We start from the raw sequence: 114,036 nt of genomic DNA on the forward strand, positions 1-114,036 counted from the left end.
ACTCTCTGCCTTTCTATTCATATTTCGCGGGAAGTTTGCCAAAAAGGCCTCAACTTGATGCACTCGAACCAGTTTTCGTAATTCGCGTTCAAACATAATGAACATGGCCTACCAAATTCGTATGCAATACCTCCAAAAAGATGCGATGCAACTGGAAACTAGGGCGCAACGAAAAGTGTAAGCCTAGAATTTCGAAAAAATTAAACATGCAATTTGACAGTAAACGTACTCATTTGTACGCTTTATCCCGAACCCGAGTGGCCTTCTTATCGTGGCCATGGTTCCCTCTTTGCTAAGCTCCCCTGCACCCTCCTTTACAGTACAAAATAAAAACCTGTATTGTTATTAGTTTTAAATATCGAAGGTTTTCAACCAAATACATTCAAGACTTAAATTCAGTTTGGGTCAAAAGAGGAAAGAAAACCAATGAGTTCTTCCTTGTCCCTCAGCTAGTTGTGAATAAATTCCCCTCCCCATCCCCTCCCTGGTGGACTCTCCTCCCCAACACATGCCCAGCCCATACCTCATGTGGTACAACATTGAAGAAACCGAAATTAATCATGTCAAAGAGGAAATGTTTCAGTTCAAACCGACCATTGATAACAGGTAATAATTCATTGATAAAGAAGTTCGAAGGTAATTACTAAAATCCATACCATGTTAGAAACTTACCCGGCTCTAAGTTTCTCTGCTGGTTTTAAGTTTTTTTCGTTGGTGTTGTTTCGAAACACTTGAAAAACTTGCTATAAAGCACTATACTCTCCGACATTGGTATTCTGGTCAAACGTTCAGAGGACGATGTTTATTGTAGATTGAATCTGACTTTTTCGTTGATTCCAGTAGGGCTGAGGAGTACAGTTTAACTGTTTTAGGATATCCGGGGGCAACCATCAGGTTCAGTGGCGATCAAGAAGTACTAAAATTAGGTAGACTAAGCCAGAAATAAATTGACGCTCCAGATCTCCGTGGGATACTTGCAAATACTCCTTTAGATTACAACAAAATTAAAGGCATTAAAGGGGATGAATTGCTTCTGATAACGTCCGTGATTTCAAGCGAGAAATTTCAACTTGAAGGAGACAGAAAGCAAGAGGTATGTATCAATATTTGATAAGAAAAAGGGACGCTAAAAAAAGGATTGTAACCTTTTCATTATATATTATTTTACTTCGAAAATGAAGTCAATCTATGTTCGAGCAAACCATGCATGGTATTGCAACAAATATTTTTCCGTATGATGCACGATCCTTCGCAGTAGATAGCGCTATTTATGCAATAGCGAAAGTCAGACCTGAAAAAAATCAGGCCTGTACGGGATTCGAACCACTGACCTCTGCGATACTAGTGCAGCGCTCTATCAATTGAGCTAACAAGCTCAATTTTCTTTTTTTTTTTTTTTTTTTTTTTTTTTTTTTTTTTTCAGGTCTGATTTTCGCTATTGCATAAATAGCGCTATCTACTGCGAAGGATCGTGCATCATACGTATTTAATACCGCAGTTCAAAATATATGAACGTCATATATTCATTGTATCAAATATTTTTCCCTTGACTCAATCTCAGACGGAAATTTGTCGCAGTGGAAATTCCCGCCCCAGCACCTCCGTCCCCGTTTGTAAATTTTCTAGATTGGACAAGGCAGGAAGCAGGCTAAAAGAAAAATACAAATGAATAAAGGCTGATAGTTTCGAAAGAAACTGTTTGGGGCTGCGTCGGTGGAAGTAACGAAATAATTTGGTTATATCAACAAAGTTGAAGTGGTAAATTGGCCACCGTAACGATTACAAAAGCTGACGTTTCGATCGTTAGCCCTTCGTCGGAGCGAAAGGGCGAAGGGCTAACGCTCGAAACGTCAGCTTTTGTAATCGTTACGGTGGCCAATTTACCACTTCAACTTTTTGATATATCTAATAGAAAAGTATTTCGTTACAAAGCAAAATTTCTCTACTCCCAAATAAATACCGGAGCCTCAATATTTATTGGACCGAGTACAGACAGTAGTCGGTTCATCATGGTGACTGAGAGGTTTATGAGAGTTTTTATTCGATAGAGTTACTATTTAATTTTTAAGAATTGATCTCCTTTACCCTACATGCCAAATTACTGATTTAAGGACGGAGTGATAACCTAACTCATCGAAAGAGACATTTTATTGCAGGTCGAGCTTATAGTCAATAGTGAAGAGCCGCCAAAAGTGAGTCCCTCCTTCAAACATTTTTTTGAACCTGAAAAGTGCATTCTCGGTACTGCAGCTCATTTTGTCCTCCAGGGGTGGCATCCAGATACTCCACTGCGCCGATTCTCTTCAAGTGTTGCCGTGTTATTTACCTGAAGGAAGAAAACAGACTGGAAATCTGGAAAGGAGAATTTGTTGGTAAAACAGTTACCATTGACGTGTTTGGCGGCAATCCTGGGGAAGAGGACCCAGATTATGACAGCATCTATGTAGAAATATGCCCAGACGAGACTGACCATCCAGGTAGGTGTGTTTGATACGCAGACTTCTATAATTCTTACAAGCAGATCAGGGACGTTCTGACGTACGAGTTCGACAACAAGAACGAGATTTGAGTTTAAGTCGTAAGGTAAGTATATATTCTCCGTGAAGTATCTTTGTACTCTGAGAGCTACAGACTTTGCTCAACTGCCATCGGACAAAATTCGGGTCTTACCAAAGTGAAATGTTGAACTGCTAACGTCTCTGTATCTTTTTCTTTGCCAAAGGTTTCGCTCTATGTCTTAAAGAATGTTTCATTTACCTGTAAAATATTAGGCAAGTTTGCGTGCCTCTCCGCCCCTGTTTCACTGTTTTACGGGAAGATTTCGAGCTATAAGTCGTACTCGTCTGAGAAACTTAAGGTCTTCGCTGTCATCCTTTTTTTTCTTATCGAGCGAAAAAACCTAACATAGCATGGTAGAGTGTTATCAAATTTCAGGGACGCTATTTTTCCTCAAACAGATCCTCTTAGTGCAGAAGATTACGAGAAGCTTGACCCTATACTTTTCAAAGTGCTTCTACCAACAAAGGATAGAGAACAACGTAAGGTTCTACTTCGGAAGTATCTGTGCTGGGTAAGTTAACTTTAGCACTAGATGTCATTACACCGAATAGCTTTGCGAATAGCCGTTAAATTAAAGAAGGATCCTTTGAAATGGATCGTCTGTCCTGTGTCTTACTGCCTTTCTGTCTGTAATCTGTCTACATTTTGCTTGTGATTCTATTTTTCTGCATTTGTGATGCCTTGAATTCTCTGTCTGCCAACCAGCCTGGCTCGCTACTTGCGTCTATCTATCAATCTTTGGTAACTGCTCTTTGATTCCTGATCGATGCTTGCATTTCCATATCGACCACATATGTTGTAGCCACATAATTGTTCGTTATCGAATAAGGTTGAATTCATGGTTTACTGGCAATCGCTCTGGAAAGTCGATTCGCTCTATATGGTTCGTGTATATATCAAGTCGATCAAGAGTTTCGAGTTACTATGTTATTTACACTTTTAGGTTGACTGTTAGTCTGATTTTTGTTAACATTGAGACTTTTTAGTCATTAGTTTGAAAAAGCGTTAACAAAAGGCCAAAGCAGATTTGTGGTTCCAGAGACAATAACTCCAGGTGACAGGGAGCTTTTCAGAATTGCCAATATTTCCTGTAAGGAGGAACCGAACAGCCTTTTGGATCTGAGGGCTCTGACCACAGACGACATTCATGGATATGCTGTTGTCTTCAGGAACCTTCTGAGTAAGAAAACAATTTTAATTGAACCACAAGCATGAATGCAATCTCACCATGCCCGTTATTATGAGACTCCAAACATTTCTCCCATATTTACGGGACACCTCTACGCAGCAGACGCAGGCACCCGTATTAACTGCGCTCGTTCCTTGAAACGTTACTATCAATGTACAACATAGTGTACCAACTACATAATCACAAATGCAGGTTTCTTAAAAGTAATCAAGTATGCTTTTTTTTCCCACAGGTTTATCTGATGAAAAGTGGGAATGAATTGAGAAGGATGGCGCAAACCTTAGCCCATGACTAACTTGAAATTGAGCAATGTTGGTTTTGCATTAAATTGGAAGGTCCTTTAATGAGTTACTTCGCAAAATATTATTCAGTTAAGGATAAGCTTTAAACAGATTAAGAAAGTAGCTTGGTAGTATAAACACGCCAGGTAATTATGAATAAACCGGAAAAGAACGAACATGGTTAAAGGTGGCGATGATTTAAGAGCCGGCCAGTTTCTTCAATGATTGGAAAACTATGATATAAACCTAACACTGAGTTTCAACAAACAAACAAACAAACAAACAAACACTTTATTTACCGAGGGCAAAATACATTATTACTGGTTACCCGGTAGTTTACATCATGGCCCCCAAAAACTCGTACTAAATATAAAAATACCTAATAAAAAATTCATAATACTAAAAATTGTACTTAAAACGTCCTACTGATCTTAAAATGCTCTATCGAGGTATTTTCTTTAATAAAATTTTTCAATAACGTTATCTTAAAATTTGAGTGGGAAGTTATGTTTCTAAAAGAGTTACTTAGTTTATTCCATAGCCTATATGCACTTGAGTGGAAAGTTCTAAGCCCTGATTTTCTTTTACAAGATGGTGTTAGAACGTCATTGCAGATAGCAGATTTAGTACAATAACCATGTGTAGATCTGACATATTTGAAATATGAACTAAAATATTCAGGACAATGACCTTGGCTAACTTTATGTAGCATACAAAGTTTTCTAACGCTTACAATGTCATCAATAGGTAACCAGCTTAATTTATTAAAACGTTCAACGGAACTATCGTTGATGTTGGCGTCCAAAATTAATCTCTCGCATCGTTTTTGTACTTGTAACAACCTTTAAAGGTTTTCAACCGAACAATTGCCCCAAACAGTACCCAAGAATTGGCTTAATGAGAAAATTATATAACATTTTTCTATATTCAATAGCTAAATACACTTTTGCCCTCTTGAGGAGAAATATCCTAGAGTTCGACTTTTTATAAGATAATCAATGTGTCAGGAAAGATAGGGATCAATCACAACACCAAGAGTTTTTTCTCCAGCTGATTCCTCAAGTCTTACGTTGTCTAAGAAAAGCTCCAACGTAGTTATTTCACTGTGATAAAGTTTTTTCGCCGTACCAATAAGTAAGTACTTAGTTTTAGGTTGCATTTCATTAAGTTTAAGCCAGCTATTCGCTTTACTTAGACTCACATTTAGAGTTCAACTGAATGTTTTTTTCTCTTTACTTAATGATTACTCCAAATGTATTACCAAATGCCATCGGTTCAATCACTATTATCAGCTCTGAGTCCTGATTAGCTCCTTAGGATTTTTTCTCCTTTTCTGATTGGCTGCTGTGATAACTTTGGTTCGGGCTTTAGGACACTCCATTGAAATGAGCTCTATTAGAAATAAAAACCTTTCCACTACGCAGTTCCGTAAGTAAATAAGTTCTCCCCCTTCCAGGTGGATTCCTCTCCAAGATACTCATCCTATATATAAGCAGTTGAAGTTAAAACACCCACCCCTCCCACCTTTCCCCTCCGTTCCAGAGGATTTGCATGTGACTTCAGTTCGTCGAGTTTTTCTTTCCAGACACCTCATGCTCGAAAACTAAGCGAAAGGCTGGTAACTTCAAATTCAGTTTTTCGACGAAAAGGCTGATAAATTTACTAAAAGCGAACTAATCCTTATTCTGGAAAGATCTCTTGTGCGGATGGTTGTGTGAAGAACTTTTCAACCTCACAATGACTGAAATCTGGAGAAAAATACCGACCTAGATTGATCGTTTGATTTGAAAGAAAAGACAAAGATCATTGTTCCAGCGAATATAATTCATATCAATACCTGCGACTAGTTTTCGCAGGTGTCACAAGTTTATTGAACCTAGAACACTTCAGCGGCTTCTATGCAAAACACTACGCACCGGACTCCCACACCCTTGCAAGTGTTGTCTTGCTCGAGAAGTCGCAGTCGCTAAGCTTGAAAGTATTTTGAGTCCGTGTACGAATGAAGTTACCCGCTCGCACCGAAAAAGCGGAGTTGCCTCAATTGGTTGGGAGAAAATCGATTCTCTATCAAAAACCTCTCAAAAGAGATCCTTGAGCAGACGGAAAAGTTGATGAATTCCCCAACTTCAAATATGTTAGATCTTGAATAAAAAAAAAACAAAACAAAACAAAACAAAACAAAGCCAAACAATGTCAGCATAACCAGAAAGAAAATAAGAAAAATGCCCTTCAAATACTACGATCGGGAGGCCTGTGATAGCAAACGTCATCGAAGAAACCGAAATTAATCATACTGCAAGATCAAAACAGCTTATCGAAAATACAAACGCGAATCGGGAGCCCATTTAAGAATGAATCAACGCTTCATAACCTGAGTTGGTGTAATTGTTATCAAAACTACATTCAACACTGTTATTTTGTTCCAAACGGTAGGTCGTTTTTCCTCCTTTTTCCATTTTTTATTAAACATTGATTTTGCCATGCCACTAATTTTCTTATGTGAAATTCTTATAATTTCCATTTATTATATCATGCGCAAAATTTTCCACAACGAAGCTGATGTGTCAAAGTTCTTGGTTGATCTAGTAAAGTCATAGGTATAGTGCTTGCAAAAAGTAGGGAAGTAGCGAGGAATTTAACGGCGCTAAATTTCTGGTAAGCGCGCTGTAATTGTGACCACAAGGACTCCATTTACGCTGACTCTTGGCAAAACTTTCCTTTCGTTCCTGAAATACCAAAGTAGTCTTTTTCCCTTCAGTGAAGCTGTTAATCTTTTATTGTATTTGTGTTTGTCTTCATTTTTTTGGAAGGGGTTCGATTAATTCAAACCCGTGCCCCCTAGACACCAGTGGTGCGCCACTGCCAACTGAGCAACGAAGCTATAGGATGAAAATGATAAAGTTGTGTTTTGATTTCCATTTAATTCAACGTACCGTTCTTGGTATGTGCTTAAAGAAACTGGAGATTAAGATGTATTTGCATTTATCCAGATGGTAGATCATCAAAATGAGGAATGAGCAATACGGATGTTTTTTTCTTCGCCGGGATTATATTATCAGAGAACTTAAGCAAACCACGACGGCAACGACGACGTGGCAAAGGAAAAGAACTAATAAACAATAGCCAGCACGTACGTTTCAAAAATTTGTACATTTCCTTTATGTCCTCTGGAAAACAACAATGCAACGACTACTTGTCATAAATTTCCATTTGGAACTCAACACTGCTTATATACGTCATGCTGAAGTTGCCGGGTGTGGCGCCGTAAGGGACGGTAAACACATGCAGCCATTTTTGAAATTTTAATCAAAGGTAGAAATGAATTTTTTTCATCGATGTCTTCCTTGGCGTTGCCGCCCTGACTGCCGTATGGTCCCTGTTACGGAAGTATGAATATCAGCACCGGCGTTAAATTGCTGTGCATCTGGGATATTTCTGGAATGCCTCCGCTACACGTAAACATGTCTAAACTACATAAAACGATAAAAAGAGGCAACACATTTTGGTTTCGACGGATGTAATAAGACTCTGACTACATAAACATCATTTACTTCTAAAGCGCATGCGCTGCATTATTGACCACCAACATTAATTGGTACCTCATTGGTAATTATCTAAATTTGCTTTCGTAGAGTTAATATATCACATAAAACACACTATTCGCAAAAACGGAACAATAATGCTATGAAAACTATTACTAGCACTCTCAGTTTCAGATAGTCACGCAGTTATTGTGATGGTTTCTCCACTTTTATGTCATTTTAGAAAATTTGGCCTGTGACAGGTTTATGGACGTCGGCAAATCTGGCAGCCGATTCGTCACCTGGAAGTGGAATAGGAGATGACGATCTTTTGTTTTCTATACCTTCAAGTTGCAAACCTATTAATAATGTAATGACTCTGGCTTTTTAGAGATTCGGCTCCCTCAACAAGAAACAAAATTAACAAATTTCGCTCTTTTCTTTTTGAAGGATAACTCTGCACAGAAAACTTAACTAATATTGAGGTATATAGGACTTTGTCATTCACAAGACTAGTCTGTTTGTTCTTTATGCAGTAATATAATTATAATACTAGACAAGTAAGAAGAGAGTCGGTTCGTAGAAAGAGAAGTCGCAAGTGAGACATGATTTCATTTGATTTGTTTCCAGATGTTAGAAGAAGGACTTCGAAAGTTTGCCCAGGAGAACTTCAGCCATAGATACTATCCCATTCTTCATGGAGAATCTGAGAAAATACAACCTCTGGCGCTTGCTGTAAAAAGACCTCGGTCAATATGGAAACGACCACGAGGAACACATGAAATCATAGTTCTTGCAGAACTGGCGAAATACGTTCAAGGTGACAAAGAAGCTACGATTTTCCGTGATTTCTTGAAATCTCAGGTCAAAGAGGAAATGTTTCAGTCCAAACCGACCATTGATATGGGTAACAGGTATTTACTTGATAAAGAAGTTTGAAGGTCATTACTCAAAAGTCAATTTTAATCCATACCATTTTGAGTGTCTCAATGGAGTTACCCGTTTGCCGTAAAGCAGCCCAAAAATTTATCGGCAATTAGACGCAAAAACGCGAAGATTTAAACCGTTAGCCGTAAAATTCATTTCTCCATTGAGACATTTTGTGAGCCTAACACTTGTTTTTCTCTTCGCTCCTCCGCTATAGCTACTTAGTCATCTGTTGGTGTTTTGTTCGAAATACTTGAAAAGCACACAAATAAAGCTAGACGTTCCCCAACATTCGCACGCTATAACCTCCAAAGGCAGATGTTGATTATTGATTGAATATTGAGGTATCTACTAGTTCACGATCTTGCTTTTTGTTTATCCCCTCAGTGCTAAGGAGTACAGCATGGGTTTCTCAGGATATCTGGAGGGAACCATTAAGATCAGCGGTGATCAAGGAGTTCTAAAACTTGGTAAACTCAGCCAGAAATACATTGACGATCCAGATCTCCGTGGAATACTTGCAAATACTCCTTTAGATTACAACAAAATGAAAGGCTTTAAGGGGGATGAGCTGTTTGTGATAACGTCCGTGATTTCAAGCGATCAGTTTCAACTTGAAGGAGAGAGAAAGCAAGAGGTATAGAGTCGAGAGTTATCAGTTTTGGAGAAATGTCCCCTTTCTTCACACCCCAAGCTACTGAATTTCCGACGGAGTGTTTAGAAAATTTGCCAACTCATGGAAAGATACATTTGTATTGATCTTATTTCAGACCGAGGCCGAATTCAGTGGCGAAGTGCCGCCAAAAGTGAGTCCCTTCTTCAAACATTTTTTTCAACCTGGAAAAGTGCATGCTCGCTACTGCAGTTCGTGGTCTCTTCCAGAGGTGGCATCCAGAAACTCCACTGCGCCGATCCTCTTCAAGTGTTGCCATGTTAATTACCTAAAGGATGACAACAGACTGGAAATCCGGAGGGGAGAATATGTTGGTAAAACAGTTAACAGGGACGTGTTTGGCGGCAATCCTGCCGAAGAGGACCCGTATTATGATAGCACCTACGTAGAAACATATTCAGATGAGACTGACCTGCCTGGTAAGTATGGTTGACACAAGGACCTCTGCCCTTTTCACAAGTAGTTCAGGGACCTTATGAGTATAAGGCGAGTTCGAAATCGAGAGCGACATTTGAGTTTAAGTATTTAGCGAAATGCCATGGATAAGTGTATTAGAAAAGCATTTTTGTACTCGGACGAAAGTGAGCCCTCATTCAGCTGAACTGCTTTTTTTTTTTTTTTCGCCAAAAGGCCTTTTTTTGCAAAAACGGCTTGATCTATGATGCTAAAGAATAATGCATTTTTCCGAAAAAAATAACTTAAGTTTGCGTGCCTTCACTGCTTCATTGGAAGATTCGGAACTATAATTCCTACTCAAATGAATAAAGGGGGTTATGACCAATTGTCATCATCAACTGATCTGATGATGTAAATTAACCACCGTTAAGAGTTTCAAAGCTGACGTTTCCAGGTATTCTTGAAATCGGACACTTAGTCGTCTTCCTGTTTCGCCAATATATATCTTTTTTGCAATAAGTGCAAGTTATGCAATAGATGACATTGGCGGAGGTGCACGTGAATGGATCAGTAATCTCATCGGATCGCTTCGGTTCCGATATTTTCTCAACGTTGTGAATGAAAGGACAAGTTTTGCATCGTGTGCGAACGCATTTGGAAGTTCCGGGTTGGTCATTAGTTTGAAGTGAACTTCTTACCAAAATGTTGCCTATTTTTTGGTCACGTTTCAATGAATAAGTGGAAATTTCCAAAAACTAGCGCCAGCCCTTGGATCGTTTTGAAGTAATTTTAAGTGTTTCGGAATAATAGATTTAACTACGGGGTTGTCAGGGTAAGATGTGAGAGTGAATGGAATGCGGTCGGAAATTTCCTCCGCCTCCTTCGCGACGTAGAAAGGAATGACAAGGACGCATCAAGACCAATCGCTAGATACTTTAATCTACCTAATCATTCTTTCAAATCGGCACTCTTGATCCTAAAGGCATCAACGAACGCTTTTCATTCTACTAACTTATTCTTGCTTTTCTCGTAACCATGTTCCCACCAATATCGTTCTGGCGAAGGGCTAACGCTCGAAACGTCAGCTTTGAAACCCTTTATGGTAGCCAGTTTACACTATCAGCTTAGTTACTAAAACCAAATTACCCATAAATCGTACTTGTCTGAGAAACTACAGGTCTCCGCTTTTTTCTGCCATATTTTTATTATTGAGCGAGATAATCCTAACAGAGCACAGAGTGTAACCGAATTTCAAGAATTGTTTTTTCTTCAACCAGATGCTGCCCTTATTCCAGACGATCTCAAGAAACTTGACCCTATTCTCACCAAAGTACTTCTACCAACAAAGAATAGAGGAGAGTGTAAGGCGCTTGTTCAGAAGTATCTGTCCTGGGTAAGTTGACATTAGACATTCAGTTCAATGTTCTGATCATGAATTGCCTTACGAATACCCATTACATTGAATGTCACTTCGATGAAATGGTTTGTCCTTATGTCGGTCTGTCTGTTTGCAATATGCTTATGATTCTTTTTTCGCGTTTCTGATGCCCAGAATTCTCTGTCTGCAAACCAGTCTAGCTGGCTGCTTTCGTCTGTCTGTTGATCTTTGGTAACTGCTCTTTGGTACCCGATCGATGCTGGCATCACCACATAGACTACGCTATGTTGTAGCTACATAGCAGTTTACCGAGTAGGTTTCATGGTTTTCTGGTGGTGGGTTGTAAAGACGATGCTCTAAATGAGCTTTTATACATTAAGTCGATGAAAAGTTTCGATTTATTATTTCAGTCACTCTCCTAAGCTAATTATTGATCTGGGCCCAGTTGTTCAAAGAGCGGATAACACTATCCAACGGATAAGCGTAATCAATCGGATAGATATTTACTTTGGGGATAGCGTTATACCTGTTCCCTTCTAACAAACGGAGCCTGATCTTTGCTAACATTTTGACTTTTTGGTCAATAGTTCGAAAAAGCTTTGACATCTAACAAAACGAGAATTCTGGTTGAGAGTCCAATAACACCAGCTGACTGTGAGTTTCTCAGAATTACTGCCTACCTTTCCTGCTCTGTGGGATCGAGTACGTTGGATCTCGAGGCCCTCACTAAAGATGACATTCATGGATATGCTGTCGTCTTCAGGAATCTTTCCGGTACGATAACAGTTGTATATGAATCATCAGCAATAATGCAAACTCATCGTGCCCTGTATTATACAGATGCTCAATCATGTCTCGAGCAATTTTTAAATTTTTAAATATTTTATTTTTTTAATTAATTTTTTAATTATTTTTAATAGTTTTTTAATTATAGACTAGTGTGCAGCACTTCTGCGAACAGTAGTTGTAAAACTTCTTGTATTTTCCTACGCGTTTCGTCTAACTGTCGTAGACTTCTTCAAGGAGTGTGAGTAAACGCCTGTATTTATAAGCCAAAGTTACAAGGGCCGATGACCGTAAAGGCTTGGCCGGACTTACGAACAGGAATAGGCGAAGTTGTGAAAAATTTGTGAAAAATTTAACATGCGTAAGGCAAGGTGAGAAAAAATTGCTCAATGGATAAGCGTAATCAATCGGATAGATATTTACTTTGGGGATAGTGTTATACCTGTACCCTTCTAACAAACGGGGCCTGATCTTTGCTAACATTTTGAGTTTTTGGTCAATAGTTCGAAAAAGCGTTGACAACTAACCAAACGAGATTTCTTGTTGAGAGTCCAGTTTTAAAACCGTGGCCCCCAAAATAGTTTTCTCACCTTGCCTTACACGTGTGTAACTTTTCACAAATTTTTCACAACTTCGCCTGTTCCTGCTCGTAAGTCCGGCCAAGCCTTTACGGTCATCGGCCCTTGTAACTTTGGCTTATAAATACAGGCGTTTACTCTCACTTGTAAAACTCCCTGAACAAGTCTACGACAGTTAGACGAAACGCGTAGGAAAATACAAGAAGTTTTACAACTACTTTTCGCGGAAGTGCTGCTCACTAGTCTATGATTAAAAAATTAAAAAAATTAAAAAAAAGTTTTTCAAAAATGATCATGTACACAAACTTTTTCCACAGATTTATCTGACGAAGAGTGGGAAGCAATTGAGAAAGATGGCGCGAACCATCATGATTAAATTAAAATTGAGAAATGTTGCGTTCACACGGAATCACAAGCTTGTAAAAGGAGATATTTAACAATGTTTTAACTCATTAAGTCTAGAGGAGATCAACTTTAAATAGAATAAGAGAGTAGTTTGCTTATATAAACAGGCACCAGATATTTAAGAATAAACTAGAAAACAACGAGTATGGTTAAGAGCGGCGAGGATTTAAGACCAGAAACTTCAGGCTTGCCAATCGAACCATTGTGATAATTTTCGGTTTTGAGTTAAATGCTGAATAAGGTTAAATGAATTACTAATCATCAAGAGCTTTAGACGTTTTCACCTGCATATATTCAGTTTTATATCCACATTAAGTGAAATAAATAGCTTTGTGGATGGGTGAGTCGATGCAAATTATGGCTTCGATCTTCTAAGCTCGCTGTTTTCCTCGTGTTTCGCACCCTGAACAATTAATGTTCGAACACATTTTGCACCAAATGAAAGGTATTTTCTATTCATTTTCGTGCCAAAAAGAGTGTATTGTTGACATATGTTCAAGCCAAATGGAGGTAACTTTGCATATAATCTCCTAGCAGCTATTCTGAAGTGCGCGGAACATCACGATTGTAAACAGTTCACCGTTGACAACTTTTCAGAGGGACTTTGTGAACAAAGCAGTTTGTATTTTCCTTTGTATTACTGGCAAACGCACTCTAAACTCAAATCAACTTTTAAAGGAAGACATCGATAGGTTTGAACACCACTAAGGAGGAAATGTGGTAAGATATAATAAACGGATATTCTCCAAAGTTAACTAAGATAATTGCTCACGAGTAAAACGTATCTCATTTAGTCTGTAGAGTTAGGTCTAAAAGAATTGTTTTTCACTCACAGGCTCTACAGGAAAATTTTGCAATGAAATTTGCAGGACATTATCTGGAAATCACTACATGACTAACAATAGTTGAGGAAAAACTTGTTTAGATTCAAATCTGAAAATCGTTCCCTTTAATCCCCTAAATTGTTAAAACACCCTAACTTTGCAACCCAGACACTCAGAATCATCTTACTATAAAAAGAAATTCAACCTTCGCATCTTGTAGAGGGGCAGGTGCTGTTCTTAGTCTAGTCTGCCCCTTGAATAATCGATCTAAAAAGGGAGAAGCCAGGTAGCACACCACATCGACAACAAGATTTGTGTTCATTCCATAGGCATTGAAGCCTAAAGAACTTGAGAAGGCTCTAGATGCAGTTTAAAGTAGCATTTCTGAATAGCTGGTTCGGTTAAATAACCAATCGAAATAGTGATATGAAATAACCATAGTGAAAGTAGCTCACACAATTTGCCATGAGTACGAGAGAAACCATGAAGAAAATATCCCTCATAGGTTTTAGTACTGGTAGACTATTTGGCTATTCCTTTTCGAATTGATTTAAATCTCACTGTGATGGAGAGACATGCGTGAAGTATTGACATTTTCGGAGTCCAATCTTTTCCTATGACAGATTCGGATGAGTGGCAAGGATCAAAGCTGGAGGGGAATGCAATTATCATGATTTCAGTGGGTGGTAGCGCCAAATGCTTCACAGATTGGCTTTTGTAATTTCATTACCTAGCCAGTGCAATCAGGAAAACAAAGTAGGGGTAACGGGGGATGTTGAGATCTTGTGCTAGTGGAGGACGAAGAAGAAATTTAAGCAGCAACTGAGCAAGACTTGGAAGTATGGCTGTGTGTGGGGTGGGGTAAGTGCTTGAGTGTGCTTAACCTTTCAACTGTTATGAACACGTTGCAAGTTTGCGCAAGCCGGAGGCGGGGAGGTGGAGAGGAAGGGGAAGGAGGCTAACAGTTATGAACCAGCATCTTATTTTCGTGCTCTCAGTCAGTGATAGTGGCTCCAACATGAAGAGTGTTTCTGGAGGAAAAACTCGCCTTCGCATGATGAGAATTTTAATGAAATATTTGTTTGACGTCGAAGCGTGCACCTTTGAAGAAGCATTGAATGCAAAACTAATTATCAGGTGTAGATTTTTAACTGGAAAATGCAGCAACCTCTCTCGGAAAAAAAATATACTTTGTCAACATCTGTTTTCCTTCTACAGCGACGAGAATTTCAAAACAAAAGGTTTTCCCTTATAATAATCCTCCAATATACACTATGAAAGTTATCTTAATTTCGAACGGAAGAATCTTAATAATGACAGAAATAGCCCTAAAGTCATAAAAGAAAAAATCTTAAAAGAAATAATCTGCTCGCGCATTTTCCAGATGCCTGAGAAAAATTTATTTAGGTAATAAAAACATCTGAGTAAAATACCGAAACATAGGATTTGGTTTCGAACCTTGGTGCACTCACGTCGGACGGGCGGGAATGTCATGGGATATTAATAAAGATAAGCGCATGTCATATCCAGCATGAAAATGACGTCTTAGTGAACAAAAATACTATTTCGTTATTCCACCGTGAATAGCGTGATTCTAACTATGTAATCGGCCCAAACTAGCAACAGATGAAATTCATAGAAACTGAAAGAGAGTTATTCGCCCTAGTTTTTTTTATTCTGTTTGCATTTATATACGGTTGGCTGTTTCGCAAGGTAAAGTCTGCATTGGACTGAGCTGATCTAACTTAACTTTAGTTCTCTGCAAGGAAATTTCACAATTCCTGTGACCTTCGATTCTAAGGTATGATAAGCTGTGTTTTTACACTTTATTGTTGTTAACCCATCCATCTTCAACTACGTCTACAGTTGAAACTAAGGGAACATAAGCAGTGACCTGACAATATGAACTTATAAATTTGAGAAACAAGCGGAGACTCAGTAAAATAGTCTCCAAATTCTCAAAGATAACCCCGTTTCTTAAAATACACACATATTAGCACTCTTGATTTGCGATTTAATAGGAATTTGAGATGAAGTCTCACCGATTATCAGCGCCTCACTGTATTCTAAAGAAAGGTCCCTTGTTGTGATTACTCCGTGCGGCGATTTATCATAGCTCTTAGGATGTGTTGCTAAGAATCGACAGATGACCAAGGGTATGGCTCAACTCTGAGCTTAACTTTTTAAGCTACGGTTAAAAAAGATTCAAATTGACAACATAGTTCTTTAACTTAAGAAATGGCTTCGATCAACCTTGGGCTGTACCGATGATCGTTCCTATGTTTTTACTCCTATTTATTGTTCAATATCAGGATTCTGCAGTTAGTTTTGCGGTGTTAAAAGTCATGACGCACGAATATCTAAAATAGAAGCAGACTGTTGCAAACGTTTCACAACAAACTCATGCTCTTACCAAGATTCTAGATGTTTGCACACCTGCATTCGATAGAAAGTTAAGTTGGTTGGCAATTAGAATCTTGACATGATAATTAATTGTACACCGACGCTGAGATGATGAAACTCTGAGAATATTTCTAGACGAATCACCGGGTGATTATTACATGCGGAGAAAAACAACTGAAAAGGGAAGGGATGTTTCAGTTTTCAAAGGAAGTCTTTACGTCGATGAAAAGCCATTGTGCATTATCCTAAGAAACAAAATTGAAAGAAGAAAAATGCTTTCCTATGCAAATACTTTTCGCATATTTATTACTAAAAGTACGGATAATCAAGTCTCACATTATCCAAAAAGCATTAGCACACTAGTTTGGAGCACGTTTTAGATATGCTCGAGCTCTTTTTCGAAGATTAAGGTGGCTCGTACCGGTGTTCGTCTTTTTGATGGTTTGTAACTTTGAAAGAATACAACAGAAAGACTGACCAAGGCCAGTTAAACACTTTTACGGGGTTGAATTATATAATCATTGGTTATCCAAAAATAGATGTCATTTCGTCACTAGCAGTTTCCATGGCAACGCTTTCATAGGCTTATTCAGACGCATTTTTTAGCTTGTAGCTTAAATAATTCGAAAACTAACCCGGTGACCCCATGATTTTTTCAGTGATTGGTTTTGGCACTTGAAAAGGAAAATGCACAAAGATTTTTAAAAAATTCTACGGAGCGGAATTTCAGAGAATCTAGAAAAAAGGCAATTTTCAAACATCGCAAATTTCCTTCCGTAGAATTTTCTATTTTCTTTTTTCTGATGATTCCTGTCGACGTTATTATCATATTGGAACAATAAAAGAAGGGGTCACCGGACTTGTTTTCATGCAATAGCTTTCGTGAGTTTAGCAATTTCCGCGCGCGTTCTCGCGCATTTAAAAATCTGGATTCTATAAGATCGACATTTGCTCATGATCTGTTATAGCTACCGCTGACAATTGCGTGTGCTCGCGCGCGCGCCTACGATCTGATGTTTACAGACGTTTACTGCTAATTAAGAAAATCATTAAACAGCTGTCAAAGATAGCCTCCCGGGCTTATCTTAAAAATCCTACACACGACCTCTGGCTATATCATATTATTTTCCTTTAAGTTTCAAAGTCCTCTTCCACTTCAGATAGATTATCCTTCACTTGAGTTCTTTTTTCGTCGTCGCAAGATTCATATCGGTTGAATATTTCTTTTAAACGTGAAGTGAAGCAACCTTTACTCCTCCAAAAATCGTCTTCTTTATCTTAGTTTCTATCTCCTGCATTCACAGTAGCCGCTCAACACATCAAATACAAGCTCTTAGGTAAACTTCTCACAAAAGTAAAAAAAATTCCACGCGCCGCCATCTTTGTTTTGAATTTTCATCATTTGATCTCGCGCTTCTTTCGCACGTTTCTCTCGCGCGCGTCACGCAAGAGTGACCTGTTCCCCGCGCGAGGAAACTGGTACGAGCCACCTTAAGGCTAGAAGTGAGTTATTGCAAATGTCTTGTGATTGTTTCGGTTACAGTGAAGGCGCAAATTGCAGTTATTTTTGTGAGTCTTGAACCCTATATCTTGTGATAGTTTATTCACGTTTTTTAAAGTCTGCTTGAACACCGATTCTTCTAACAAAACATAGCTTTATTTATTTCATTTCCATCCTCTCAATCGAAACATTCAGATGTTGGAAAGTGCTTTGTCGAGCGTGGAAGCGCCCGTCAACACGTTTATTCTTGAAGGTATTTTTTGCCTTCGATCGCTCTCGAAAAATGGAAATAAAAGTTAGCTGGTTGCTTCTGCTTGGAAATAGCAGAGTTCTTGAGGCGTAAGAGTCTTAAATCCCATTTTTTTCAGAAAGAGTTTTCCTCACTGATTGAAAAAACGCTGCTCTGTTGTGTTGTATTTATTTTGTCACACCGTTAAAGTTGTTCAGAGCTGTTTGCTGTAGTTTAGTCTGCTACCTAATGTAAACGACTTTGCCGATAGGGATTGCTTCCAGACCCATAGAAAATGCTTTCAGTCCATAATCATCTGTATAATGAAATGCTGCTTTGTGTAAAGAAGGCTAACACTTTGTGAAATTGTTGCCAATTTTTTTTTCCAGATGATAGCAGACGCTCTACGTAAGTTTTCTAAGCAAACTTTTAGCGAAAAAACGTTTCCAGTGCTTCACGGCGAAACGGCGAAAATACAGCCTGGGACACTAGCTGTAAAAAAACATCGATCAGTATGGAAGCGACCCTATGCAAAACTTGAGATGGTAATCCTTGCAGAACTAGGAAAATATGTCAAACGTGTAGAAGAAATGAACGCCTTTGGCGAATCTTTCGAATCTAAGATAAAAGAAGAGGTATTTGTATTGAAACAAGAAATCGACAAGGACAAGGTTGTCATGGCGGCCAGGTATGAATCTCGGTTCAAATTAAAGTTCACCTAACTCTTAATTCTCTTCTTAGCCGTATGGAAAGTTCTTCTGTTTCTGATCACACTGATGAAAAATCGGCGTCGTAACTTCCAAATCGCCAACTTCAACTTAAACGTAATACTCTGGGAAAGAACAGACACCAGAGTCCTCAGACTCGATCGATTAATTGGAATCCATGTGGTCTCCTGCCATTTTTTGGATGATTTGAAATGAAATCGGTGTCTGAGGTTCAAGATAAGCAGCTTTAGGTTCAGAAATGTCAGATGAAACGTAGCTGATCGCACGATCGTCTCGAATGCTGAGAAATTGGATTCCCCCGCCGACGTCATATGCACACTAGGTCCCAGATGCACAGTAACTGTAAACCTTCATAGATCCGCGAGGATGTAATGGATAAGTCTATTCGCTTTTTCAATCTTCACTAAATTAAGTATTCTTTTGGAAAATAAATTTAGAAAATGAGGGGTTAGGGGCACTTTAATGAACTGAATGGCCATTTCTATCATCAATTCCTTTAACAGTGTAATATGAAAGAAAAACATTATTTGGGCTGCATGTATTAATGCCTGATTAAAGTCGACTTAAAGTGAAAAAAAAAAAAAAAAAAGAACTACAATGTATCTAATGAAAATAACAAAAAACTCTCAAAACCGTCTCCGTTTCCTTCAGCAGTTGGTGCTCCTGTCTTCAAAATGAGTCTAAATCCTGTTTTTGCATTCTTTTTGTTTTCTCTTTATCCAGAGCTGAAGAGTTCCATGAAGGTGTCGAGGGATGCTTGGAGGGAACCATTGAGTTAGGCGATGGACAGGGAGATTTGAAACTTGGAAAACTTCGCCAGCGCTATATTGAAGATGTAGACCTCCGCAAAATACTGGGAGAGACTAACCTTGACCCTAGCAAGATGATGAATTTTGACAAGCATGTATTGCTTCTCATAACCTCCGTGATTTACAGCGAGAAATTTGAACTGAAAGGGAGAAGATTGGTGAAGGTATTAACTTAAACGCATGTCGTAATTGAAATTTCATCCTATCAAGACTTATGACGGGTTCTGTAGAAGCATATGCCAAATAAACACAATTTCAATTGATTAAAGTGCAAAATTAGACCCTAAAAAGGCTCATTCATTGCTGAAGTAAACAAATCACAGGGATGATCCAGTGGAGACAGCGATCGCCTTCCACCATTGTGAACAATAATTTCAGGACCAGGCTTTGCATGCAGGTGTAGATCTAGTTTTTTTACAGAATGTGTTCGTTACGAGGGTCTCCACGTTCCGAATTGTAGTCGTTCGTCTCTTTTAAGTTTTGTTTTCTTTAAAGTACCGACAAATAAATTGCTGCACCTTAAACATACGTGTAAAGGCATCTATTGATTGTCATAAAGCAGCATTCATTGTTAATCACCACCTTTCAGTATAGTTAGGCATCATTTGCCATAATTGAGTATCTTTCTCAGATCTTTAGAATCGATTTCAATTTGTCTTGAATCAACTTGTATGGAACTGATTTCGTTTTGTAGTGAGACGATCTAACTTTTTTACTACTTTCAGTCAATTAGAAGTCGATTAAGTTCTGCCAATAGAATCAATATTTGTCTTGTAATAAGTTAACAAAACGTCGTCGAATCAACCTGGGACGCCAGTGAAATGTTGAGCGAAATCTCTCAAACTCATAGTCAACCTGGATTACGTGGATATATTTATCAAATCATTAATTTATTTCTCTTGTTTCATCCACTCATTTACTCTTTAACTTCATTTCATCACGTATTTGTTCATATATTCTCAGGCTGTAAGTTGACTAGTATGGTGCCTCTTTGTTGGTTACAGATTTTTTAATCAACATCGATAACTTATGGTAATTGTGATTCTACCCGCTTTATTTTAGACTGAACGTCAAGTTGAACTGGCTGAAATTGAACATCTGTGTCCACTTATAAAGTTTTTTTTGCCTCAAAATCAACTAACGCAATTAGACGAGACCTATCGTCCTCCAGAGCTGGCGACCAGGACCTCAGAAGCACCGTTTCTCTTCAAGTGCTGTCACGTCGAATTTGACAAAGTTACTAATCGACTGGAGATCCGCGAAGGAGAGTTTATCAAAAAAATTGTAGTCAAGGACGAGTTAAAAGAAGATTACAATCAGGTGGACTCTGATGAAGAGGAAGATAAGGGTGACCATTCATTCGTGGATCTCTATGGGCAAACGGACGAGGCTGATTTGATTGGTTAGAACCACAGTTTCTTCAAGACTTTTAAAACAAGTTGAAAAAAGGGACCTTATTCAGAATTCTAACCTCATGCTTCTCGTTCTTTAAGTCAATATCTTCAGTAATGCAGCTCTTGTGTCTGAATTAAAAAGTAACCAGCTTCAGTTCCATAAAACTCTTTTCCTTTCCTTCTTTTTTTCCCTTTGATAAAAATATTTTCCTCCAGAATTCTATGCGGTAAAAGCGACGCTCTTCCTATTATCATTTTTTTTTTAAATTTTATTCCCCCTACGCAGATTATTTCACAAAAGAAGACTTCCAGAATTTGGACAAAATACTCCAGGATGTCCTTTTACCCTGCAAGAGTAGAAAACAGCGTAAGGCACTCGTCGAAAAGTATCTCTCCTGGGTAAGATATGCATGTCGAAATAAAACATACATGTTAGTTGGTTAGTCTTGTCCATCCTGTTCATTGAAATAATTTTCTATATGTTTGCTGAATCCTAGTGTGGTTTCATCTGTTTCTCTCTATTTCCCCCTTGCTTGCATTAATTTAATAATACTTCTAATTTAATAATGCTTCTAATTTAATAATGCTTCGGTGCTTCTGAGGTCCTGGTCGAATTCCATTCCTTTTTCTCAGTTTCTAAGACTTCGTCGTTTATGTAGTGATGACTCTTATTTCCACCACAAATCAGAGTCAATGTGCCATTTTTTCGATAAACGTAGTTACCCAGTTTCTGTCGTTCAAACGGGTTACCACCGCGCCCAACTTATTGATCGACATTCAGCACTACAAACGTCGCATAAGGAAGATTCCGACCGCATTCCATTCACTCTCACGTTTCACCCTCACCACCACTCAGTTAAATCCATCATTCTTAAAAACTTTCAATTACTTCAAAACGATCCAGAGACAAGCACTATCTTTTCGCAGCCTCCGCTCATTTCATTCAAACGCGACAAAAACATAGGCAATTTTTTGGTCAGAAGTTCTTTTCAGACTAATGACCAACCAGGCACTTTTAAGTGCGCTCGTGCACGATGCAAAACAGGTCCTTTCATTCAGAACACCGATAAAATATCGGGACCTAAACGATCCATTAGGATCACCGATCACTTCACGTGCACCTCCGCCAATGTAATCTATTGCATAACTTGCACTTATTGCAAAAAGATATACATCGGCAAAACAGGCAGAAGAATAGGTGACCGATTCCGAGAACACCTTCGAGGCGTGGAAAGGAATGACAAGGACACATCGAAACCAGTCGCTAGACATTTTAATTTACCTAATCATTCTAAGCAACATATGGCAATCTGCGGTCTTTCCTTACTCTTAGGTAGCACGGAAAGCCGTAAAACTCTTAACAAAAGCTCATCTTTCAAACCGGCAGTCTAAATCCCACAGGGATCAACGAACGCTTTTCCGTTTCACTAATTTATTCGTGTTTTTCTCGTTGCCATGTTCCCACCAATAACATAGCTCCATTTTCTGCTTTAAAAGCACACACAACCTACAATTCCTCTATTCGCTCCGACGAAGAGCTAACGCGCGAAACGTCAGCTTTTGCAATCGTTACGGTGGCCAATTTACCATTTCAACTTTGTTGATATATCCAAATTATTCATTTAATAAAGTTGAAGATCTTGATATGTCAAGTTTATTAACACCATATACACCCCACACATGGTTCATTTTCGCTGTAACTGAGTTGTGCTATGTTGAACAGACTTAAAAGGAAATCAGCAAATAGCAATAGATACGCATCTAAAGTGTATTTCCTCTTAATTACAAATCAGTCTTTTCTAACGTCTACATTTTGTCTCTTTTGACAGTTTGAAACAGCATTGACAACAGAGGAGAAAATAATCCAGATCAAGGAGCCAATCACCTCAGATGACTCTGTTTTCCTCTCAGGTGTTGTCTCTCTACCATATAGTGAGGGATCAACCATACTGGACCTGACAGTTCTCGAAAAGAAGCAAGTCCATGGATATGGGATTATCTTTAAAGTTCTGCACGGTAAAAACGCATCCCTACTTTTCTAGGCTTGTACCTGCTAATAAACTTCATATATATTATTGTCTAAGTTTTTAACGGCTCTCTCTTCAACCGTTTTTATGTATTTCAAAATTTCGCCCCCATGAATGGCTCATCAGTCATTTCTCCTCATAATGTAACCAGAATACCTAACAGAAAGATAAGAAAATGAAATATTATATTAAAAATTTTGACCACACATTTGTTGAACTAAATGATATTAAAGAAAAAAGCAGCAGATTATAGCCAAGAGAGTTAATAATGTGATTTCCAGTCCTAAATAAAGTCACTGGTTGCTTGAGAATAGGTCATATTGGACCAAATATGATCGAGCCGCCGGAGACGGAAATTTCCCAAAAAGTCACACTGCAAATAAACTTTCCTTACCTTGCTTAATGACTCATGAATCTTAGAGATGCAACATTATATGCTTTATGCGGCCATAGGAAAAGGAGGCCAGTTCAAAATATCCTCTGCCATCACATGGTTCGCCCAGCCTGAGAAAGTAGTTAATTCTTCTTTTAACGACTGGAAAAGTTTCCTTGAACAGATTGCCTCTAAACGGTTTTTTTTTTCATTGCAGTCGATAGTAATCATTTTGTTCCCAGAAAATGCGAAATCCCATTGTTCCTTTGCCTGAAAAAGTAATTAATCCTCTTTAAGCAACCGCAAATTTTTTCTTTCAAAAATTTAATTATTTGTTTGTTTTTGTCTTTCCGATTCCAGTTGAAAATATACATTACTTTGCTAAATAAAATACCATGGAAATAATCTGACTCTGGTAAACAATGACTAATAATTTCACTAAACTTTTTCAACAGATCTACCTGACGAACAGTGGAAAGAAATTGAAGAACAGCACAAGTCGAATACGAAGAAATAAACTGTTTTTTGACATGACAGGGTAAAAAAACAAAAGGAAAAAGAAAAGAACTCCAAGTAAACTCTTGCAATCATCCTCTTTAACATAACCGTCGTTATTCGGTCTAATTTTAGGGAAATACTCGCTACACTACTTGCTATCGTTGATAAACTCAAAATATTTACCAGAGGAAATAAATTTTGTTCCAAACAAAGTCTGTAGTACGACGTTATAGATCTCGATCAACCAAAGAGTGAGATGAGGCTTAATATGACTTGGAGCTAAAAACAATAATGCGATTTGCAAAAATTGTTCTCTGAGTCGCCAAAATCAAGATAGCTACCTGATGTTCTCTTGTCGAATTGTTATAACCTGGTTATGAAAAATGAGATTAAATTCCCTAGTGCAAGAGAATTGACATTTTTTTACAGTCCAACCTCTATTAAGCGGCCACCCCCGGGACTTTGAAAAGTGGACGCTTGATAGGGGTTGGCCGCTTTATAGAGGTACAATTTAAATTGGATAGGAATGGTATAAAACATGATTTTATTGACTCTATATAGCAAAATGCTTTTAAAAAGTGAACATATATGAAGATAAATCCAAAATTCTTTGTAACAAAACATCAAGTGCATTTCCAGCCCAGGCATAGTTCTAGCTCTAAAACAGAGGGCACGTAGGGCTTACGGCCCTATAGCTTACAAACTTTCTCAAGAGGCCAACAAAGAAAGAAAGAGCTGTTGCGAAAGGCAAACACGTAAACAGAGGGGCCGGCTATGGTTTAGAAATTCCATGCGAGTACTGCTTCACAGGGGACGAGTTTTCAATTCAATGGTTAAAATCAAAACTTGAGGAGCATGGATTTTTGTAGATTTCCAGTACAGTTGTGATAAAGTTTTCCTGTACAGATTTTGGTTGTAACAAAACAGTGGTTCAGCTCTATCTATTGTTAGCTATTGTTATGTTTGTATGGCGCCGGATGTGAAAAGTTTGCACGTGCATGTGGCTTGTGACTTGTTATGGTGGAGGTTAACTTGCAGTTCTTGTTTTCTTGTTGTTATCAGTTATCGCCTTATATCATCTGTCCCCATTTCGCTTGGAAAGATAAATTGCTGGCCGCTTAATGGAGGTAAAAAACCATGTAAATAGTACACTTGCAACAGCAAAAAGGTGGCCACGGCCGCTTAATAGAGGTGGCCATTGAAAAGAGGTATCAAAGACAGCAGTTAACTGACAAATGAGGCGGGACTTTAGACAAGTGGCCGCACAATGGAGGGTGGCAGCTTACTAGGTGGCCGCTTAATAGAGGTCGGACTGTAGTTGCAAACCGCGGTAGTCTCCGGTGCAAATATGTTTACTCGACTCATCTGTGTATGTTAAAACTAATAAAGAAGTACTCTATTGTTTCATCTCATCTTTTTGAACAAGCAGTTCACCATGACATGTACTGAAAACGAGACCATAGACAGTAGACGATATACCATAGATTATTGACGCGAGACACGAGACCATAGACGATAGACGATAGACGTCAAAACTGTCACACAATCGCGTAACGTCACATAAATCTTTCATTCACGCGGCGTTATGTCACCAAATTCAAACTGTGATGCAATCTGGTAAATGCATGTCACACATATCTTTCTTTTTTTAGCTATCATGTCGGGAGAAACACTGAAATGACTTTGTCAATGAGAGCTCAAAATGTTTCACATGTTCATCGTTGTACCCTGGTAAAGATAGAGTATATATTTTTGGGAAAAATTCTCACAATTTCGTTGAAATTATAGAATCTACGCTTAACATAGACGTCAACAGCTACGTCAACGACACGAACGCTAGATTGTTTGAGCGGTTGTTAAAGTTTCAGCGAGCAACTGAGAAAGTAGAAGAAGCTAAAAACTGAACTGAAACTCTTTATTCGCACTACTTCAAGAGTTTACTACAGATTATAAAAGTCAGAATATATAAGAAACATTAAATTACATCAATAATCAAAACGAAATACACGACGCCTTTCTATCGAGGCCAAGGGCTAAACGCTTGCTTCGACCTACACATGGAGATCAGGAGGAAAAAAGCGCGTGCTTGCCGTCAACAAACCGGACGAAGGCTTCGAGAACAATGCAATTTAGGTCGGCCAACGTCTCCTACACTATTTGTACTTCTTCATTTGCCAGTCCGCTGCTAGCTGTAGCGAACCCGATTAGTTATGTTCGTGGCTTCTTATCACCGGTACAGGAAATCGGCCCGAATTATCGAGTGTTTCCGCACGTTGGTACAACACAACAACAATAACAATAATATGACCACTTTCATCGGTAACATGGTCGAACACGAGCGGGAGTGCTTGATATATTGACGATTTTCTGGATCCTGTAGGCAGCTTAACAAAAACATCTACGTACAGACCTGATTTTTATCAGGTCTGATTTTCGCTATTGCATAAATAGCGCCATCTACTGCGAAGGATGGTGCATCATACGTATTTAATACCGCAGTTCAAAATATATAAACTTGATAAAAACATCTTCTTTCTTGACTAAAACTTTTCTAATTGCAAGCTTCTGGTGAGCATTAAGCTCGAAAATTTTGAACTTTGAAGACGCTTTGCAAGCTCCTTCAAGCACCGCCATTTGTCTTGTGTTTTCCACATGAGGATCGCGATAGAAAACGATATCTGATTGGACGAGTCTCAAAAGGTGAGTCTGGCGCGAAAAGGTTCCTGAAAATGGAACCCGAGCTGTGATTGGCCAATTCGGAGAAAGGAATGTAGTTCGGTTGTCAGCAGCCGTTCTTTTGGGGGAGCGTTGCGTGACATCCAAAAAAAAAACGGCTGCGAGGGAGACTAAGGTGTCCAAGGTTCACGAAAATAAACCACAAATCACCATAGGGTCACATAGCAGCGTGACAGGGTTGTCGAAAACGTGGATGTCACCTAGGTCATTGTTCGACTATTTCCGACGTTAATAAGATGAGCTAGCTAAGATGACAGCTTGATTTTCTTTGCATATTTCAGCATCTGGAATTCCCCAATCTCGGTTTCTTTAAAGCGACATTTCCCGATTCCCGCTTGTTAAAATCGCCAAATCCCGTGTTCCGGTTATAAAAACAATCCCGAATCTCGTCCCCTTTCCCTTCAAAATCTCCATCCCGGCCTTCAAATAAGCCAAATCCCGGATCCCAAAAACCTCTTGGGGACCCTCTACCATGATCGAATCATAATTCAGGAAGCTAGTTAACATGGCTTGACAGAACCGTGGTCGACCATTTCGCGCCTTAATTAGAAGACAATTTACGAACGGTTGGATTACCTTTGAAACCCATCCGGTTATCTAACGAATTCCTATTTGTTTTAAAACAACTCGAAGCGATTGAGTAGGAGGGCTTTGAGTCTCAATGCTTTCTATGTGGTAATTACCAACCAATCAGCACCTTTTCTGGCCAAAGAAGATCACGTCTAAATATAACTCGTGTCGTCAAACTGACTTATTCAAAACACTTTCAGCATCTTTTAGTCTCCGCAGCAGATATGTGGAGGATCGGATCAAGTTCGGACTAATTTTGCTGTTTTTTTTCGGTCATTTTTTCATCATTGACGCCCTTGTGCTTCCGAATTTTTATCCCTTTGGTCAGGGTGAGAGCGACCAGCTGGTTCCTACAAATGACAATGGGAGCTCTGGAACGATACCGATATCGATTCCATTTCCTTTCTTCGACAGGAATCACAATTCTTTATTTGTAAGTATAACATTTTTGTCACTGATCACGCCAACTGATGGATAAGTTCAAGGAAAAACTCATGTTGAGCCTGTGCGGCAATCCGAAGGCGAACTGGAATGACTTCCCTTTTGTGGCTTCTACCATCTACATGAATACGTTTCAATCAGTTGAAAGCCTCAAGTTAACTTTGTAGTTTCATCTCGATCAATTGGAAAAACAAGGAAAACCTTAAATCAGAAAAAGAAAAACAGGAATAGACAAGAACAAGCAAACAGATGATCGTTTCAAGGAAAAAGAAATTTTAATTCAGTTTCCGGGTCTAACCGTTCATAGTTCGGTGCTATCTATTTATTCATAATAAATCTTTTATGCCAGACATGGTTAACGAAAAAAATGAATCAATAGAGGCAAGAGAGGTCAAGCCTTTCTATCATATTGTCCACAGCAGCCTTGTATGCGGAGATTTAATTTTCACTTTCGATTGACGAATTGTCACTTTCTAAATTAACTCGCAGGAAGGGGAGGGGTTACGGCTTCTGGTGAATATTTAATTATATAGGAGGTAAACCAACCCTGAACTGCTTGATCTTATTTTGCATATGTTTAGATATTCATAAGCAAGAGTACGATACATAGATAACTGTAAGGTTTTCCATATCTTAGCACAGACAATCCCTTGTGTCAGTGGGGTGACGTCAAAGGATGGAAAATAGTAATGAAGTGAATCCCTGTACACCGGAAAAAAAACCCATTAAGGATGAGATCTATTTTGAGCCTACTCTAATCTTATCTTAATTATTTTTAATACTTTGTACTCGAATGCTCTTAATCAACTTGTATCCAAAGGGGAACATTTGGGTTGCTATTTGCTATTATCACGGGCGTTTAGGTTAATAAATGTTTGTAGGGGATGGGGGTGAGGCATCTGGGGTTCTGAATACCGCAACACTCGACTAGAAGTAACAGAGTGCGGAAACGACGAAACGCCATAACGAAACGACGAATCGAACATTTTGTCCAGGATCTACCTTCATACGACTGCACACCAGCAACTCGATAAAGTTTAATCACGTTTCCTGAAATATCCATCAAATTTGTCTTTCAGTGTAAGGTCTGTATCCAACAACCGGGGAAAGAGTTCAGCAGAATTATGAACAAACTGGAGAAATTTGACAACCATCCAAAATCATTTAAAAAATGGACTGAATTTCAGAGGATGAACCGTTGAAAACAATTTGCACGTTTTGAATAGTGCATTCGTCGAAGAGTGATTTCATTGCCACTTGTTTGGTCTGTAACGACGTGGATTGCTGACAAGTTTCTGATGGCTGGTTGTGATTGATAGCAGAAGGAGAAAAGGCTCTCGATAAGACTTGCTGCAGTGATGGAGCTGTGAGGTCGAAGGCCGCGAATTCGGTAGCTTACAAGAGACTGCTCAATGCGTTGTCCAGAAATGGCCATTATGTGGCGGTTTGAAATCCCTGCGTTGGAGCAGAGAGAGATGGCAGTGGCTCTTACACAATGGTTTGTGTAGATTTTGGATAATCGTGCTTCTTCGCTGATCGTCTTCATCATTTTTGCGAGGCTGTTTATTCCAAGCGGTCGTGCTTCGTACCAAACGGCATCTAGAGCCATGTTATTTTTCTTCGGATACTGGAAAAGCGCAGTACACTTTAGATGTACTCTCTAGAGATACAATTTGAGGGCCTTGTAGCCGTCGCCTTGGTCTTCGGTCTCATACATTCTGGCTTCTTTTTCTGTGCTTTCAACTTCCTTTAGTCCTCCAGGATGATTCTTTGATAATTCATCGTGACTCATGGTTGCGTAATTTCTTCCAGCCGCGTCGGTTTCAAACTTGAAGCTGTTCGTTGTCAAGCTTCTTTGCCCTTCAAGTCCCCGTCTACAGAAAAACAGGACGACATGAAACCGATTTCTCAGGAAAGAAAGCGTTGACGGCAAGGACAACACTTCGCTTGATTTCAGCTTCTGGAGGTCTTCTTCCTCGATAGCAGGTTTGTGCGAGACATTTTCTTTACCGCATCGTTTCAGATTTTTTATTTGCGCATCTAGCATGAGGTTTGATCTTGCAAATCTTGGGTCAGTTGAAATTTGTAGGCCTCTGCTAAATGGCGGGCCTTTGAGGTATCTTTCTATCGAATGACGAAATCCCAGCAAGGTCAATCTACTGTAATCTTCGCCCTTTTTAGTTCTCGCTTCTGCATAAAATCTACGTAGGTTTTGATCAAGCTGACCTATTTTCATCGCATCAAGCGGGGTTTGAATTTTTTTTCTGCACACCAAGCTGAAAATAACAAAAAGAAACGGACTATCAAAATTTGGTTTGAAATGGAACTTAACTTTTATTTTCATCTCTTATCAGAGTATAAGCGCTTTTTAAAATCGCGAAACAGCAAATTGAAAATGTAATTTCGTCGACTTTGTCTACGCGTTAGCATTTAATTGGGTTTACACAGGAATAACTTCTAAATATTTAATAGGTCTTGAGATATATATTCATTTCGTTTCCTCTTTCTCGTAAAGCCAATTAATGAATTTCAACTAAGCTTTGATAACTTTTTGTTTACTTCTAAATGTTGACACAGACCAGTTTGTGACTTCTTTCGTCTTTTTTGAGTGTCACTCACAAGCTCTTCAAGTGCGCTTTCGCTTAAACTTTCGAATCTCTTTGCAGGTGGCTCTGGAAGGATGCTCCCAAATAGGTCAAAGGATGGACTCTCTGTTTTATCTTCAGATCACTGTGAAGACAGTTTCGCATTGCTGGCAGAAGGGACGTTCCATTACTTTGGAAACAATGTCTGTCGAAATATTTGTTTTGGAAACATTAGCACACACGTCAGCAGCATACACCCATAGGCAATAAGTAGATGCTGAATTAACCAATCAGAGCGCGCGCTTTAGTTATGTTATAATATCTTGTGGAACTCATCAATATCTTATTGGCTACTTGCTCTCACCAATAGTAGTGTTTTTCCTCTATTTTTGGAGGTAAGCAGCGTACAAAAACAAGTATAAAACAAGTTGGAAAAGTTAATATGGGCATCAAAGATTGTTGTTTAAAATCAAAACATCTAAAAAGGCAAGCTACTCTTACTTTCAAAGTTCGGTCAGTAAATTATTCCCTTTTATAGCGTTCAGCATGTTGAACCGCATAGTGGTAACACAGACCTTGAAAATATGGATTTGGCCCCGAGCGTTTGTTCCTACTGTTACTGTCATTTGTTTTATGTTTTTAAAGCTTTTAAAGAATCTGAGTATGGTTGTCAAATGAAAAAATCAGAGTTTTTCTGTAGTAGAACTGAACATCGCAGCTAATATGATAGACTTTTCAGAAAGGGCTTTTGAAGAAGTAAGAATGATGGAGTGCGAAAAACTCTGCTAGAAAGAATTTTTTCGGTCCGGATCTTCCAGCCGAAGTTTTAAAAATTTAATAATTTATCAATTTTTATAGCGCTTATTTACATGTGCTGATCTAAAGCGCTTTACATGTTGTTGAGATCGGACGTCAGCATTTTATCAGGCGCCTTTAGCAGCCGCTTCAGTCCATGTAATAATCTCACCTTCCCACCCATCCCACCCCAGGAGAGGACATCTATCACACAGTAATCTCGTGCGTGGTAAATTAACGTCTCCCACCCCTAACGCTGCAGGAGACGGGACCTACGGCTTTACGTCTTATCCGAGAAGACGAAGCAATGTGAGTGAAGCGACTTGTTTAAGGACACAACTCAGTACCCCAGCCAGAACTTGAACCCGAGCCATCCGACCCAGAGTCCAGCACACTGACCGCTGGACCACTCACGTTGTAGAACAGTACACCATGTCACTCTCAGTGATTTGACTTTCTTCACCAATAAGTATGAGTAGGTGCTGGAGAACTTTTAGGAAACCCGAAGGCAGAATGATGGACTAATATCCTGTGAAAGGATTTTAATTACATTCCCACATGCCTTGCGCTTTAGAAATTAAGAAACGGAACAATTTGAAGGCTGCATAAGCTGATTTTATCTGTTTGGATTTCTACCTCAGAACCATCCTCGGAGACCCAGGGGCTGTGAGTCGATTTCAAGTTAAGGGCAGAAGAGCCCCTGGGGACATTGTCTTACAAGACCAGTTCCAAACGGTCGCAGTCGTTCTGGCATCTGATTGGTGCCAGAAAATCTTTGTGTTTTTCTGCCCAATCAGAGTGAAGTGTCCTTTCGCGTGTTTTAACACGCACATATACAGCAAGCTCTGTTGCTCGCTAAGTTTGTTTGGGCCGTGCGACGAAGCTTTGCTCGAAGTGAAAAGTTTCAGTCTCAGCACACAATGTAAGAGACATCGATCAGATTGTCCGCGAAATCTTACCGGAAATTATTATGAATACTTTCGCAGATATCACAAGAGAACGCGTTTAAAAGTTTGCGAGGTTCGTATAAAACATAATGGTTGCAAGCATTGATATGTCGCTTTAAACGTTAGATGAGATGTAAGCCTAAATCTCTCAAGATTTTTGTGTAATTTGCTGTAAGTGAAACTTTTCCAATCCCGTGAAGCTATTTCGTCGCACGGGCCACGCAGGAATGTCGAGCAGCTGGCGCTTACGCAACTTTTTGTGCACGCCCGGCCAAACTCTACTGTAATCTTCGCTTGAAAAAAAAAATTGATAAACGTGGAAACTTTTGTTTATTAGATGTGGGTAACAGATAACCCTGTACTAAGCTGACATTTACAATAAAGGAAGCTCGCCCTTTCCATCCAATATTTCTTGGTCTTTGGTTTTTTTTCCCCCAATGAAAGCAGCATCGATTCCCAATGATCAAAGGTATTTAACTTGGTCTTCAACAATCGACAAAAGAGGTGAAATGACAATGACCAAGGGACTAGAAGAGAATCCGTGGCCTTTCGAGCTCAAGAATTTGAACACTCTACACAGCAGTTGAAAGATTAAACTTTTTCCAAACCCCTTCGGTAACTGTCCGAAAACATATCTCCTTTCCACGATGTTCTCGATGATTAGTTTTTGTTCAGATTTTAATTAGCTAACCGAAAACACAGCTAAGCTTTCTTTAAGCGCTTGCTGGAGGTCGTCCACGTACTTAACGTTCTCTGCAACTTGGCCATATTGCGAAAGACTTTACTACAAAGCAACGATTAGAATTTGGCGCGCACAGAAAGCTACGTAAGCGTAAAATCCAGTTGCTTGACATACCTGCGTGCTTTCGTCGCCCGTGCGACGAAATAACTTCACGGGATTGGAAAAGTTTCAGTCACAACAAATTGTACAAACAATCTTGAAATATTTAGGCGTACATCTCATCTAACGTTTAAAGCGACATATCAATGCCTGCAGCCATTATGTTTTACGCGAACCTCGCAAACTTTTAAACACGTTCTCTTGTGATACCTGCGAAAGTATTCAGTATAATTTCCGGTAAGATTTCGCAGACAATCTGATCGATTTCTCTTACATTGTGTGCTGAGACTGAAACTTTTCACCTCGGGCAAAGCTTCGTCGCACGGCCCAAACAAACTTAGCGAGCAACAGAGCTTGTTGTTTATGTGCGTGTTAAAACACACGAAAGGACTCCAAAGGACACTTCACTCTGATTGGGCAGAAAAACACAAAGATTTTCTGGCACCAATCAGATGCCAGAACGACTGCGACCGTTTGGAACTAGTCTTGTAAGACAATGTCCCCAGGGGATCTTCTGCCCTTAACATGAAATCGACTCACAGCCCCTGGGTCTCCGAGGATGCCTCAGAACAGGTCGTCATTTAATTCTTCAACTGACATTTATGTTGTGATTTCTTTAACCCTCTAAGAAGGGAACTACGTACTCCTTAAAAGATGTGACAATATCTTTATTCAATTTTATTCCAGCTTGGGAAAAGAATAGCTTTCCCTTATCCTCCTGAAGTGATCAGTTTTGATAGATCAGTGTAATTATCAGATTGAAATAGCTGCACTACGCTTGGAGGTACTACTTCCTGGCTTAGTTATTTTCCTTTCAACATAATCAAGTTATTCTCATAAAAAAGGTTCATGATTCTGTCTCTAAGGTCAGACATCTATATTTCGTTTCATTGCTATGGTGATCTTGACGTTGCTACTCTTTCGGAAGTAGTTCTAATATTTCCGGCGGTTGTAATCCTTTCGGAAGTTGTAAAAAGTTTTGGAAGGTTTTGCCGCGAACCGTCGTAAACATATGTCTAAGAATATATATTTCACACACCCCCGCGCATTGAGAATAACACCCACCATCATTGGATAATGATTTTTTTCTGTTTCAGTTCTATTCTTGGTTCAATTGTATTAGCGTTTGTTTTTGCCGGCGTTATAATATCAGATACTTAGCTTGAAACAGTTAAAACAAAGCATAACAAAACCGGGCCATTGGTGAAATGAAAGCGCGGTTACGAGCTAAAATGCTGATATGCGAATAATAAAAGTCGATCTGCAATAACGCAATCGCCACGAAAATGATATCAAAGGAGTGATGAAAACTTTATTTTGGTATTTCAAAATCGTCTTCATTATATTATCAGAATCTTAAATCAGTAGTCGACGTGATTCGAAGGAAACCGAAATAAAGATCGTCAGATGATCATGTGTATATATCCCGTTTATAGCTCGTCTTGTTTTTTTTTGCATGTTCTGAGCTGATATCATCATTGAGTAATGAGTTTACCCACGATAACCAGAGCTGGAGCGATCCAGAAAAAAAAAGATTGAACTTTCCTACTTTTAAAAGGTAGGTGTTGAATTTGAACATAATCATCATTGATTGTCGTAATATGTAACAAAGTTTTTGAAGGAGAGTTAAACCGTTTCCCTGCCTCATTTCCACCTTCAGCTATGACTGTAACGAGGCGGTACAAAACATTCCATGGCATAGAAAAATTTTCTCTTTTGTGACAGTTTTTCGGCATTCTCATATATCAGCACACTATAATAAAAGCAGCGATTTACCGGACTCGTCTATTCATACACAAAATTCCGCCAATAATCAGTTATGTTCATACTACTGATAATTTTTGTATATTTTCTTAATTTACCATTTTTGTTTGGAACGTTTACAGGAAAAGTGGCGAAACAATTTCCTATACAATATCAACTAGACCAGTTTGGCATTCCAATTCCGACTGATGAAATTAACCTTAGGTTTGGCTACATTTCTAAAAGCCAGTGAGAAGTCACTTTCGTTTGATGTTTCTCTGATTTTGGTCGCTTATAGAGGGTCAGACCACGAAGAATTTTGGGGTTATAAAAAGACACGTGTCACGAGATAGGGACGAAGTAAAATGCGAGTGCTCCACGAGGATCAGAGCTCTAGTCAATGCCGGTTTCCGGGTCGAAAAGTCTACCAAATGAGCAACAGAGAACTAATTGTTGAGATAGCTCATATCACACAGTGTAGGTTCTTATGTGATTACTGTTCCATATTCCGTTCTAATCAGTAAGAGGAAGTCGTTGTACGTTACGAAACACTAAGAATTTGTTTTTTGAGAAGTATCTTAATTTGAATTAAAGGGGAACCCTTTTTTTCGGTGTGAGGGTTCGAACTTCATCTGATTCCAGATCAATCGCTCTCTGTTGGCCCTATCTTCTGTTTTTATTTTTATTTTTTGTTTTGTTTTCAATATTTTGTTTCCTTTATCAAAGAAAATGAAAAAGGTGACGTTCTATTTCGTTCTCTTCCAATTAGATATTCTCGTTGTGCATTAAATTTAAATGGTCGCCCTTCAGGAAGAGTGTGAAATTTTAACAGCTTTTTATTTTAGAATGTCTAGCCTGTGTTAGCCCGCCGTGTTGTGAACTACGTACTGTTACTCAAACTGCAGCTGTATCGTGTGATATTTATCTCGTGGGACTGTGGGGATCCATTTTGAGATAATGATATCTGAAGCACTGCATCAATAGCTGTGAGCATACGGTTTCCCCCGTTGTGAAGCGAAACATACCTTCTCTCCTTTGTTTTTTTTCTCCTTTATTTTAAAATTTTTGATGAGCATTTTGAAAAATCTGGCGATGATGACACTTAAAGAAACATCGAAAAAAGCATCATAATTATCGCAAAATGTCACGATCTGTGAAGCACTATATACAAAATTATCCCCTAGTATCGTAAGGGATTCTTAGCCAATGTAAGAGATTAGAAATGAAAATAAACAATTTAAAAAATCGAGTTTCCGGATGGGATTTGAACCCACGACCCTCCGTGATCTAGTCGGATGCTCTAACCACTGAGCTACAGGAGACTCTATGGTGAGCAAGGGTCAATTAGTGGGTATTGACTGGAACCGCATCACGCGGCTACACAGCCAAATATCAGCTAGCGCATAGAAGCTCACTAACAGCATCACGCTGTCACATTAAAGCATCACATGCATTAAAGCATCACATGCAGCCAACCATCCTCCAAAGTGAGCGTGTAGAAATGAAAATAAACAATTTAAAAAATCGAGTTTCCGGATGGGATTTGAACCCACGACCCTCCGTGATCTAGTCGGATGCTCTAACCACTGAGCTACAGGAGACTCTATGGTGAGCAAGGGTCAATTAGTGGGTATTGACTGGAACCGCATCACGCGGCTACACAGCCAAATATCAGCTAGCGCATAGAAGCTCACTAACAGCATCACGCTGTCACATTAAAGCATCACATGCATTAAAGCATCACATGCAGCCAACCATCCTCCAAAGTGAGCGTGTAGAAATGAAAATAAACAATTTAAAAAATCGAGTTTCCGGATGGGATTTGAACCCACGACCCTCCGTGATCTAGTCGGATGCTCTAACCACTGAGCTACAGGAGACTCTATGGTGAGCAAGGGTCAATTAGTGGGTATTTCTACACGCTCACTTTGGAGGATGGTTGGCTGCATGTGATGCTTTAATGCATGTGATGCTTTAATGTGACAGCGTGATGCTGTTAGTGAGCTTCTATGCGCTAGCTGATATTTGGCTGTGTAGCCGCGTGATGCGGTTCCAGTCAATACCCACTAATTGACCCTTGCTCACCATAGAGTCTCCTGTAGCTCAGTGGTTAGAGCATCCGACTAGATCACGGAGGGTCGTGGGTTCAAATCCCATCCGGAAACTCGATTTTTTAAATTGTTTATTTTCATTTCTACACGCTCACTTTGGAGGATGGTTGGCTGCATGTGATGCTTTAATGCATGTGATGCTTTAATGTGACAGCGTGATGCTGTTAGTGAGCTTCTATGCGCTAGCTGATATTTGGCTGTGTAGCCGCGTGATGCGGTTCCAGTCAATACCCACTAATTGACCCTTGCTCACCATAGAGTCTCCTGTAGCTCAGTGGTTAGAGCATCCGACTAGATCACGGAGGGTCGTGGGTTCAAATCCCATCCGGAAACTCGATTTTTTAAAATGTAAGAGATGACATAATTAAACGAACGTCAAATTACCTTGTCGGCTAATCTAAAACTGATATGAAAAAAAAAACAATGGCAACTTATTGGTACTATAGTTTTCTTTGTTTGGAAAAGCTTAATTTCTGTAGAAGAATTGAAACCATGGTTGGGTAGTCAGTCAGAGGGTCTGCTAGAACTAACTGGCCACTGTCAAACGTTCCAAAGTCTAAATGAACAATGTTGAAAGAATTTTATTGACCACCGACATTTGCAGATTTACTTCCCTACTATCCCCTCGATCCAATCAAGCCCTGGAATCCGATTCATAAGCTGTAGATCCAAACATTTGCCAAGTCATTATGTTCCTGCCTTCTGTAGGACATCCCCCCTCAATACTCGTAACAGCTACCCCTCAATACTCACAAAGTGTGAATGGTACAAACAAAGTTACAAGTAAATCCGACAGAATGGTGAAGAAGTAACCTTGCATGGATTCACATCTCATTCAGGAAGAGTAAAAGTACTTCTTACTACTTAGGTTCTTCATGCAGAAACCTCGGAACAGTGGCATTCATGCACGGACTACTTGGCTTCTGAAGCTTTTTCTCTCCCCTCCCCAACCCCCTCTCGGCAACTAGGCCCTCTATCGACATACATCCCATCATTTCTTTTATCCCGAGATCATGAGCATCGAGGAAGGGCTGCGGTCTAACAAATAACATTTACGGGGCCTGGACTCGTCTCAGGTGCATATCACGTACTACGGTTCCTTTCAGCGTTTTATTTGGCAATATCAGTGGCAATATTTTATTGTAAATTAGGTATGTTTAAGGCTGTGCGAAAGTAAAAATTAAGAAATTAGAGTCACTTTGGTTCATTGAACTATCTCTGACGGTTGTTGTTTCGAAATAACGTCCTTTGGTTGTCAGGTGGAGCTCGGGATAACACCCAATAGGCCATTTTCGATATATTCAAATTCACACTTGGCTCCGAGGCTTGGGGGAATACAACAAAAGAAATCCCATCCAGGTCGAGGGATGAATAATAAATTTCTGTTGTTTTATTCCCATAAGCTAGAAGCCATGTTAGAATATTGATACATCGAAAATGGCCAACTAGTCTCCCTTAAAGATTTTACTGAACGAGTTCCACAGATCCCGATGATTTTGATATGAAAGTATCCACTGTGGGTCTGATCGAGATAATGGTTAATACAGAGTGAGCTGACTATGGATTCACTTCCGATTTGTTTTCAGATCATGGAAGGGTCACTAAGAAAGTTTGCCGAAGAAAATTTCAGCCAGGGATACTTCCCAGCCCTTCACGGTGAAATCAAACAAGTACAGCCCCTGACACTGGTGGTTAAAAAGAATCGGCCACTATGGAAGCGACCTTTCGCAAAATTGGAAGTCATAGTCCTTGCAGAACTGGCGAAATACGTTAAAAAAAACGAAGAGTATGAGGAGTTTCGCAAATGCTTGGCATCTAAGATCAAAGAGGAAATGCTTATTTCAAATCAGCACGAAACCATTACATTGGAAGCCAGGTATGATAACGCTTTGACCAAATTTTTGCTGCCTGGTATATCATTGTGTTGCATCTTTAACGACGTTTGTTTAATGATAAAACAAACTAATGTAATGGCGAGGTTATCGTGAAAGTAAACAGCCAAATTTGCAATTTAGCCTGGCATAGTTACTGCCTTCAAATATTTTTTCACTGGAAGAAGAGTTGAAGTAAGTAATGGAAAGCCTCAGCTAGTGTTCTGCCATTCAACATTCTAAAGGGGTTCCTGAAGGTGCATTCTTTAAACGCCTTTCAGTCACTCTTTCAATAATGATAACGATAATACAGTCGGCTCCCTATAACTCGAACATTCAACAGAAACTGAAAAAGGTTGGGGTTATCTAGAGCTAGAGTTATCGGAAGACAGGAACAAAGGAAAAAAAGGTGTTTACTGTTTTTTCTATTCATACAGTATATATTTTAATCAAATTTGATCATAGACAGGTCGAGTGAAAATGGAACACCAAATTATTTTCGATATCAGAAAGTAAGGAGAATTAAATTTTTCATGTACTACCCGAAACCAACGAAACCTGAACTGGATTGGCACGTTGAAATAAAAGACAAAGACTACAAAAAATTTAAAATAATTGAAATTTTTTGAACAGTAGTGCACTTTTTGTTTGGATTTGTCGCGTACTGTCAGACGTGGTTCAACGTGGCTTGAGTTGTCGAGGGCAAAAATATATATTGAGAATGAACTGAAGGGAAACGAAGTAAGCTGTAGGCTCGAGTTACTGCGGGTAAAATTGTAGCAAATTGTCATCATCATTTTCATTGTCAGTGTTGTCGTCACTGTCATTATCACTGTCGTTTTCATTGTTGTTATCGTCGTCATTATCCTTGTCAATGCGTCGTCATTGTCATGGCCATTGTCTTGGTCAATGCCATTATGTTTGTCATTACCATCCTCATTGCCGCTACTATTTTCGTCGTCATTATCATTGTCAAGGTCTTTGTCATCGTCATCGACATCATCATCCTTATTGTCGTTCTCATTAATTTCGTTGTCGTTGTCATTGCCATTGATTTGGTCAATGTCATTGCATTTTTCAGCATCGTTGTCATTATCATCCTCATTGTCGTTGTTATTGTTATTTTCGTTGTCGTTGTCATTGCCATTGATTTGGTCGATGTCCTTATATTTGTCATCATCATTGTCATTATCATCCTCATTGTCGTTCTCATCGTTATTGTCGTTGTCGTTGTCATTACCAATGATTTGGTCAATGTCAATGTATTTGTCACCATCATGGTCACTGTCGTCATCATTGTCATCGGCACTGTTATTGTCGTTGTCGTTGTCATTACCCATGATTAGGTCAATGCCATTGTATTTATCACCATCATTGTCACTGTCGTCATCAATGTCGTTGTTATTGTTATTGTCGTTGTCGTTGTCATTTTCATTGATTTGGTGCCATTCCCAAAACCATTTTACAATTCCCGAAACTTGCGATTATCATTTTCGTGACTTTGTTGAAACGTTTTGGTGACTCATCCGTTGCTTAATTAAACTTTAGAGGATTTTCGTCTTTTTAAAAAACTGGTACCCAGTGGTAACTAGGTATTTAAGCCGCCCACTAGACTGTTTCCTCGTGAAATTAAGACGGGCAATCCTTAGCGAGTGGAATGGGCTTATGGAGCCTCCACTCAAACATGCTGTTTCTGTATTGCCCGTCGACATAGCTAGCCATATAGCTAAAGTTTTGTGAAAAAAAGTTAATATAACATATCATTTTGAGTTACATAAAATGTGTTTTTTTTTTTCATTTTTAGTGAACGAAACCTTGGTGTGGGTGTTGGAGGAATTTTGGAGGGAACCATCCGATTAAGTGATGATCAAGGCGTTCTAAAACTGGGAAAACTAAGCCAGAAATACATTGATGATCCAGATCTCCGTGGCCTTTTAGCAGCGATTGAAATGGATCATAAAATGATGAGGACTTTCGCTGAAGGAGATAAACTGCTTCTCATCACTTCTGTGGTTTACAGTGAGAAGTTTGAATTAATTGGGGAGAGAAAAAAAGAGGTAATGTCTATATTGCTAAATATGCATGCTACTTTTCTTTAGCTCAAAAAAAAAAAAAGAAAAAAGAAAACGAAAATTAATAACGGAGTTCATTTGTAATTTAGTTTACCCTCACCTTCCTTTCCACTCGATATACATTGCTTTCTACTAAGTTCGAGCTTATTTGAGTGGGTTCCTTACCAAGATCTAGAAAACTTTTAGAAGCTGGTCTAAAAGACACATTTAACATTAGCGAACAAAGCTTTTTCAAAATTCTTCTTTACTTCAATTGTACCTTTGGATTAGTAACGAAACGTTCATTGAATGGATAAATTGACTTTATTGACTATTCAGAACTGATTAGACAATCAAGCGAATGTAACAATATTTGAAATGCGAGATATGACCTACCTAGAAGAACTTTTTTGCGTTTCTGTGATTCAGTAATTGTTGTATTCTTTGACTTTAGAAATTAGTACATAATGCTAACCTACGAATTACTCTACTTCAAAATTATAGTGTTACAAAGATTAATTTTTAGTTTATTAACTCCACTCGGCAATAGAGAAACGAGGGTCCAGTTATGACACTGTTACAACATTGAAGACCAATTTGAATTACGAACAAAAAACTGAAGTCACACAGGGCTTCTCCCATTTTTGCAAATGCTTTGTTGATTTTCTCTGCCTCACTTCTATCTAATTTTAGAACATAACCAAGGTAAAGCGCGTGCTCTGATTGGTCAATTCAGTATCCACCATTTTCCCACGAGTGTACGCTGCTGAAGTAAGCAAATGCAAAGACTAGCTTCCGCGCTTGTTTTTCTGGTCACGTAAGCTTTCAGTGTTAAATAAAAGGAAACTCTTTCATTACAACGTATCAGTGATATCACTTTGGAGGTTTACTAAGCACTCAAGAAGCCAGATTCGCACTCAGCTACTGGCTCGCGCGACTCTTATGCTTCTTTCGCGCTTAGCAACTTCGCGCGTGCATCCCTAACTCAATAGAGTACGCTGTGGTGTTTACCATTTGTTAATCTGTAAGTAAGTAAGTAACATAGGTTCGCCACTTTATTGTAAAACTCACTTTTATTTACTTTGCTCCAGACCGCGGCTGAAGTCACGGTAGATGGGCCGTCTGTGATGAGTCCGTTTTCCCAATATTTTAAGTCAACGATGGCCAAAGTTCGCTTCAACAAGACAACCCATCCTGCAGAGCTGGCATCAAGGACTGCAAGTGCACCACTCCTCTTCAAGTGTTGCAATGTTGATTACATTAAGGAGGAAAGTCGACTGGAAATCAAAAAAGGTGAATATGTTGGTAAGGGAGATGACGAAGATTCTGAAAATACTTTGGTGGAAATTTTCTCAGACGAGACCGATGCACCAGGTGAGACCAACGGATACTTTTGAAACTCATCCGCACTATGCTACATAATTTGAAAACAGCGTTTACACTCTGAAAACGCAAAAATCATTTTCGATGTACAATGGGAAACGAATCAAATGTTTTCTGCCCCCGATCTACTACCTAGATAAATTGAAAAACGCAGTAATCACAGGCAGCAGGAACACTCAGCATTCTTGGGCATGCGCAGTGTATCTAATGATCACAACAAAAACAACAAAGAGCAATGGAAACGAAGTTTCCTAAAATTTCCGAATCTCTGCATTGAGCTAATTATAAGCCCTTTCAAATTTAGATATGGGCATTTTTTAACATTTAAAAGGGAAATATTGTTGATAGGCTTTGGTTGGATTTAACCGCCAGCTAAGATTGCCTCTTTTTTTTTTGTTAGCCCCTCTCACTCCAGAAGATGTTACGAAACTGGACTCGATGCTTAAAAATGTTCTTCTACCCGTAAAGAGCCTAAACAAACGCAGGGAAAATGTTGGAAAGTATCTTCGTTGGGTAAGTTAATCCAAGACATAACTCACCTTTGTGCTTGCAAGTAAAACTGAATCTTCCATCCTTCTTTCCTGATGCGCTCTGTCTCACAGTCTGTCTGTCTGACTTCCGGTCAGTAGGTCGGTCGATCTTTGAGTCTATCGATGGATCAGTCTATCTGTCTTTCTCTCATGTAGTCCGTTCAGTTTGTTTCCGCGCCTGTTTCCCTTTGGTCCCAAATTTGTTCGTTTTTTTCAGTTTCTGCTATCATATCTAACAAACCAAAGCTCAAGTTAGTTAATATATTGTGAATGCACGGCTACTCTGAACTTCCATTGCGAGAGAAATTAGACTCTCCGACAAGGTCAACCTTTTTAACAGGTCAATAGTAAAGTTTAGTAGAGTTTTTCTGTCGTGCTCTTACATCCTAATATTTTTTCAATAGTTTGAAGCAGCAATGGCATCAGACCAGGAAAAGTTCCTAATTCACGACTCAGTAACACAGGATGACTGTGAACTTCTCAGATTTGCCTTTCTTTCCGCCTCAGAGGGTTCATCTCTGCTGGACATGTCATCTCTTACAATACACGATATTCAGGGATTCGCTGTTGTCTTCAAACATCTTTTAGGTAAATGACAATTCATTACACGTACGCCAATAACAGAAAATATGCTTTTTTCATAGAATTCACACAGCTCGCGGTGATCATACTTTTTACATTGTTCACAGGTAAAGTTTATAATGCCATTATGATGACTGCGAGATCCGATATTTCGTTATTGCTTTTATGAAGGGCTTTGTTACTTACCAAAACTAAACCTGTTTGAAAGGAAAAACAATAGTGTAAAAATAACTTGCTTTATCTATAAATCAGAAGTTGAAATAACATAAACAAGAGCTGAGTATTATAACCCCTCGGTCACACTTGCGCTAGGATCAAGTTTGCTTGGTCAATTTTTGTTTCTCTAGCAAATTCCTAGCTTGTCATAAATATGACCGACCAAACTTGGCAATGCTTACTTGCTTAAGAAAGAAGGCGGAGCTGCTTAAACTTCAAAAGAACCGCAGCTTAACCCAAGAGCACTACGGAGTGCTCTTGAGCTGAGCTAGATAAACAATTGACCAATCAGGTGAAGCATTGTTTGACATCTCGATCTTTCGCAGATTTTTTGGCGCATAAGCAAGTTCTGTGTTGTGCGTCGTTAAATATGTCAAGAATTGGGCCAAGAATATGCCAAATTGTGGTCGAGGGAGAGCTCAAGGTCGCTCTTGATAGCGTTCAAGAAGAACGTTGAAAATGGTCATCATTAGCAAAAAATTGTTTGAAAAAATACCATGTGCCAACCTGGTGTTTTGGAAGAACAAGTCTTGGCGTCTTCTTCGTCTTAAAGCCTTTCTTCTTCTCTCGCGTTTGCGGAAAGTGCGAAGAAAGGTAAACAAAAACAAGTTCATTGAGAATTGGTCCATATCGAACCGCGACAAAAATAAGCAGGCTGTTGGTCTTTCAATGTGACCAGATCCCCCTTGCTCCAATCTCTAGCATGTGCTTGGGTTTGCTTGTCTGACGTCGACAGCAAGCATGCTTCATAGTGATTTCAAGCGCGAGTGTGACCGAGGGGTAAGTTTTGGTGAATACCGCATTCGGCGTGCTCTAATTGAGTTTTAAAATTTTTTTCACGATATAGATTATGACTTATCGATCTTTCAAGTGACTGGAAATAAGATGAATTTAAGGTGGCTCGTACCAGTTTCCTCGCGCGGGGAACAGGTCACTCTTGCGTGACGCGCGCGAGAGAAACGTGCGAAAGAAGCGCGAGATCAAAAGATGAAAATTCAAAACAAAGATGGCGGCGGGTGGAATTTTTTCTACTTTTGTGAGACGTTTACCTAAGAGCTTGTATTTGATGTGTTGAGCGGCTACAGTGAATGCAGGAGATAGAAATTAAGATGACGAGGACGATTTTCGGAGAAGTAAAGGTTGCTTCACTTCACATTTAAAAGAAATATTCAACCGGTATGAAATCTTGCGACGGCGAAAAAAGAAGAACTCAAGTGAAGGATAATCTACCTGAAGTGGAAGAACACTTTGAAACTTCAAGGAAAATAATATGATATAGCCAGAAGTCATGTGTAGGATCTTTAAGATGAGCTCGGGAGGCTATCTTTGACGGCTGTTTAATGATTTTCTTAGCAGTAAACGTCTGTGAACATCAGATCGTAGGTGTTCGCACGAGCACACGCAATTGTCAGCGGTAGCTAAAACAGATCATGAGCAAATGTCGATCTTATAGAATCCAGATTTTTAAATGCGCGAGAACGCGCGTGGAAATTGCTAAACTCACGAAAGCTATTGCATGAAAACAAGTCCGGTGACCCCTTCTTTTTATTGTTCCAATATGATAATAACGTCGAAAGGAATCATCAGGAAGAAAACTAGAAAATTCTACGGAAGGAAATTTGCAATGTGTGAAAACTGCCCTTTTTGTAGATTTTCTGAAATTCCGCTCCGTAGAATTTTTTAAAAATCTTTGTGCATTTTCCTTTTCAAGTGCCAAAAGCAATCACTGAAAAAAATCAGGGGGTCACCGGATTAGTTTTCGAATTATTTAAGCCACAAGCTAAAAAATGCGTCTGAATGAGCCTCTGAAAGCGTTGCCATGGAAACTGCTAGTGACGAAATGACATCTATTTTTGGATAACCAATGATTATGTAATTCAACCCCGTAAAAGTGTTCAACTGTCATTTGTCAGTCTTTCTGTTGTATTCTTTCAAAGTTACAAACCATCAAAAAGATGAAAACTGGTACGAGCCACCTTAAATTGATACTCTTGATTTGCATGCGCATTTTTACATTACATTTTATTTAAAAGTGCAGATCATAGGCGATCTGCCGATTTTAAAATCCGCAAAATTTTTACGCCACACGCTCTTATAGGCAAGGAGTCTTGCGGCCACTCTGAATCTTCTCAACAATAAAATGTCAATGCCTATTTTTTCTGAAAGTAATCGTGTTCCTTTTTCCAACAGATTTGACCGATGAAAAGTGGAGAAAATTGGAGCTGAGAAATGCAGAAGATGATTAACCACGGCTGTGTTAACAATGGCCGATACACTTTTGAAACTGGGATAGAACTTTTCTAATGTAAAACGATTAAGGTTTGAGCTAAGCACGTTTGGTAGAAGTAGTTAATCGCCTTTTATCTCTTACCACTTATTTTTTGAAGAGATTTCCTTTTGTGAAAAGCTGTCCACTGAAGATCGCTTTGCGATTGAGTGTTGCAAAACCAAAACCAAACCCCTCAAAAAATAGACCAATCAGAATAATAGACAATTCCGCAGCGAGTCAATGAGAACTTCAGTAAGACGACGAATCTTCTTTAACGGCAGTAATTGGAATGGATTGGATGAAAGTTTGGCTTTCAAATCACTGAGCAAGGATTCCGCAAGTAATGGCTAGTCGCAGGGCGCACGTTCCACACCCAATCTAAAAGTCTTGCCAGTAAGCATAATATTAATGATCTCTCTAATACTCCTTGCTCCCCCCTCCTCTCCCCCCCCCCCCCCGTTACAATGAGTAATTAATGAGTATGCAAGATATCTGTCAAAAAATTCGAAAATGATTATCGATATTATGGGAGCTTACGAAATAACGAAGGCTGTGCTGAAAACTACGTCTACCTTTGTTTTTCTTGAGAACTCTGAAAAAACCAAGATCCATACTTCTTTGCATGACGGCAGAACTACATTTCCAGTTTCTGCGCAAAGAATATTTTTATTTCCAACTGGGGAAATGTGGAATTTCCTGTCATCCGCAGCCTTTTTCAGAGGACGACGATATCGGTCGTTTGATCACTTTGCTATTTTCAGTGGATGGCAACGAACTGGAAAAAATCTAAATTCCCTTGTACGTTTGATGTTCTGCTCAGTGTTGTGCCACTCTATCTCAAGAATTTCTCCAATTCGTCGCCGTCCAACTTTTCGTAAGGTCTCCATCGAAGGCTCAAAGACTCGATGATCTCCTTTTACCTCCCTCAGAGACTAGATCCCTTATGAGTCATTATACAAAGTGCAATTTTGTTTTAAAGAATGATGTAAGCCATCTTTCAGAATGGGAGCTTCTTGTTTCTAATGCCACAGTTTGAAATATCCATCAGTCAAAGCTTAGGAGAGATAAACGAGATAAGCATAAGATTCTGGCTAAATTTCCACGATGTATGACCAGTATCTTCAGAGAGATCAGCCACCTGGTTTTCTTTCCAACTGATTCAAAACCAAGACTCGCCATCTTCCGTCTCCTCGGAAGCGACCAGAGCAATGAAGTCATCCCTTCTGAAAGTATCGCGAAAACTTTGCCGTTTACTCGGGAGGACGTGTTCCTTCAACATTTACAAAAGAAATGACCATACTACATTTTCGTGTGAATAGCAATGCATGTGTGTAAACTACGCATTTCTGTCCGTAAATCGTGCCAGCAACACGCCTCTCCCACCCACATGGTTCCATGTTGCAGAATCGTGTCCATCTAACATGTACCCCCGTGAGAGATCCCTTTTCATCTTACCATCTAGTTATTGTCTAACGAAGAATTATTCCAGGGTTTCAACTGCAGATGAAAGACGTCTGATGCTTAAATTTAATTTCATGATATGACACCTACAAGAGTGATTATGGAACGTCTAATCTTTCATGAGATAATGTTTTGAAAGTTGAAAGTATACGCCTCACTTACTGTTCGTATCTAATTTAAATACGACAGTTATACACAACGAAACGTTATTCTAACCTGCCTATTTACCGTCTGCAAAGCCTTCTGACGAGATCTTAAACGCATAAGCGATTTACTGACCATGACTGGTCTCGTTGCAAAATGATCTTTATGTGGACAGCTCTTCTTTTCCCTTGAATTTTTCCAAGTAATTGTAATCCTGACTATGAACCAAAGTTAAACGGTAGAGTTTGTTTTCCATAAGCTATAAGTTCAAAAAAATTAAGTAAATTGTATCTGTATTGGCCTCTCCTTAACTTAAGTGTGTCATTTTGTATTTTTGCCCTAAAAGAGGCTTTAGAAACTAAGATTGTTAATAAGTAGTGGACGAAAAATAAGTTAAGAAATATGAGTACAATGCGTAATTCTAAACTTCATCTTGACTATGTTTTCATATCGACTATTTTTTCATTTACCTCGCCGTTGTACTTAAAAAAAGTTACTTTAGGCAAAAAGCGACAGCGACAGCTACGAGAACGGGGCAAAGAACATAAACAGCGAAAAAGTAGAGCGTCTTAAATTCTGAATAGCTTAAGTTAGACCCTCTGTGATCATGAAGTGAAACCCAGGTGGAAATTTTTCATGCTCCAGTTTGGCATCCGAGTTACATTTTTTATTCACAGATTAAGCTGAAGAGAGATCTGCCGCCGATAAAGAATGAGAAATAATTAAGCCATCAGCAAAATCTTCGAGATAAATGAGTTGATTCTTTAAGCAATCGTTTTCTTTGGTGTCGCAGTCAATGAATCTTTTATTTCTTAATGCAAATCAATAGATGGAGCAACTTAAGATTTGGGAGCTAATAGGCATATTTTAGGTGTTAACAGTATTTCAAATAAATAAAATAAAAGGAAATGTTTAAAAGCTTCCTTTGCTTCCCAACTGGAAAAATTAACAGCTTCATTCACTGAGTAAACAATCATTTTGCTCATGCCTCATCCCTCACCAAAATTTCTTTCTTGTTATGAGCATTATTGAAACCCTCCAGCGCATTTCTTTTTTCATACAGAGTTGGGTCGATTAAAAAATTCTCATCGGGCAAATTGAAATGTCAACTTCTTGCTCGTACTTTTAATTCTAGGGCCTCTTTTCAAGAGAGCTTTCTTAGACTTAATTGCGGGACAACCGCCGCCGCTTAGAACTAATAAATTCGCATTATTTGAATTTTCTAACTGGGGAACGCTTGGCGCTCGTTGTGCTTACTCATTGTGCTCACTGTGCGCAATAAAACAGTTAACTGCGACATGTGTCTTAGAACACAAAAACTGTGTCTAGTGCCTAAAATGGAGTTTTTTTTTAATTCCGAGAAACGTTTCGTTAGAGAAAAAATCTCGCCTCTTCGAACTACTGTACAGAGTGTCGCCCTAAAACTCTAACATTTCCAATCAAAACGTATTAAAAGACAAGAAAAGCTTAACTTGAATTGATTCAAACTCCATATGAAACTCTCTGCCTTTCTATTCATATTTCGCGGGAAGTTTGCCAAAAAGGTCTCAACTTGATGCACTCGAACCAGTTTTCGTAATTCGCGTTCAAACATAATGAACATGGCCTACCAAATTCGTATGCAATACCTCCAAAAAGATGCGATGCAACTGGAAACTAGGGCGCAACGAAAAGTGTAAGCCTAGAATTTCGAAAAAATTAAACATGCAATTTGACAGTAAACGTACTCATTTGCACGCTTTATCCCGAACCCGAGTGGCCTTCTTATCGTGGCCATGGTTCCCTCTTTGCTAACCTCCCCTGCACCCTCCTTTACAGTACAAAATAAAAACCTGTATTGTTATTAGTTTTAAATATCGAAGGTTTTCAACCAAATACATTCAAGACTTAAATGCAGTTTGGGTCAAAAGAGGAAAGAAAACCAATGAGTTCTTCCTTGTCCCTCAGCTAGTTGTGAATAAATTCCCCTCCCCATCCCCTCCCTGGTGGACTCTCCTCCCCAACACATGCCCAGCCCATACCTCATGTGGTACAACATTGAAGAAACCGAAATTAATCATGTCAAAGAGGAAATGTTTCAGTTCAAACCGACCATTGATAACAGTTAATAATTGATTGATAAAGAAGTTCGAAGGTAATTACTAAAATCCATACCATGTTAGAAACTTACCCGGCTCTAAGTTTCTCTGCTGGTTTTAAGTTTTTTTCGTTGGTGTTGTTTCGAAATACTTGAAAAACTTGCTATAAAGCACTATACTCTCCGACATTGGTATTCTGGTCAAACGTTCAGAGGACGATGTTTATTGTAGATTGAATCTGACTTTTTCGTTGATTCCAGTAGGGCTGAGGAGTACAGTTTAACTGTTTTAGGATATCCGGGGGCAACCATCAGGTTCAGTGGCGATCAAGAAGTACTAAAATTAGGTAGACTAAGCCAGAAATAAATTGACGCTCCAGATCTCCGTGGGATACTTGCAAATACTCCTTTAGATTACAACAAAATTAAAGGCATTAAAGGGGATGAATTGCTTCTGATAACGTCCGTGATTTCAAGCGAGAAATTTCAACTTGAAGGAGACAGAAAGCAAGAGGTATGTATCAATATTTGATAAGAAAAAGGGACGCTAAAAAAAGGATTGTAACCTTTTCATTATATATTATTTTACTTCGAAAATGAAGTCAATCTATGTTCGAGCAAACCATGCATGGTATTGCAACAAATATTTTTCCGTATGATGCACGATCCTTCGCAGTAGATAGCGCTATTTATGCAATAGCGAAAGTCAGACCTGAAAAAAATCAGGCCTGTACGGGATTCGAACCACTGACCTCTGCGATACTAGTGCAGCGCTCTATCAATTGAGCTAACAAGCTCAATTTTCTTTTTTTTTTTTTTTTTTTTTTTTTTTTTTTTTTTTCAGGTCTGATTTTCGCTATTGCATAAATTCCGCTATCTACTGCGAAGGATCGTGCATCATACGTATTTAATACCGCAGTTCAAAATATATGAACTTCATATATTCATTGTATCAAATATTTTTCCCTTGACTCAATCTCAGACGGAAATTTGTCGCATTGGAAATTCCCGCCCCAGCACCTCCGTCCCCGTTTGTAAATTTTCTAGATTGGACAAGGCAGGAAGCAGGCTAAAAGAAAAATACAAATGAATAAAGGCTGATAGTTTCGAAAGAAACTGTTTGGGGCTGCGTCGGTGGAAGTAACGAAATAATTTGGTTATATCAACAAAGTTGAAGTGGTAAATTGGCCACCGTAACGATTACAAAAGCTGACGTTTCGATCGTTAGCCCTTCGTCGGAGCGAAAGGGCGAAGGGCTAACGCTCGAAACGTCAGCTTTTGTAATCGTTACGGTGGCCAATTTACCACTTCAACTTTTTGATATATCTAATAGAAAAGTATTTCGTTACAAAGCAAAATTTCTCTACTCCCAAATAAATACCGGAACCTCAGGATTTATTGGACCGAGTACAGACAGTAGTCGGTTCATCATGGTTACTGAGAGGTTTAATAGAGTTTTTATTCGATAGAGTTACTATTTAATTTTTTAAGAATTGATCTCCTTTACCCTACATGCCAAATTACTGATTTACGGACGGAGTGATAACCTAACTCATCGAAAGAGACATTTTATTGCAGGTCGAGCTTATAGTCAATAGTGAAGAGCCGCCAAAAGTGAGTCCCTTCTTCAAACATTTTTTTCAACCTGGAAAAGTGCATTCTGGGTACTGCAGCTCATTTTGTCCTCCAGGGGTGGCATCCAGATACTCCACTGCGCCGATTCTCTTCAAGTGTTGCCGTGTTATTTACCTGAAGGAAGAAAACAGACTGGAAATCTGGACAGGAGAATTTGTTGGTAAAACAGTTACCATTGACGTGTTTGGCGGCAATCCTGGGGAAGAGGACCCAGATTATGACAGCACCTATGTAGAAATATGCCCAGACGAGACTGACCATCCAGGTAGGTGTGTTTGATACGCAGACTTCTATAATTCTTACAAGCAGATCAGGGACGTTCTGACGTACGAGTTCGACAACAAGAACGAGATTTGAGTTTAAGTCGTAAGGTAAGTATATATTCTCCGTGAAGTATCTTTGTACTCTGAGAGCTACAGACTTTGCTCAACTGTCATCGGACAAAATTCGGGTCTTACCAAAGTGAAATGTTGAACTGCTAACGTCTCTGTATCCTTTTCTTTGCCAAAGGTTTCGCTCTATGTCTTAAAGAATGTTTCATTTACCTGTAAAATATTAGGCAAGTTTGCGTGCCTCTCCGCCCCTGTTTCACTGTTTTACGGGAAGATTTCGAGCTATAAGTCGTACTCGTCTGAGAAACTTAAGGTCTTCGCTGTCATCCTTTTTTTTCTTATCGAGCGAAAAAACCTAACATAGCATGGTAGAGTATTATCAAATTTCAGGGACGCTATTTTTCCTCAAACAGATCCTCTTAGTGCAGAAGATTACGAGAAGCTTGACCCTATACTTTTCAAAGTGCTTCTACCAACAAAGGATAGAGAACAACGTAAGCTTCTAGCTCGGAAGTATCTGTGCTGGGTAAGTTAACTTTAGCACTAGATGTCATTACACCGAATAGCTTTGCGAATAGCCGTTAAATTAAAGAAGGATCCTTTGAAATGGATCGTCTGTCCTGTGTCTTACTGCCTTTCTGTCTGTAATCTGTCTACATTTTGCTTGTGATTCTATTTTTCTGCATTTCTGATGCCTTGAATTCTCTGTCTGGCAACCAGCCTGGCTCGCTGCTTGCGTCTATCTATCAATCTTTGGTAACTGCTCTTTGATTCCTGATCGATGCTTGCATTTCCATATCGACCACATATGTTGTAGCCACATAATTGTTCGTTATCGAATAAGGTTGAATTCATGGTTTACTGGCAATCGCTCTGGAAAGTCGATTCGCTGTATATGGTTCGTGTATATATCAAGTCGATCAAGAGTTTCGAGTTACTATGTTATTTACACTTTTAGGTTGACTGTTAGTCTGATTTTTGTTAACATTGAGACTTTTTAGTCATTAGTTTGAAAAAGCGTTAACAAAAGGCCAAAGCAGATTTGTGGTTCCAGAGACAATAACTCCAGGTGACAGGGAGCTTTTCAGAATTGCCAATATTTCCTGTAAGGAGGAACCGAAAAGCCTTTTGGATCTGAGGGCTCTGACCACAGACGACATTCATGGATATGCTGTTGTCTTCAGGAACCTTCTGAGTAAGAAAACAATTTTAATTGAACCACAAGCATGAATGCAATCTCACCATGCCCGTTATTATGAGACTCCAAACATTTCTCCCATATTTACGGGACACCTCTACGCAGCAGACGCAGGCACCCGTATTAACTGCGCTCGTTCCTTGAAACGTTACTATCAATGTACAACATAGTGTACCAACTACATAATCACAAATGCAGGTTTCTTAAAAGTAATCAAGTATGCTTTTTTTTCCCACAGGTTTATCTGATGAAAAGTGGGAATGAATTGAGAAGGATGGCGCAAACCTTAGCCCATGACTAACTTGAAATTGAGCAATGTTGGTTTTGCATTAAATTGGAAGGTCCTTTAATGAGTTACTTCGCAAAATATTATTCAGTTAAGGATAAGCTTTAAACAGATTAAGAAAGTAGCTTGGTAGTATAAACATGCCAGGTAATTATGAATAAACCGGAAAAGAACGAACATGGTTAAAGGTGGCGATGATTTAAGAGCCGGCCAGTTTCTTCAATGATTGGCAAACTATGATATAAACCTAACACTGAGTTTCAACAAACAAACAAACAAACAAACACTTTATTTACCGAGGGTAAAATACATTATTACTGGTTACCCGGTAGTTTACATCATGGCCCCCAAAAACTCGTACTAAATATAAAAATACCTAATAAAAAATTCATAATACTAAAAATTGTACTTAAAACGTCCTACTGATCTTAAAATGCTCTATCGAGGTATTTTCTTTAATAAAATTTTTCAATAACGTTATCTTAAAATTTGAGTGGGAAGTTATGTTTCTAAAAGAGTTACTTAGTTTATTCCATAGCCTATATGCACTTGAGTGGAAAGTTCTAAGCCCTGATTTTCTTTTACAAGATGGTGTTAGAACGTCATTGCAGATAGCAGATTTAGTACAATAACCATGTGTAGATCTGACATATTTGAAATATGAACTAAAATATTCAGGACAATGACCTTGGCTAACTTTATGTAGCATACAAAGTTTTCTAACGCTTACAATGTCATCAATAGGTAACCAGCTTAATTTATTAAAAAGTTCAACGGAACTATCGTTGATGGTGGCGTCCAAAATTAATCTCCCGCATCGTTTTTGTACTTGTGACAACCTTTAAAGGTTTTCAACCGAACAATTACCCCAAACAGTACCCAAGAATTGGCTTAATGAGAACATTATATAACATTTTTCTATATTCAATAGCTAAATACACTTTTGCCCTCTTGAGGAGAAATATCCTAGAGTTCAACTTTTTATAAGATAATCAATGTGTCAGGAAAGATAGGGATCAATCACAACACCAAGAGTTTTTTCTCCAGCTGATTCCTCAAGTCTTACGTTGTCTAAGAAAAGCTCCAACGTAGTTATTTCACTGTGATAAAGTTTTTTCGCAGTACCAATAAGTAAGTACTTAGTTTTAGGTTGCATTTCATTAAGTTTAAGCCAGCTATTCGCTTTACTTAGACTCACATTTAGAGTTCAACTGAATGTTTTTTTCTCTTTACTTAATGATTACTCCAAATGTATTACCAAATGCCATCGGTTCAATCACTATTATCAGCTCTGAGTCCTGATTAGCTCCTTAGGATTTTTTCTCCTTCTCTGATTGGCTGCTGTGATAACTTTGGTTCGGGCTTTAGGACACTCCATTGAAATGAGCTCTATTAGAAATAAAAACCTTTCCACTACGCAGTTCCGTAAGTAAATAAGTTCTCCCCCTTCCAGGTGGATTCCTCTCCAAGATACTCATCCTATATATAAGCAGTTGAAGTTAAAACACCCACCCCTCCCACCTTTCCCCTTCGTTCCAGAGGATTTGCATGTGACTTCAGTTCGTCGAGTTTTTCTTTCCAGACACCTCATGCTCGAAAACTAAGCGAAAGGCTGGTAACTTCAAATTCAGTTTTTCGACGAAAAGGCTGATAAATTTACTAAAAGCGAACTAATCCTTATTCTGGAAAGATCTCTTGTGCGGATGGTTGTGTGAAGAACTTTTCAACCTCACAATGACTGAAATCTGGAGAAAAATACCGACCTAGATTGATCGTTTGATTTGAAAGAAAAGACAAAGATCATTGTTCCAGCGAATATAATTCATATCAATACCTGCGACTAGTTTTCGCAGGTGTCACGAGTTTATTGAACCTAGAACACTTCAGCGGCTTCTATGCAAAACACTACGCACCGGACTCCCACACCCTTGCAAGTGTTGTCTTGCTCGAGAAGTCGCAGTCGCTAAGCTTGAAAGTATTTTGAGTCCGTGTACGAATGAAGTTACCCGATCGCACCGAAAAAGCGGAGTTGCCTCAATTGGTTGGGAGAAAATCGATTCTCTATCAAAAACCTCTCAAAAGAGATCCTTGAGCAGACGGAAAAGTTGATGAATTCCCCAACTTCAAATATGTTAGATCTTGAATAAAAACAAAACAAAACAAAACAAAACAAAACAAAACAAAGCCAAACAATGTCAGCATAACCAGAAAGAAAATAAGAAAAATGCCCTTCAAATACTACGATCGGGAGGCCTGTGATAGCAAACGTCATCGAAGAAACCGAAATTAATCATACTGCAAGATCAAAACAGCTTATCGAAAATACATACGCGAATCGGGAGCCCATTTAAGAATGAATCAACGCTTCATAACCTGAGTTGGTGTAATTGTTATCAAAACTACATTCAACACTGTTATTTTGTTCCAAACGGTAGGTCGTTTTTCCTCCTTTTTCCATTTTTTATTAAACATTGATTTTGCCATGCAACTAATTTTCTTATGTGAAATTCTTATAATTTCCATTTATTATATCATGCGCAAAATTTTCAACAACGAAGCTGATGTGTTAAAGTTCTTGGTTGATCTAGTAAAGTCATAGGTATAGTGCTTACAAAAAGTAGGGAAGTAGCGAGGAATTTAACGGCGCTAAATTTCTGGTAAGCGCGCTGTAATTGTCACCACAAGGACTCCATTTACGCTGACTCTTGGCAAAACTTTCCTTTCGTTCCTGAAATACCAAAGTAGTCTTTTTCCCTTCAGTGAAGCTGTTAATCTTTTATTGTATTTGTGTTTGTTTTCATTTTTTTGGAAGGGGTTCGATTAATTCAAACCCGTGCCCCCTAGACACCAGTGGTGCGCCACTGCCAACTGAGCTACGAAGCTATAGGATGAAAATGATAAAGTTGTGTTTTGATTTCCATTTAATTCAACGTGCCGTTCTTGGTATGTGCTTAAAGTAACTGGAGATTAAGATGTATTTGCATTTATCCAGATGGTAGATCATCAAAATGAGGAATGAGCAATACGGATGTTTTTTTCTTTGCCGGGATTATATTATCAGAGAACTTAAGCAAACCACGACGGCAACGACGACGTGGCAAAGGAAAAGAACTAATAAACAATAGCCAGCACGTACGTTTCAAAAATTTGTACATTTCCTTTATGTCCTCTGGAAAACAACAATGCAACGACTACTTGTCATAAATTTCCATTTGGAACTCAACACTGCTGATATACGTCATGCTGAAGTTGCCGGGTGTGGCGCCGTAAGGGACGGTAAACACATGCAGCCATTTTTGAAATTTTAATCAAAGGTAGAAATGAATTTTTTTCATCGATGTCTTCCTTGGCGTTGCCGCCCTGACTGCCCTATGGTCCCTGTTACGGAAGTATGAATATCAGCACCGGCGTTAAATTGCTGTGCATCTGGGATATTTCTGGAATGCCTCCGCTACACGTAAACATGTCTAAACTACATAAAACGATAAAAAGAGGCAACACATTTTGGTTTCGACGGATGTAATAAGACTCTGACTACATAAACATCATTTACTTCTAAAGCGCATGCGCTGCATTATTGACCACCAACATTAATTGGTACCTCATTGGTAATTATCTAAATTTGCTTTCGTAGAGTTAATATATCACATAAAACACACTATTCGCAAAAACGGAACAATAATGCTATGAAAACTATTACTAGCACTCTCAGTTTCAGATAGTCACGCAGTTATTGTGATGGTTTCTCCACTTTTATGTCATTTTAGAAAATTTGGCCTGTGACAGGTTTATGGACGTCGGCAAATCTGGCAGCCGATTCGTCACCTGGAAGTGGAATAGGAGATGACGATCTTTTGTTTTCTATACCTTCAAGTTGCAAACCTATTAATAATGTAATGACTCTGGCTTTTTAGAGATTCGACTCCCTCAACAAGAAACAAAATTAATAAATTTCGCTCTTTTCTTTTTGAAGGATAACTCTGCACAGAAAACTTAACTAATATTGAGGTATATAGGACTTTGTCATTCACAAGACTTGTCTGTTTGTTCTTTATGCAGTAATATAATTATAATACTAGACAAGTAAGAAGAGAGTCGGTTCGTAGAAAGAGAAGTCGCAAGTGAGACATGATTTCATTTGATTTGTTTCCAGATGTTAGAAGAAGGACTTCGAAAGTTTGCTCAGGAGAACTTCAGCCATAGATACTATCCCATTCTTCATGGAGAATCTGAGAAAATACAACCTCTGGCGCTTGCTGTAAAAAGACCTCGGTCAATATGGAAACGACCACGAGGAACACATGAAATCATAGTCCTTGCAGAACTGGCGAAATATGTTCAAGGTGACAAAGAAGCTACGATTTTCCGTGATTTCTTGAAATCTCAGGTCAAAGAGGAAATGTTTCAGTCCAAACCGACCATTGATATGGGTAACAGGTATTTACTTGATAAAGAAGTTTGAAGGTCATTACTCAAAAGTCAATTTTAATCCATACCATTTTGAGTGTCTCAATGGAGTTACCCGTTTGCCGTAAAGCAGCCCAAAAATTTATCGGCCGTTAGACGCAAAAACGCGAAGATTTAAACCGTTAGCCGTAAAATTCATTTCTCCATTGAGACATTTTGTGAGCCTAACACTTGTTTTTTTTCTTCGCTCCTCCGCTATAGCTACTTAGTCACCTGTTGGTGTTTTGTTCGAAATACTTGAAAAGCACACAAATAAAGCTAGACGTTCCCCAACATTCGCACGCTATAACCTCCAAAGGCAGATGTTGATTATTGATTGAATACTGAGGTATCTACTAGTTCACGATCTTGCTTTTTGTTTATCCCCTCAGTGCTAAGGAGTACAGCATGGGTTTCTCAGGATATCTGGAGGGAACCATTAAGATCAGCGGTGATCAAGGAGTTCTAAAACTTGGTAAACTCAGCCAGAAATACATTGACGATCCAGATCTCCGTGGAATACTTGCAAATACTCCTTTAGATTACAACAAAATGAAAGGCTTTAAGGGGGATGAGCTGTTTCTGATAACGTCCGTGATTTCAAGCGATCAGTTTCAACTTGAAGGAGAGAGAAAGCAAGAGGTATAGAGTCGAGAGTTATCAGTTTTGGAGAAATGTCCCCTTTCTTCACACCCCAAGCTACTGAATTTCCGACGGAGTGTTTAGAAAATTTGCCAACTCATGGAAAGATACATTTGTATTGATCTTATTTCAGACCGAGGCCGAATTCAGTGGCGAAGTGCCGCCAAAAGTGAGTCCCTTCTTCAAACATTTTTTTCAACCTGGAAAAGTGCATGCTCGCTACTGCAGTTCGTGGTCTCTTCCAGAGGTGGCATCCAGAAACTCCACTGCGCCGATCCTCTTCAAGTGTTGCCATGTTAATTACCTAAAGGATGACAACAGACTGGAAATCCGGAGGGGAGAATATGTTGGTAAAACAGTTAACAGGGACGTGTTTGGCGGCAATCCTGCCGAAGAGGACCCGTATTATGATAGCACCTACGTAGAAACATATTCAGATGAGACTGACCTGCCTGGTAAGTGTGGTTGACACAAGGACCTCTGCCCTTTTCACAAGTAGTTCAGGGACCTTATGAGTATAAGGCGAGTTCGAAATCGAGAGCGACATTTGAGTTTAAGTATTTAGCGAAATGCCATGGATAAGTGTATTAGAAAAGCATTTTTGTACTCGGACGAAAGTGAGCCCTCATTCAGCTCAACTGCTTTTTTTTTTTTTTTCGCCAAAAGGCCTTTTTTTGCAAAAACGGCTTGATCTATGATGCTAAAGAATAATGCATTTTTTCGAAAAAAATAACTTAAGTTTGCGTGCCTTCACTGCTTCATTGGAAGATTCGGAACTATAATTCCTACTCAAATGAATAAAGGGGGTTATGACCAATTGTCATCATTAACTGATCTGATGATGTAAATTAACCACCGTTAAGAGTTTCAAAGCTGACGTTTCCAGGTATTCTTGAAATCGGACACTTAGTCGTCTTCCTGTTTCGCCAATATATATCTTTTTTGCAATAAGTGCAAGTTATGCAATAGATGACATTGGCGGAGGTGCACGTGAATGGATCAGTAATCTCATCGGATCGCTTCGGTTCCGATATTTTCTCAACGTTGTGAATGAAAGGACAAGTTTTGCATCGTGTGCGAACGCATTTGGAAGTTCCGGGTTGGTCATTAGTTTGAAGTGAACTTCTTACCAAAATGTTGCCTATTTTTTGGTCACGTTTCAATGAATAAGTGGAAATTTCCAAAAACTAGCGCCAGCCCTTGGATCGTTTTGAAGTAATTTTAAGTGTTTAGGAATAATAGATTTAACTACGGGGTTGTCAGGATGAGATGTGAGAGTGAATGGAATGCGGTCGGAAATTTCCTCCGCCTCCTTCGCGACGTAGAAAGGAATGACAAGGACGCATCAAGACCAATCGCTAGATACTTTAATCTACCTAATCATTCTTTCAAATCGGCACTCTTGATCCTAAAGGCATCAACGAACGCTTTTCATTCTACTAACTTATTCTTGCTTTTCTCGTAACCATGTTCCCACCAATATCGTTCTGGCGAAGGGCTAACGCTCGAAACGTCAGCTTTGAAACCCTTTATGGTAGCCAGTTTACACTATCAGCTTAGTTACTAAAACCAAATTACCCATAAATCGTACTTGTCTGAGAAACTACAGGTCTCCGCTTTTTTCTGCCATATTTTTATTATTGAGCGAGATAATCCTAACAGAGCACAGAGTGTAACCGAATTTCAAGAATTGTTTTTTCTTCAACCAGATGCTGCCCTTATTCCAGACGATCTCAAGAAACTTGACCCTATTCTCACCAAAGTACTTCTACCAACAAAGAATAGAGGAGAGTGTAAGGCGCTTGTTCAGAAGTATCTGTCCTGGGTAAGTTGACATTAGACATTCAGTTCAATGTTCTGATCATGAATTGCCTTACGAATACCCATTACATTGAATGTCACTTCGATGAAATGGTTTTTCCTTATGTCGGTCTGTCTGTTTGTAATATGCTTATGATTCTTTTTTCCGCGTTTCTGATGCCCAGAATTCTCTGTCTGCAAACCAGCCTAGCTGGCTACTTTCGTCTGTCTGTTGATCTTTGGTAACTGCTCTTTGGTACCCGATCGATGCTGGCATCACCACATAGACTACGCTATGTTGTAGCTACATAGCAGTTTACCGAGTAGGTTTCATGGTTTTCTGGTGGTGGGTTGTAAAGACGATGCTCTAAATGAGCTTTTATACATTAAGTCGATGAAAAGTTTCGATTTATTATTTCAGTCACTCTCCTAAGCTAATTATTGATCTGGGCCCAGTTGTTCAAAGAGCGGATAACACTATCCAACGGATAAATTGCTATCCAACGGATAAGCGTAATCAATCGGATAGATATTTACTTTGGGGATAGCGTTATACCTGTTCCCTTCTAACAAACGGAGCCTGATCTTTGCTAACATTTTGACTTTTTGGTCAATAGTTCGAAAAAGCTTTGACATCTAACAAAACGAGAATTCTGGTTGAGAGTCCAATAACACCAGCTGACTGTGAGTTTCTCAGAATTACTGCCTACCTTTCCTGCTCTGTGGGATCGAGTACGTTGGATCTCGAGGCCCTCACTAAAGATGACATTCATGGATATGCTGTCGTCTTCAGGAATCTTTCCGGTACGATAACAGTTGTATATGAATCATCAGCAATAATGCAAACTCATCGTGCCCTGTATTATACAGATGCTCAATCATGTCTCGAGCAATTTTTAAATTTTTAAATATTTTATTTTTTAAATTAATTTTTTAATTATTTTTAATAGTTTTTTAATTATAGACTAGTGTGCAGCACTTCTGCGAACAGTAGTTGTAAAACTTCTTGTATTTTCCTACGCGTTTCGTCTAACTGTCGTAGACTTCTTCAAGGAGTTTTACAAGTGTGAGTAAACGCCTGTATTTATAAGCCAAAGTTACAAGGGCCGATGACCGTAAAGGCTTGGCCGGACTTACGAACAGGAATAGGCGAAGTTGTGAAAAATTTGTGAAAAAATTTAACATGCGTAAGGCAAGGTGAGAAAAAATTGCTCAATGGATAAGCGTAATCAATCGGATAGATATTTACTTTGGGGATAGTGTTATACCTGTACCCTTCTAACAAACGGGGCCTGATCTTTGCTAACATTTTGACTTTTTGGTCAATAGTTCGAAAAAGCGTTGACAACTAACCAAACGAGATTTCTGGTTGAGAGTCCAGTTTTAAAACCGTGGCCCCCAAAATAGTTTTCTCACCTTGCCTTACACGTGTGTAACTTTTCACAAATTTTTCACAACTTCGCCTGTTCCTGCTCGTAAGTCCGGCCAAGCCTTTACGGTCATCGGCCCTTGTAACTTTGGCTTATAAATACAGGCGTTTACTCTCACTTGTAAAACTCCCTGAAGAAGTCTACGACAGTTAGACGAAACGCGTAGGAAAATACAAGAAGTTTTACAACTACTTTTCGCGGAAGTGCTGCTCACTAGTCTATGATTAAAAAATTAAAGAATTAAAAAAAAGTTTTTCAAAAATGATCATGTACACAAACTTTTTCCACAGATTTATCTGACGAAGAGTGGGAAGCAATTGAGAAAGATGGCGCGAACCATCATGATTAAATTAAAATTGAGAAATGTTGCGTTCACACGGAATCACAAGCTTGTAAAAGGAGATATTTAACAATGTTTTAACTCATTAAGTCTAGAGGAGATCAACTTTAAATAGAATAAGAGAGTAGTTTGCTTATATAAACAGGCACCAGATATTTAAGAATAAACTAGAAAACAACGAGTATGGTTAAGAGCGGCGAGGATTTAAGACCAGAAACTTCAGGCTTGCCAATCGAACCATTGTGATAATTTTCGGTTTTGAGTTAAATGCTGAATAAGGTTAAATGAATTACTAATCATCAAGAGCTTTAGACGTTTTCACCTGCATATATTCAGTTTTATATCCACATTAAGTGAAATAAATAGCTTTGTGGATGGGTGAGTCGATGCAAATTATGGCTTCGATCTTCTAAGCTCGCTGTTTTCCTCGTGTTTCGCACCCTGAACAATTAATGTTCGAACACATTTTTGCACCAAATGAAAGGTATTTTCTATTCATTTTCGTGCCAAAAAGAGTGTATTGTTGACATATGTTCAAGCCAAATGGAGGTAACTTTGCATATAATCTCCTAGCAGCTATTCTGAAGTGCGCGGAACATCACGATTGTAAACAGTTCACCGTTGACAACTTTTCAGAGGGACTTTGTGAACAAAACAGTTTGTATTTTCCTTTGTATTACTGGCAAACGCACTCTAAACTCAAATCAACTTTTAAAGGAAGACATCGATAGGTTTGAACACCACTAAGGAGGAAATGTGGTAAGATATAATAAACGGATATTCTCCAAAGTTAACTAAGATAATTGCTCACGAGTAAAACGTATCTCATTTAGTCTGTAGAGTTAGGTCTAAAAGAATTGTTTTTCACTCACAGGCTCTACAGGAAAATTTTGCAATGAAATTTGCAGGACATTATCTGGAAATCACTACATGACTAACAATAGTTGAGGAAAAACTTGTTTAGATTCAAATCTGAAAATCGTTCCCTTTAATCCCCTAAATTGTTAAAACACCCTAACTTTGCAACCCAGACACTCAGAATCATCTTACGATAAAAAGAAATTCAACCTTCGCATCTTGTAGAGGGGCAGGTGCTGTTCTTAGTCTAGTCTGCCCCTTGAATAATCGATCTAAAAAGGGAGAAGCCAGCTAGCACACCACATCGAGAACAAGATTTGTGTTCATTCCATAGGCATTGAAGCCTAAAGAACTTGAGAAGGCTCTAGATGCAGTTTAAAGTAGCATTTCTGAATAGCTGATTCGGTTAAATAACCAATCGAAATAGTGATATGAAATAACCATAGTGAAAGTAGCTCACACAATTTGCCATGAGTACGAGAGAAACCATGAAGAAAATATCCCTCATAGGTTTTAGTACTGGTAGACTATTTGGCTATTCCTTTTCGAATTGATTTAAATCTCACTGTGATGGAGAGACATGCGTGAAGTATTGACATTTTCGGAGTCCAATCTTTTCCTATGACAGATTCGGATGAGTGGCAAGGATCAAAGCTGGAGGGGAATGCACTTATCATGATTTCAGTGGGTGGTAGCGCCAAATGCTTCACAGATTGGCTTTTGTAATTTCATTACCTAGCCAGTGCAATCAGGAAAACAAAGTAGGGGTAACGGGGGATGTTGAGATCTTGTGCTAGTGGAGGACGAAGAAGAAATTTAAGCAGCAACTGAGCAAGACTTGGAAGTATGGCTGTGTGTGGGGTGGGGTAAGTGCTTGAGTGTGCTTAACCTTTCAACTGTTACGAACACGTTGCAAGTTTGCGCAAGCCGGAGGCGGGGGGGGGGGGGGGAGGAGGCTGACAGTTATGAACCAGCATCTTATTCTCGTGCTCTCAGTGATAGTGGCTACAACATGAAGAGTGTTTCTGGAGGAAAAACTCGCCTTCGCATGATGAGAATTTTAATGAAATATTTGTTTGACGTCGAAGCGTGCACCTTTGAAGAAGCATTGAATGCAAAACTAATTATCAGGTGTAGATTTTTAACTGGAAAATGCAGCAACCTCTCTCGGAAAAAAATATACTTTGTCAACATTTGTTTTCCTTCTAAAGCGACGAGAATTTCAAAACAAAAGGTTTTCCCTTATAATAATTCTCCAATATACACTATGAAAGTTATCTTAATTTCGAACGGAAGAATCTTAATAATGACAGAAATAACCCTAAAGTCATAAAAGAAAAAATCTTAAAAGAAATAATCTGCTCGCGCATTTTCCAGATGCTTGAGAAAAATTTATTTAGGTAATAAAAACATCTGAGTAAAATACCGAAACATAGGATTTTGTTTCGAACCTTGGTGCACTCACTTCAGACGGGCGGGAATGTCATGGGATATTAATAAAGATAAGCGCACATGTCATATCCAGCGTGAAAATGACGTCTTAGTCAACAAAAATACTATTTCGTTATTCCACCGTGAATAGCGTGATTCTAACTATGTAATCGGCCCAAACTAGAAACAGATGTAATTCATAGAAACTGAAAGAGAGTTATTTGCCCTAGTTTTTTTTAATTCTGTTTGCATTTATCTACGGTTGGCTGTTTCGCAAGGTAAAATCTGCATTGGACTGAGCTGATCTAACTTAACTTTAGTTCTCTGCCAGGGAAATTTCATAATTCCTGTGACCTTCGATTCTAAGGTATGATAAGCTGTGTTTTACACTTTATTGTTGTTAACCCATCCATCTCCAACTACGTCTACAGTTGAAACTAAGGGAACACAAGCAGTGACCTGACAATATGAACTTATAAATTTGAGAAACAAGCGGAGACTCAGTAAAATAGTCTCCAAATTCTCAAAGATAACCCCGGTTCTTAAAATACACACATATTAGCACTTTTGATTTGCGATTTAATAGGAATTTGAGATGAAGTCTCACCGATTATCAGCCCTTCACTGTATCCTAAAGAAAAGTCCCTTGTTGTGATTACTCCGTGCGGCGATTTATCATAGCTCTTAGGATGTGTTGCTAAGAATCGACAGATGACCAAGGGTATGGCTCAACTCTGAGCTTAACTTTTTAAGCTACGGTTAAAAAAGATTCAAATTGACAACATAGTTCTGTAACGTATATGAGAACGATCCTTCGCAGTAAAGCACTATTTGAGCAATAGTGAAAATCAGACCTGAAAAAAATTTCAGGCCTGTACGGGATTCGAACCACTGACCTCTGCGATACTAGTGCAGCGCTCTACCAATTGAGCTAACAAGCCAACTGGGAGCAGGCCATCAAATTAATTCGATATAAACCCGTAGATGATAAATCAAACAACAACAAACATATGAAACATATGTGTGAACTGCGGTTATGAGACGTATATGAGGTCAGTGGTTCGAATCCCGTACAGGCCTGAAATTTTTTTCAGGTCTGATTTTCACTATTGCTCAAATAGTGCTTTACTGCGAAGGATCGTTCTCATATACGTCTCATAACCGCAGTTCACACATATGTTTCATATGTTTGTTGTTGTTTGATAGTTCTGTAACTTAAGAAATGGCTTCGATCACCCTTGCGCTGTACCGGTGATCGTTCCTATGTTTTTACTCCTATTTATTGTTCAATATCAGGATTCTGCAGTTAGTTTTGCGGTGGTAAAAGTCATGACGCACGAATATCTAAAATAGAAGCAGACTGTTGCAAACGTTTCACAACAAACTCATGCTCTTACCAAGATTCTAGATGTTTGCGCACCTGCATTCGATGGAAAGTTAAGTTGGTTGGCCATTAGATTCTTGACATGATAATTAATTGTACACCGACGCTGAGATGATGAAGCTCTGAGAATATTTCTAGACGAATCACCGGGTGATTATTACATGCGGAGAAAAACAACTGAAAAGGGAAGGGATGTTTCAGTTTTCAAAGGAAGTCTTTACGTCGATGAAAAGCCATTGTGCATTATCCTAAGAAACAAAATTGAAAGAAGAAAAATGCTTTCCTATGCAAATACTTTTCGCATATTTATTACTAAAAGTACGGATAATCAAGTCTCACATTATCCAGAAAGCATTAGCACACTAGTTTGGAGCACGTTTTAGATATGCTCGAGCTCTTTTTTCGAAGATTAAGGTAGCTCGTACCGGTTTTCGTCTTTTTGATGGTTTGTAACTTTCAAAGAATTCAACAGAAAGACTGACCAAGGCCAGTTAAACACTTTCACGGGGTTGAATTATATAATCATTGGTTATCCAAAAATAGATGTCATTTCGTCACCAGCAGTTTCCATGGCAACGCTTTCATAGGCTTATTCAGACGCATTTTTTAGCTTGTAGCTTAAATAATTCGAAAACTAACCCGGTGACCCCATGATTTTTTTTCAGTGATTGGTTTTGGCACTTGAAAAGGAAAATGCACAAAGATTTTTAAAAAATTCTACGGAGTGGAATTTCAGAAAATCTAGAAAAAAGGCAATTTTTAAACATCGCAAATTTCCTTCCGTAAAATGTTCTATTTTTTTTTCTGATGATTCCTTTCGACGTTGTTATCATATTGGAACAATAAAAGAAGGGGTCACCGGACTTGTTTTCATGCGATAGCTTTCATAAGTTTAGCAATTTCCGCGCGCGTTCTCGCGCATTTAAAAATCTGGATTCTATAAGATCGACATTTGCTCATGATCTGTTATAGCTACCGCTGACAATTGCGTGTGCTTGCGCGCGCGTCTACGATCTGGTGTTTACAGACGTTTGCTGCTAATTAAGAAAATCATTAAACAGCTGTCAAAGATAGCCTCCCGGGCCCATCTTAAAAATCCTACACACGACCTCTGGCTATATCATATTATTTTCCTTTAAGTTTCAAAGTCTTCTTCCACTTCAGGTAGATTATCCTTCACTTGAGTTCTTTTTTCGTCGTCGCAAGATTTCATATCGGTTAAATATTTCTTTTAAACGTGAAGTGAAGCAACCTTTACTCCTCCAAAAATCGTCTTCTTTATCTTAGTTTCTATCTCCTGCATTCATAGTAGCCGCTCAACACATCAAATACAAGCTCTTATGTAAACTTCTCACAAAAGTAAAAAAAATTCCACGCGCCGCCATCTTTGTTTTGAATTTTCATCTTTTGATCTCGCGCTTCTTTCGCACGTTTCTCTCGCGCGCGTCACGCAAGAGTGACCTGTTCCCCGCGCGAGGAAACTGGTACGAGCCACTTTAAGGCTAGAAGTGAGTTATTGCAAATGTCTTGTGTTTGTTTCGGTTACAGTGAAGGCGCAAATTGCAGTTATTGAACCCAATATCTAGTGATAGTTTATTCACGTTTTTTAAAGTCTGCTTGAACACCGATTCTTCTAACAAAACATAGCTTTATTTATTTCATTTCCATCCTCTCAATCGAAACATTCAGATGTTAGAAAGTGCTCTGTCGAGCGTGGAAGCGCCCGTCAACACGTTTATTCTTGAAGGTATTTTTTGCTTTCGATCGCTCTCGAGAAATGGAAATAAAAGTTAGCTGGTTGCTTCTGCTTGGAAATAGCAGAGTTCTTGAGGCGAAAGAGTCTTAAATCCCATTTTTTTCAGAGAGAGTTTTCCTCACTGATTGAAAAAACGCTGCTTTGTTGTGTTGTATTTATTTTGTCACACCGTTAAAGTTGTTCAGAGCTGTTTGCTGTAGTTTAGTCTGCTACCTAATGCAAACGACTTCGCCGATAGGGATTGCTTCCAGACCTATAGAAAATGCTTTCAGTCCATAATCATCTGTATAATGAAATGCTGCTTTGTGTAAAGAAGGCTAACACTTTGTGAAATTAACAACAAACATATGAAACATATGTGTGAACTGCGGTTATGAGACGTATATGAGAACGATCCTTCGCAGTAAAGCACTATTTGAGCAATAGTGAAAATCAGACCTGAAAAAAATTTCAGGCCTGTACGGGACTCGAACCACTGACCTCTTACTAGAGCGCTGCACTAGTATCGCAGAGGTCAGTGGTTCGAGTCCCGTACAGGCCTGAAATTTTTTTCAGGTCTGATTTTCACTATTGCTCAAATAGTGCTTTACTGCGAAGGATCGTTCTCATATACGACTTTGTGAAATTGTTGCCAATTTTTTTTCCAGATGATAGCAGACGCTCTACGTAAGTTTTCTAAGCAAACTTTTAGCGAAAAAACGTTTCCAGTGCTTCACGGCGAAACGGCGAAAATACAGCCTGGGACACTAGCTGTAAAAAAGCATCGGTCAGTATGGAAGCGACCCTATGCAAAACTTGAAATGGTAATCCTTGCAGAACTAGGAAAATATGTCAAACGTGCAGAAGAAATGAACGCCTTTGGCGAATCTTTCGAATCTAAGATAAAAGAAGAGGTATTTGTATTGAAACAAGAAATCGACAAGGACAAGGTTGTCATGGCGGCTAGGTATGAATCTCGGTTCAAATTAAAGTGCACCTAACTCTTAATTCTCTTCTTAGCCGTATGGAAAGTTCTTCTGTTTCTGATCACACTGATGAAAAATCGGCGTCGTAACTTCCAAATCGCCAACTTCAACTTAAACGTAATACTCTGGGAAAGAACAGACACCAGAGTCCTCAGACTCGATCGATTAATTGGAATCCATGTGGTCTCCTGCCATTTTTTGGATGATTTGAAATGAAATCGGTGTCTGAGGTTCAAGATAAGCAGCTTTAGGTTCAGAAATGTCAGATGAAACGTAGCTGATCGCACGATCGTCTCGAATGCTGAGAAATTGGATTCCCCCGCCGACGTCATATGCACACTAGGTCCCAGATGCACCGTAACTGTAAACCTTCATAGATCCGCGAGGATGTAATGGATAAGTCTATTCGCTTTTTCAATCTTCACTAAATTAAGAATTCTTTTGGAAAATAAATTTAGAAAATGAGGGGTTAGGGGCACTTTAATAAACTGAATGGTCATTTCTATCATCAATTCCTTTAACAGTGTAATATGAAAGAAAAACATTATTTGGGCGGCATGTATTAATGCCTGATTAAAGTCGACTTAAAGTGAAAAAAAAAAAAAAAAGAACTACAATGTATCTAATGAAAATAAGAAAAAACTCTCAAAACCGTCTCCGTTTCCTTCAGCAGTTGGTGCTCCTGTCTTCAAAATGAGTCTAAATCCTGTTTTTGCATTCTTTTTGTTTTCTCTTTATCCAGAGCTGAAGAGTTCCATGAAGGTGTCGAGGGATGCTTGGAGGGAACCATTGAGTTAGGCGATGGACAGGGAGATTTGAAACTTGGAAAACTTCGCCAGCGCTATATTGAAGATGTAGACCTCCGCAAAATACTGGGAGAGACTAACCTTGACCCTAGCAAGATGAAGAATTTTGACAAGCATGTATTGCTTCTCATAACCTCCGTGATTTACAGCGAGAAATTTGAACTGAAAGGGAGAAGATTGGTGAAGGTATTAACTTAAACGCATGTCGTAATTGAAATTTCATCCTATCAAGACTTATGACGGGTTCTGTAGAAGCATATGCCAAATAAACACAATTTCAATTGATTAAAGTGCAAGATTAGACCCTAAAAAGGCTCATTCATTGCTGAAGTAAACAAATCACAGGGATGATCCAGTGGAGACAGCGATCGCCTCCGTACCATTGTGAACAATAATTTCAGGACCAGGCTTTGCATGCAGGTGTAGATCTAGTTTTTTTACAGAATGTGTTCGTTACGAGGGTCTCCACGTTCCGAATTGTAGTCGTTCGTCTCTTTTAAGTTTTGTTTTCTTTAAAGTACCGACAAATAAATTGCTGCACCTTAAACATACGTGTAAAGGCATCTATTGATTGTCATAAAGCAGCATTCATTGTTAATAACCACCTTTCAGTATAGTTAGGCATCATTTGCCATAATTGAGTATCTTTCTCAGATCTTTAGAATCGATTTCAATTTGTCTTGAATCAACTTGTATGGAACTGATTTCGTTTTGTAGTGAGACGATCTAACTTTTTTACTACTTTCAGTCGATTAGAAGTCGATTAAGTTCTGCCAATAGAATCAATATTTGTCTTGTAACAAGTTAGCAAAACGTCGTCGAATCAACCTGGGACGCCAGTGAACTGTTGAGCGAAATCTCTCAAACTCATAGTCAACCTGGATTACGTGGATATATTTATCAAATCATTAATTTATTTCTCTTGTTTCATCCACTCATTTACTCTTTAACTTCATTTCATCACGTATTTGTTCATATATTCTCAGGCTGTAAGTTGACTAGTATGGTGCCTCTTTGTTGGTTACAGATTTTTTAATCAACATCGATAACTTATGGTAATTGTGATTCTACCCGCTTTATTTTAGACTGAACGTCAAGTTGAACTGGCTGAAATTGAACATCTGTGTCCACTTATAAAGTTTTTTTTGCCTCAAAATCAACTAACGCAATTAGACGAGACCTATCGTCCTCCAGAGCTGGCGACCAGGACCTCAGAAGCACCGTTTCTCTTCAAGTGCTGTCACGTCGAATTTGACAAAGTTACTAATCGACTGGAGATCCGCGAAGGAGAGTTTATCAAAAAAATTGTAGTCAAGGACGAGTTAAAAGAAGATTACAATCAGGTGGACTCTGATGAAGAGGAAGATAAGGGTGACCATTCATTCGTGGATCTCTATGGGCAAACGGACGAGGCTGATTTGATTGGTTAGAACCACAGTTTCTTCAAGACTTTTAAAACAAGTTGAAAAAAGGGACCTTATTCAGAATTCTAACCTCATGCTTCTCTTTCTTTAAGTCAATATCTTCAGTAATGCAGCTCTTGTGTCTGAATTAAAAAGTAACCAGCTTCAGTTCCATAAAACTCTTTTCCTTTCCTTCTTTTTTTCCCTTTGATAAAAATATTTTCCTCCAGAATTCTATGCGGTAAAAGCGACGCTCTTCCTATTATCATTTTTTTTTTAAATTTTATTCCTCCTACGCAGATTATTTCACAAAAGAAGACTTCCAGAATTTGGACAAAATACTCCAGGATGTCCTTTTACCCTGCAAGAGTAGAAAACAGCGTAAGGCACTCGTCGAAAAGTATCTCTCCTGGGTAAGATATGCATGTCGAAATAAAACATACATGTTAGTTGGTTAGTCTTGTCCATCCTGTTCATTGAAATAATTTTCTATATGTTTGCTGAATCCTAGTGTGGTTTCATCTGTTTCTCTTTATTTCCCCTTGCTTGCATTAATTTAATAATACTTCTAATTTAATAATGCTTCTAATTTAATAATGCTTCGGTGCTTCTGAGGTCCTGGTCGAATTCCATTCCTTTTTCTCAGTTTCTAAGACTTCGTCGTTTATGTAGTGATGACTCTTATTTCCACCACAAATCAGAGTCAATGTGCCATTTTTCGATAAACGTAGTTACCCAGTTTCTGTCGTTCAAACGGGTTACCACCGCGCCCAACTTATTGATCGACATTCAGCACTACAAACGTCGCATAAGGAAGATTCCGACCGCATTCCATTCACTCTCACGTTTCACCCTCACCACCACTCAGTTAAATCCATCATTCTTAAAAACTTTCAATTACTTCAAAACGATCCAGAGACAAGCACTATCTTTTCGCAGCCTCCGCTCATTTCATTCAAACGCGACAAAAACATAGGCAATTTTTTGGTCAGAAGTTCTTTTCAGACTAATGACCAACCAGGCACTTTTAAGTGCGCTCGTGCACGATGCAAAACAGGTCCTTTCATTCAGAACACCGATAAAATATCGGGACCTAAACGATCCATTAGGATCACCGATCACTTCACGTGCACCTCCGCCAATGTAATCTATTGCATAACTTGCACTTATTGCAAAAAGATATACATCGGCAAAACAGGCAGAAGAATAGGTGACCGATTCCGAGAACACCTTCGAGACGTGGAAAGGAATGACAAGGACACATCGAAACCAGTCGCTAGACATTTTAATTTACCTAATCATTCTAAGCAACATATGGCAATCTGCGGTCTTTCCTTACTCTTAGGTAGCACGGAAAGCCGTAAAACTCTTAACAAAAGCTCATCTTTCAAACCGGCAGTCTAAATCCCACAGGGATCAACGAACGCTTTTCCGTTTCACTAATTTATTCGTGTTTTTCTCGTTGCCATGTTCCCACCAATAACATAGCTCCATTTTCTGCTTTAAAAGCACACACAACCTACAATTCCTCTATTCGCTCCGACGAAGAGCTAACGCGCGAAACGTCAGCTTTTGCAATCGTTACGGTGGCCAATTTACCATTTCAACTTTGTTGATTTATCCAAATTATTCATTTAATAAAGTTGAAGATCTTGATATGTCAAGTTTATTAACACCATATACACCCCACACATGGTTCATTTTCGCTGTAACTGAGTTGTGCTATGTTGAACAGACTTAAAAGGAAATCAGCAAATAGCAATAGATACGCATCTAAAGTGTATTTCCTCTTAATTATAAATCAGTCTTTTCTAACGTCTACATTTTGTCTCTTTTGACAGTTTGAAACAGCATTGACAACAGAGGAGAAAATAATCCAGATCAAGGAGCCAATCACCTCAGATGACTCTGTTTTCCTCTCAGGTGTTGTCTCTCTACCATATAGTGAGGGATCAACCATACTGGACCTGACAGTTCTCGAAAAGAAGCAAGTCCATGGATATGGGATTATCTTTAAAGTTCTGCACGGTAAAAACGCATCCCTACTTTTCTAGGCTTGTACCTGCTAATAAACTTCATATATATTATTGTCTAAGTTTTTAACGGCTCTCTCTTCAACCGTTTTTATGTATTTCAAAATTTCGCCCCCATGAATGGCTCATCAGTCATTTCTCCTCATAATGTAACCAGAATACCTAACAGAAAGATAAGAAAATGAAATATTATATTAAAAATTTTGACCACACATTTGTTGAACTAAATGATATTAAAGAAAAAAGCAGCAGATTATAGCCAAGAGAGTTAATAATGTGATTTCCAGTCCTAAATAAAGTCACTGGTTGCTTGAGAATAGGTCATATTGGACCAAATATGATCGAGCCGCCGGAGACGGAAATTTCCCAAAAAGTCACACTGCAAATAAACTTTCCTTACCTTGTTTAATGACTCATGAATCTTAGAGATGCAACATTATATGCTTTATGCGGCCATAGGAAAAGGAGGCCAGTTCAAAATATCCTCTGCCATCACATGGTTCGCCCAGCCTGAGAAAGTAGTTAATTCTTCTTTTAACGACTGGAAAAGTTTCCTTGAACAGATTGCCTCTAAACGGTTTTTTTTTTTCATTGCAGTCGATAGTAATCATTTTGTTCCCAGAAAATGCGAAATCCCATTGTTCCTTTGCCTGAAAAAGTAATTAATCCTCTTTAAGCAACCGCAAATTTTTTCTTTCAAAAATTTAATTATTTGTTTGTTTTTGTCTTTCCGATTCCAGTTGAAAATATACATTACTTTGCTAAATAAAATACCACGGAAATAATCTGACTCTGGTAAACAATGACTAATAATTTCACTAAACTTTTTCAACAGATCTACCTGACGAACAGTGGAAAGAAATTGAAGAACAGCACAAGTCGAATACGAAGAAATAAACTGTTTTTTGACATGACAGGGTAAAAAAAAAAAAGGAAAAAAAAAAGAACTCCAAGTAAACTCTTGCAATCATCCTCTTTAACATAACCGTCGTTATTCGGTCTAATTTTAGGGAAATACTCGCTACACTACTTGCTATCGTTGATAAACTCAAAATATTTACCAGAGGAAATAAATTTTGTTCCAAACAAAGTCTGTAGTACGACGTTATAGATCTCGATCAACCGAAGAGTGAGATGGGGCTTAATATGACTTGGAGCTAAAAACAGTAATGCGATTTGCAAAAATTGTTCTCCGAGTCGCCAAAATCAAGATAGCTACCTGATGTTCTCTTGTCGAATTGTTATAACCTGGTTCTGAAAAATGAGATTAAATTCCCTAGTGCAAGAGAATTGACATTTTTTTACAGTCCAACCTCTATTAAGCGGCCACCCCCGGGACTTTGAAAAGTGGACGCTTAATAGGGGTTGGCCGCTTTATAGAGGTACAATTTAAATTGGATAGGAATGGCATAAAACATGATTTTATTGACTCTTTATAGCAAAATGCTTTTAAAAAGTGAACATATATGAAGATAAATCCAAAATTCTTTGTAACAAAACATCAAGTGCATTTCCAGCCCAGGCATAGTTCTAGCTCTAAAACAGAGGGCACGTAGGGCTTATGGCCCTATAGCTTACAAACTTTCTCAAGAGGCCAACAAAGAAAGAAAGAGCTGTTGCGAAAGGCAAACACGTAAACAGAGGGGCCGGCTATGGTTTAGAAATTCCATGCGAGTACTGCTTCACAGGGGACGAGTTTTCAATTCAATAGTTAAAATCAAAACTTGAGGAGCATGGATTTTTGTAGATTTCCAGTACAGTTGTGATAAAGTTTTCCTGTACAGATTTTGGTTGTAACAAAACAGTGGTTCAGCTCTATCTATTGTTAGCTATTGTTATGTTTGTATGGCGCCGGATGTGAAAAGTTTGCACGTGCATGTGGCTTGTGACTTGTTATGGTGGAGGTTAACTTGCAGTTCTTGTTTTCTTGTTGTTATCAGTTATCGCCTTATATCATCTGTCCCCATTTCGCTTGGAAAGATAATTTGCTGGCCGCTTAATGGAGGTAAAAAACCATGTAAATAGTACACTTGCAACAGCAAAAAGGTGGCCACGGCCGCTTAATAGAGGTGGCCATTGAAAAGAGGTATCAAAGACAGCAGTTAACTGACAAATGAGGCGGGACTTTAGAAAAGTGGCCGCACAATGGAGGGTGGCAGCTTAATAGGTGGCCGCTTAATAGAGGTCGGACTGTAGTTGCAAACCGCGGTAGTCTCCGGTGCAAATATGTTTACTCGACTCATCTGTGTATGTTAAAACTAATAAAGAAGTACTCTATTGTTTCATCTCATCTTTTTGAACAAGCAGTTCACCATGACATGTACTGAAAACGAGACCATAGACAGTAGACGATATACCATAGATTATTGACGCGAGACACGAGACCATAGACGATAGACGATAGACGTCAAAACTGTCACACAATCGCGTAACGTCACATCAATCTTTCATTCACGCGGCGTTATGTCACCAAATTCAAACTGTGATGCAATCTGGTAAATGCATGTCACACATATCTTTCTTTTTTTAGAACAGTCGCCATTCCCTGTGGGTGACCGCTTAAGGTTACTCTCAACAAAATAGAGTGCCTTGTGGAAAATCCTACGCACGCTTCCTGGTTCCTGAGAAATTCTATTTTAAAGTTGGACAATATAAAATATTTCGGTTGTTGTCACGCTTAGGGACGTCATGAGATAAATACTTCGAATTTCGAAAAAGCCTCACACTCTTTAGTGCGTTAAAATCTGACGAACATTCACGCCAATTTTCATCAAAATCAAAAAATTTTACATACCCTATTAACCGTTGAAGTAGAGGTAACTCGCGTAAAAACAAACCTGGAGCCTTCAGTCTCCAATGAAATTCGTAGTTTTCGCAACTCAAGCGCGTGTCTATGTAAGGAACCTCTTGGCAAGTCTCGTGACAGAGAACTCCTTTGCAATTCGCGAGAAAGTTATTTCGCGAAACGGGAAAATCTAATTTACGATGGATTAAACAAAATCCAAAGAAAAAGTGAGCAGTTGGCAAAAAAAGCAAGGGAAAAAGGAAAACTTAACTTCACATTCTTCGGCTCGGGCTCTCACGGGACAATTGTGAATTTAGTAACCTATAAACGTGAAAGAAAGACTTATGTTACATGAACGCGACTGCGTGACAATTTTAAGTTCCGTCAAAGAATCCATCGCCGATCCACACTTAGAGCTTATGAAGACTTGACATTATGATCAGAAATTGCAAAGAGTTCATTATTTAACCTATAGTTCGCACTGCTTTTCCTGTTTTAGTATGCATGAAGCTTTGCTGCATGAAGCTTTGATGAACGTAGAACAAGGTTACGTATACGATTTTGCACTTTAATAAGATATTTTCCGCTCTTTTTGAGAACACGCTTTATTTGGGTTGTTAGAATTCTTGACACCGCTCTACTCCTTCTTCGCCTTACGTTATATTGAAATCTCGAAAAGATTGTTACGTGGTTTGTTTTAATAAAGCACATTGTAAAGAAAATTGTAAAGCAGATTGTAGAACAGGTTCGTATCGATCTGTACGAGCGAGCCTCGAGTCTTGATCGAAACAGGAGCCAAAAAATGTGACGATCTTGGCCACTTAATGTGTGCGCTGTGTGTTGAAGGGCTCCAAAGAAAAAGCACAACAATAAACCGATGATTCACGTACTTACCAACACGAACTGAAGAAATCTCAGCCACCTTCTAATATGGCTTCCTTGATCTGTCTGGTGAACGTGGTGGCGTGTGCAAAAAATCCGATCAAGGTCCTCCTAGTTGCGAAATCTTTGGCTTCTCAATCCATTTCACAATTTTAAGAAGTTGCGGAATTATGGCTTGATGTTATTTCATTTATTGCACCATACAAACATTATTTCATTCTTTGCACTTGCTAATAGCAACACAGAAGTTTATCTGCACGGCGAAGCGGGGAGGGGTGTTTAGGACAGTACAAATCACTTCCGGTTCGGTTCACTTCCGTCTACGGAATACAACTTCCGTCTGCGGTCTACAACTTCCGTCAACATCTGCTTCACCACACTACGCTGTGGTCTAGAGTAAATGAGCTAAAAATGGTCAATTTTTTTTTCAAAAGATAATCTAAATAATAATAATATATAAGGGCCTGTTCGCACTACGCGAAATTTTGTTTGTTTTGCAACAAAATCTGTCAACGCGAAACTATTTTCAGTGCGAACGATGCCGTCAACTTGGTTTTTTTGAGGCCTACAATTTTTTGTCGGACGAGAAAATCTATTGTCCCTTGACAGATACCCTTCAACTGGTCATCAAATTTCGTAATTGAACGGTGCGTTAGTAAGTTGTCGAATGACTCTCTCCCCATTCTCAAATGTCAATGGAAGAAGGCTTCAGGGAAGTTACGATTTCAAACCATGATTCTACAGGTCGACGGCGGCGTCGACGCTTGTTGAGCAACAACAACAACAACAACAACAACAACAACAATAACAACAACAACAACAACAACAATAAACTTTATTTAAGGAGGGACGCTCATTAACCCAAGGAGTTATCTAACATGAGGCCCTCACACTACTGAAATGATTGACATAAAATATGAAAAAATACATAAGGACAAAGTATAAATAATAAATGAACATGTATATACATATGAGTGAAAATAGAAAAAAAACTTACAGAGTATCATGGAGCATTGTTGATTAAGATTAACTATTGGAAAAAACTAAAAACAAAAGACTATGATGTACAACTGCAACGAAGTTTGTAGCGACAATTGGGACAAAGCAACGTTTCTAGGTGAGAAGCACTAGAGGTAAAGGTTAGAAAAAGAGAGAGAACTTTACCTTTGAAGGCAGACAGATTAGTCGAAAAAGAGGTACAGGAGTTGGGAAGCGTAGAAGTTCTTTAAGGTCGGAGTCAAGACAACTGAAGAGCGAGGCTACACTGAAAGCGAAAGTGCGTTTACCGCAGTTTGCGCGGGTATAAGGAAGTTGAAGGTCAAGGTTACAAGCTCTAGTAATAGCACCAGTTATTCGTCTAGAAGACAAGAAATGGAGAGATTGTTTGAGACAGCTTGGGGCTTCAGGATTATTAAGAATGTTAAAGAGGAGGACAAACTTTCTAAGGTTAACTAAGAAAAAAATGGGGAGCCATTTGAGTTTGGCAAAGAGACTGACTGAGGACTGATGCAAGTCGGCGTCAAGGATAAGGCAAGCTAATTGTTTTTGAAGACGAAGTAGACGGAGAAGAAGAGTTTTAGAGCAAGTAGCCCAAACAGCGGAACAGTACAACAAAGAAGAGTGGAGACAAGAGTTATAGTAATTCAAAGAGCAGTTATGAGTAAGAAATAGTTTGATACGTTTCAGAAGCGAAAGTCTGCTCCTAATGAGAGAGCACATATTGCTGATGTGGCTTTCCCAGGAAAGAAAGGAATCAATTGTTATGCCAAGCAATTTAGCATGCGAGACTTGCTCAATAAGGTTACCATTAACAACAATATCAAAAAGAGGTTCAGATAAATGGGCATATTTCTGAGATGTAGTCAAGAGAAGAGCTTTAGTTTTGATAAAATTAAGTGCCATCCTATTAAAGACAGCCCAAGCAAAAATTTGAGTAGTAACGGAGGTAAGACAGTTATTTAAGCAAAGGAAAAAAGGACATTTCCCTAGAGCAGAGGTATCATCAGCGAACATGGTAAGTTCAACATCCGAAGACACATAGAGAGGTAGATCACTTATGAAGAGCAAAAAGAACAAAGGACCCAAGATGCTACCTTGCGGGACACCAAGAGACATAGGACAAGACTCAGATAGGACTCCCTTGAAGGTTGTACGTTGTGAGCGATTTGACAGGTACGAGGTGAACCACTCAACAGAGGATGGAGAACAACCATAGGAGTTGAGTTTAAAAAGAAGCACAGAATGATCAACTAGGTCGAAGGCCTTTTTTAGGTCAACAAGTAAGAGGCCACTCAAAAGACGGTGGTCCATATTAGTGAGGATGCGATCAATTAAGTTGGTAAGAGCCAATTCACAAGAGCGTGACTTCCTGAAACCAAACTGAGAATCAGAGGGCAGATCATGCGAAGAGAGAAATTCGTAAAGAGAAGTGTGAACATGGCGCTCAAGAATTTTAGAAAGAATGGGAAGAATTGAGATCGGACGATAGTTTGAACAATCAACGAGTGAACCGTTTTTAAAAAGAGGAGAAACTTTGGCCATTTTCCAGATATCTGGAAATGTGTTCAGCGAAATGCTGAGATTGAAAATGGCAGTGAGAGAAGGAGCAATGGACGGAGCCGTCATCTTTAAACTGCCATTGACAGTGGTATAACTTACAACAAGAGCATTGATATTGCCAACTTGTTCAATTCTCACTTTGCCAATATTGCCTCAACTGTTCAGTTGCACCCTCTCGATTCTCCTCCTGATTGGAATTTTCTCATGAATTTATCCGGTCAAGCAACTGAGTTAAGGTCTCCATGATCCGTAAAAGCCGAATCCTTCCTAACAAAACCAAAAGTAATTGTTGACTAGCCACAATTAGGTTTTGCGTGGCAAGCAAACAGCAAAGAAGGACGATTGAAACATTTCGCGGGGGCATTTTGCTTTGCGATCAGTCCTTGACCAGAAACGACGTAAAAGAAATCGTACTGTCACGAAATCTCGGTATCTTTTTCGATTGATTGACATTTGTGGTTACCCAAATAATTCGCACGTCTCAAGTGCGAACGCTATCACAAAAACAGAAAATTCGTTGTTACAAAATTTTCAAATTTTTTGCAAATACTAAACCAAATTTTTCGATGAAGTGCGAACAGGGCCTAATAAAACAGTGGAAAGCGTTGAAGGCGCTCTCTCATTGGCTACTCAAACTCTGAAAATACTGTTATAGAAAGTTTACACCCATTATTAGGATTTTGCTTGTTTTGTTCTATTTCGCATGATAAGCGGCGTATTAACTGGGCATAGGATAACACCTGGACTGGACTCGACTCTGGACTGGACTGGACTCTGGACTCTGGACTCTGGACTCTGGACTCTGGACTCTGTACTCTGTACTCTGGACTCTGGACTCTGGACTCTGGACACTGTACTCTGTACTCTGGACTCTGGACTCTGGACCCTGGACTCTGGACTCTAATTTTACTTTTACTGTAATAAGTATCGACAAAATTACGAACAAATATGCGCATCACTATGCGATTAATTGAGTCAATTAAAATACAAAATAAACTACAAAATAAACAACTTAATACATTAGAGGAACTTATTTTATACTAGACCTTGTCAGTACATGTCACGTTAATAGTTTGGGTGTGAACAACAAAACACCCGAAAGTATTTTCGCACAGGATCTGATAAAATTCTGTGCTAGAAAGTGGTTTTTGAAGGTGTTTTTGGGGCTCACGGTTTTAACCTTCAATTCAAAACCTTGTAGAAAACTACTTTTTGCGAAAGCGAAACTAGCTGATAAACAACTAAGCCCTATCCGACCGCACCGGACCTACGTATCTGGGTGTGGATATCTGTAGCCAATAAAAGTGGCACTTGTAATCCTAAGTTAGTTAGATAGTAGAGCTGAAGAATAAAAGCCAACTAAGGGGCCGAACTTTTAACTTTTTCCGTTCTAAATGCTCTTTTTTTCTGTTACATTTGGGCTGCATGCAATTTTTTTCTTCCAACAAGCGCTTGCAGGAAATTTTTTTTCAAAATCACCCACCCCGCCCCTAAAGATTTAAATCAGGTCGGTCCCTAAAAAGACAGTCCTCGTTTGTTGAACCAGCGTGTGCGGAGAGCACTTCCGCGAAAAATACTTCACTATTCACCTCCGAACAAAGTGTGTGGAATTTGCGCCCGAAAAATTGTAATGAGTTAAAATCATCAGTTTGTGGTAATCAAAGAGATACATTCATTTCTTCTTTGATCTGCTGGGATCCTGAGCAGATCGTATTTAATGAGAAGGGTCGTCTAATGCTCCAGTAGGATATCGAGGGGATTCCCCCGTATACAACAAAGCACGAAACGCAAACAACAAACATATGAAATACATATATATGAACTGCGGTTATGAAACGTATATGTGCACGATCCTTTGCAGTAAAGCACTATTTAAGCAATAGTGAAAATCAGACCTGAAAAAAATTTTTTTTCAGGTCTGATTTTCACTATTGCTTAAATAGTGCTTTACTGCGAAGGATCGTGCACATATACGTTTCATAACCGCAGTTCATAAATATGTATTTCATATGTTTGTTGTTTGATTTATCATCTACGGGTTTATGTCGAATTAATTTGATCGCCTGCTCCCAGTTGGCTTGTTAGCTCAATTGGTAGAGCGCTGCACTAGTATCGCAGAGGTCAGTGGTTCGAATCCCGTACAGGCCTGAATTTTTTTCAGGTCTGATTTTCACTATTGCTTAAATAGTGCTTTACTGCGAAGGATCGTGCATATATACATAAAGCACGAAATGCCAATAAATTTTCTAAAAAACATTACCATGAGGTTCCCCAATAGGGTTCTTCAATCCCGCCACCCCGACCGGAATTTTCCCTCAATCCCGAAATCTCGACGGTTTCTACCGGCTAATCCCGATCCCGGTCATATTTTCTTAATTCCTTACTTCAGCAAAAATGATCCTTGAAGTTCCGTTTCAGATTCTCTCACAGCAGACTCAAGCACTGACTATTACGTTGAATTAGCTGTATCCCTCTGCACTAAAACGATGATCTAGTTCACTTGTTTTTCATGACTGGTTTTAAATGAGTTTCGTGAGTCAATGAGTTATTTTCATGGTTTTTATAGCTGGTTTTTTTTGGTTTTTTGTTTTTCTTTTTTTCTGTTTTGCCTCTTTTTTTCGATAACACCTGCCTTCCGGATCACCTCGATCCCTGAAAAAAATGTCTCTCGGAGATGATAGCGATCAGTGAGGAGCATTAAAGAGGAACTGCAGCCTAACGTTGAACGATTTTTAAATTGCAGCTTAAAGTGGTATTTTGGCCTCGTAGTGCGGCGGCTCAGAAAATCGATTTCAACGGTCAATTTAGCTCGCTCTTACGTCACTGGTGGGGAAGAAAGATAATAAACCCGCACTCTTCCTACAGAAATTTGGTTTGGTTATGGAGTTATCGAAGTTGCGTGACTTGTAATGAGGATTAACTACGAAAATGAAATAGTAACAGTTGTTTTTCTTAAGTTGGTTCCCCACCACTGTCGTCATAAACGACCGCTGCTGACCTATTTTGAGCCGACGGTCTTACACCCCCAAAAGCGGGAAAAAAGCAACTTCAAATCGAATTTTCTCGTAAAAAACAAGAAGTGAACGAAAATGAATATCGACACTTTATCTTACTCCTCTAAAGCTAACTAGAAATTAATGCAAACAATATACCAATTTTAGGCTTCCGTTCCCCTTTAAGGGTACATATCACGACTTACCAAGGCATCTTCACTGTTCACTACACATATGATAAGTCACCGTCAATCGCAACTCAGAAGACAGTTTGCTCATTCACAATTTTCAGCCATGGCAACGATCATCTAGAAATTCCATAAAATCGAGTACAATTGTGCTCAACAAATACTGAAACATATTCTTTTCGACCCCAGTTTAACAGTGCTACATGTTCCGGCCCAAAATGCCGTAATCACCGGTAACCAAAGCGTACTATAAGAGGTTGAAATAAGAGCCTGTATGGATTTCAATTTCGAACGAAAACTATTTCTGTTTTCCTTTGAAAAGCTACGATAAAGTTCGAACCTCTCTCAGTGGTGTCCTCTTTATGTCGCCGAAATGCTTCTGTTAGCCATTTGATCGATTTTGACGCGAATTAAAGAGTACGCGTCACTGTATTGTAGCTTTCAAAGGAAAAAAACAGAGATGGTTTGAATTTTAAATCCATACAAACTCTTATATTACGCTTTGGTCACCTACGGCTAAATTTAATGCGAAATGTTTATTTTATGATTGCTATCAACTAGGAGCTCCTTTAGCAATTCGCTGCAATTAAACTATAATTCTGCTATTGAAGCGAACAGTTCTTCCGAAACGTGAAACCGTTCCACGCAAAAAAGTTGCCTCGCGATCCAACGACGGAATTCCACCAACATCATCGTCAGCCTCGTCGTTATTAGTTATGACTCGCCATGTCATTTTTCACTGTCGAACTTCTCGCAATTCATTGTCTTCATTCGCAATGTAATAGTTCCAAAAGTCTAAATTAGTAGAGGCAACAAAACAAGAAACGAGTTTTCGCTCTTCCCCTTCTCATAAAAGCTACGCAGCTAATATCATCGACAACATCAATGTCGATGTTAACCGACATCGCTAGGGCGCGTTAAACGACGCAAACGATAACTTAGCTTGTCTCCCCCGCGTCGAATATCCCACGCGCACCGATCAGGATATGTATAAGCTTGATACTAGAAATATCACGGTCAACAAATAACAAAGGTCACAAAGACATTGTCAAATTGGATTCTTATTACGGCCAAGGTGTCCATAGTCTCCCTCACATCCGTTTTTTTGGATGTCACGCAACGCTCCCCCAAAAGAACGGCTGCTGACATCCGAACTACATTCCTTTCTCATTGTCCTTGTGGTTTGTTTGCGGTCTATTGAACAGACCAATCACATACCAGAAAATCTGAATGACGTAAGGTTTCACGCGAAAATGTGGATGTGGCAGATGATCTAGCTATCATGTCGGGAGAAACACTGAAATGACTTTGTCAGTGAGAGCTCAAAATGTTTCACATGTTCATCGACGTACCCTGGTAAAGATAGAGTATATATCTTTGGGAAAAATTCTCACAATTTCGTTGAAATTATAGAATCTACGCTTAACATAGACGTCAACAGCTACGCCAACGACACGAACGCTAGATTGTTTGAGCGGTTGTTAAAGTTTCAGCGAGCAACTGAGAAAGTAGAAGAAGCTAAAAACTGAACTGAAACTCTTTATTCGCACTACTTCAAGAGTTTACTACAGATTATAAAAGTCAGAATATATAAGAAACATTAAATTACATCAATAATCAAAACGAAATACACGACGCCTTTCTATCGAGGCCAAGGGCTAAACGCTTGCTTCGACCTACACATGGAGATCAGGAGGAAAAAAGCGCGTGCTTGCCGTCAACAAACCGGGCGAAGGCTTCGAGAACAATGCAATTTAGGTCGGCCAACGTCTCCTACACTATTTGTACTTCTTCATTTGCCAGTCCGCTGCTAGCTGTAGCGAACCCGATTAGTTATGTTCGTGGCTTCTTATCACCGGTACAGGAAATCGGCCCGAATTATCGAGTGTTTCCGCACGTTGGTACAACACAACAACAATAACAATAATATGACCACTTTCATCGGTAACATGGTCGAACACGAGCGGGAGTGCTTGATATATTAACGATTTTCCGGATCCTGTAGGCAGCTTAACAAAAACATCTACGTAGAGACCTGATTTTTATCAGGTCTGATTTTCGCTATTGCATAAATAGCGCTATCTACTGCGAAGGATCGTGCATCATACGTATTTAATACCGCAGTTCAAAATATATGAACTTGTTAAAAACATCTTCTTTCTTGACTAAAACTTTTCTAATTGCAAGCTTCTGGTGAGCATTAAGCTCGAAAATTTTGAACTTTGAAGACGCTTTGCAAGCTCCTTCAAGCACCGCCATTTGTCTTGTGTTTTCCACATGAGGATCGCGATAGAAAACGATATCTGATTGGACGAGTCTCAAAAGGTGAGTCTGGCGCGAAAAGGTTCCTGAAAATGGAACCCGAGCTGTGATTGGCCAATTCGGAGAAAGGAATGTAGTTCGGTTGTCAGCAGCCGTTCTTTTGGGGGAGCGTTGCGTGACATCCAAAAAAAAAAACGGCTGCGAGGGAGACTAAGGTGTCCAAGGTTCACGAAAATAAACCACAAATCACCATAGGGTCACATAGCAGCGTGACAGGGTTGTGGAAAACGTGGATGTCACCTAGGTCATTGTTCGACTATTTCCGACGTTAATAAGATGAGCTAGCTAAGATGACAGCTTGATTTTCTTTGCATATTTCAGCATCTGGAATTCCCCAATCTCGGTTTCTTTAAAGCGACATTTCCCGATTCCCGCTTGTTAAAATCGCCAAATCCCGTGTTCCGGTTATAAAAACAATCCCGAATCTCGTCCCCTTTCCCTTCAAAATCTCCATCCCGGCCTTCAAATAAGCCAAATCCCGGATCCCAAAAACCTATTGGGGACCCTCTACCATGATCGAATCATAATTCAGGAAGCTAGTTAACATGGCTTGACAGAACCGTGGTCGACCATTTCGCGCCTTAATTAGAAGACAATTTACGAACGGTTGGATTACCTTTGAAACCCATCCGGTTATCTAACGAATTCCTATTTGTTTTAAAACAACTCAAAGCGATTGAGTAGGAGGGCTTTGAGTCTCAATGCTTTCTATGTGGTAATTACCAACCAATCAGCACCATTTCTGGCCAAAGAAGATCACGTCTAAATATAACTCGTGTCGTCAAACTGACTTATTCATAACACTTTCAGCATCTTTTAGTCTCCGCAGCAGATATGTGGAGGATCGGATCAAGTTCGGACTAATTTTGCTGTTTTTTTTTTTCGGTCATTTTTTCATCATTGACGCCCTTGTGCTTCCGAATTTTTATCCCTTCGGTCAGGGTGAGAGCGACCAGCTGGTTCCTACAAATGACAATGGGAGCTCTGGAACGATACCGATATCGATTCCATTTCCTTTCTTCGACAGGAATCACAATTCTTTATTTGTAAGTATAACATTTATGTCACTGATCACGCCAACTGATGGATAAGTTCAAGGAAAAACTCATGTTGAGCCTGTGCGGCAATCCGAAGGCGAACTGGAATGACTTCCCTTTTGTGGCTTCTACCATCTACATGAATACGTTTCAATCAGTTACAAGCCTCAAGTTAACTTTGTAGTTTCATCTCGATCAATTGGAAACCTTAAATCAGAAAAAGAAAAACAGGAATACACAAAAACAAGCAAACAGATGATCGTTTCAAGGAAAAAGAAATTTGAATTCAGTTTCCGGGTCTAACCGTTCATAGTTCGGTGCCATCTATTTATTCATAATAAATCTTTTATGCCAGACATGGTGAACGAAAAAACGAATCAACAGAGGCAAGAGAGGTCAAGCCTTTCTATCATATTGTCCACAGCAGCCCTGTATGCGGGAATTTAATTTTCACTTTCGATTGACGAATTGTCACTTTCTAAATTCACTCGCAGGAAGTGGAGGGATTACGGCTTCTGGTGAATATTTAATTATATAGGAAGTAAACCAACCCTGAACTGCTTGATCTTATTTTGCATATGTTTAGATATTCATAAGCAAGAGTACGATACATAGATAACTGTAAGGTTTTCCATATCATAGCACAGACAATCCCTTGTGTCAGTGGGGTGTCGTCAAAGGATGGAAAATAGTAATGAAGTGAATCCCTGTACACCGGAAAAAAAACCCATTAAGGATGAGATCTATTTTGAGCCTACTCTAATCTTATCTTAATTATTTTTAATACTTTGTACTCGAATGCTCTTAATCAACTTGTATCCAAAGGGGAACATTTGGGTTGCTATTTGCTATTATCACGGGCGTTTAGGTTAATAAATGTTTGTAGGGGATGGGGGTGGGGCATCTGGGGTTCTGAATACCGCAACATTCGACTAGAAGTAACAGAGTGCGGAAACGACGAAACGCCATAACGAAACGACGAATCGAACATTTTGTCCAGGATCTACCTTCATACGACTGCACACCAGCAACTCGATAAAGTTTAATCACGTTTCCTGAAATATCCATCAAATTCGTCTTTCAGTGTAAGGTCTGTATCCAACAACCGGGGAAAGAGTTCAGCAGAATTATGAACAAACTGGAGAAATTTGACAACCATCCAAAATCATTTAAAAAATGGACTGAATTTCAGAGGATGAACCGTTGAAAACAATTTGCACGTTTTGAATAATGCATTCGTCGAAGAGTGATTTCATTGCCACTTGTTTGGTCTGTAACGACGTGGATTGCTGACAAGTTTCTGATGGCTGGTTGCGATTGATAGCAGAAGGAGAAAAGGCTCTCGATAAGACTTGCTGCAGTGATGGAGCTGTGAGGTCGAAGGCCGCGAATTCGGTAGCTTACAAGAGACTGCTCAATGCGTTGTCCAGAAATGGCCATTATGTGGCGGTTTGAAATCCCTGCGTTGGAGCAGAGAGAGATGGCAGTGGCTCTTACACAATGGTTTGTGTAGATTTTGGATAATCGTGCTTCTTCGCTGATCGTCTTCATCATTTTTGCGAGGCTGTTTATTCCAAGCGGTCGTGCTTCGTACCAAACGGCATCTAGAGCCATGTTATTTTTCTTCGGATACTGGAAAAGCGCAGTACACTTTAGATGTACTTTCTAGAGATACAATTTGAGGGCCTTGTAGCCGTCGCCTTGGTCTTCGGTCTCATACATTCTGGCTTCTTTTTCTGTGCTTTCAACTTCCTTTAGTCCTCCAGGATGATTCTTTGATAATTCATCGTGACTCATGGTTGCGTAATTTCTTCCAGCCGCGTCGGTTTCAAACTTGAAGCTGTTCGTTGTCAAGCTTCTTTGCCCTTCAAGTCCCCGTCTACAGAAAAACAGGACGACATGAAACCGATTTCTCAGGAAAGAAAGCGTTGACGGCAAGGACAACACTTCGCTTGATTTCAGCTTCTGGAGGTCTTCTTCCTCGATAGCAGGTTTGTGCGAGACATTTTCTTTACCGCATCGTTTCAGATTTTTTATTTGCGCATCTAGCATGAGGTTTGATCTTGCAAATCTTGGGTCAGTTGAAATTTGTAGGCCTCTGCTAAATGGCGGGCCTTTGAGGTATCTTTCTATCGAATGACGAAATCCCAGCAAGGTCAATCTACTGTAATCTTCGCCCTTTTTAGTTCTCGCTTCTGCATAAAATCTACGTAGGTTTTGATCAAGCTGACCTATTTTCATCGCATCAAGCGGGGTTTGAATTTTTTTTCTGCACACCAAGCTGAAAATAACGAAAAGAAACGGACTATCAAAATTTGGTTTGAAATGGAACTTAACTTTTATTTTCATCTGTTATCAGAGTATAAGCGCTTTTTAAAATCGCGAAACAGCAAATTGAAAATGTAATTTCGTCGACTTTGTCTACGCGTTAGCATTTAATTGGGTTTACACAGGAATAACTTCTAAATATTTAATAGGTCTTGAGATATATATTCATTTCGTTTCCTCTTTCTCGTAAAGCCAATTAATGAATTTCAACTAAGCTTTGATAACTTTTTGTTTACTTCTAAATGTTGACACAGACGAGTTTGTGACTTCTTTCGTCTTTTTTGAGTGTCACTCACTTACAAGCTCTTCAAGTGCGCTTTCGCTTAAACTTTCGAATCTCTTTGCAGGTGGCTCTGGAAGGATGCTCCCAAATAGGTCAAAGGATGGACTCTCTGTTTTATCTTCAGATCACTGTGAAGACAGTTTCGCATTGCTGGCAGAAGGGACGTTCCATTACTTTGGAAACAATGTCTGTCGAAATATTTGTTTTGGAAACATTAGCACACACGTCAGCAGCATACACCCATAGGCAATAAGTAGATGCTGAATTAACCAATCAGAGCGCGCGCTTTAGTTATGTTATAATATCTTGTGGAACTCATCAATATCTTATTGGCTACTTGCTCTCACCAATAGTAGTGTTTTTCCTCTATTTTTGGAGGTAAGCAGCTTACAAAAACAAGAATAAAACAAGTTGGAAAAGTTAATATGGGCATCAAAGATTGTTGTTTAAAATCAAAACATCTAAAAAGGCAAGCTACTCTTACTTTCAAAGTTCGGTCAGTAAATTATTCCCTTTTATAGCGTTCAGCATGTTGAACCGCATAGTGGTAACACAGACCTTGAAAATATGGATTTGGCCCCGAGCGTTTGTTCCTACTGTTACTGTCATTTGTTTTATGTTTTTAAAGCTTTTAAAGAATCTGAGTATGGTTGTCAAACGAAAAAAATCAGAGTTTTTCTGTAGTAGAACTGAACATCGCAGCTAATATGATAGACTTTTTAGAAAGGGCTTTTGAAGAAGTAAGAATGATGGAGTGCGAAAAACTCTGCTAGAAAGAATTTTTTCGGTCCGGATCTTCCAGCCGAAGTTTTAAAAATTTAATAATTTACCAATTTTTATAGCGCTTATTTACATGTGCTGATCTAAAGCGCTTTACATGTTGTTGAGATCGGACGTCAGCATTTTATCAGGCGCCTTTGGCAGCCGCTTCAGTCCATGTAATAATCTCACCTTCCCACCCATCCCTCCCCAGGAGAGGACATCTATCACACAGTAATCTCGTGCGTGGTAAATTAACGTCTCCCACCCCTAACGCTGCAGGAGACGGGACCTACGGCTTTACGTCTTATCCGAGAAGACTAAGCAATGTGAGTGAAGCGACTTGTTTAAGGACACAACTCAGTACCCCAGCCAGAACTTGAACCCGAGCCATCCGACCCAGAGTCCAGCACACTGACCGCTGGACCACTCACGTTGTAGAACAGTACACCATGTCACTCTCAGTGATTTGACTTTCTTTACTAATAAGTATGAATAGGTGCTGGAGAACTTTTAGGAAACCCGAAGGCAGAATGATGGACTAATATCCTGTGAAAGGATTTTAATTACATTCCCACATGCCTTGCGCTTTAGAAATTAAGAAACGGAACAATTTGAAGGCTGCATAAGCTGATTTTATCTGTTTGGATTTCTACCTCAGAACCATCCTCGGAGACCCAGGGGCTGTGAGTCGATTTCAAGTTAAGGGCAGAAGAGCCCCTGGGGACATTGTCTTACAAGACCAGTTCCAAACGGTCGCAGTCGTTCTGGCATCTGATTGGTGCCAGAAAATCTTTGTGTTTTTCTGCCCAATCAGAGTGAAGTGTCCTTTCGCGTGTTTTGACACGCACATATACAGCAAGCTCTGTTGCTCGCTAAGTTTGTTTGGGCCGTGCGACGAAGCTTTGCCCGAAGTGAAAAGTTTCAGTCTCAGCACACAATGTAAGAGACATCGATCAGATTGTCCGCGAAATCTTACCAGAAATTATTATGAATACTTTCGCAGATATCACAAGAGAACGCGTTTAAAAGTTTGCGAGGTTCGTATAAAACATAATGGTTGCAAGCATTGATATGTCGCTTTCAACGTTAGATGAGATGTAAGCCTAAATCTCTCAAGATTTTTGTGTAATTTGCTGTAAGTGAAACTTTTTCAATCCCGTGAAGCTATTTCGTCGCACGGGCCACGCAGGAATGTCGAGCAGCCGGCGCTTACGCAACTTTTTGTGCACGCCCGGCCAAAATCTACTGTAATCTTCGCTTGAAAAAAAAAAAATTGATAAACGTGGAAACTTTTGTTTATTAGATGTGGGTAACAGATAACCCTGTAGTAAGCTGACATTTACAATAAAGGAAGCTCGCCCTTTCCATCCAATATTTCTTGGTCTTTGGTTTTTTTTCCCCAATGAAAGCAGCATCGATTCCCAATGATCAAAGGTATTTAACTTGGTCTTCAACAATCGACAAAAGAGGTGAAATGACAATGACCAAGGGACTAGAAGAGAATCCGTGGCCTTTCGAGCTCAAGAATTTGAACACTCTACACAGCAGTTGAAAGATTAAACTTTTTCCAAACCCCTTCGGTAACTGTCCGAAAACATATCTCCTTTCCACGATGTTCTCGATGATTAGTTTTTGTTCAGATTTTAATTAGCTAACCGAAAACACAGCTAAGCTTTCTTTAAGCGCTTGCTGGAGGTCGTCCAGGTACTTAACGTTCTCTGCAACTTGGCCATATTGCGAAAGACTTTACTACAAAGCAACGATTAGAATTTGGCGCGCACAGAAAGCTACGTAAGCGTAAAAGCCAGTTGCTTGACATACCTGCGTGCTTTCGTCGCCCGTGCGACGAAATAACTTCACGGGATTGGAAAAGTTTCAGTCACAACAAATTGTACAAACAATCTTGAAATATTTAGGCGTACATGTCATCTAACGTTTAAAGCGACATATCAATGCCTGCAGCCATTATGTTTTACGCGAACCTCGCAAACTTTTAAACACGTTCTCTTGTGATACCTGCGAAAGTATTCAGTATAATTTCCGGTAAGATTTCGCCGACAATCTGATCGATTTCTCTTACATTGTGTGCTGAGACTGAAACTTTTCACCTCGGGCAAAGCTTCGTCGCACGGCCCAAACAAACTTAGCGAGCAACAGAGCTTGTTGTTTATGTGCGTGTTAAAACACACGAAAGGACTCCAAAGGACACTTCACTCTGATTGGGCAGAAAAACACAAAGATTTTCTGGCACCAATCAGATGCCAGAACGACTGCGACCGTTTGGAACTAGTCTTGTAAGACAATGTCCCCAGGGGATCTTCTGCCCTTAACATGAAATCGACTCACTGCCCCTGGGTCTCCGAGGATGCCTCAGAACAGGTCGTCATTTAATTCTTCAACTGACATTTATGTTGTGATTTCTTTAACCCTCTAAGAAGGGAACTACGTACTCCTTAAAAGATGTGACAATATCTTTATTCAATTTTATTCCAGCTTGGGAAAAGAATAGCTTTCCCTTATCCTCCTGAAGTGATCAGTTTTGATAGATCAGTTTAATTATCAGATTGAAATAGCTGCACTACGCTTGGAGGTACTACTTCCTGGCTTAGTTATTTTCCTTTCAACATAATCAAGTTATTCTCATAAAAAAGGTTCATGATTCTGTCTCTAAGGTCAGACATCTATATTTCGTTTCATTGCTATGGTGATCTTGACGTTGCTACTCTTTCGGAAGTAGTTCTAATATTTCCGGCGGTTGTAATCCTTTCGGAAGTTGTAAAAAGTTTTGGAAGGTTTTGCCGCGAACCGTCGTAAACATATGTCTAAGAATATATATTTCACACACCCCCGCGCATTGAGAATAACACCCACCATCATTGGATAATGATTTTTTTCTGTTTCAGTTCTATTCTTGGTTCAATTGTATTAGCGTTTGTTTTTGCCGGCGTTATAATATCAGATACTTAGCTTGAAACAGTTAAAACAAAGCATAACAAAACCGGGCCATTGGTGAAATGAAAGCGCGGTTACGAGCTAAAATGCTGATATGCGAATAATAAAAGTCGATCTGCAATAACGCAATCGCCACGAAAATGATATCAAAGGAGTGATGAAAACTTTATTTTGGTATTTCAAAATCGTCTTCATTATATTATCAGAATCTTAAATCAGTAGTCGACGTGATTCGAAGGAAACCGAAATAAAGATCGTCAGATGATCATGTGTATATATCCCGTTTATAGCTCGTCTTGTTTTTTCTTGCATGTTCTGAGCTGATATCATCATTGAGTAATGAGTTTACCCACGATAACCAGAGCTGGAGCGATCCAGAAAAAAAAAGATTGAACTTTCCTACTTTAAAAGGTAGGTGTTGAATTTGAACATAATCATCATTGATTGTCGTAATATGTAACAAAGTTTTTGAAGGAGAGTTAAACCGTTTCCCTGCCTCATTTCCACCTTCAGCTATGACTGTAACGAGGCAGTACAAAACATTCCATGGCATAGAAAAATTTTCTCTTTTGTGACAGTTTTTCGGCATTCTCATATATCAGCACACTATAATAAAAGCAGCGATTTACCGGACTCGTCTATTCATACACAAAATTCCGCCAATAATCAGTTATGTTCATACTACTGATAATTTTTGTATATTTTCTTAATTTACCATTTTTGTTTGGAAAGTTTACAGGAAAAGTGGCGAAACAATTTCCTATACAATATCAACTAGACCAGTTTGGCATTCCAATTCCGACTGATGAAATTAACCTTAGGTTTGGCTACATTTCTAAAAGCCAGTGAGAAGTCACTTTCGTTTGATGTTTCTCTGATTTTGGTCGCTTATAGAGGGTCAGACCACGAAGAATTTTGGGGTTATAAAAAGACACGTGTCACGAGATAGGGACGAAGTAAAATGCGAGTGCTCCACGAGGATCAGAGCTCTAGTCAATGCCGGTTTCCGGGTCGAAAAGTCTACCAAATGAACAACAGAGAACTAATTGTTGAGATACCTCATATCACACAGTGTAGGTTCTTATGTGATTACTGTTCCATATTCCGTTCTAATCAGTAAGAGGAAGTCGTTGTACGTTACGAAAGACTAAGAATTTGTTTTTTAAGAAGTATCTTAATTTGAATTAAAGGGGAACCCTTTTTTTCGGTGTGAGGGTTCCAACTTCATCTGATTCCAGATCAATCGCTCTCTGTTGGCCCTATCTTCTGTTTTTATTTTTATGTTTTGTTTTGTTTTCAATATTTTGTTTCCTTTATCAAAGAAAATGAAAAAGGTGACGTTCTATTTCGTTCTTTTCCAATTAGATATTCTCGTTGTGCATTAAATTTAAATGGTCGCCCTTCAGGAGGAGTGTGAAATTTTAACAGCTTTTTATTTTAGAATGTCTAGCCTGTGTTAGCCCGCCGTGTTGTGAACTACGTACTGTTACTCAAACTGCAGCTGTATCGTGTGATATTTATCTCGTGGGACTGTGGGGATCCATTTTGAGATAATGATATCTGAAGCACTGCATCAATAGCTGTGAGCATACGGTTTCCCCCGTTGTGAAGCGAAACATACCTTCTCTCCTTTGTTTTTTTTCTCCTTTATTTTAAAATTTTTGATGAGCATTTTGAAAAATCTGGCGATGATGACACTTAAAGAAACATCGAAAAAAGCATCATAATTATCGCAAAATGTCACGATCTGTGAAGCACTATATACAAAATTATCCCCTAGTATCGTAAGGGATTCTTAGCCAATGTAAGAGATGACATAATTAAACGAACGTCAAATTACCTTGTCGGCTAATCTAAAACTGATATGAAAAAAAAAAACAATGGCAACTTATTGGTACTATAGTTTTCTTTGTTTGGAAAAGCTTAATTTCAGTAGAAGAATTGAAACCATGGTTGGGTAATCAGTCAGAGGGTCTGCTAGAACTAACTGGCCACTGTCAAACGTTCCAAAGTCTAAATGAATAATGTTGAAAGAATTTTATTGACCACCGACATTTGCAGATTTACTTCCCTATTATCTCCTCGATCCAATCAAGCCCTGGAATCCGATTCATAAGCTGTAGATCCAAACATTTGCCAAGTCATTATGTTCCTGCCTTCTGTAGGACATCCCCCCTCAATACTCGTAACAGCTACCCCTCAATACTCACAAAGTGTGAATGGTACAAACAAAGTTACAAGTAAGTCCGACAGAATGGTGAAGAAGTAACCTTGCATGGATTCACATCTCATTCAGGAAGAGTAAAAGTACTTCTTACTACTTAGGTTCTTCATGCAGAAACCTCGGAACAGTGGCATTCATGCACGGACTACTTGGCTTCTGAAGCTTTTTCTCTCCCCTCCCCAACCCCTTCTCGGCAACTAGGCCCTCTATCGACATACATCCCATCATTTCTTTTATCCCGAGATCATGAGCATCGAGGAAGGGCTGTGGTCTAACAAATAACATTTACGGGGCCTGGACTCGTCTCAGGTGCATATCACGTACTACGGTTCCTTTCAGCGTTTTATTTGGCAATATCAGTGGCAATATTTTATTGTAAATTAGGTATGTTTAAGGCTGTGCGAAAGTAAAAATTAAGAAATTAGAGTCACTTTGGTTCATTGAACTATCTCTGACGGTTGTTGTTTCGAAATAACGTCCTTTGGTTGTCAGGTGGAGCTCGGGATAACGCCCAATAGGCCATTTTCGATATATTCAAATTCACACTTGGCTCCGAGGCTTGGGGGAATACAACAAAAGAAATCCCATCCAGGTCGAGGGATGAATAATAAATTTCTGTTGTTTTATTCCCATAAGCTAGAAGCCATGTTAGAATATTGATACATCGAAAATGGCCAACTAGTCTCCCTTAAAGATTTTACTGAACGAGTTCCACAGATCCCGATGATTTTGATATGAAAGTATCCACTGTGGGTCTGTTCGAGATAATGGTTAATACAGAGTGAGCTGACTATGGATTTACTTGCGATTTGTTTTCAGATCATGGAAGGGTCACTAAGAAAGTTTGCCGCAGAAAATTTCAGCCAGAGATACTTCCCCGCCCTTCACGGTGAAATCAAACAAGTACAGCCCCTGACACTGGTGGTTAAAAAGAATCGGCCACTATGGAAGCGACCTTTCGCAAAATTGGAAGTCATAGTCCTTGCAGAACTGGCGAAATACGTTAAAAACGAAGAGTCTGAGGAGTTTCGCAAATGCTTGGCACCTAAGATCAAAGAGGAAATGTTTATTTCAAATCAGCACGAAACCATTGCATTGGAAGTCAGGTATGATGAGGCTTTGACCAAATTTTTGCTGCCTGGTATATCAGTGTGTTGCATCTTTAACAACTTTTGTTTAATGATAAAACAAACTAATGTATTGGCGAGGTTATCGTGAAAGTAAACAGCCAAATTTGCAATTTAGCTTGGCATAGTTACTGCCTTCAAATATTTTTTCACCGGAAGAAGAGTTGAAGTAAGTAATGGAAAGTCTCAGCTAGTGTTCTGTCATTTAAACATTCTTAAGGGGTTCCTGAAGGTGCATTCTTTAAACGCCTTTCAGTCATTCTTTCAAGAATGATACCGATAATACAGTCGGCTCCCTATAACTCGAACATTCAAGAGAAACTGAAAAAGGCTGGGGTTATCTAGAGTTAGAGTTATTGGAAGACAGGAACAAAAGAAAAAAGGTGTTACTGTTTCTTCTATTCATACAGTATATATTTGAATCAAATTTGATCATAGAGAGGTCGAGTGAAAATGGAACACCAAATAATTTTCGATATCAGAAAGTAATGAGAATTAAATTTTTAATGTACTACCCGAAACCGACGAAACCTGAACTGGATTGGCACGTTGAAATAAAAGACAAAGACTACAAAAAAATTTAAAACAATTGAAATTCTTTTGAACAGCAGTGCACTTTTTGTTTTGATTTGTCGCGTACTGTCAGACGTGGTTCGACGTGGCTTGAGTTGTCGAGGGTAAAAATATATATTGAGAATGAACTGAAGGGATACGAAGTAAACAGTAGGTTCGATTTACTGCGGGTAAAATTGTAGCAAATTGTCATCATCATTTTCATTGTCAGTGTTGTCGTCACTGTCATTATCACTGTCGTTTTCATTGTTATTATCGTCGTCATTATCCTTGTCAATGCGTCGTCATTGTCATGGCCATTGTTTTGGTCAATGCCATTATGTTTGTCATTAACATCCACCTTGTCGCTACTACTTTCGTCGTCATTATCATTGTCAAGGTCTTTGTCATCGTCATCGACATCATCATCCTTATTGTCGTTCTCATTAATTTCGTTGTCGTTGTCATTGCCATTGATTTGGTCGATGTCAATATATTTGTCATCATTACTGTCATTATCATCCTCATTGTCGTTCTCAATGTTATTGTTGTTGTCATTACCAATGATTAGGTCAATGTCAATGTATCTGTCACCATCATAGTCACTGTCGTCATCAATGTCGTTGTTATTGTTATTGTCGTTGTCGTTGTCATTTCCATTGATTTGGTCAATGTCATTGTATTTGTCACCATCATTGTCATTATCATCCTCATTGTCCTTGTTATTGTTATTTTCGATGTCGTTGTCATTACCAATGATTTGGTCACTGTCATTGTATTTGTCATCATGATTGTCATTGTCCTAATCAATATCGTTGTCACAGTTATTGTCGTTGTCGTTGCCATTTATTAGGTCAATGTCAATGTATTTGTCATCATCATTATCATCGTCGCTGTTATTGTCGTTGTCGTTGTCATTGCCAGTATTTTGTTCATTGTCATTGTATTTGTCATCACCGTTATTATCATTATCGTCATTATCATGTCGTTGTCACTGTTACTGTCGTTGTCGTTGTCATTGCCACTGATTTGATTAATGTCGTTGTATTTGTCATCATCATTGTCATTGTCGTCATCAATGTCGTTGTCACTGTTATTGTCGTTGTCGTTTTCGTTGCCATTTATTAGGTCAATGTCAATGTATTTGTCTTCATCATTGTCATCGTCGCTGTTATTGTCTTTGTCGTTGTCATTGCCATTATTTTGTTCATTGTCATTGTATTTGTCATCACCGTTATTATCATTATCGTCATTATCATGTCGTTGTCACTGTTACTGTCGTTGTCGTTGTCATTGCCACTGACTTGGTTAATGTCGTTGTATTTGTCATCATCATTGTCATTGTCGTCATCAATGTCGTTGTCACTGTTATTGTCGTTGTCGTTTTCGTTGTCATTTATTAGGTCAATGTCAATGTATTTGTCTTCATCATTGTCATCGTCGCTGTTATTGTCTTTGTCGTTGTCATTGCCATTATTTTGTTCATTATCATTGTATTTGTCATCACCGTTATTATCATTATCGTCATTATCATGTCGTTGTCACTGTTACTGTCGTTGTCGTTGTCATTGCCACTGATTTGATTAATGTCGTTGTATTTGTCATCATCATTGTCATTGTCGTCATCAATGTCGTTGTCACTGTTATTGTCGTTGTCGTTTTCGTTGTCATTTATTAGGTCAATGTCAATGTATTTGTCTTCATCATTGTCATCGTCGCTGTTATTGTCTTTGTCGTTGTCATTGCCATTATTTTGTTCATTATCATTGTATTTGTCATCACCGTTATTATCATTATCGTCATTATCATGTCGTTGTCACTGTTACTGTCGTTGTCGTTGTCATTGCCACTGATTTGATTAATGTCGTTGTATTTGTCATCATCATTGTCATTGTCGTCATCAATGTCGTTGTCACTGTTATTGTCGTTGTCGTTTTCGTTGCCATTTATTAGGTCAATGTCAATGTATTTGTCATCATCATTGTCATCGTCGCTGTTATTGTCTTTGTCGTTGTCATTGCCATTATTTTGTTCATTGTCATTGTATTTGTCATCACCGTTATTATCATTATCGTCATTATCATGTCGTTGTCACTGTTACTGTCGTTGTCGTTGTCATTGCCACTGATTTGGTTAATGTCGTTGTATTTGTCATCATCATTGTCATTGTCGTCATCAATGTCGTTGTCACTGTTATTGTCGTTGTCGTTTTCGTTGTCATTTATTAGGTCAATGTCAATGCATTTGTCATCATCATTGTCATCGTCGCTGTTATTGTCGTTGTCGTTGTCGTTGTCATCGCCATTATTTTGTTTATTGTCATTGTATTTGTCATCACCGTTATTATCATTATCGTCATTATCATGTCGTTGTCACTGTTACTGTCGTTTTCGTTGTCATTGCCATTGATTTGGTCATTGTCATTTTATTTGTCATCATCACTGTCATTATTATCCTCATTGTCGTTCTCATTGTTTTTGTCGTTGTCGTTGTCATTATCATTGATTTGGTCAATGTCATTGTATTTGTCGTCATCATTGTCATTATCATCCTCAGTGTCGTTCTCATTATTATCGTCGTTATCGTTGTCATTGTCGTTCTCATTACCATTGATTTGGTCAATGTCATTGTATTTGTCGTCATCATTGTCATTATCATCCTCGTTGTCGTTCTCATTCTTATCGTCGTTATCGTTGTCGTTGTCGTTGTCAGTGCCATTGATTTGGTCAATGTCATTGTATTTGTCGTCATCATTGTCATTATCATCCTCAGTGTCGTTCTCATTATTATCGTCGTTATCGTTGTCGTTGTCGTTGTCATTATCATTGATTTGGTCAATGTCATTGTATTTGTCATCATCACTGTCATTATTATCCTCATTGTCGTTCTCATTGTTTTTGTCGTTGTCGTTGTCATTATCATTGATTTGGTCAATGTCATTGTATTTGTCGTCATCATTGTCATTATCATCCTCAGTGTCGTTCTCATTATTATCGTCGTTATCGTTGTCATTGTCGTTCTCATTACCATTGATTTGGTCAATGTCATTGTATTTGTCGTCATCATTGTCATTATCATCCTCAGTGTCGTTCTCATTATTATCGTCGTTATCGTTGTCATTGTCGTTCTCATTACCATTTGTTTGGTCAATGTGATTGTATTTGTCGTCATCATTGTCATTGTCATCATCATTGTCTTTGTCATTGCTATAGTCGTTGTCGGTGTCAGTGCCATTGTTTTGTTTAATATCATTGTATTTGTCATTATTATTTTCGTTGCCATCCTCGATGTCGCTGTCACTGTCATTGTTGTTTTTGTTTTCAATGTAACTGTCATGTCTTAGTTACTCTCACAGTTTTTGTCGCTAAAGGTGCAGTTGTACCATTTGCTGAACAAAATATTTTATGGCAAAACTACTTTATTCCCAAAACCATTATACAATTCCCGAAACTTGCATAGTTACTGCCTTCAAATATTTTTTCACTGGAAGAAGAGTTGAAGTAAGTAATGGAAAGCCTCAGCTAGTGTTCTGCCATTCAACATTCTAAAGGAGTTCCTGAAGGTGCATTCTTTAAACGCCTTTCAGTCACTCTTTCAATAATGATAACGATAATACAGTCGGCTCCCTATAACTCGAACATTCAACAGAAACTGAAAAAGGTTGGGGTTATCTAGAGCTAGAGTTATCGGAAGACAGGAACAAAGGAAAAAAAGGTGTTTACTGTTTTTTCTATTCATACAGTATATATTTTAATCAAATTTGATCATAGACAGGTCGAGTGAAAATGGAACACCAAATTATTTTCGATATCAGAAAGTAAGGAGAATTAAATTTTTCATGTACTACCCGAAACCAACGAAACCTGAACTGGATTGGCACGTTGAAATAAAAGACAAAGACTACAAAAAATTTAAAATAATTGAAATTTTTTGAACAGTAGTGCACTTTTTGTTTTGATTTGTCGCGTACTGTCAGACGTGGTTCAACGTGGCTTGAGTTGTCGAGGGCAAAAATATATATTGAGAATGAACTGAAGGGAAACGAAGTAAGCTGTAGGCTCGAGTTACTGCGGGTAAAATTGTAGCAAATTGTCATCATCATTTTCATTGTCAGTGTTGTCGTCACTGTCATTATCACTGTCGTTTTCATTGTTATTATCGTCGTCATTATCCTTGTCAATGCGTCGTCATTGTCATGGCCATTGTTTTGGTCAATGCCATTATGTTTGTCATTACCATCCTCATTGCCGCTACTATTTTCGTCGTCATTATCATTGTCAAGGTCTTTGTCATCGTCATCGACATCATCATCCTTATTGTCGTTCTCATTAATTTCGTTGTCGTTGTCATTGCCATTGATTTGGTCAATGTCATTGTATTTTTCAGCATCGTTGTCATTATCATCCTCATTTTCGTTGTTAGTGTTATTTTCGTTGTCGTTGTCATTGCCATTGATTTGGTCGATGTCCTTATATTTGTCATCATCATTGTCATTATCATCCTCATTGTCGTTCTCATCGTTATTGTCGTTGTCGTTGTCATTACCAATGATTTGGTCAATGTCAATGTATTTGTCACCATCATTGTCACTGTCGTCATCATTGTCATCGGCACTGTTATTGTCGTTGTCGTTGTCATTACCCATGATTAGGTCAATGCCATTGTATTTGTCACCATCATTGTCACTGTCGTCATCAATGTCGTTGTTATTGTTATTGTCGTTGTCGTTGTCATTTTCATTGATTTGGTGCCATTCCCAAAACCATTTTACAATTCCCGAAACTTGCGATTATCATTTTCGTGACTTTCTTGAAACGTTTTGGTGACTCATCCGTTGCTTAATTAAACTTTATAGGATTTTCGTCTTTTTAAAAAACTGGTACCCAGTGGTAACTAGGTATTTAAGCCGCCCACTAGACTGTTTCCTCGTGAAATTAAGACGGGCAATCCTTAGCGAGTGGAATGGGCTTATGGAGCCTCCACTCAAACATGCTGTTTCTGTATTGCCCGTCGACATAGCTAGCCATATAGCTAAAGTTTTGTGAAAAAAAGTTAATATAACATATCATTTTGAGTTACATAAAATGTGTTTTTTTTTTCATTTTTAGTGAACGAAACCTTGGTGTGGGTGTTGGAGGAATTTTGGAGGGAACCATCCGATTAAGTGATGATCAAGGCGTTCTAAAACTGGGAAAACTAAGCCAGAAATACATTGATGATCCAGATCTCCGTGGCCTTTTAGCAGGGATTGAAATGGATCATAAAATGATGAGGACTTTCGCTGAAGGGGATAAACTGCTTCTCATCACTTCTGTGGTTTACAGTGAGAAGTTTGAATTAATTGGGGAGAGAAAAAAAGAGGTAATGTCTATATTGCTAAATATGCATGCTACTTTTCTTTAGCTCAAAAAAAAAAAAAAAAAAGAAAACGAAAATTAATAACGGAGTTCATTTGTAATTTAGTTTACCCTCACCTTCCTTTCCACTCGATATACATTGCTTTCTACTAAGTTCGAGCTTATTTGAGTGGGTTCCTTACCAAGATCTAGAAAACTTTTAGAAGCTGGTCTAAAAGACACATTTAACATTAGCGAACAAAGCTTTTTCAAAATTCTTCTTTACTTCAATTGTACCTTTGGATTAGTAACGAAACGTTCATTGAATGGATAAATTGACTTTATTGACTATTCAGAACTGATTAGACAATCAAGCGAATGTAACAATATTTGAAATCCGAGATATGACCTACCTAGAAGAACTTTTTTGCGTTTCTGTGATTCAGTAATTGTTGTATCCTTTGACTTTAGAAATTAGTACATAATGCTAACCTACGAATTACTCTACTTCAAAATTATAGTGTTACAAAGATTAATTTTTAGTTTAATAACTCCACTCGGCAATAGAGAAACGAGGGTCCAGTTATGACACTGTTACAACATTGAAGACCAATTTGAATTACGAACAAAAAACTGAAGTCACACAGGGCTTCTCCCATTTTTGCAAATGCTTTGTTGATTTTCTCTGCCTCACTTCTATCTAATTTTAGAACATAACCAAGGTAAAGCGCGTGCTCTGATTGGTCAATTCAGTATCCACCATTTTCCCACGAGTGTACGCTGCTGAAGTAAGCAAATTCAAAGACTAGCTTCCGCGCGCTTGTTTTTCTGGTCACGTAAGCTTTCAGTGTTAAATAAAAGGAAACTCTTTCATTACAACGTATCAGTGATATCACTTTGGAGGTTTACTAAGCACTCAAGAAGCCAGATTCGCACTCAGCTACTGGCTCGCGCGACTCTTATGCTTCTTTCGCGCTTAGCAACTTCGCGCGTGCATCCCTAACTCAATAGAGTACGCTGTGGTGTTTACCATTTGTTAATCTGTAAGTAAGTAAGTAACATAGGTTCGCCACTTTATTGTAAAACTCACTTTTATTTACTTTGCTCCAGACCGCGGCTGAAGTCACGGTAGATGGGCCGTCTGTGATGAGTCCGTTTTCCCAATATTTTAAGTCAACGATGGCCAAAGTTCGCTTCAACAAGACAACCCATCCTGCAGAGCTGGCATCAAGGACTGCAAGTGCACCACTCCTCTTCAAGTGTTGCAATGTTGATTACATTAAGGAGGAAAATCGACTGGAAATCAAAAAAGGTGAATATGTTGGTAAGGTCGTTACCAGGGACACAACAGCCGAGAATCCCGTCAAGGGAGATGACGAAGATTATGAAAATACTTTGGTGGAAATTTTCTCAGACGAGACCGATGCACCAGGTGAGACCAACGGATACTTTTGAAACTCATCCGCACTATGCTACATAATTTGAAAACAGCGTTTACACTCTGAAAACGCAAAAATCATTTTCGATGTACAATGGGAAACGAATCAAATGTTTTCTGCCCCCGATCTACTACCTAGATAAATTGAAAAACGCAGTAATCACAGGCAGCAGGAACACTCAGCATTCTTGGGCATGCGCAGTGTATCTAATGATCATAACAAAAACAACAAAGAGCAATGGAAACGAAGTTTCCTAAAATTTCCGAATCTCTGCATTGAGCTAATTATAAGCCCTTTCAAATTTAAATATGGGCATTTTTTAACATTTAAAAGGGAAATATTGTTGATAGGCTTTGGTTGGATTTAACCGCCAGCTAAGATTGCCTCTTTTTTTTTTGTTAGCCCCTCTCACTCCAGAAGATGTTAAGAAACTGGACTCGATGCTTAAAAATGTTCTTCTACCCGTAAAGAGCCTAAACAAACGCAAGGAAAATGTTGAAAAGTATCTTCGTTGGGTAAGTTAATCCAAGACATAACTCACCTTTGTGCTTGCAAGTAAAACTGAATCTTCCATCCCTCTTTCCTGATGCGCTCTGTCTCACAGTCTGTCTGTCTGCCTGACTTCCGGTCAGTAGGTCGGTCGATCTTTGAGTCTATCGATGGATCAGTCTATCTGTCTTTCTCTCATGTAGTCCGTTCAGTTTGTTTCCGCGCCTGTTTCCCTTTGGTCCCAAATTTGTTCGTTTTTTTCAGTTTCTGCTATCATATCTAACAAACCAAAGCTCAAGTTAGTTAATATATTGTGAATGCACGGCTACTCTGAACTTCCATTGTGAGAGAAATTAGACTCTCCGACAAGGTCAACCTTTTTAACAGGTCAATAGTAAAGTTTAGTAGAGTTTTTCTGTCGTGCTCTTACATCCTAATATTTTTTCAATAGTTTGAAGCAGCAATGGCATCAGACCAGGAAAAGTTCCTAATTCACGACTCAGTAACACAGGATGACTGTGAACTTCTCAGATTTGCCTTTCTTTCCGCCTCAGAGGGTTCATCTCTGCTGGACATGTCATCTCTTACAAAACACGATATTCAGGGATACGCTGTTGTCTTCAAACATCTTTTAGGTAAATGACAATTCATTACACGTACGCCAATAACAGAACATCTGCTTTTTTCATAGAATTCACACAGCTCGCGGTGATCATACTTTTTACATTGTTCACAGGTAAAGTTTATAATGCCATTATGATGACTGCGAGATCCGATATTTCGTTATTGCTTTTATGAAGGGCTTTGTTACTTACCAAAACTAAACCTGTTTGAAAGGAAAAACAATAGTGTAAAAATAACTTGCTTTATCTAAATCAGAAGTTGAAATAACATAAACAAGAGCTGAGTATTATAACCCCTCGGTCACACTTGCGCTAGGATCAAGTTTGCTTGGTCAATTTTTGTTTCTCTAGCAAATTCCTAGCTTGTTATAAATATGACCGACCAAACTTGGCAATGCTTACTTGCTTAAGAAAGAAGGCGGAGCTGCTTAAACTTCAAAAGAACCGCAGCTTAACCCATGAGCACTACGGAGTGCTCTTGAGCTGAGCTAGATAAACAATTGACCAATCAGGTGAAGCATTGTTTGACATCTCGATCTTTCGCAGATTTTTTGGCGCATAAGCAAGTTCTGTGTTGTGCGTCGTTAAATATGTCAAGAATTGGGCCAAGAATATGCCAAATTGTGGTCGAGGGAGAGCCCAAGGTCGCTCTTGATAGCGTTCAAGAAGAACGTTGAAAATGGTCATCATTAACAAAAAATTGTTTGAAAAAATACCATGCGCCAACCTGGTGTTTTGGAAGAACAAGTCTTGGCGTCTTCTTCGTCTTAAAGCCTTTCTTCTTCTCTCGCGTTTGCGGAAAGTGCGAAGAAAGGTAAACAAAAACAAGTTCATTGAGAATTGGTCCATATCGAACCGCGACAAAAATAAGCAGGCTGTTGGTCTTTCAATGTGACCAGATCCCCCTTGCTCCAATCTCTAGCACGTGCTTGGGTTTGCTTGTCTGACGTCGACAGCAAGCATGCTTCATAGTGATTTCAAGCGCGAGTGTGACCGAGGGGTAAGTTTTGGTGAATACCGCATTCGGCGTGCTCTAACTGAGTTTTAAAATTTTTTTCACGATATAGATTATGACTTATCGATCTTTCAAGTGACTGGAAATAAGATGAATTTAAGGTGGCTCGTACCAGTTTCCTCGCGCGGGGAACAGGTCACTCTTGCGTGACGCGCGCGAGAGAAACGTGCGAAAGAAGCGCGAGATCAAAAGATGAAAATTCAAAACAAAGATGGCGGCGGGTGGAATTTTTTCTACTTTTGTGAGACGTTTACCTAAGAGCTTGTATTTGATGTGTTGAGCGGCTACAGTGAATGCAGGAGATAGAAATTAAGATGACGAGGACGATTTTCGGAGAAGTAAAGGTTGCTTCACTTCACATTTAAAAGAAATATTCAACCGGTATGAAATCTTGCGACGGCGAAAAAAGAAGAACTCAAGTGAAGGATAATCTACCTGAAGTGGAAGAACACTTTGAAACTTCAAGGAAAATAATATGATATAGCCAGAAGTCATGTGTAGGATCTTTAAGATGAGCTCGGGAGGCTATCTTTGACGGCTGTTTAATGATTTTCTTCGCAGTAAACGTCTGTGAACATCAGATCGTAGGTGTTCGCACGAGCACACGCAATTGTCAGCGGTAGCTAAAACAGATCATGAGCAAGTGTCGATCTTATAGAATCCAGATTTTTAAATGCGCGAGAACGCGCGTGGAAATTGCTAAACTCACGAAAGCTATTGCATGAAAACAAGTCCAGTGACCCCCTCTTTTTATTGTTCCAATATGATAATAACGTCGAAAGGAATCATCAGGAAAAAAACTAGAAAATTCTACGGAAGGAATTTGCAATGTGTGAAAATTGCCGTTTTTGTAGATTTTCTGAAATTCCGCTCCGTAGAACTTTTTAAAAATCTTTGTGCATTTTCCTTTTCAAGTGCCAAAAGCAATCACTGAAAAAAATCAGGGGGTCACCGGGTTAGTTTTCGAATTATTTAAGCCACAAGCTAAAAAATGCGTCCGAATGAGCCTATGAAAGCGTTGCCATGGAAACTGCTAGTGACGAAATGACATCTATTTTTGGATAACCAATGATTATGTAATTCAACCCCGTAAAAGTGTTCAACTGTCATTTGTCAGTCTTTCTGTTGTATTCTTTCAAAGTTACAAACCATCAAAAAGATGAAAACTGGTACGAGCCACCTTAAATTGATACTTTTGATTTGCATGCGCATTTTTACATTACATTTTATTTAAAAGTGCAGATCATAGGCGATCTGCCGATTTTAAAATCCGCAAAATTTTTACGCCACACGCTCTTATAGGCAAGGAGTCTTGCGGCCACTCTGAATCTTCTCAACAATAAAATGTCAATGCCTATTTTTTCTGAAAGTAATCGTGTTCCTTTTTCCAACAGATTTGACCGATGAAAAGTGGAGAAAATTGGAGCTGAGAAATGCAGAAGATGATTAACCACGGCTGTGTTAACAATGGCCGATACACTTTTGAAACTGGGATAGAACTTTTCTAATGTAAAACGATTAAGGTTTGAGCTAAGCACGTTTGGTAGAAGTAGTTAATCGCCTTTTATCTCTTACCACTTATTTTTTGAAGTAATTTCCTTTTGTGAAAAGCTGTCCACTGAAGATCGCTTTGCGATTGAGTGTTGCAAAACCAAAACCAAACCCCTCAAAAAATAGACCAATCAGAATAATAGAAAATTCCGCAGCGAGTCAATGAGAACTTCAGTAAGACGACGAATCTTCTTTAACGGCAGTAATTGGAATGGATTGGATGAAAGTTTGGCTTTCAAATCACTGAGCAAGGATTCCGCAAGTAATGGCTAGTCGCAGGGCGCACGTTCCACACCCAATCTAAAAGTCTTGCCAGTAAGCATAATATTAATGATCTCTCTAATACTCCTTGCTCCCCCCTCCTCTCCCCCCCCCGTTACAATGAGTAATTAAAGAGTATGCAAGAGATCTGTCAAAAAATTCGAAAATGATTATCGATATTATGGGAGCTTACGAAATAACGACGGCTGTGCTGAAAACTACGTCTACCTTTGTTTTTCTTGAGAACTCTGAAAAAACCAAGATCCATACTTCTTTGCATGACGGCAGAACTACATTTCCAGTTTCTGCGCAAAGAATATTTTTATTTCCAACTGGGGAAATGTGGAATTTCCTGTCATCCGCAGCCTTTTTCAGACGACGACGATATCGGTCGTTTGATCACTTTGCTATTTTCAGTGGATGGCAACGAACTGGAAAAAATCTAAATTCCCTTGTACGTTTGATGTTCTGCTCAGTGTTGTGCCACTCTATCTCAAGAATTTCTCCAATTCGTCGCCGTCCAACTTTTCGTAAGGTCTCCATCGAAGGCTCAAAGACTCGATGATCTCCTCTTACCTCCCTCAGAGACTAGATCCCTTATGAGTCATTATACAAAGTGCAATTTTGTTTTAAAGAATGATGTAAGCCATCTTTCAGAATGGGAGCTTCTTGTTTCTAATGCCACTGTTTGAAATATCCATCAGTCAAAGCTTAGGAGAGATAAACGAGATAAGCATAAGATTCTGGCTAAATTTCCACGTTGTATGACCAGTATCTTCAGAGAGATCAGCCACCTGGTTTTCTTTCCAACTGATTCAAAACCAAGACTCGCCATCTTCCGTCTCCTCGGAAGCGACCAGAGCAATGAAGTCATCCCTTCTGAAAGTATCGCGAAAACTTTGCCGTTTACTAGGTAGGACGTGTTCCTTCAACATTTACAAAAGAAATGACCATACTACATTTTCGTGTGAATAGCAATGCATGTGTGTAAACTACGCATTTCTGTCCGTAAATCGTGCCAGCAACACGCCTCTCCCACCCACATGGTTCCATGTTGCAGAATCGTGTCCATCTAACATGTACCCCGGTGAGAGATCCCTTTTCATCTTACCATCTAGTTATTGTCTAACGAAGAATTATTCCAGGGTTTCAACTGCAGATGAAAGACGTCTGATGCTTAAATTTAATTTCATGATATGACACCTACAAGAGCGATTATGGAACATCTAATCTTTCATGAGATAATGTTTTGAAAGTTGAAAGTATACGCCTCACTTACTGTTCGTATCTAATTTAAATACGACAGTTATACACAACGAAGCGTTATTCTAACCTGCCTATTTACCGTCTGCAAAGCCTTCTGACGAGATCTTAAACGCATAAGCGATTTACTGACCATGACTGGTCTCGTTGCAAAATGATCTTTATGTGGACAGCTCTTCTTTTCCCTTGAATTTTTCCAAGTAATTGGAATCCTGACTATGAACCAAAGTTAAACGGTAGAGTTTGTTTTCCATAAGCTATAAGTTCAAAAAAATTAAGTAAATTGTATCTGTATTGGCCTCTCCTTAACTTAAGTGTGTCATTTTGTATTTTTGCCCTAAAAGAGGCTTTGGAAACTAAGATTGTTAATAAGTAGTGGACGAAAAATAAGTTAAGAAATATGAATACAATGCGTAATTCTAAACTTCATATTGACTATGTTTTCATATTGACTATTTTTTCATTTACCTCGCCGTTGTACTTAAAAAAAGTTACTTTAGGCAAAAAGCGACAGCGACAGCTACGAGAACGGGGGCAAAGAAGATAAACAGCGAAAAAGTAGAGCGTCTTAAATTCTGAATAGCTTAAGTTAGACCCTCTGTGATCATGAAGTGAAACCCAGGTGGAAATTTTTCATGCTCCAGTTTGGCATCCGAGTTACATTTTTTATTCACAGATTAAGCTGAAGAGAGATCTGCCGCCGATAAAGAATGAGAAATAATTAAGCCATCAGCAAAATCTTCGAGATAAATGAGTTGATTCTTTAAGCAATCGTTTTCTTTGGTGTCGCAGTCAATGAATCTTTTATTTCTTAATGCAAATCAATAGATGGAGCAACTTAAGATTTGGGAGCTAATAGGCATATTTTAGGTGTTAACAGTATTTTAAATAAATAAAATAAAAGGAAATGTTTAAAAGCTTCCTTTGCTTCCCAACTGGAAAAATTAACAGCTTCATTCACTGAGTAAACAATCATTTTGCTCATGCCTCATCCCTCACCAAAATTTCTTTCTTGTTATGAGCATTATTGAAACCCTCCAGCGCATTTCTTTTTTCATACAGAGTTGGGTCGATTAAAAAATTCTCATCGGGCAAATTGAAATGTCAACTTCTTGCTCGTACTTTTAATTCTAGGGCCTCTTTTCAAGAGAGCTTTCTTAGACTTAATTGCGGGACAACCGCCGCCGCTTAGAACTAATAAATTCGCATTATTTGAATTTTCTAACTGGGGATCGCTTGGCGCTCGTTGTGCTTACTCATTGTGCTCACTGTGCGCAATAAAACAGTTAACTGCGACATGTGTCTTAGAACACAAAAACTGTGTCTAGTGCCTAAAATGGAGATTTTTTATAATTCCGAGAAACGTTTCGTCAGAGAAAAAATCTCGCCTCTTTGAACTACTGTACAGAGTCTCGCCCTAAAACTCTAACATTTCCAATCAAAACGTATTAAAAGACAAGAAAAGCTTAACTTGAATTGATTCAAACTCCATATGAAACTTTCTGCCTTTCTATTCATATTTCGCGGGAAGTTTGCCAAAAAGGCCTCAACTTGATGCACTCGACCCAGTTTTCGTAATTCGCGTTCAAACATAATGAACATGGCCTACCAAACTGGTATGCAATACCTCCAAAAAGATGCGATGCAACTGGAAACAAGGGCGTAACGAAAAGTGTAAGCCTAGAATTTCGAAAAAATTAAACATGCAATTTGACAATAAACGTACTCATTTCTACGCTTTATCCCGAACCCGAGTGGCCTTCTTATCGTGGTTCCCTCTTTGGTAAGCTCCCCTGCACCCTCCTTTACAGTAGAAAATAAAAACCTGTATTATTATTCGTTTTAAATATCGAAGGCTTTCAACCAAATACATTCAAGACTTAAATTCAGTTTGGGTCAAAAGAGGAAAGAAAACCAATGAGTTCTTCCTTGTCCCTCAGCTAGTTGTGAATAAATTCCCCTCCCCATCCCCTCCCTGGTGGACTCTCCTCCCCAACACATGCCCAGCCCATACCTCATGTGGTACAACATTGAAGAAACCGAAATTAATCATGTCAAAGAGGAAATGTTTCAGTTCAAACCGACCATTGATAACAGGTAATAATTCATTGATAAAGAAGTTCGAAGGTAATTACTAAAATCCATACAATGTTAGAAACTTACCCGGCTCTAAGTTTCTCTGCTGGTTTTAAGTTTTTTTCGTTGGTGTTGTTTCGAAATACTTGAAAAACTTGCTATAAAGCACTATACTCTCCGACATTGGTATTCTGGTCAAACGTTCAGAGGAAGATGTTTATTGTAGATTGAATCTGACTTTTTCGTTGATTCCAGTAGGGCTGAGGAGTACAGTTTAACTGTTTTAGGATATCCGGGGGCAACCATCAGGTTCAGTGGCGATCAAGAAGTACTAAAATTAGGTAGACTAAGCCAGAAATAAATTGACGCTCCAGATCTCCGTGGGATACTTGCAAATACTCCTTTAGATTACAACAAAATGAAAGGCATTAAAGGGGATGAACTGCTTCTGATAACGTCCGTGATTTCAAGCGAGAAATTTCAACTTGAAGGAGAGAAAAAGCAAGAGGTATGTATCAATATTTGATAAGAAAAAGGGACGCTAAAAAAAGGATTGTAACCTTTTCATTATATATTATTTTACTTCGAAAATGAAGTCAATCTATGTTCGAGCAAACCATGCATGGTATTGCAACAAATATTTTTCCGTATGATGCACGATCCTTCGCAGTAGATAGCGCTATTTATGCAATAGCGAAAATCAGACCTGAAAAAAATCAGGCCTGTACGGGATTCGAACCACTGACCTCTGCGATACCAGTGCAGCGCTCTATCAATTGAGCTAACAAACTCAATTTTCTTTCTTTTTTTTTTTTTTTTTTTTTTTTTCAGGTCTGATTTTCGCTATTGCATAAATAGCGCTATCTACTGCGAAGGATCGTGCATCATACGTATCTAATACCGCAGTTCAAAATATATGAACTTCATATATTCATTGTATCAAATATTTTTCCCTTGACTCAATCTCAGACGGAAATTTGTCGCAGTGGAAATTCCCGCCCCAGCACCTCCGTCCCCGTTTGTAAATTTTCTAGATTGGACAAAGCAGGAAGCAGGCTAAAAGAAAAATACAAATGAATAAAGGCTGATAGTTTCGAAAGAAACTGTTTGGGGCTGCGTCGGTGGAAGTAACGAAATAATTTGGTTATATCAACAAAGTTGAAGTGGTAAATTGGCCACCGTAACGATTACAAAAGCTGACGTTTCGATTGTTAGCCCTTCGTCGGAGCGAAAGGGCGAAGGGCTAACGCTCGAAACGTCAGCTTTTGTAATCGTTACGGTGGCCAATTTACCACTTCAACTTTTTTGATATATCTAATAGAAAAATATTTCGTTACAAAGCAAATTTCTCTACTCCCAAATAAATACCGGAACCTCAGGATTTATTGGACCGAGTACAGACAGTAGTCGGTTCCTCATGGTGACTGAGAGGTTTATGAGAGTTTTTATTCGATAGAGTTACTATTTAATTTTTAAGAATTGATCTCCTTTACCCTACATGCCAAATTACTGATTTACGGACGGAGTGATAACCTAACTCATCGAAAGAGACATTTTATTGCAGGTCGAGCTTATAGTCAATAGTGAAGAGCCGCCAAAAGTGAGTCCCTTCTTCAAACATTTTTTTGAACCTGAAAAGTGCATTCTCGGTACTGCAGCTCATTTTGTCCTCCAGGGGTGGCATCCAGATACACCACTGCGCCGATTCTCTTCAAGTGTTGCCGTGTTATTTACCTGAAGGAAGAAAACAGAGTGGAAATCTGGAAAGGAGAATTTGTTGGTAAAACAGTTACCATTGACGTGTTTGGCGGCAATCCTGGGGAAAAGGACCCGGATTATGATAGCACCTATGTAGAAATATGCCCAGACGAGACTGACCATCCAGGTAGGTGTGTTTGATACGCAGACTTCTATAATTCTTACAAGTAGATCAGGGACGTTCTGACGTACGAGTTCGACAACAAGAACGAGATTTGAGTTTAAGTCGTAAGGTAAGTATATATTCTCCGTGAAGTATCTTTGTACTCTGAGAGCTACAGACTTTGCTCAACTGTCATCGGACAAAATTCGGGTCTTACCAAAGTGAAATGTTGAACTGCTAACGTCTCTGTATCCTTTTCTTTGCCAAAGGTTTCGCTCTATGTCTTAAAGAATGTTTCATTTACCTGTAAAATATTAGGCAAGTTTGCGTGCCTCTCCGCCCCTGTTTCACTGTTTTACGGGAAGATTTCGAGCTATGATTCGTACTCGTCTGAGAAACTTAAGGTCTTCGCTGTCATCCTTTTTTTCTTATTCAGCGAAAAAACCTAACATAGCATGGTAGAGTATTATAAAATTTCAGGGATGCTATTTTTCCTCAAACAGATCCTCTTAGTGCAGAAGATTACGAGAAGCTTGACCCTATACTTTTCAAAGTGCTTCTACCAACAAAGAATAGAGAACAACGTAAGGTTCTAGTTCGGAAGTATCTGTGCTGGGTAAGTTAACTTTAGCACTAGATGTCATTACACCGAATAGCTTTGCGAATAGCCGTTAAATTAAAGAAGGATCCTTTGAAATGGATCGTCTGTCCTGTGTCTTACTGCCTTTCTGTCTGTAATCTGTCTACATTTTGCCTGTGATTCTATTTTTCTGCATTTCTGATACCTTGAATTCTCTGTCTGCCAACCAGCCTGGCTCGCTGCTTGCGTCTATCTATCAATCTTTGGTAACTGCTCTTTGATTCCTGATCGATGCTTGCATTTCCATATCGACCACATATGTTGTAGCCACATAATTGTTCATTATCGAATAAGGTTGAATTCATGGTTTACTGGCAATCGCTCTGGAAAGTCGATTCGCTGTGTATGGTTCGTGTATATATCAAGTCGATCAAAAGTTTCGAGTTACTATGTTATTTACACTTTTAGGTTGACTGTTAGTCTGATTTTTGTTAACATTGAGACTTTTTAGTCATTACTTTGTAAAAGCGTTAACAAAAGGCCAAAGCAGATTTGTGGTTCCAGAGACAATAACTCCAGGTGACAGGGAGCTTTTCAGAATTGCCAATATTTCGTATGAGGAGGAACCGAACAGCCTTTTGGATCTGGGGGCTCTGACCAAAGACGACATTAATTCATGGATATGCTGTTGTCTTCAGGAACCTTCTGAGTAAGAAAACAATTTTATTTGAACCACAAGCATGAATGCAATCTCACCATGCCCGTTATTATGAGACTCGAAACATTTCTCCCATATTTACGGGACACCTCTACTCAGCAGACGCAGGCACCCGTATTAACTGCGCTCGTTGCTTAAAACGTTACTATCAATGTACAGCATAGTGTAACAACCACATAATCACAAATGCAGGTTTCTTAAAAATAATCAAGTATGCTTTTTTTTTCCCACAGGTTTATCTGATGAAAAGTGGGAATGAATTGAGAAGGATGGCGCAAACCTTAGCCCATGACTAACTTGAAATTGAGCAATGTTGGTTTTACATTAAATCGGAAGGTCCTTTAATGAGTTACTTCGCAAAATATTATTCAGTTAAGGATAAGCTTTAAACAGATTAAGAAAGTAGCTTGGTAGTATAAACACGCCAGGTAATTATGAATAAACCGGAAAAGAACGAACATGGTTAAAGGTGGCGATGATTTAAGAGCCGGCCAGTTTCTTCAATGATTGGCAAATTATGATATAAACCTAACACTGATTTTCAACAAACAAACAAACAAACACTTTATTTACCGAGGGTAAAATACATTATTACCGGTTACCCGGTAGTTTACATAATGGCCCCCAAAAAATCGTACTAAATATAAAAATACCTAATAAAAAATTCATAATACTAAAAATTGTACTTAAAACGTCCTACTGATCTTAAAATGCTCTATCGAGGTATTTTCTTTAATAAAATTTTTCAATAACGCTATCTTAAAATTTGAGTGGGAAGTTATGTTTCTAAAAGAGTTACTTAGTTTATTCCATAGCCTATATACACTTGAGTGGAAAGTTCTAAGCCCCGATTTTCTTTTACAAGATGGTGTTAGAACGTCATTGCAGATAGCAGATTTAGTACAATAACCATGTGTAGATCTGACATATTTAAAATATGAACTAAAATATTCAGGACAATGACCTTGGCTAACTTTGTGTAGCATACAAAGTTTTCTAACGCGTACAATGTCATCAATAGGTAAACAGCCTAATTTATTAAAAAGTTCAACGGAACTATCGTTGATGGTGGCGTCCAAAATTAATCTCTCGCATCGTTTTTGTACTTGTAACAACCTTTAAAGGTTTTCAACCGAACAATTGCCCCAAACAGTACAACAGTATCCAAGAATTGGCTTAATGAGAGCATTATATAACATTTTTCTATATTTAATAGCTAAATACACTTTTGCCCTCTTGAGGAGAAATATCCTAGAGTTCAAATTTTTTGTAAGATAATCAATGTGTAGGTCCTAGGAAAGATAGGGATCAATCACAACACCGAGAACTGAATTTTTTCTCCAGCTGATTCCTCAAGTCTTACGTTGTCTAAGAAAAGCTCCAAAGTAGTTATTTCACTGTGATAAAGTTTTTTCGCAGTACCAATAAGTAAGTACTTAGTTTTAGGTTGCATTTCATTAAGTTTAAGCCAGCTATTCGCTTTACTTAGACTCACATTTAGAGTTCAACTGAATGTTTTTTTCTCTTTACTTAATGATTACTCCAAATGTATTACCAAATGCCATCGGTTCAATCACTATTATCAGCTCTGAGTCCTGATTAGCTCCTTAGGATTTTTTCTCCTTCTCTGATTGGCTGCTGTGATAACTTTGGTTCTGGCTTTAGGACACTCCATTGAAATGAGCTCTATTAGAAATAAAAACCTTTCCACTGAGCAGTTCCGTAAGTAAATAAGTTCTCCCCCTTCCAGGTGGGTTCCTCTCCAAGATACTCATACTATATATAAGCAGTTGAAGTTAAAACACCCACCCCTCCCACCTTTCCCCTTCGTTCCAGAGGATTTGCATGTGACTTCAGTTCGTCGAATTTTTCTTTCCAGACACCTCATGCTCGAAAACTAAGCGAAAGGCTGGTAACTTCGAATTCAGTTTTTTGACGAAAAGGCTGATAAATTTACTAAAAGCGAACTAATCCTTATTCTGGAAAGATCTCTTGTGCGGATAGTTGTGTGAAGAACTTCAACCTCAAAATGACTGAAATCTGGAGAAAAATACCGACCTAGATTGATCGTTTGATTTGAAAGAAAAGACAAAGATCATTGTTCCAGCGAATATAATTCATATCAATACATGCGACTAGTTTTCGCAGGTGTCACAAGTTTATTGAACCTAGAACACTTCAGCGGCTTCTATGCAAAACACCACGCACCGGACTCCCACACCCTTGCAAGTGTTGTCTTGCTCGAGAAGTCGC

General features: G+C 38.9%; 6 protein-coding genes and 5 pseudogenes across 9 annotated transcripts; 9 read left to right on the top strand and 2 right to left on the bottom strand.

Annotated features, from left to right (window-relative positions):
• The first annotated feature begins 508 nt into the window (after window positions 1-508).
• LOC148741377 (uncharacterized) lies at window positions 509-4,039 on the top strand (annotated as a pseudogene).
• A 2,268-nt stretch (window positions 4,040-6,307) lies between these two features.
• On the top strand, window positions 6,308-13,457 carry LOC148741378 (uncharacterized). Of its 2 annotated transcripts, none has more exons than XM_088739989.1 (7): window positions 6,308-6,458; window positions 8,181-8,464; window positions 8,865-9,114; window positions 9,248-9,569; window positions 10,824-10,939; window positions 11,512-11,698; window positions 12,606-13,457. In XM_088739989.1, exons 2-7 carry the CDS (start codon window positions 8,181-8,183, stop codon window positions 12,662-12,664), a joined length of 1,218 nt encoding a protein of 405 aa, XP_088596115.1. In that variant the 5' UTR covers window positions 6,308-6,458; the 3' UTR covers window positions 12,665-13,457. The 2 variants fall into 2 exon arrangements, with proteins under 2 accessions (XP_088596115.1, XP_088596117.1); XM_088739991.1 differs by lacking the exon at window positions 6,308-6,458 and adding an exon at window positions 7,277-8,035.
• A 1,713-nt stretch (window positions 13,458-15,170) lies between these two features.
• LOC148741379 (uncharacterized) lies at window positions 15,171-24,891 on the top strand. Its single transcript, XM_088739903.1, has 7 exons — window positions 15,171-15,318; window positions 18,040-18,338; window positions 19,102-19,351; window positions 20,250-20,589; window positions 20,868-20,980; window positions 22,411-22,597; window positions 23,437-24,891. The coding sequence occupies exons 2-7, from the start codon at window positions 18,040-18,042 to the stop codon at window positions 23,496-23,498; spliced, it is 1,251 nt and encodes a 416-aa protein (XP_088596029.1). The 5' UTR covers window positions 15,171-15,318; the 3' UTR covers window positions 23,499-24,891.
• Window positions 24,892-28,311: 3,420 nt separating this feature from the next.
• Window positions 28,312-29,497, bottom strand: LOC148741380 (uncharacterized; annotated as a pseudogene).
• Window positions 29,498-33,838: 4,341 nt separating this feature from the next.
• On the top strand, window positions 33,839-47,675 carry LOC148741381 (uncharacterized). Its single transcript, XM_088740046.1, has 7 exons — window positions 33,839-33,952; window positions 37,835-38,124; window positions 39,924-40,176; window positions 41,262-41,544; window positions 41,954-42,066; window positions 42,488-42,671; window positions 45,072-47,675. The coding sequence occupies exons 2-7, from the start codon at window positions 37,838-37,840 to the stop codon at window positions 45,125-45,127; spliced, it is 1,176 nt and encodes a 391-aa protein (XP_088596172.1). The 5' UTR covers window positions 33,839-33,952; window positions 37,835-37,837; the 3' UTR covers window positions 45,128-47,675.
• On the top strand, window positions 33,855-107,468 carry LOC148741382 (uncharacterized). 2 transcript variants are annotated; one of them, XM_088740009.1, is made up of 7 exons: window positions 33,855-33,952; window positions 93,712-93,998; window positions 99,680-99,932; window positions 101,018-101,339; window positions 101,749-101,861; window positions 102,287-102,470; window positions 104,868-107,468. In XM_088740009.1, exons 2-7 carry the CDS (start codon window positions 93,715-93,717, stop codon window positions 104,921-104,923), a joined length of 1,212 nt encoding a protein of 403 aa, XP_088596135.1. In that variant the 5' UTR covers window positions 33,855-33,952; window positions 93,712-93,714; the 3' UTR covers window positions 104,924-107,468. The 2 variants fall into 2 exon arrangements, with proteins under 2 accessions (XP_088596135.1, XP_088596130.1); XM_088740004.1 differs by lacking the exon at window positions 33,855-33,952 and adding an exon at window positions 90,959-91,079.
• Window positions 48,762-52,294, top strand: LOC148741383 (uncharacterized; annotated as a pseudogene).
• On the top strand, window positions 54,518-61,856 carry LOC148741384 (uncharacterized). 2 transcript variants are annotated; one of them, XM_088739978.1, is made up of 7 exons: window positions 54,518-54,714; window positions 56,437-56,720; window positions 57,122-57,371; window positions 57,505-57,826; window positions 59,081-59,196; window positions 59,789-59,975; window positions 60,892-61,856. In XM_088739978.1, exons 2-7 carry the CDS (start codon window positions 56,437-56,439, stop codon window positions 60,948-60,950), a joined length of 1,218 nt encoding a protein of 405 aa, XP_088596104.1. In that variant the 5' UTR covers window positions 54,518-54,714; the 3' UTR covers window positions 60,951-61,856. The 2 variants fall into 2 exon arrangements, with proteins under 2 accessions (XP_088596104.1, XP_088596110.1); XM_088739984.1 differs by lacking the exon at window positions 54,518-54,714 and adding an exon at window positions 56,101-56,291.
• LOC148741385 (uncharacterized) lies at window positions 63,449-73,867 on the top strand. Its single transcript, XM_088739897.1, has 7 exons — window positions 63,449-63,597; window positions 67,018-67,316; window positions 68,078-68,327; window positions 69,227-69,566; window positions 69,845-69,957; window positions 71,386-71,572; window positions 72,413-73,867. Exons 2-7 carry the CDS (start codon window positions 67,018-67,020, stop codon window positions 72,472-72,474), a joined length of 1,251 nt encoding a protein of 416 aa, XP_088596023.1. The 5' UTR covers window positions 63,449-63,597; the 3' UTR covers window positions 72,475-73,867.
• Window positions 85,513-86,618, bottom strand: LOC148741386 (uncharacterized; annotated as a pseudogene).
• Window positions 107,469-108,547: 1,079 nt separating the features above from the next.
• LOC148741387 (uncharacterized) lies at window positions 108,548-112,735 on the top strand (annotated as a pseudogene).
• The last annotated feature ends 1,301 nt before the right edge of the window (window positions 112,736-114,036 follow it).

Source organism: Stylophora pistillata, chromosome 1 (assembly GCF_964205215.1).
Source record: "Stylophora pistillata chromosome 1, jaStyPist1.2, whole genome shotgun sequence".
Classification (NCBI taxonomy): Eukaryota; Metazoa; Cnidaria; class Anthozoa; order Scleractinia; family Pocilloporidae; genus Stylophora; species Stylophora pistillata.

Coding starts and splice junctions, on each gene's coding strand:
- LOC148741378 (XM_088739989.1), top strand. CDS start 8,181: ATGTTAGAAGAAGGACTTCGAAAGTTTGCCCAGGAGAACTTCAGCCAT. Junction 9,115..9,247: donor AAGGAGAGAGAAAGCAAGAG/GTATAGAGTCGA, acceptor ATCTTATTTCAG/ACCGAGGCCGAATTCAGTGG. Junction 10,940..11,511: donor TTCAGAAGTATCTGTCCTGG/GTAAGTTGACAT, acceptor TTTGGTCAATAG/TTCGAAAAAGCTTTGACATC.
- LOC148741379 (XM_088739903.1), top strand. CDS start 18,040: ATGATAGCAGACGCTCTACGTAAGTTTTCTAAGCAAACTTTTAGCGAA. Junction 19,352..20,249: donor AAGGGAGAAGATTGGTGAAG/GTATTAACTTAA, acceptor GCTTTATTTTAG/ACTGAACGTCAAGTTGAACT. Junction 22,598..23,436: donor TATCTTTAAAGTTCTGCACG/GTAAAAACGCAT, acceptor CTTTTTCAACAG/ATCTACCTGACGAACAGTGG.
- LOC148741381 (XM_088740046.1), top strand. CDS start 37,838: ATGGAAGGGTCACTAAGAAAGTTTGCCGAAGAAAATTTCAGCCAGGGA. Junction 40,177..41,261: donor TTGGGGAGAGAAAAAAAGAG/GTAATGTCTATA, acceptor ACTTTGCTCCAG/ACCGCGGCTGAAGTCACGGT. Junction 42,672..45,071: donor TGTCTTCAAACATCTTTTAG/GTAAATGACAAT, acceptor TTTTTCCAACAG/ATTTGACCGATGAAAAGTGG.
- LOC148741384 (XM_088739978.1), top strand. CDS start 56,437: ATGTTAGAAGAAGGACTTCGAAAGTTTGCTCAGGAGAACTTCAGCCAT. Junction 56,721..57,121: donor ACCATTGATATGGGTAACAG/GTATTTACTTGA, acceptor TTATCCCCTCAG/TGCTAAGGAGTACAGCATGG. Junction 57,827..59,080: donor AGATGAGACTGACCTGCCTG/GTAAGTGTGGTT, acceptor TTCTTCAACCAG/ATGCTGCCCTTATTCCAGAC.
- LOC148741385 (XM_088739897.1), top strand. CDS start 67,018: ATGATAGCAGACGCTCTACGTAAGTTTTCTAAGCAAACTTTTAGCGAA. Junction 69,958..71,385: donor TCGAAAAGTATCTCTCCTGG/GTAAGATATGCA, acceptor CTCTTTTGACAG/TTTGAAACAGCATTGACAAC. Junction 71,573..72,412: donor TATCTTTAAAGTTCTGCACG/GTAAAAACGCAT, acceptor CTTTTTCAACAG/ATCTACCTGACGAACAGTGG.
- LOC148741382 (XM_088740009.1), top strand. CDS start 93,715: ATGGAAGGGTCACTAAGAAAGTTTGCCGCAGAAAATTTCAGCCAGAGA. Junction 93,999..99,679: donor ACCATTGCATTGGAAGTCAG/GTATGATGAGGC, acceptor TTTCATTTTTAG/TGAACGAAACCTTGGTGTGG. Junction 99,933..101,017: donor TTGGGGAGAGAAAAAAAGAG/GTAATGTCTATA, acceptor ACTTTGCTCCAG/ACCGCGGCTGAAGTCACGGT.